This window comes from Amphiura filiformis, chromosome 11, assembly GCF_039555335.1.
Source record: "Amphiura filiformis chromosome 11, Afil_fr2py, whole genome shotgun sequence".
Lineage (NCBI taxonomy): Eukaryota > Metazoa > Echinodermata > Ophiuroidea > Amphilepidida > Amphiuridae > Amphiura > Amphiura filiformis.
This window is the reverse complement of record NC_092638.1, coordinates 16,619,095-16,733,475: the sequence shown is the minus strand read 5'-3', so window position 1 is coordinate 16,733,475 and position 114,381 is coordinate 16,619,095. Positions and strand designations below refer to the sequence as shown.

Genomic DNA, 114,381 nt, shown 5'->3' with positions numbered 1-114,381 from the left:
ATGAACTAGTGACACGACGGACTTTTTATTCGACGTAAAATATTCGATGTAACATATCTACGTTATTTAATCTATTCCCATTTTATTTCCATTAATGTTTAACTTCTAACGAATGTTTGAAGACGTAAAATCGATAACATTTTCTACCAGATATTCTACGTAACATCGGGCGAGGCTACATCACCATTAGTGCTCTTGTTTGTACCTGTAATGTATTTTGTCAAGCTATAATCATCCACGGTCCCTGATTCATGATTCGTATCATGTAATGTCAAACGACTAACATCATGAATTCATGCAATATTAATGTGCTACATGACGTTGCACTCCAGCAAACACAAAAGGTGTACAAAAAACGTACATATGTCGGGTTATATAAAGGGTATAAAACATTTTAATAACATTCAAAAACATTTTTGCAAGCTTGTTATAAAACACTAAACAATGTTATTTAAAGTGCTGACAAAATATTTTGCTAAAATGTTTACCCACAAATATTTTGCAATAACATTTTGACATATTAAAAATGTTTTCGTAGTATTTTTTCCTTTATATAAACCGACATTTTAATGTTATTAAAACGTTTTGCCCAAACCAAAATATGTTTAAAAACATTTCTGTGTTTGCTGGGTTATTTTTGTTTATCACATTCAATGTGTACATTGGACATTTGTAGACATGAAGTGCAAGTCATAAGTCATGGTCTCACACCTTCAAATGTTATGTTATATAGAGATCATGAAAACTTATAAAAATATTTTGTATGAAATACTAGAAATCGTGTTTTAAAATGAGAATGGAAAATATTTTTGCAAAACATGAAAGAAAACGTTTTTAAACATTTGAATAACTTTACTTGCCAACATCTCATGGCACGTTGAAAATACTTTAAGACGTTTAAAACCTTTATACAAACCAACATTTGCAATCATTATATAAACCAATATTGAAATGTTCATCCATTGTAAAATGTTAAGAAAATGTTGTTTAATTGGATATAATCACTGACCGACCGACTTAATTATTTCTCTAAAACACATGATTTAGAAATCTTAAGGCCAGTTATAGTTCGCTTTTGTGGATTGGCCAGATCTTGGTATCCTGTGAATAGTAATGACCTCGGCGAAAATGTTGGTTATTTTGAAGTGAGAATGATGAAGAATTCAAATGTCATAGTTACACTTTTGTAGGTCTTGTGGTTCTTGAGTTATGATGTAAAGTGTCAAAACGAAACATCTTCATATAATAACACATGTATCGTGAACCACAAAAAAGCGTTCAAGCTTTGACTTACGTTTGGTGACCAGAATGGTGGAAACTTAAAGTGAAAGATATCCTACTTGAAGGAACATTTTCTAGGGTGAAAGTTTGTGTAGAAACTGAATCTGACATAGAAAATGCATAATTATCAACTTGAAAATTTTCCCCATAGCACTGTACAGGCATATTTCTGCCCGAAATCCTCAATTTGAGCGAAAATTGGCCGCAAATAAAATAAGTCCTTCAAAACCGGGACTCTCAGGTCTAAACAAATATAAACTTGCTCTAGAGGGAGGTCTTGGCTATAGCAAATTTATATTTGTTTAGCCTTAAACCTCACGGTTTTGAAGGACTTTTTTTTTTTGCGAAGGCCTGTATTTTTTTCACACCCGCCGAAATGTTAGGGGTAGGGGTAACATATTACTACTTTTTTTTTTTTTCAGTACATTTAACTTAGTCAAGTTTTATATCACTATTTAGCTATTGAAATACTGAACAAAAAGACACAAAAAGCATCACAATAGCTTATACCATTGAGGAGTTATGGCTTTTTCAAGCTCAAAATTAGGCGAGAATTGCATTTTTTCCCAAATCAATTGTCACCCTGACCCCAACTTTCTAACCCTGTTACAAAAATAAAGAAATAGATTTATCCCATTTCTGATTTAATGATTTGAATATCACAAATGTACCCTTGTCACATAATTATCATAAAATATTAGGCACTACTCACAGTAGTTTTCATGTTCATACACTCACAGGAAATTAGCAAGTCAAAATTTTTGTCACCCCAAAACGGCCAAAATCAGTGAAAATTAAGGGATTTTAAGTGCCAAAATCTGAAAATATGTGACATTTTACCCCTAGAAACATTAAGTAATCAAGAATTTTGACTGTTTTCACCCCTAAATATTTTTTTTCACAGGCGTGTCCGCCAAACGTAAGTCAAAGCTTGAATACTATCTTAAGCAATTTTTGAAAGTGCATATTATTGTACAGCATGAATATGTAGATGCAGGTAGTGACTTACTTCGCTGCTGTAGTGCATGTTAGTAACCAATGGTTACTGGTTCAAGCTTGGGCTCAGACACCAGTTCCGAATTATGATATGCCATAGGCTTTGTGTTGTGATCATTTTGATCAGTGGTTCGTAACAAAGAAAGCGTGAGCCAGGTGACCTAGCAACGGTCATATTCTAAGGTGCACTACACCGGCGAATTCCAAGGTACATATTAATGACAGATTAAGCTCACTCACGATATACCCTGCACAGTGTACACCTTATGTGCACATTTGTTTTGCTTTTTTGTTTCCTTGTACATTTGCACACAAAAAATCTGAATAAACATATTATTATGCAATTTATGCTGTGAAATGACTTCAATTTTTGTGTGATTTGTTTTTCATTTATGTTATATCATTCATGTATAAATTCTAGAGTTCATTGTCATTACATTAGCCTGTGCCATTGAAACAAAATCCTATCAAATGTTTGATAGATCTACCATTCTGCATGCTCCCATGGAAAAATGCTTAACAATTAGGCCAAAAAAAAAAAAAAAGGTTTGTCTCAAAGCTCACGAGAAAATTAAAAACAAATGCGCAATGCGATTTTTTTTTTTTTTTTTTTTTCCCGACTTTTTTCATGGTATTTGGAGAAAATAAAATTTTCACCGATTTTTTTCTGGAAAAAACTATAAAAAATTTTTTTTTTTTTTTGAAATAAAAAAAATTTCCGCATTTGTTTTTTGTCAAATCGTGGGATTTTACAAATGCGCGCCCAAGGTTTGAGACGAACTTTTTTTTTTTTTTGACCTTATACATTTTAAATTTAATATTCAAATAATCCAAGACGAGATACAGACAAATAGCATTGGCAATATCTGAGTTGTATGGAATGCTTTATTATACACGTATCATATGCAAAATAAACTTAACATTCGCAATGCTTAAGGCTATTTATGATTTAACAAGAGAGTTATGCATTTAATAAGACAGTTCTACATTTGAAACTGAAATTAACACTACAGAAAAATAAAGAACTGCTTTGGTTCATGTTTGTGGAATAAAAAATGGCACTTTGACAATTTAACTATTCACATATGAATAGAAAATTGGTTTTGGACAATGACAAGTATTTTGATTAATTCACTGGAATATGCAGTAGCAGATCTAATATGAATAGGCATGTCACCCTTTCAATAGCATGTCAACAGAGGGCAGTATATACACATGGGGGTATTCCCTGATGGTGCATGACATGCATGTGAACAAAATAATCTGAATAGCGAAATAATTCAAGACCCTTTTACCTAACTCCACAGTCCACACTTAACAAAGCACAAATGAAAACGAGAAAGGATCTAGCTAAGTTATCCAATCTTGGAGAAGAATAACGCACTACTGTTGGCGGATCTCGGACTCCCCTACCCACTTACAGAAAAACAAATTGCTATCTTTTTCAAGTGGATACAATAGATGGATAGACACAATAGAACATACAATTTGGTGCATTTGATCTTTATCAAATAAAATATTTGCTAAAAGATTGTTTGATTTACTGCAAGCCTCCAAAGTGGGTTGACTTTAAATAAGAAATCAATCTGAAAATTGTGTTTATAATGAGTCTTCTTTCCGCAAATAATTTCATCAGGATTGTCCATACAATTATAGCATCACAAACAAATCCAATTCAAGATGATATTACGTACCTCAGTTAATGACAGTTTCATGCTTTCTTAAATTGAATAACGAGCTATGCCGCTTCGCTTCTAAAAAACATCATCTACATCAGCATCTAACAGGAAGCAGATGACGAGAAGCGGCAAAAAGCTGGTCATTTAATTTGAGAAAATACTGTAATATAGCATGAAACTATAATTGAGGTATGTAACATCACCTTTTTTGATTTGATTGTGAACTTTTGAACTATAATGAGTCTATCTTTGCCTACATCTTCTCAATATTTTCTCATTCATTTTGCTTCCTAGATGTCTCAACACACCACGTGCATTGCATACAACAGAATACACGGCTAATACATCAGCCTTACATTTTATGATTGTCATTTGTACCATACAAAATGTATCATTACAAATACATTGATTAAACACTATACTGATATCAACTATTTGAACTTCTGGTAGATATGAGAATTGACCTACTGGTATATGTATCATTATTTCAATGGCTCAGCAACAGAAAGACATATCTTTATTAGCTGTCATTTGAATAATTGCATCAGCATCTTAGCTTGTGTCCAAAGCAATCCTGTAAGTCCAAAATCATCCAAGGCAACAAAGATAGATATAGTTGTGTACACAAAATAGTACAGCTCCTCCAGTGACTAAAATAGAGTAACATCTTCAATCCACTGAGACCTGGGCAATGCAATCATTTATACAGCAGCTAATGGACATACATGTACATCTATCTGAGCCATCAAATTTTAAATCATTGGCAATAAAATACAAGAGCACTTAAAGCGTAATCGCATTTTGACAATAAAACAAATTAAAGAACCACATAAACAATTTTACTTGCAAGTCCATACTGACTCAGGAGTGCAAGCCCCTTCATAATATCCACAAAAGCTTGCAAAATCAGACTACTTTGGGCTACGGAAAACTAACAACATCTCCTCATCCCATTATTGTGACCATACACTTTGGAATCCTGCATCTTCCCCGGAATTGAGCAAATTATGCATGCAACTGCTATAAATATCATCAAGGAACAGCCTACAAATTCTGCAACTTTCTAAAAAACAAATTGAAGTATAATTTACACTATAATTAATAAGTATTCATTTTTGATTGTACATAGTACATTTTATATATTTTCCATACACATCTCGTATTGAACAATGTCACAATGGTATATTAGTATTTAATTTCTCAAAAACGGAAACAAATGTGCTCAACAAACAACATACTGAAATTATATATTTCCATTAGTGTCACAATTGTTTGGTGCAAATTCAATTTTAAATACCATCGACAACTAGATTAAACCACCGTAAATAGATGTATCAGAAGGACTGCAGATCATAAAATTGAACATTTTTGTGTGACAATCCAGAAAATTGTACTAACAACTTGACATTTCGCCATCCAGGCTGGTTGGTCACTATAATTGATTGAAACATAGGCCTGGATGGCAAAAACTTAAGTCATGAGTGAAATTTTCAGCATTTATTACACACGAATAGAATCATGTTTTTTAAAGATACGTTGTGGGTAGAACCTCGTTTTGAGATGACCGTGCAATCGGAGAATACCATTTATCACTCTATGGCAGTGACGTCAATGTGTTGAGGCAGCTGTTTCAGGCTTGCATCTATGCAGCGTCTTTAAGCATGTGCATGCCTACGCCAACGATTTCAGCAAACCGTAGCTTGAAGCTGCATCTGAAATTTGCACTGACATCACTGCCACATCACTGTGAAAAATGGTATGGTCAAAATAGAGTATCTGCTTTGTTACCTATTAACACTTCCTGCTCACAACCCATAAATGGGCCAATTCCCTTGCCAGCACATCCAATATGGCCACTATGGCATGAGCGGGCATCTTAGATGTGCCATGCATATGGCGGCCATCTTGGATGTGCAGTAAAGGTGAATTTTGAATGGAATAGCCCATTATGAAGAATGAGGAATAATCATTTATGTTTATGAAGTGATGTTTTCCATCAACTCACATATCCAAGATGGCCACCATGGGCTTATGCCATCTGCACATTTATGCACCCTGAGCAGAGTGGGATTTTTCTGGTGATGCATTTATGTGCTGTAAGCGCAGAAGTATTAACAGATACTGCATGTTTACATGGGATGGTAGATTGGTTGTCTGCATCACATACTGCTGTACCTCAAAAGATTGCCATGTGTGATTTTGTTAATTGTTGTCATCTAATTGTGATGAGATTAAATTTATATATTAATTCTGAGGTATTCTAACAATACCGTAAAAACTCAATAGTTAGCATATGTGCTTACTATCAAGCGCTTATAAACATGCAAACATGAAGTGCTCCATCCAGAAAAGTGTAAAGGGTTTTGAGCAAATCATTGATACATATAGTTATATACGAACAAGTAAACCTGCATATTTGTGTTTCAACCCCATTAGCACCTGACTTTGGTACAAATTCACGTTTTCAAAAGTGCTCGATATTACGATATTACATGTCCATTCTTAAAAGAAAGAAGCATGCTGATATATGAAATAACAATATAAAAATACAACAATGATAATAAAAATCACACAAGGCAGCCTCTTGAGATACAACCGACAGTATGTGGTGCAGATGACGATTAAGATGACCCAAGAATGATTTAAAGAAGTTCCCCTTTCAACTAGTTTTATGGTCTAATTGACTTAGAGCCCTTAACCTATTCACAAAGGTGCACTGCAGTCTTCACCAGAATCACTCCGTCAATTGGGGGATAAAGTATATAGGCTGCCATTAGCTGCAGTTTGCCTTAGCCTGGCTGAGAAAAGCTGTACACTTGTAAATATGTATGAGCCTTAAATTGCTTTGCCTTTAATTGAAATTAACAAGTCCGTGCTGCTAATTACACCTTGCATCTTGATACACAGGCTTTTACAGTAGAGGTAGATGATGATATATACATATCAATAGCATACTATTAATAAAAGAAAATAAAACATGCATCTTACGCCAACCTTTTTTTTTAGGTTGGGTCTTTTTCCATGAGTATACACATAGCAACTATTCTTCTACATATTCATGCTGTACAATACTACTGCTGCTCTTGAAAAGTCAGAGGTGGAAAGTAATTTGTCAGTGGTCCCAGTAATAAATTGCGTATTGACCTGTATGTATGCATAAGCCCAAAGACAGCATATTTGATATGTGCATGACAGGTACATCAATTATCAATGTCCATGGAGTACCGTTACTCACACAGTGGTGGCACATATGCTATTCCAGTTGAAATCTATACACCCCCTATGAAAGGTGTGACCTTAATCTTTAACACAGGGAGCATGAATTTCAAATGGGGTTATCTGAATGGGTAACTCTATTTGAAATTTACACCCCTGTATGGAAGATTAAAGTCATGTCTTCCATGTGTATGGATTTCAAATGGGATAGACCAATATGTTTTAATGGTGGGTGGGTAAGTGGGGGAAACGAAAAAAGGGGAAAAGTAAGAGGAGGGTGCAGCAAATGCCCCCCTAGCACTGCCACTGCACTCAACTTCCAGATCCAAGCAGCAAGTTTTTAGCATAAATCATCAAGCAATTGAATTAAACCAAGTTTATATTTGCTTGCTAAGGAAACAGCCATTGATTTTTTACCAAATAAGGTCCATAACATGTATTTTTCACTGATTGGTCAATACCAGTTGCTTGTTGCTCAGCAATCAATATAAATTCAATTTTAGACCAATAAAGTATACCCTTAGATATGTTTATATGCTTTGGAACCAAACTCATAACCAACATTAAATGTAGACTGTACAGAATCTTTGTTTCTTTAAAACTGAGCTTTATGATGAATCAAAGACTTCAACCACACAGTGATTGATTAAGCTTTTATCAATACACATTGACTGAAATACACTGTATTCAACATCAACTATAATATACCATATACAATGAAAAAAAAAACAAATCGCATTTTGCAAAACTGTAACATTACTTGTCAATTAACAATTATCACATTATTTATGATGTTGCCATAAACCTTTGTACAAAACAATTTTTGCTGATGTATGATGCTAGTGGGATATGAAAATGAAACCATAATGATTTAGTGCAGAGTCTAGTAATGATATACTGGACACAGCATTGACTGCTTCCGTGACTGTGTACTCTCAGATTATGCATTAATTACAAGTGATGTAACTTCTTAATAAGGTATATTTTTTTGAAAAGGAAATTAGTTCGGACTCTAAATATAAACAGATTTGGGGTAAAAAGAACGATAAAATCATATTGTTTATAGAAAACAGAAAATTTGACTCTTGTGGTTTTTTTTTCTAATTTAGTAATTAATGACCAAATCAGGTAAAAATATATGACTTTTTTACTATTTTTTTTAATTAATGCATTTCAGAGAGTGCACAGTCCCTTGAAGTAATATACAAAGATACATGATATACATATTTTGAACATTTTAAAAGCCAACAGAAAATATAATTCACAAACACTTCCAAATATGTACTTCCAAATATGTAAAAATTATATTTTCATACACATGTTGGCCTGATTCATCTTACAAGAATTCTAAGAATTTTTTAAAGAATTTAGACCCTGTGGTACATTTTTGTCACAAAGGACAATTGTTGCTTCCATCTCCCTCATATATCTGTATTATTGTGATTATAATTGTTATAATTATTATTATTATTATTACAAACACTTATGAAGTGCCTTTGTCAAAGGTTACCACGCCTAAATCACACAATAACTGGTGCGAGCATATAAATCATCAGTTTGTTAAGTGTGCAACATCATCAATACCAGGTTTAATCATAACAGCCTGGTTTGTCCTAATGTGTATAATTTAACCAATGGTTTGGGCAGACTACATCAGCGCTGTCACCACTTACATGTGACATGTACATGTATCTTTATTAGTCTCTGCATATACATAGTATGCAGAAAACATAATAGCACTGTTCGAGTTGTCTTTTGGAGTATTCAATTTACATAAACAGCAAGTCTTTAATCAAAACTTTTAAAACAAAGCTCATTTAAAGTGATTGACAAACAACGCTATGGAAAAACAAAATGCTGCCATAATGTGTTTTCTGTATAGTCCATCGCCACAAAAGCAAAAATTAGAAATAACAGAACATAATCGTAACAACCCAATTTCTGCATGACTTCCAATCATGTAATGTTTCCAATTTGCAGACACATTGGAAGCCTTCCGCTTAGGTAAGTGTTTTTTTAAAAATAAATGTATATATTCATAAAAGCAAAAGCTTTATAGTTTTTTGGGACCGAGTTGTTTCTTGAGTGAGTTGCTTTATTTTTCGTAAGAATCAAATATTGTAAACTCAATTTTTAAAATAGAAGACGTCAAAGAATATCTTGAAAAGAGTCCAAATAAGGTGAATGATTGAATGTGGATTTGACCATGGCCCTTTCCGGCTACCAAACACCAAGTGCGCTGGACTTCAATGCTAACTTTTATGTCATTATTGTGCATATATTCAGGGTTTGGTCTGTGAATTTATGAAATGCAACACAACAACTACCAAACTTGTATTTCGTGGTCCACATTCATGATTACCAAACATGCGACTTGGTAGCCCAATTCGCAATTTCATATTATACCACCCATAACAGGCCAGCTTACAGAATACATACTGTTGTGAGTGCACAACTTTACCCAGTGATTGTATGCCAGATTGGGTGACTTTTGAAGATTACACCCCCCCGCTATAGTAAGCTATATGGTTAAAAAATATTGGGTGACGTTTCATCATCAGCTCCAACAATTTTCGGTAGTTTCTTATCCAACAGAAATATAATGTTATGAACAATATTGGATGGTTTTTGGGGTGATTTTTGGCGATTAAGACTGAAAATATCTGGAAAAACCCTGTCCCTATTCATCTGCTGATGGGAGACAGGGTTTACTCTACTATTCTTGGGATGACAGTACATCATCAGCAAAGGGATATCCATGTAAAAGGCACACAACATGAGTGTGTATCAACAAGGCATGGTGTTAAGAGGTAGAGCTCCCCTGGTTTTTGACAAAATCCTGGAAAATCTGCCGATTTGGGCATATTTTGGCCACTCATCGGCCCATAGGTGCGCAACCAGCTCCCTGGTTTTGAAGCTTAACAGTCATGTCCCTGAAGGAGAAATGTACATACATACATGTATCTAACTGGGTATCTAACTACAATATAGAACCATATACATGTAGGTCAGTTTATAAAGACATTATTAAAATTGTCTTTACTGATTACTATTTTTGTCTACAAAATCAGCTATATAGTACAAGCAGACACAGCATTATCCAAGATTGCCAACACCTACAGCAAGAGGCTAACTGACCTCTTTAACAATTAGTAGGTTTTTAAGCGGGTTAGCCGTCGGACAAGTTTAGAACTGTCAAGCTTTCGTCAGGAGTAGCTCTGACTTCTTCAGGACAAAGTACCTAAGAATGAGACATGTCTGACGAAAGCTTGACAGTTCTAAACTTGTCCGACGGCGAACCCGCTAAAAACCTACTAATTGTTATGAATTCCCGTCGTAAAAGCCTATCCCACAATTTGACCTCTTTAATTTAAAAATATTATATTTGCCTATGCATGTACATATTGGCAACCCTGTTACAACAAATATGTGTAAATCCATATCAAAATTTCAAAACGATGCACTTATTGGCATTTCACACAATGGCTAGGAATAAATACCAGACTCATCTCAAGTAGAAGTCATTTCAATCATCCTCAAGTCTCATAGTTAAGTAATGGTTTCTGTGTATTCATAATAAACCATGTGACTTGGGGGATGATTTGAAGTGACCTCCGTCCTCCACTTGAGATGAGTCTGGTGTTTACTTTATTCCTAGCTTATTATGTTAAAAAGAGACATATTAGCAGCCGACAAGTGCATCTTTTTGATATGGATGTACACACATCAGAATATCCTATTACGCATTCAACTAACTTAGACACCAGATTCTAACTATTTATTTGAAAATGTGAAGTTTTAAGATGAATAAATGTCTGAATTTTCCCTCAAGAGTTCTGAATTTGACTACATGTATGTGACCTGTTCCCACAAAATGAACATTAAAGTTGCAAGTTGGGAATTTTGAGACGTTCCAACTGTTGAGTTGATGTTCTTTGTTTGAAGACGTCTCTTGGCAGTGGTATGTCCTTTGTGAATGGGGATAGAATTGAATACAGAGTGCAGTACATGTATATCATGCCCCCACTCACAAAGGACATACTACCGACAGGTGTCTTCAAACAAAGAACAGCAACTCAACAATTGGAAGGTCTCAAAACCACTAACTTGCGACTTTACGCTGATTTTGTGCGAACAGGTCACATATTATATCAAATTTTAGCCAGTTTTCAAAATAAGCCCTGCAATGGTGGGCACCAGTTGTTTTTAAATATCTTGCCGAATCCCATTTCTAACCATTTTCAAGCTAAAATAGGGTGATATTGAATAGAAATAACATTAGAAATTTGTTGTTGGTGTAGAAAATTGTGAAATCATGTTACATACTAAGATGTAAAAAACTATTTTTTTAAATGTTTCTTACAAGCAAATTAGCTTTACAATAATACAATTAAAAACATTGTGTCTAAATTAACTGAATGCATAAATGTATTGTAATATTACAACTTTGCAAAGGTATTATCGGTTGAACTGTCTCTTAAGTATCACAACCATAGACTAATATAGACTATTCACCGACAGGTAAAGTCCCAGCAGCACCTGTTAACGAGGGCCAATTGTTCCATGAATATGCGAGAATTCACAGCATACAAAGCACAGGGACTTTGGCTGTTGGTGAATAGTCTGTATATTTTCTAGTCTGTAATTACAACAGAACCATGTCTTCCCATCCATCATGCCTTATTCCAGTGTTTCTATAATGAAAAGCTTATATTGGAATTCATCAGAAATTATAAGAGGGTGTAAACAAAATAAAACCACCAATCACACACTGGAGACAGGCGCATACCGTGAGCGCATACCGTGTTATTATTCGCACCAATCGTGTACCACATTCTTCTTATGCAGCGTTTTGAACGCAGTGTCCACTGCATGACAGAATACATGTTTAAATGGCAAGAAATTGATTGGTTGAATATATTTTGATAGTCAAGCATAATAGGTGTTTCCGCAAAGTCCTCCTGAAAAGTCTACAATGTACTGACTTTGTTGGTGTTCCACGAAAAATTACCGTCCCTAATTTAGCAAGTTTCCGCAATGAAATATAGGAAGGCATGGTTACTGCTGTGGTTAAGTATAAAATATGTACAACAACATTGTAGCCCAATGATACTGTATGGTAGAAGGCATTCATTTAGCAGGATCCTCCCATTTCAGATGCTTCCCTGGCGCTAACGATAAGATGGTAACTTCAATGGCTTGGACCTTGGTCTTCTTTGGCGGAACAGGACATTCTTTGTAAGTCACTAAATCACCGTGGATCGGAATAATCTCTCCTTCGATGCTGTATTGTGGTAAAGAAAATATAAAAATATGGAAGGAAATGTTAGTTAAGGTTGGTCTGAACCCTGGAAATATAGAAACTTTCGGGCCTCATAACTTCTAAATTGTTGGTCCAAAGTATATAAAAGTATACATATTTAGAATGGCAAAGACTTGATAAGTTCATATGTGAGGTCAAATTTGGGCCAAAATGGCACTTTTGGCCCCAAATCCCAAAAATAACGGGTTTTGGCCCACTTCTTTTTCGTGCATCGTAACAAAAAAAATTCTTGGGCCAAAAATTTTTTTTATTAATTTTTAAAAACTAGATCAAAATATCTAGGACCCGTTTTTTTCATTTTTTTTGAATTTCGACCAACTTTGAGAAATTTGCGACAAAAATGATCAAAAAATGAATATTTAACAAAAAAATCACAAAAAAGCCCCATTTTGGCCCAAATTTCAAATATTTTTGGTGAAATTGATCAAAATTCAAAAAAATAAAAAAACGGGTCCTAGATATTTTGATCTAGTTTTTAAAAATTAAGAAAAACTAAATTTTGGCCCAAGAATTTTTTTTTTTTTTTTGCACGAAAAAGAAGTGGGCCAAAAACCATTATTTTTGAGATTTTGGGCCAAAAGTGCCATTTTGGCCCAAATTTGACCTCAAGTCTTTGCCATTCTAAATATGTATACTTTTATATACTTTCGACCAACAATTTAGAAGTTATGAGGCCCGAAAGTTTCCATAATTCCAGGGTTCAGACCAACCTTAAGAACCTTGAGATGTGCGGTGTTTCAACATTTACACTTTGCAAAGTGACAATCAGTTAATTCTTAGTGGAAATGAGGATATGTGGATGTGCTGCAGATTCAGGATGCATTTGAAGCCATTTGGTTTAGACTCGGAGTGCGTTTTAAGCCATTTTGGTTTATTATGGCCCTCAATTTCATGAAAATTTGGTTTAAGAAAGGGTGGGTTTTTTTTCAAAATTTCCTTGAAAAAGTCATATAGCTAATTTGCAACAAATTTTCCAAAAATTAGTATAATTTCAGGTCCATTTTTCATCGAATTTGGTTTAAAGTCTGCTAGTTCTTCAAAGTCCCAGCCGCACATCCCCACCCAACTCACAGTTGAGAATCCCCTGGGGCTTGAAAATGCTATCCAAATCTGCCCCAAATCCCCGTACCCACCTTTCCACTATGATCCCGCCTCTTCCAGGACCAAACATTAATTGTCGTATCATTGATAAATCAATTATTGCTAATTGATTTGAACCAATTGCTATCCGGTAGATGAATGCATAGATAGTGAAGGAGTGCTCCTATCTATGATGAGTGTCAATCTTACAAAATTATAGAACAATTAGTTGAATAGATGTCACAAACACCACCTGCTCAAGATGAAGGTTAATTTATGTCAACTTCCTTCTCAAAAAATTATTGACTTTATTTTTGATGTGTGTTTTCCACATAAAATTGTAAATGCACTTTGCACAGATCCATTTTCTGTGTCAATTTTCTGGTAATAATTTAGAATCCTGCTTTAAATCTTTTCTAATATTTTAGTGCTTTTCCTGTGACTTCAATATGACACTTGTTTTTTCAGATTGATTCTTCAAATCTCATAAATGCCTTCTGGAGCTGACAGCAATTACATTTCTTTTCATTTCACTGGATGCTGCCAGTGTCATTTGAGACATTATACATAAGCAGCTGTGCTTATATTGACTTGGTCTACCAATATGTATTCTGCCAACACATGTCTTCCCTCTTGAACATGGGCATGCTAATGTTTAATATAGCCCAGCTTATTATCTTTGCCTGTCCCCTTTCCCCATCCTACAATATGTAATTAGTGTTTATTTATTGGTCGTTGGAATATGTGATGCAATCAAGCAAAATCAGTCGGAACTCGGAAATATTAAATTTCAGTTTCTTATAGGATAGTAAAAAGCATTTACAAACCTACATTTTGCAGAAAACCCCATTGAAATTGAACAACCAGTTCCAAAGATTTGAGCAATTAAAGAGTTTCCAAAACAAGAGTAAACAAAAGGAAATATTTCCTTTGTTTGACAGTTTGACTATATCTCAAAATCAATATCTCCGAGTTCCGACTGATTTTGCTTGATCGCATCACATAATTATGTCAGATTGTTATTTGTGACCTGCTTTCACAAAATCAGCATAAAGTTGACAAAATAATTTCATGAGAAACACCAGATTTGATATCCTTATTTGAATTGCAAATTATTAAAATCATACCAAACATGTTAGGATTGCTCCTTGTGCTTTCGTCTTCAAAAATCAGTATTTTCTCACAAATTTCAAAATTGAAATTGTGTTTGTTTTATGCATTGTATCTTCTTGAGTACCCTGATGAATTTATACACTCATTTTGTGGGACAGGTCACATTTTGGTTGCGCATGATGGGCCACAATGATGGGTAATCTTTCAAGTGTAACTGATAACATCATTTCTTATGTGATGAATTATATTTCAGATTGTACTTCGTATATACATATCTTGCGATAAGTGCAAGGCCTTATCAGCAATAGCTGCCATGTGTCAAATATTGATATGAGTACATTATATATTAGACTAAATTCCAATCAGCCATCTACACTTCGCATGCACTGTGTATGCTTCGTAGTGACGACTGATTATCTTACAAGCCATATCATGACGGACTTCTGAAAACTATTCAATGCGACTTTGGTTGTGCGCCAGTAGCGCGACTGACTAGCGACCCCGTGTACCGCGGCGTCGCTATACTGCGCCCGCTGTGACAAGATCGCGCTCTGAACTTCTAAAAACAACAAACTCGGTCAAAAGGTCAATTTGGACACAACTGCGCATGCTCTATGCCACAGGAATCCTGTTGCAAAATCCGTCACTTTTTTTCCATGTAGTTTTCTCAGTCGTCAATCCAGACGGTTGACGACTGAGGGCAGCAGTCTACATTATATATACAGAAATTGTTAAATGTCTATAGGGCAGCTATTGCACATATGGCCTTCTTGTAACTACCACCACAATATATTGAATGATTATATAAACTGACATGGTTCATCTGTGATAGAGACATCTGTGAGCCTATGTCAAGCAAACTAAGGACAATGTCAACAAAAGACAATCGTTAAACTATTTTATCAGCTCTTCGTTCGCGGACCCTGACTTTATTACATGTGATGAAGTTGTGTTGGCTATTTGCTAATCATTTGTTTGACTATACCATCCAGTTAGCTAGTCCATACAATCTGCACAATAAATTAGGTGCCCAGTCCCAGTTTTTGAACATGACACAGGAGCCGAAGTGAGAGTAGATTTCAAAAATCAAGTAAACCATGCGCATTATTATGAACCCTGGGAGGGTAAAATTAGGGGAGATGGCAATAATATTTTGGCAAGTTCAAAAGTGTGTGTGTGGGGGGTAAGCATTGTTTTGCAGGTTGAAACCAGGGAGGCAAGCAATATTTGGCACACATTCATGGGGCATCTATTAAATTAAATTCTCTAAAAAAGGAATAAAAATCTAGGTTTGCAAATTGGGCTCCAAAATATTTGGCATGTGCAAAAAAAAGGCTGGGTTAAAGTGATTTTTGGGTAGGCCAAACTACAACAACAACAGAAATTGAAAAGTGTAATTTTTGAATATGTACTTTCCATCGGTTTTCGTTTCATAACTTAGTGATTTCTGCAAATTAAAGAAAACATCCTTGGGCAAAGTGGCGTAGCTTCATTTTCCCATAGGAAAATTGCCGAAAAACGGCTTGTTCCCCCCAATCAGATCTGGTGCCCCCCAATCATGGTCGGTGCCCATGTAATGAATGACCCACGCTACGCCACTGCTTGGGCACATTGTGGTAACCTTGATTTTCAAAATCTACCTCACGTTAAAAACAACTGGTACCTTACTTATTTTGCAGACTGTACATCTTGATATGATCATGTAATGGCCTATGATATGATCAATCATGGAGACATCCAGGTCCACATTTATTGCTCTATAGCACACCAGATCTATGCTCATACATTTTGTAAAGCCCATGTAGTTGATTAGTTGTATCACATTTCAATCACGCTGCATCAGCCTATTTTTATAACATTTGTGACAATTTTTTGGAAAAAGATTACATTCAAATATAAAATTGAATGTTTGGAAAACATTGCCAATTTTACAGGCAATTATATCTTTATACATTTAATTCTTTTTTCATATCAAAACATCTTTCCACCATCACAGCACAGTATTCATTCCATTAACCCTAACCGTACCAAACATTAAAAAACCTCAATTCAGAAAGCGTAGGCAAAAGCAGGTATCCCATTAGCACTACTTTCGGGCTCTGTTGCTATAAGTATACTATCCAGAGAGGTTGCGCCCTGCATGTAGGCCCCTACATTTAAAAGAACATATTCGCATGCAGGATTTCATTTGGGGGGGGGGGGGCGTGCTGATTTTGAAAAAGTGGACTTTTTTCTCCAGGAGGAGGGGGCGATTTTGTAAAAAGTGGACTTTTTTCTTTATATTTTGACCTTTTTTGTCCAAAAAAAGCATAAAAAAACAAAAATTTTTGCTTGTCATGCTCACAAATTCTGAAATTTTGGGACTATTTGTATACTTTTCCAAATTTAGGGGGGTGCATCGCACCCCCCACATACGGGCCTGTTCGCATATTTATATTTCAGCGGAAGCTGTGTTGAGATCGAAAATTAATGTTCCGCAAAAATTCTCACACTAGCATCAGTACTTTGCAGGTCAATTACACTGATCTGCTTTGTCCATTATTTTATATGATATTGTCCCATGTTTTGGAAATTGAAGTTGACATTTATGAGAGAGTGACCTATTTTTGAGATTGACAGGGAAGTCACTGAATTATAATGGGCACAGTGGTTTGAAAAAATTAGGGATATAAGTGGAAATATTTTGCATGATTAATTGTTTGTGCTTTGCCAATTGGGAACTGCTTCACCAGTTTTTATGTTGTGATTCCACGCTTTCAGACATTGTTAGGGGGTCCTGATGCAAAAAAATTTCAGGGGGCCTGAAAAATTTTGATCCTCCTAAGGGGGCCCTGAAAAAAATGACCACAAATTTTCCTGAGAAAATTGAGTTTGCTTTTCTATGGGGTTGACCCATAATTTTCATGTCAAAAAGGGGGGCCCTGAAATTTTTGAGGTCTGGAAAGGGGGGGGGAGCCAAAAATTGTTGCAACAATTTTTTTTGCAACAGGCCCCCCCCCTACAAGTGTTTGTGAATGGTCTCTTATATTTGTGTGTTGTAATTTTCACAGAAGCTACTTGGAAACCCGGCTTGGAAAGCAAAAAGCGCACATATAAATGTAGCATGAAAATGTCCACTTTTCAGTTTTTGTTTTGACCAATTTTCACTACTTGATCCAACCAAACACTACTTACTCTGATACATGGCAGAATATTTCTGGCTTGCCTTCTTCATCAGGCGTGATGAAACCATGCCAATAGGAATGGGGTAAATACTACTTACTCTGATACATGGCAGAATATTTCTGGCTTGCCTTCTTCATCAGGTGTGATGAAACCATGCCAATAGGTATGGGGTAAACACAACTTACTCTGATACATGGCAGAATATTTCTGGCTTGCCTTCTTCATCAGGCGTGATGAAACCATGCCAATAGGAATGGGGTAAACACTACTTACTCTGATACATGGCAGAATATTTCTGGCTTGCCTTCTTCATCAGGTGTGATGAAACCATGCCAATAGGAATGGGGTAAACACTACTTACTCTGATACATGGCAGAATATTTCTGGCTTGCCTTCTTCATCAGGCGTGATGAAACCATGCCAATAGCTATGGGGTAAACACTACTTACTCTGATACATGGCAGAATATTTCTGGCTTGCCTTCTTCATCAGGTGTGATGAAACCATGCCAATAGGAATGGGGTAAATACTACTTACTCTGATACATGGCAGAATATTTCTGGCTTGCCTTCTTCATCAGGCGTGATGAAACCATGCCAATAGGAATGGGGTAAACACTACTTACTCTGATACATGGCAGAATATTTCTGGCTTGCCTTCTTCATCAGGCGTGATGAAACCATGCCAATAGGAATGGGGTAAACACTACTTACTCTGATACATGGCAGAATATTTCTGGCTTGCCTTCTTCATCAGGCGTGATGAAACCATGCCAATAGCTATGGGGTAAACACTACTTACTCTGATACATGGCAGAATATTTCTGGCTTGCCTTCTTCATCAGGTGTGATGAAACCATGCCAATAGGAATGGGGTAAATACTACTTAGACTCTGATACATGGCAGAATATTTCTGGCTTGCCTTCTTCATCAGGCGTGATGAAACCATGCCAATAGGAATGGGGTAAACACTACTTACTCTGATACATGGCAGAATATTTCTGGCTTGCCTTCTTCATCAGGCGTGATGAAACCATGCCAATAGGAATGGGGTAAACACAACTTACTCTGATACATGGCAGAATATTTCTGGCTTGCCTTCTTCATCAGGCGTGATGAAACCATGCCAATAGGAATGGGGTAAACACTACTTACTCTGATACATGGCAGAATATTTCTGGCTTGCCTTCTTCATCAGGTGTGATGAAACCATGCCAATAGGAATGGGGTAAACACTACTTACTCTGATACATGGCAGAATATTTCTGGCTTGCCTTCTTCATCAGGTGTGATGAAACCATGCCAATAGGAATGGGGTAAACACTACTTACTCTGATACATGGCAGAATATTTCTGGCTTGCCTTCTTCATCAGGCGTGATGAAACCATGCCAATAGGAATGGGGTAAACACTACTTACTCTGATACATGGCAGAATATTTCTGGCTTGCCTTCTTCATCAGGTGTGATGAAACCATGCCAATAGGAATGGGGTAAATACTACTTAGACTCTGATACATGGCAGAATATTTCTGGCTTGCCTTCTTCATCAGGCGTGATGAAACCATGCCAATAGGAATGGGGTAAACACTACTTACTCTGATACATGGCAGAATATTTCTGGCTTGCCTTCTTCATCAGGCGTGATGAAACCATGCCAATAGGAATGGGGTAAACACTACTTACTCTGATACATGGCAGAATATTTCTGGCTTGCCTTCTTCATCAGGCGTGATGAAACCATGCCAATAGGAATGGGGTAAACACTACTTACTCTGATACATGGCAGAATATTTCTGGCTTGCCTTCTTCATCAGGCGTGATGAAACCATGCCAATAGCTATGGGGTAAACACTACTTACTCTGATACATGGCAGAATATTTCTGGCTTGCCTTCTTCATCAGGTGTGATGAAACCATGCCAATAGGTATGGGGTAAACACTACTTACTCTGATACATGGCAGAATATTTCTGGCTTGCCTTCTTCATCAGGCGTGATGAAACCATGCCCTTTACACCTGTCAAACTGTGAGATGTGGCCTTTCTTAATGGGAGCGTTGGATGCCATTCTAGACCTGTGGTAAAAAGAAAAGAAAAGGAAATTTAGCAACTTGTAGCCGGACTTCTAGCACACAAAAATCACACAATGTTTTTTGTACAGTGTAGCCTACAAGCCCTGGCTCAAAATATTTTTCCATTAAAGCTAATATTTAGGCAGTCGTAGGCATGGCCTCATAACTCAAGAAAACAAACAATGTCTGAAATCCATCTTACAAGCTAGCACAAAGAAGGCCAAACCTCTGAAGAAGGAGCTCAGCTCGCATTCATTTCAAGCTATACAATCTGGAATGTGCGGCATAATGCTGTTTGGGAGAATTGCTCCTACAACGCTGAGCTCCTCCTCCAGAGGATTTCTCTTTCTTCTGCTTCATCCATACCCTTCCCACTCTTTCAGATTATCTATTTTTTCTTTTTCTATTGATGAATTGTGTTTTAATTGTACTTTGTACTCTTTTTGATGTATACCCTGCATGGGTTTGGGTCTTCCCAAAGCATGTCCTGGGTTTTGTGTTTCCATATTCTTTGTGATTTTTATGAATAAAGAGTGATTTGATAACATAAGATGTTGACCAATAAGTTTCAACATCTGTCTCCCAAATCAAAAGACAATATCCACTATGATATAGGCCTAATATAAAAGTATAACTCATGAAAGTAATTTTACATAGAATTGGAGTTTTAGCATAATGCTTGGGGTAATATAACCTTGTATACATGTACATTACAGAAAGTAAAATATTCAGGAGAAAACTGCTGTCTAGAAATTTTAGCACTAATGAAAGAACTACAAAAAATTGAATCACATAGTTTTGAGTTTTTGAAATACATTAAAGGTTTTGCACTATAGGCCTACATTTAAGTGTAATTCATTATGTTTTTGCTGAAATGTGTACTGATGATAAAAGCTCAAAACACTGTATGAGATACAAGGTATTGCCCGTAAATTAATTTGGAAAATATTACGGTGATGGCTTTGTCAGTATAAGTACTTGCTAGCTGCAAAATTCAGTAAACCATCTCATTTTCACCAAAAGTTGAGATGTGAGGTTTTGTTTCCTTCACAGTGATGTTGCAACCCTATTACGCCTCATTTGCTTTTTGGCAAGGGGAAGGAAAGAAGGAAGGAATAAAGAAAGAAGAAGAGAAAACTTTGTTCTCGACTTCTCGGGTGCAGTTTTGAACCCCAGACCCCTTGGGTGTCACACCTGTGCATGGGCATACCTTGCCACGGGGGTCTAGCTTTCCGTGGCCATATGACTGTTTGCATGATGACACAATCGCATCATGTGGGATACCCGTGCGTGCATATGCTGTGTGAATTGAGGTTTTTAATGTTTGGTTCGGTTAGGGTTAATATATATTTGAAAGATAACTGATTTCAACCATCATAGCTGTCACTAAGATGTGAGTGGCTCAGTGAAGAAAAAATGATGTTTACCTAAAGCAAATTTAAAGAAAAATGCATATATCCATGGGGCTGGCAATTGGTAGCATGATCCCATAAACTGATACTCAATCATTCTAGATTTAATGTGCATATATCTATTACTTGAGATGCACTTTGCTATAAACAAGTAAATAAAAACACAAACCTCTCAAGAATATGGTACATATTATTGCCCACTATGGCTAGATGATGCTTTCAATAAAATCACATCACCATGATCGCTTTGACCTTTTACGTTTCACTACTGATGTCTCTACTGGGATTGAAGAGCTGGCTACTTTGCATTTTCAGTTAATGGATGTCCGAATAACAATTTCTTATGTTTGGGTTGTATCCTAATCAATATCTGCTGTACTGTATGTGTGTAAAGCTCTTTAAGATAATATGTTAGGAGCTGTATGAGCTCTGGTGGGAGGGTAAAATTAGGGAGTAAGAAATTTTTGGCAAGCCAAAAGGGGGGTGGGAGTAATTTTTGGCAAGCCAAGAGGGGGCAAGTGATTTTTGGCACACATTCATGGGGCGCCTTTTAAATAGAACACTCTTAAAAGGCTTATGATAACAGTACTGGAATACTTAAATGTGCAAATTTTCCTGCTCATTGTGCTCGCAACATGTATCTAGATCATTTAAGGTTTGCAAATTGGGATCCCAAAATTTGGCCATGTGCAAAGGGGGGGGCAAAGATTTTGGAAATGCCCCCCCTCGGGTGCTCATAATTGTTGCACATCCCCTTATTCCTTAAAAGGTCTATGGTTTGTGTACCTTGGTTTTAATATATGTTTGAGGAGAAGGGGGGTGCTCAAATTTGGCTTGGGTATGGGTATAGTGCTGCTGAGAATTTGAAAGTGGACTCATCCATTACAATGTCCCAATTTTCAAAGAAATTTAGACCCAGCCCTGAAATTACTGAATTGAAGGCATCGAAGGCAATTGCCTTCGATGCCCTATAGTGTTGCCTTGGTGCCCTGTATTTGTAACCATGTAAACCATGTAATTGCAAGCCTTGGTGCCCTTTTCAAAATTTATAAATGTGCCTTGGTGGCTACCACCCTTTCAAATTCTTATTTTGATGGCTGGACCCATCACTAAACCAAAATTCAAAATTTTCCCAAACTGTTTGTAAAATTTTGAATGACCCATATTAGGGGTGTGATTTTGGGTAATTTTGTGCCCGGTACCAAGCGCATTTTTCGGCGGGTAACCAGGTACCCGAAATTGAAAAAAAATTTTAAATTTTTATTCAAATTTTTTTTTTTTTGTAGTGTCTCTGGACCTAGACCTAAATGCTAGGATCATGTTTGACCTAAAAAAAAAAAAATTGAATTTTGCACATTGTTTTGTAATTTTAATATGAAAATTGATACATAGTTTTCATGCCATACTCTATTAATGATGAATTAATATTAATTTGAATGCATTTTGATATCATTAATAGAGTATGACATGAAAACTATGTATCAATTTTCATATTAAAATTACAAAACAATGTGCAAAATTCAATTTTTTTTTTTTTTTTTTTTTTCAACCATGATCCTAGCATTTAGGTCTAGGTCCAGAGACACTTTCCGGAGGTTTTTTTTTTTTTTTCTTTTAATTTCGGGTACCGGGCAGGGAATTTCCTGCCCGGGTAATCAGATTATCGGGCGGGACTCGAATTCCCGGGACTCGCTCACACCCTTAACCCATATACCAATATTGGCCTGAAAAGGGGACATTTATATACCAAATGGCTGAAAATGCGACCCATGTTTGTGGCACATCTCCATATGTGACCATCCAGCACAACTGAGCCCTGAAGTCGCCAATCATCATTTTTGAGATATTCAACCAAAATATTCTGCTTGAAATTAGCTTTAAAATGATGTATATCATGTCTATAGTACTTGACATTTAAGTAGTGAAAAATCAATAAAACAGTCAATAAATCCTTTGTTTCCTATTGTTTATTGTTAAGTTCAATGGAGCATATCTCAATAGTGGCACTGGCGACATCCGGGCTCAGTTGTGGTGGATGGTCACATATGGCCATTTGTACCGAGTACCTACCCCCCACCGGTTTAAATCATACAGGTGTTCTGAAGATCTGTGCAAGAGTGTGTGTGTGGGGGGGGGGGGTGCATTTGCATGTGGATTCAAACTGTGGCGGTTTGCATACATCTTTGTATTTTCAGTAATTGGAGAGTAGTCTTGGGGAGTAGTGATCATCAATTCAAAATCCTGAGTGCATTGTCAGAATCTCACTAATAATCTGTAGAGATTGCGCCCATCTGCCAGTATATTATTAGTAAGCTGATGTCGTGAGGTAATTTACATTGTAATGTGATGGGAGGTAAGATGATCATCATTTATACTTTGGTATTATGCACATCCATAATGAGATGCTTGATGATGGAGATCACAGTGATTTATTATCCATCACAAACTATTGTATTTGGGTGTTTGCATGTTAACATGTATGTGTTTGTGTGGTGGTTAGGAGGAAGAGGGATATGTGGGGTGTTAAGGGGCCACATGCAGGTATGCAAGATGAACCAAGATTTATTTACAAAACTGAATTACTGCTGAATTCCTTTCATATTTTCAATGTACCAGCACCTTTGGGCTACACCCATTTATACCCTACATAATATCCTTATTTTTTGACAACTGACCCGCAAATTAGAATTTGATGTCTGTCATATTTTGTTTCCCTAAAACCGTTACAACTTTTAACCCTTCATTCCTGTTGAACAGTCCTTGTAAATAAAGGCCCCTATAATTCCTCATGTGTAAATTAAAAGAAGCATCTTGGATCATTACAGAAGCTGGAGCTCTCATAATCAAAACAGTATCTCCAAGCAATAAACATGTAGAAACACTTTACACTTTACAAGAACGCAATTTTTTTACTTTCAATCAACTGTTCCTACAATCACAGAAAAAACAAGCAAGAGTCCCAACACATTTTTTATGACTGTAGCTTTTGCATTTTGAGTCGGATGTGTAATGCAAAGAATTTGGATTTAATCTTGACTGCCACAAGAGGTGCCAATTGCTGTTAGCATTCCGGGTTAGCATTACATTGTATTACCTACATGTATCAGTATACTTGTACACAGTCAGATTCTTCTTGTAGAAATACTCAATGTGTACTGCTTCCCAGTGGCGTAACTAGGGTTGGTAGCACCCAGGGCAAGAAACAAAATTGTCTTAATTTTTACAAATTTTCCCAAAATTTTGGGAAAATTTTGACAATTTTGGCTAGATTGAGGAAAAATTGGGCTGTTTTCTGAAAAATTTGAGAAAATTTTGAAAAAAGGACCCATTCATATACCAAAATAGGCTTTGAAAAAGGGGTCATTGATATACCAGAAGGCTGAAAATGCTACCCATGTTTGCGGCCCCCGTATGGTCATTTGTACTGAGTACCCCCGGGACCCCCACCGAGAATATCTTGGATGCAGGGGTGTATTTTAAAAATAAGACATTATTAAATAGCAATCATGCTCATGCATGCTAAATGGTAGGTTCAATATTTTTTAAGTGAGACCGATTTGGCGCCTCCCCTAGTGGTAGCGCCCGGTTGCCCCCCCCAGTTACACCACTGCTGCTTCCCCTCATTAGTCTGAAAACCCAAAACTTAGTTCCTGTTATGATTGCTATCTCGTAATACATACACAATTCTATCTCAACAAACTCAACGCACCTAATTATTTGCGTTTGAAGGAGCATGGCTATGATGTTGCGGAGTTTGCACTCAACTGTTGAAACAAATAAAGCTGACACACAAGAGGAATGGTATGGGTTCTTCAAAGGAGATTCAAAGGCTTGATAAGGGATGGGTTATATTTGCCTAAGGCTGGGATATACTTGTACTCAGGTAGGCTCTCAGGTACCTACTTGTCCCTAAGGTCATTATTTATGTTTGCACGCCTTGCCCTATCAAAATTTAATTATATTTTGCTGGTAAAATGAAATCCCTTTAAATATTGAGATACCCCCATAGGAGATTGCTTGTGTACAAGTGTATAGATTACCTGTGTGTGCAATCCAGGCTGTATACCAAGTCTCCTTAGATTTCATGATAATGATGGAGATTGAGGTCTATGGGATATAATACTACTCAGTGGCCATGCCAACATATTGCTATAGAAGAGTGTTTAAAAATAAAGGCTGATTATTTTAAACAGACAAAATCACAAGCATTTTTATTTCAATACATAGGCCTACATCAAACCATAATAGACAGACTGATGGAGGGAGGGAGAGATCGACAGAGAGGATGGGAGGGAGAGGAAGGGGTTAGAGTGGGGGAGGAGAGTACGATGTAGATTGCGAGAGAGATGTTAGAAGAGAGAAAAAGAGACAGATGGCAAAAGTAAAAGGGAGAACAGGATAAACAGAGTGATATACAGTATGGGAATTAGGTTTGGTTTTCAATTTCTAGGAGTTTAGGACATCGAAAGTGAAATTTATTTTGCAAGCAAAATTACTTTATACAATCATGTATCCCTTTAATTTATGTAAACACAGCCAAAAAAGAAAGTCTCCAGTAGTTCCATCCCCATTTAATCAGAGGCTGATGAGTTTATGGAAAAATAATTTATATAATAGTTTTCTATACACTTTCCTTCAAAGGTTGATACCAAATTTGATATCAAAAGTTTAATCATCGTGAGCATAGAAACCGTTATTTCAAATTAAAGCAATTTTAAAAATGACATAGGAATTGTATCACGTAGCAGAGCTAGCGTGAGTGCCAAGAATTACGTCGCCTGAATAGACCGGCAGGTTAAAGGTTTACCCATGCATGTCAAAATGCAAATCAAATACCCGCTCTTTCAATTGTGCGCAGCAAGTGTGCAATGATTCCTGTACGGGTTGCTTCAGGCCACATAATAAGCTGATACCATGCATTGGATTTTATGCGTGGTCAATTAAGTAATTTGTAATTTTTAAAATTGCACGAATTTCCAAACAACGGCTCCTATGCTCATGATGATTAAACTTTTTATATCAAATTTGGTATCAACGTTTGAAAGAAAGTGTATAGAAAACTATTATATAAATTATTTTGCCATAAACTCATCAGACTCTGATTAAATGGGGATGGAACTACTGGAGACTTTCTTTTTTGGCTGTGTTTATACATTACATACACATCATAGCAATGATGACGGATCAATAATTCCAAAGGAAAAGCTAGGAAACCAATATCCCCTGTCCTACTTTATCAGGCAAAAAGAAAACCTCAGACAGAATTGAATCTTACTCTATAAACCACCTGCCTGGCCAAACACTGGACAACATGGACTTATGGGAATTAGCATATCAATTGATGTAAAACTTGATTCACTCAAGATCTATGAATCCAATGAAATATGAGAAATCCAATCAATTTACGCAAAAAGTCTCACATTTCTCTGACATAGATCTGTTACTACTATAGAAATAGTTAAAAACATTCAGACCACACTACAGTGGGAATTTCATCTGAAAGAACACAGCCTGACATATAGAGTGAGCTTTTTCTCCGTACACTGTGCGATGTACGCCAGCGTGTGCGACTCAAGCATTAGTAACGCTGAAGTGAATCCAACCATGCCAACACACTTGTGATTGGTTGGTATTGTATCCAAGGTCGTGCATTCACGTTGTTGTTTGAAATACGCGCTATAGAATACGATTGTGGTTGGATCAAGTACAGCTGTTGAAAGCTGTGTTCATTCAATTGGAATTCCTACTGTAATGGCATATTGATCGTGTAAAAATAATGTGGTGTACGTACCCAATGTAAATTTCTACAATACATGCAAAGATGAAGTGTCAGTCAAAATGCCTGAAACTGGTAACAATAGTGTGTAAATTTGGGTTTTAAGAAAATACCAAAACGGGCTGAAAATAAACAAAAGCATGTCTGTAGATATTTGGATTTTAAAAAAAAACTGAATTCAGCCTCAGGCAAAATCATTGAAAGTAGAACCTCTAGTATACTATACAGTAAGCCAAAAAATTAAGGTACCAGTTACGTTCACCCCCTGTATATCCTAAAGAACGGCAGATATGTCATAATTGGAACCAACAGCCAATAGCTGCATCTTTAAGCTCAAATTTAAGACCTCATTCGTTGACATTGTTCAAGAAATAAGGACTTGACAATCCAAAAACCCAAGGAAGATGCCAATTTAAAAGCTGCAGTTTGCCACATTGCATGCCCTATTGATTTGTACACAAAGCGTTCGTGAACAGGATAACTAGCGCTGTGCTTTCATTGATTAGCACGAAAAACTAGCGTTGTGCTTTCATTGATTAGAACACAAAAGTGCAACTTTTTATTTCGTATCATCTAAGGCTGGCATTTTCGGCGGGTAAACGGTACCCGCCGAGATTACATTACCGGGTAGGAAATACCCTCCCGGGTACCAAATTCAATTTTTTTTTTTTTTTTTTTTTTTTTTTTAAGTTTTTATTTTTTTTTTTTATATTTATTTTTTTTTTTTTTTTTTTTTTTTTGCAATTTGGATACCCGGTTACCCGCCCGAAAAATGCGCCGGGTACCCGGGTACAAAATTACCCGAAAATGCCAGGCCTAATATCATTATAAGGTTTTGGACTCCTGTTTCTTTAATTCTCAACCAATTTCAACAAATAAGGTCTTAAATCAGAGCTAAAGAGTACAGGCATCTGCTGCTTGTTTTAATTTTGACATAATGTATTTGTCTTTATTTAGGATATATACGGGGGTGAACACAACTGCTACCTTAATTCTTTTGCTTACTGTATGTCTGGTGAAAGGAAATGCACATTACACAGCCGTGACGTCAGTCACGCTGTGTTCTTTTTCTTACAGGATCTTCTTTCTTTCTTTCTGTCAACCATTACATTTGCTCTAGTTTTTTTTTGTTTTTGGTGTAATTTTAAAATAACATTTCAAACTACCATACTTGTGCAAAATTTCCAAAGAAAATCATTAAAAAATAAAAACCCAAAAAAAACATGGATTTACACCTATATGAATTGAATACAACCTACTGTGCAACTGTTTCAGGTTTATCACTTTTTTTTTTGCCTGTGCAATATGAAATAAAAGCTGACATAAAAAATTGAAAATGATAAAAACAATTAAAACAGTATATCATGGAGACAAGCAGATGATTAACCATGCCATTTTTATCTCAGACCTAAGGCCGGGTCAAAATCATGAAAATCTGGGCCCGGTTTTTTTTTTTTTTTTTTTTTTTCATTTTTTTTTTTTTTTTCAATTTTTTGTTTAACAAATGATTTTTTTTATCATACATGTACCCACAAGCCTATTCCCAGATCCATAACGTTCACTAAAAAGATTGTGCCCCAAGCCAGCACTTTAATTGGATAGTAGGACTGACTCATTGAATCCCAACAACATGGATGTTTAGGCCCTTCACAATTGATTTTGAGTTTCCTATTTCCCGCCCGCATCAAAAATTGAAAATTGCAAAATATTTGATTATTTAATTTTTCTCTGTCATTTTCTCTGTTAAATGACCTTTTTGTTACATTAATTTGCTACTTTCTTACTTTGTTCATGAATTCTGAACAAACAAATAACACATATTATTAATTAACAATATATAAAATCAACCATAATTGCAATATGATCTGCAGTGCCAAATGAAACTTTGTTCATGAATTCTGAACAAACAAATAACACATATTATTAATTATCAATATATAAAATCAACCATAATTGCAATATGATCTGCAGTGCCAAAATGTACCATGTAGGATGTTCATGTTGATATTGGGCTGTGACCACTTGTTTCAAAATGAAGAAAATAATAAGTAATAAATAAATAATAATTAAGTTACCTCATGCCTATTTTAAAATCTTTAATTTAAATAGTAAACTAAGAATTAATTGTGAAGGGCCTTAATATTAATATTTACTTCAATAAAATATTCAACATTGGGTAGAAAATACTATGCCTCTCTTCATTCATGTGACTGTGAAATAGTAGGTATCAAATGGTTGAGTTGCTAAAAAAAAAAAAAAAAAAAAATCCGGCCGGGTGTACTACCAGATTTTAGGCTTGGGAGGGCAACACAACAATTTTTTTTTTTTGGCCTAATACTACCGTATTGGTCCGAGTATAGTCCCACCCGTTTTTTATGTGAAAATTTTTCACAATTGGGGGGTGGGATTATACTCGAATTTCAAAATGCATTCAAATTCAATGCATTTTGAAATCATTAATAGAGTATGACATGAATACAATTTTTTTTTTTTTTTAGGTCAACCATGAATGATCCTAGCATCTAGGTCTAGGTCCAGGGACACTCCAAAACCGAAAAAAAAAAAAAAAAAACTTTTTTTTTTTTTTACAATTTCTGAAATTTTTTTGAAAAATGGGGGTGGGATTATACTCGAACATGGGACTATACTCGGACCAATACGGTAATTATTTTTATGACCAATGGTCACATATATTAAGTTGGTACCCCCAAAAAGGTGGATTTGTCACATTTTCGGTGACATGTGTTGAATGTTTCCCTCGTAAAAAATGTTTTAAGCATAGCAGGGATGCACATTTGGGCTTAAATGAGAGCCTATTTATTTATCTAAAAGTACCACAAACAAAAAAATAGATCCTGTACACCAATTAATTACAGCAGCTAATTAACTCTAATTAGTCAGGGGTGGATGTGGTGGGTGTGAGGGTGGTGGGTGTGAGGGTATGCACATTTCCTATGGGTGACTGTGCGTGTTACAAGTTTTTTCTTTGTAAAATGTTTTAAGGCATAACAGGAATTCAAACAAAAACTTAAATGGAAGAATATTAATTTCTTCAAAAGAATCACAACCATTTCCATTAATCAGGGGCTTTAATTAATTATAGCTGTCACTTAATTACTCCTAATTAGTCAAAGAATGGAAGAAACTATGCAATTGTACCGTATGCAAGCTTGATCTATTCTACAGTGCTGTTACTTTGACTCAAAATAGAGATGAGTTGATTGAGTTCTTGTTGTCCAATGCTGATCATACAGATATACTCTGTAGTATAATTCCTTATACTTTATAGTGAAAGATTTTCATGAAGTCAAAAGTACATAAATACATTGTACACATTCTTATATTAGTAGATGTATGTCGCAACCACTTTTGCCAATTATCATCACCCTGTATGAAACATTGATAGCATTGTTAGATGGTGAAAGTGATTCAACAATTGCATGTAGTACATGTCATGTACATATGAATATGCATTCTTGATTCTCTGTCTTTAGGTACATGTAAAGTGTACTTGAACATTGCTGTCATGCTTTGTACATATAGGCCATAACATGCAAGCTATATTTAGTCAGTAAATGTATAATTTTGACACACCCTATAATGTTCTATTCATTTGTAATACACATGAAATCTGTGGAATTGACTTGAATACTATAAGCAATGCAAATATACCAAGAATTCAAGTGGTAGATTTAACTGTCAACATTTCTGCTGGGAATTTGGCCACTCAAGAATAGCATTTCACACAGTATATGGTAAAATTTGGCACACCCTGTATAATAAGCAATCATTTTATCAGAGTTCCATGTCATATGAGCACATTCTGTTTTCAAACTATCATAATGCAGCATCAAAACTGAGATTTTAGTCAGTAATCTTAGGATATTGAGCTACTTCAGTGGGATTATATTATCATATAATATATTATGTTCGCTTTTTTGCACACTCTGTATAGTGATCGTACAGATAATCAATTGATACAAATGTTGTATTTTTAGAAAGGGCAAACTGTGTACTTTCTTAAAATAAAAATGAATTTCAGTTACTACATACTGGGAAATGATGAGATTGGCATAATACTATTCAACTTTTTGTGTGAAATTATTTTGTTACACCCTATATTACCTATCGATCACCCTGTATATTCAAATGCTAACTTATGTATTGGCAATCCTTGAAACATAAGCTTTCCAGAAATGTATGGGTTTACATACTTTTCTTGAACTGCATTTGAGATATAACCAAAAAGGTGCAAAAGGAGGTGATTTCAACTAAATTTCCAAATGTGCACCAATGGGGTACCAACTTAAAAAATGTGACCCAATGTCATTTGTTGTTGTTGTAGCTTTTCACCCTCAGCGGCGGTGCTATGGGGGGGGGGGGCACGGTAACTTCGAGGTTTTTTTAATATAGGTAGCCTTAAATATAATTATATAAATATATGTATTGTGACTACATTGTTTAAATTCTACAATTGAATGAAAATAAAAAATAATGAAAAAAACTGAGTGAGTTTGGAATTTGAGCACTCCAGCCAGCGATAGACTTCCAATTCAATATAAACAGGCATTTTCATTGAAATCCATACACCCCATTTGGAAGACACACGGAGTGTGAATTTCACATACATGTAGAGTTACCTGAATGGGTTACTCCATTTCAAATATACACCCCCTGTATGGGAGATTGAAATCATGTCTTCCAAAAGGGGTGTATGGATTTCAACTGGAATAGCCTAATGACTGTATATACTTGACCTGTGAGCTGAAAATTACTGTACCTACATGTAGTTCACTTTCCCCAATTCATTAAATTACCGGATGCCCTTTTATATATGAAATCCATTGATTTTCTTAGCATCTTTTCAAGTGTGATTGTCATAGTAACTGAAGAGGTCAATGATGACATTTTGTTGCTGGTAATAGACAATCAGGGTTGTCAGTCACTCTATGATGACATTAAATTAGCATGGTTCTGCTTTTGGTAAATGTTCATATTCAGGCCTGTAGTCAAGTTTAATTTTGGGCAGTGGCAGCGCCAGGAATTTGTTTGGGGGGGCATGGGGTGAAAAGTGAATTTCGGGGTGGGGGGGGTGGGGTCAACAAATTATCGCATAAAATCAAAAACGGTTGTACATCAGAAATGTTTTCAAGAAATCTATCTCCATATTGTTTCATATCAGTGAAAACATTGTTCATTTCTGTCAACAATGATACCTCATTTGTAACGATAACTTATTCCACGGCTGAGTAACTTTCTTTGAAAGACAGAGAGGTCTCAAAGAAAATGTGCCAAACTGACCATTGTCTGCGCTCATATCATGAATGAATAATTGGGTTAATGCACAAATAAAAAGTTTTGAATGAAAAGTGATTAAAAGGTCTACAGAAGAATTCAAATGGATCAACGCAAGTCAATCTCTCTTGCTGGTCACTTCTTCATAGTGGTCTTTGCAGTTGAAGTATTGGTCAGCTTGAGGCTGGCATACCTCAGAATCAAGTTGCGGCAGCTTTAGGAGTTTCCCGCGGTATGATCTCCAAGCTAAAAGCCAAGTTTTGTCATACCGGAGATGTCAAATACAGACCCAGAAGTGGCCGCCCAAGAAAAAACAACGGCTGCAAAAAGTTTTCCAGAAGGGGTGTATGGATTTCAACTGGAATACATGTAGCCTAATAACTGTATATACTTGACCTGTGAGCTGAAGATTACTGTACCTACATGTAGTTCACTTTCACCAATTCATCAAATTACCGGATGCCCTTTTATATATGAAATCCATTGATTTTCTTAGCATCTTTTCAAGTGTGATTGTCATAGTAACTGAAGAGGTCACTGATGACATTTTGTTGCTGGTAATAGACAATCAGGGTTGACAGTCACTCTACATGTATGATGACATTAGAAATTTAGCACGGTTGCATGTGCTTTTGGAAAATGTTCATATTCAGGCCTGTAGTCAAGTTTAATTTTGGGCAGTGGCGGTGCCAGGAATTTTTTTTTGGGGGGGGGGGGGGGGGGCATGGGGGCCGTGGGGAAAAGTGAATTTGGGGGGGCAAAATCAACATATTTTGCGCAAAAATCACAATTTTGGGTTTTACTGGGGAAACAGGGGTGAAGAGTTCTGACTGGGGGATGCCCCTCCATGGTGCTGCCACTGATTTGGGGGTCTGCATGGGGGGAAAAGGGGACCTTTTTTTAGATTGGCATGGGGGACTTAAGCTTTATTCATTTTTCTAGCACAAAATACTTGATGTTTTTGGGTTCTAGACCAAATCACTGGTTCTAGGCCAGTTTGCTGGTCATTAGCACCGAGTACTGGCTGTGGCTGACCGGTGCTGATCGGCGTGGTAACATGTAAACAATACCATGCACGTGTAAACAATACCATGCACATACAATGTATGTATAATTATTTTCCATGTCTTTACACAGCCGTGACGTTAGTCACGGCTGTGTCTTTTTTCTTACAGGTTCTTTCTTTCTTTCTTTCTTCTTCTCTTTCTTCTGTCAACCATTACATTTGCTCTAGCACTCACATGCTTACATCGATTTTGACCTAACTCACAATGATCATTGACCATGCCCCTACATGTCACATGAAACTCGTGGGGTCAAAGGTCACACAGAGGTCATAGGGGTCAAAAACGTGATTTTAACTAAAAATGCATCTTCTCCCACAGCTTATGTAGGACAGTGACGCCACTTGCACACATGCATTGTTATTACCCAGTGTCTATGTGGTGTACACAGATTTGGGGTCAAAGGTCATTAAGGGTCACTTCCGGTATAAAACGAAAAACCTTCACAAATTTTTATTAGCTAAGTAAAACATAGCACAGTAACGGTATGTTCACATATGATCTGCAGTCACCCAATGTATATGTGGTATTTTTTTTATTTGGGGTCAAAGCTCATTAAGGGGTCACTTCCGGTATAAAAAGAAATACCTTTAAAATGCATCTTCTTCAACAAATTATGTGGGACAGAGACGCCACTTGCACACATGCATTGTTATTACCCAGTGTATATGGGGTGTACACAGATTTGGGGTCAAAGGTCATTAAGGGGTCACTTCCGTATAAAACGAAATACTTTCAAAAATTTTATTAGCTAAGTAAAACATGGGACAGTAACGGTATGTTCACACATGATCTGCAGTCACCCAATGTATATGTGGTATTTTTTTATTTGGGGTCAAATCCCATTAAGGGGTCACTTCCGGTATAAAACGAAATACCTTTAAAATGCATCTTCTTCCACAGATTCTGTAGGACAATGACGCCACTTGTACACATGCATTGTTATTACCCAGTGTCTATGGGATGTACACAGATTTGGGGTCAAAGGTCATTAAGGGGTCACTTCCGGTATAAAACGAAAAACTTTCAAACATTTTTATTTGCTAAGAAAAACATAGGACAGTAACGGTATGTTTACACATTAATTGTGGTTACCCAATTCATATGTGTTATTTTTTTATTTGGTGTCAAATGTCATTAAGGGGTCACTTCCGGTCTGAGACGAAAAACCTTCAAAATGCCCCTTCTGCCACAAGTAACATGGCAAAGTGATGCCACGTGCACACATGCGTTGACATTAGCCAACGTCTATGGGCGCTTTCATATATTTTGGGGTCAAAGGTCATTAAGGGGTAACAACACGGCTGTGTTCGTGGTCTTAGACCACAGCTAAGTCTAGTTTCTATTTCTTTGGAAAGAAGTGGTGGTGCCACAGGGGTTGGAAATAAAAAGGGAGTCTGCAACCCAAGTTAATTTTTTTATGACTTCCCCTACCTTTGGTTGAAAGCATTATGACTCCACCCCCCCCCCCACACACACACACACAGACGAGACTTAAACAAAAAATTATTCAAAAACGTTTATGACCCAAGAAAATATGACTCTCCATGTTTATTTGGGATCCCCTCTTCCAAAGAAAATGACAGCCCCTTAAAACTTAGACTACCCCGTAGTCCACTTGCCCATTGTGCATACTCTGGATATTGTATTTAAGCTTAAAACTCTGATTTAATTAATTTGTGCACAATTGATAGATTTTCACATCTGTTCTTTTCAGTCACCCTACTCCCTCTGTTTGTTAGCTTCCCAAGTGGACTACTGACTTTGGATTGCGGTCAGAGATGCTTAACACGGCTGTCTATGAGCTTCTATGGATGAGATTGTCGGAAATCTGGCCTACTAAAATTGGCCATGATGTAATGCATCTTTAAATGGATCTGGCTTGTGATTGGTCGCCCGATCTCGTTATGGTTTAAATCCTCCGGTACCTGTCATTACCATTAATAACTACATGGTACACAAGTATGTGGCCTACCCCGCCTTTGTGTTGTGTAATTGCATGAACGCGTCAATAAGTGCATGAACGCGTCTTGTATTTGCTTGCGGTTAAATTTGATTGATAAACAAGTATATGATTGACAGTGTGAGTGTTAGGGACTTTGCCCGCTCAAAATCCCGTTTAAAATTGAAAGTCCATAGTCTACTTAAAACTTTGTTTTAAATGATCTGAAGCTGTTCAATTATGGAAAAAAGTCTGCCTTTACATTGAACAGTTCGCATTCCAGTTCCTAAAATGACACATAGCCTCTTAAACTCACACTAACATTTTAAAATAACAACTAATTTCATTCCACTCTGATCCGATCCAAAAAAGAGCTGTTGCTCTCACAGAATTTTTGCCAGTGAGTCCCCAGGGAGGAAACCATCAAGACTTGCGCTGCAATTTCATACATCAGTTGGATTTTTACTGTGGAATCCTTCCTGAAATTATGATTAAAAATTTAGTAGTGTACTCACGTAGATGACGTTCTTGTCCTCCTGGTCACTATAGGACTTGGTATTAAGAAGGTACCCATGTGCATATTGGCATGGTCTACCGGCGATGGCTTGTCTTTCACTGGTGATATTGATGGAGATGCCATGATGGAAACCAGATCTATAGACTGTGGTGTCAGTGTAACCTGTATGGAAAGAAGAAAGGAAATAATCTTTGTGTCACATTTTCTCATGCTTCTGGGAGATTTTTCACCTTACCTTCCCTAAATAGAATGGTGGGAATATTTGTTGATGAAATATGACCAAATTATATAAATGCAAAATTGTAATTTACTTCTGGCCGTGTGTCTTGAAGTGGTGTTCCTTTGCGTTTTGTTAGTAAATTTCTAGGATCGCGCACCATTTTGCATTGAAACATTCATAACTTCCAAATTATAGGTCCTATCATAGCAAAAGTAAACATTTTCTGAATGGAGAAAGTCCAATCTTTCCTAAAATGGCATCTAATTTTCAGTAGGGTAAGTCTAAATCAGGTAAAAATCCAAATATGCATGAAAAAGTTGTCAAAAAGTAGCACCTCCTTAAAAACATGTAACATCCAAACCATAGCACCTATCTAAAAACAACCTTATTGGTGCAAAGTATAGGCAATAGCCCACCCAAAAATGTATACTTTAATAGGGTTACCCCTACTGTACTTGATGTACTTTTTTGATACACGGAATGACACGTTACAAATTTTTCCATCAAAATTTGAGGAAAATACAAAAATAATACTTGAATTGCTAAAAGAGCCTCTTTATACTAAAATCTTAGTGTATTCTTAAAAACATTAATACATTTGTAAAGTGCAAGCAACAACCATCCTAAAAATGTTTACTTTGATAAGGTTACACCTAAATAGGGTACTTTCTGTGGTGTGATGTCACAGTACACCGAAACATGCCGACATAAAAGACGTAAATTTTGTTCAGTTTAAAAAAATGAAAAGAACTAATCTCTTGTGTTGACTTCAAACATGTAAAAACTACAGGTATCATGGGTATTAACCACAAGTTTACACTTCAGATTCTTTCTAGCAATACTTTCGGGCTCTATTGCATATACTATCCAGAGAGGTTGCATGTTTCGGGCTCTGTGTTGTTTTTATCCAGAGAGGTTGCGTCACACTCATCAACCAAGCCCTACCTAATTCACCTGAATTTTTATTAACTCTTGACACTCTTTAATAGCTCACATGCAGTGAGCAATTATAAAAAAACAACCCTGAGATGGTTGTCTTCAGATTTTGGTGTCCCAAGATCCATGTTAATTTAAAATAAATAAATAAATAAATAAATAAATAAATAAATAAATAAATAAATAAATAAATAAATAAATAAATAAATAAATAAATAAATTAATTAATTAAAATTAATTAATTAATTAAAATTAATTAATTAATTAAAATTAATTAATTAATTAAAATTAATTAATTAAAATTAATTAATTAAAATTAATTAATTAATTAAAATTAATTAATTAATTAAAATCAATTAATCAATTAAAATTAATTAATTAAAATTAATTAAAATTAATTAAAATTAATTAAAATTAATTAATTAATTAAAATTAATTAATTAATTAAAATTAATTAATTAATTAAAATTAATTAATTAATTAAAATTAATTAATTAATTAAAATTAATTAATTAATTAAAATTAATTAATTAATTAAAATTAATTAATTAATTAAAATTAATTAATTACAAAACAAATAGATCTTTAGTATAAAAGTAGAGATTTTTAAGATTTCATTCATTGTTGTAATGTCGAAAACCATGATGAACTGATGAATGCTTGTTTCTCCCATATACTTTACATGGTACCGTATCCCAATTTTGCACCACCCGGCATCTTCGTTTACTTAATTAATTAAATCTTATTTATTTCAAATCTCAGAACATCAAATTTGGTACCAAATTAAAGAGTACATTCTAGGCCTTTAGGCAGTATCTTATTTAAAGACTTTATTCATTGTTGTAATATAGAAAAACCTTGATGAGCAGAGTGCTCATTTCTCCCATAGACTTTACATGGTGCCGTATCCCAATTCCGTATCCCAATTGCACCACCCTGCGTCTTCGTAAAATTACTTACAACTTTTTAATTAAAAACCTCAGAATATTATGTTTGGTATCAAATTAAGGAGTATACTATAGGCTTTAAAATGAATGCAAATTTGATGGCATTAGAAATGATTAAAGGGGGGTAACCCTATTGGTTTTGGATATGGATTGTCTTTAAAATTACATAATAATATCAAATATCGCCTCCATCCTTTATGCTGCTTTGTGAAAAAACGAGAGCATTTTCAGCGTAAATGTGAATAAATAGCCAAATTTGCAATCCAATACCTTGGTATACGTGAATTGCATTCTGGGCAGGCAATGACGAATGCTGACATGCTGTACAATGCCCGGCCCGTATTGAACGGAAAATGTTTTTTTTTTTTCGTACCGTTTTTTAGAAAAAAGGAAACAAAATATATTTCCCCTTGCAATATGTACATTTCAAATGAATATAAAAAAAGTTTGGGTAAAATGGAGAGGAAAAAAACCTTCCGATACCGGGTTTTGAACCGGGTACCTCTCGGGTAAAAACAAACGCGCTAGTCAATTGAGCTATTTAGCACACCACGATAACCGTTGCCGCTTTTCATAACTATATACGGCGCACCGCTCTCCTCAGCAGATAGTGTGGTTCGCTTTTTTCACAGAATGTGTATGACGCGAAACCAAAGTAGCTGTTGCGGTGACTGATATTTCGTTCATCATTCCCTCCCAGAAATCCAAAGTATTTACCATTGTTTACAAACTGGTAACCTGTAAAACCGCTGTGATTCATGATTTCTCCGAAATACATCGACTTGGAGCGTCAAATTTCAGGATAGTAATGAGAAAAATAGTATCTATTATGTGATACCAAAACCTCATCAACAATGAAAAAAATCGGGGATGATGCTGTCGATCGGGTTACGGACCTTTAAAGGTGCTTGCTTATTACAAATAAGTCATTTTTAACTAAAATATGAAACAACACCACCCTATTGAGAACACCAGTTCACGACGCACGGCCTTCTACTTTGACCAAAAATACCGCATGAGTTTGCATGGGCGCGGCCATCTTAGATTTCCATTATCTTATAGGACAACTGGGCAACTTATTTTCCTTTGAAAAATAACATTTTCTCACAACACTCCGAAATAATGTTTTTTAAAAATGTAAAACTTATATACCGTATTCATTCCAATAGCCCAGGGTGCTTTACAAAGTCATTTTGGGTGGGCGCTTATTTTATACCTGGTTTACCTAATTTTTTTGTGAAGGCCGTTTATTAGAGACAAATTTACCATAGATGTTAATAATAGGGTCCCGAGACATTCTAGTTAGCTTTTCTGATGCAGTAAATGTATTGCAAGTTTACACAGGACTTCAAATCCTAAGCTATTTCACTGTATCAATGGCTGGCTGCCTAAGCCCTTGATGCACCCCTACCTTGTGCATGCAATTATTAGACTCTCATTTTGAGGGTTGTTAATGTTGTTCACCAAATGGCTTCATTTTGAAGAAAAAAAATCCAACTTCTCAGGGGGCACACTCTGGGGTACATCCCCCTCGGACAATGCCTGCAAATCTATTAGATCCTCATTTTATTAAAAGGTATATTAAGGTTACACGAAGAAACGTATAAAAAACGTATAAAAGACGTATAAAGTTGTTCTCTAAAACAGAGTTTTCTCAGTAATCAAATATCGCAGCGAGTGAAATGTTGGTGCATTGGATGTAGCTTAACATTTTTTCGTGTGTTATACAAATTTTTAGAATAAGTTTGAAAATCCTTCGTTTAAAGCATTTTTACGCACCATGTTCACAAGAACAAAAACATGTTCCATGACGTTTTTTTCAAATCTACGCCGAGTGATTGTTTTCTTCTTTTTCGTATTGTACTACAAATCGATCAAAGAAATAATGTTGCCATGGGGAAGAACCAAATACAGTACCGAATAAATTTTAAAAGCCCGTTTTTTGGGGGAAATTTTGGAGAATTTGCTTGAGAAAAAGCTGGTTTGTGAAATTATCGATATCTTGATTACGGGACGTTAATTTAGACATCTGAATACCTACATTATTTCTCAACATTCTGCCAATTGCTATTCCATTTGATTTTTACTCCAAATTGAAGCTAGTTTTTGCAAAAACGAGGTTTTTTTCCATCGGGTTCGTCCAAAATTTCAGCGCCGACATGCGTGTTTATTCTAAGAGCCATTATGCGGACGCAATTGTAATCACGCCATTGCGCCAAATTATAATTATATATCCCCTTCCAGGACAATTAATTGTGTAAGCTGATGTGTGGCGAGCGGATAGAGCGTTGGACTTTGAATCTATTATAATTAATTTTTGTGGGTTCGAGTCCCCGTGTGGCTGAAAGTTCGGTTTTTTCCTCTTTTCTCATTTTTATGCCTCCACCGGAGGTATTATGTTTCCTGGTTGTCCGTCCGTCCGTCCATCTGTCCGTCCGTCCATCTGTCCGTCCGTCCGTCCGTCCGAGCTTGCGGGTGCAATATCTCGTAACTGGTAAGATGTACAGTGATGCAATTTGGTGGGGGATGGTCGTTAGCGGTCTTCAAATTCCAGTAGGTTTGGTTAGTGGGTCAAGGTCACCCAAGGTCATCTAGGGTCATCTGAGGTCAAATTAGCAAAAACCGTCAGTATGGGCATGAACCTTGGTGTACAGTGATGCAATTTGGTGGGGGGATGGTCGTTGGCGGTCTTCAAATTCCAGTAGGTTTGGTTAGTGGGTCAAGGTCACCCAAGGTCATCTAGGGTCATCTGAGGTCAAATTAGCAAAAAACCGTCATATGGGCATTAACCTTGGTGGGTACTGTAAACATTTAGAACAAAATTTTTTGAAGGTCATTTTGGGGTCATCTGGGGTCACACAGAGGTCATCTGAGGTCAAATAACTTAAAACTGTCGTATGGGCATGAAACTTGGTGGGTACAGTCAACATTTAGAGTCAAATTCTTGGACGGTCATTTTGGGGTCATCCGGGGTCACCCAGGGGTCATCTGAGGTCAAATAACTTAAAACTGTCGTATGGGCATAAAACTTGGTGGATACAGTCAACATTTAAAGTTAAATTTTTGGATGGACATTTTTGGGGTCATCTGGGTTCACACAGGGGTCATCTGAGTCAAATTACTAAAAACCGTTGTATGGGCATGACACTTGGTTGGGTACATTCAACATAATACGCCTCAAGGTGGAGGCATTGCGGCCGACGCTTTGCGTCGAGAACCGCGCAAGCCGAGAACCGCTCTAGTTACTTCTGTTCTTCCCTCTTTTTCTCCTTTTCTTTTTCATTTCTTTTTTTTTTCTTTCTTTCTTTCTTTCTTTTTTTTATTCACTATTTCTTTATTCTTTCTTGCTCCTTTCTTTTTTAGTTTTTGTATAGGCCTATATCAGTGATTTGATTGATTCGCTGACTACAGTGATTGATTGTTTTTCACTTTATATAATTCACAAATTTGTAGGCCTGCTAAGTCTGTCTTGTTGAATATTCCCAAATTCAATTTACAAATAATTGCTTTGTGATGTTGTTGTTGATGTTATTTATTTATTTCATCAAAGATATCAAGGCTCTATAAATTTAATATCAACACATTTTCTAGACGGTGGTGTATCTTCATGGGGCGGGCATAGGGGCCAGAGGAAGTGCCCCCAATCGATTTTAAAATTTATAACATCCTCATGAAAATTGCCGAAAATGGCTTCTGCCCCCCCCCCCACCCCGCCGCATCACGAGCTCCGGGCACGAGCTGAGCAGCTCTGAGCCAAGTTTCATGTCTTGACCGTGGATCGATATTCTATTATGATTATTAAAGTAGGCTTATACTTCCCGGTACGCTTGTTCATTTTCTGCATGGCTGTTTCTGTTATGAACTTACGCCCCTCTGAAATCAAGCGCATGAAAAACCTTTCGGCTAACCTTAAGGCTGGCATTTTCGAGCGGGCTCGCGGGTACCCGCCCGAGATTACATTACCTGGGCAGGAAATACCCTGCCCGGGTGCCCGAAAAAATAAAAAAAAAACCTAAATGCTAGGATTATTCATGGTTGACCTTAAAAAAATAAAAAAATTGCACGATGTTTTGTGTTTTTAATATGAAATTGATCATTTGTATTCATGTCATACTCTATCAATGTGGTCCCGGAAGCTGTTCCGTGTCAGTGCATTTTACTGTTGTGTCAGTTGGACAACTGCTTGGTTACTGACATGTGTTTAGAGTAGAGTATTGAAGTTACCCTGTGTGTAATTTTTCTTCATGTACAGACGAATAATTGGAACCCAACAAAAGAAATCTGTTGGGATGTGACTGTTGGTCCAGGAAGGTGTTCCATGTCAGTGCATTTTGCTGTTGTGTCAGTTGGACAACTGCTTGGTTACTGACATGTGTTTAGAGAAGAGTATTGAAGTAATCCTGTGTGCAATTTTTGTTCATTTAAATGGAGAGGATTTTAAGATATGACCTTGTGAAAAATTATAAGTTTCTTTTTGAGGCCAGTTTATATCGTTTCTAAATTAATTGCAACATTCTGTTGGGAATGGTAAGATGAAAATTCTACCTGAAAACAAGAGATAATTGAGGCTATATGAATTCGGAAACTTTGACAGGGATTACAGTGCATTTTAAGCTTCTAAATTTTTTTATTTTTTTTGATTCGCGAAATTAAAGGGGCATTTTGTGATCCACAGCCTCATCCCCCCACTTTCCCAAAAAAAGTTGAGATTTTTACACCACTGGATACCTCTGGCTACATAATATTTATGTACCAAATATTTCTTGCAGATTAATTCGTTTAGCAAAAATATCGCCAAATTTGAATTTCGTTCTGGTGCACCAGAATGACATTACAACACATTGTCTATGGAGCCCGGTACCCCAGGTCAACATAAAAAGTGGTAACCATGTGTGTTCTAAATTTCGCGGAAATGGGGTATTTTGTTGACTGAAATCGCGGACCGCGAAAACGAAAAAAAAGAGGATATTCTGAGAATTGTCTACGAAAAAAAAAAAAAAAAGGGGTATTTCACAGGTTTGTTCGATCGATGTCTTCAGCCCGAGTCTTCAGCCTCCATCCTCTGACATAATATGATGCTAGATCTGGCATGTGGCAACTCTTAATTGACCTGAGTGAGCTTGGAAAACCAAGCTTCAGTTGTAGACTGCAGCTTCATAATCTGTTAAATCTGCCTGAGACTCAGGTTAATAATGTTCCTGGATCATTACATGTTTGGGATTTTAAAACAGTTTTGTGGACAGTACTTTCCCTGAATTTATTATAGAAGATATTTTAATATTTTATGTACATAATATGAACATGCATGATGTTCCTAGATAATGTAGAAGCTGTACATGCACGATGATCTCCCAGAGGTGTCTGAACTGGGATAACCTGGATGGGAACCTGGACTGATACCACAAAATTGTACATTTGAATTTCTACTATCTGTTTCTGTATGTGTTTAAAATATATCTGATCTGAGTATCCAACCCATAGTGTTGTGCAGCCTGAGGTCTTGTGTCAAAACTTATACCACAATACTTTATTAAGGAACCTCTGTACACAAAACTTCGAGGGATTGTTCCTCTTTGGTTCATTTTCAATTAAAATCAGTATACAGGCATTGTAATTACCCCAGTTAATAACACAGGATCATCTGGGAGTACAACAGACACAAAGTAATGTTCATACTTGCACATTTTGTACTTACATGTAATATATTAAAATATTTGGAGTCATTGAAAAGGGGTGTCTGGAAATCTTCTCATTGAAAACCTTGAAAAAGGGGTATTTTTACCCTGATTTTGTCAGTGATTTGGCAAAAAAAGGGGGGTAAAATCAATGAAAAATCAGTGAAAAGGGGGGTTTTGAAAAAAGGAAGAACACACATGGTTACCACTTTTTATGTTGACCTGGGGTACCGGGCTATGGAGCAGTGTAATACACATAATCATGCATAACTCGCATAAGCGCAAAATCGAATCAACTGAAATTTTGGAAATAAGCTTTTTTCGTGGATATCTACTGAAAAATGTCATAAAAAGAGGATGCTAGGATCACAAAATCCTCCTTTAAAATGCCACGAAAATGTGGCTTATTGGAGATCTGCGAAATAAAGTTGCTGCGAAATAAAGTTGCCGCGAAATTAAAGTGTTTTACGCTATGTGCGAAGTGATAAATTGTGTTCATGTTACTCTATCAATTATTTCAAAATGCATTGAATTTTATCCATTGAAATCATTTAAAATAAATAATATAACATGAACACAAATTAAAAACACAAACACCCCTATTTTTTAGATTCCGAGGCGAGGACACACATAAATTTGCAATTTTGACCCTATTTCAACATTTTAAGGATGAGGCTTTTATGAATTTTTTTTTTTCAGTTATAGGACATCACAGAATTCAAGTAGTACCCCTTGCAAATCATACATAGTGGTGGTTGTTGAAATACAAATATTTCTATGACACCCTGTATAATATGTAGGCCTACATGTACAGTGCTAACCTGTTTGATGTTCATGACAACTGGACACAGATGGATACACACATATTTCTAATCTAATGTGAATGTTCATTTTTAAAAATAACCGATCTGTTGCAGATCTGGTGCATGAAATATGTACATACAAAATGTATACATTGAAACACTGTTATGAATGACAAATTCTGTAAGACAAAAACTGACTGGAAATAATAATTTAAAAAAGTCCACAGGCTTAATATTTTCACGCACTTCAAAATATTCAAATCAGATTTGGCCAGCTATCCACGGGATCGGGAGAATATAATAAGAACCCTTTTTTTTCAATTTTGCGGACATCTGTGCGATAAAACACCCCTATTAAGTATTTTTCCAATTTTGCGGACAAGCCCTAAAAATGCCCCCTTTTTCCGCAATTTTAGTAACAATCATGCGGTCAGTATTGCAAGTTGAGTGACCCCAGTACCCCACTGGGAGTTTAATTTCCATTTGGGCTCATTTACTCAGCCATGAAGTCATATTCATCTTTCATTTTCACACAACACAAGTATTAATTTAGTAGTACCGATATAAACATGATATTAAAAGTATTATAGGATTATGCACTTTCAGTTTCCCACGCGTTTGAATGGGAATTGGATTGCGTACTTTCTCAATGTTTAGTGAGCATATTTCTCCAATATTTTAAGAAGTTGACGTCGAATTTTCTATCTTAATACTAATTATGGCGTGTCTGTCCTCTGTCCATGGCCTGCTCGCGTCTGCGTGGCTTCGCTAACGCGTGCTTTCATGATGCGTATAACACGAAGCGCCTTGGTGCGTATCAGCGTGTCTGTGATGCGCTATCGCGTAGTGATGCGGAGTGCCGGCGGCGCAAAGTCGAGCATCGGAAAGTATTACAGTGACTAACAGGTGCATCTCATCGGACCAATAGGCCTATTTTAAAGACATGATTAACATACCCGTTTGCGTTCACATTTCTCCCGATTGAATTGACGGCCTACATCCAGACACTTCAAAAAATCCGGGTATTTTTGGGTCCTCCGATGTGGTTGCAGGACAGGGTTTGGAAGAGGCGAACGATGGGTTTTCAGATTATAGGTTCCGAAGTAAGCGTCACCGCTACAAAACAGAGTTGATAGTTGTGTCTTAATCATTGAGAGACATATCGTATAGGTCAGGACAAGTATTATAGGTAACGGGCGTTGGGTAATTAGAGATAGGCCTATCACGAGAACCGCCCAACCCGAGAACCGCGAAATCTAGTTCTATATAGTTTGGTAATAATGTCTTTTGCCAATATTATGTTTAAAGTTGTAATTTTGTGTTTTTGATCGCATGCCAAAGATCGGATATGATTCAAATTCTGAACCCTTCGCAATGGTATGACAGATGAAATGTAGAGAGGGGGACTTATTTCTTGTGATGTGTTACTAGTATTGTGTTTACTGTTTAGAAACACTATTAAATGAACAATATTTTTTTCTGCCCTCATAAACTAGACTGTGTATTCAATGTATTCCATGATTCAATAACATCATCAGTACACTAGTCTAAGCTTACATGATGTTGTGTTTATATTATTAGACTTACCAACAAACAGTATGTTCCTCTTCTTTCCGAGTTTCCAGAAAGTCAGCTTCTCTGCTAGCCTTAACAGATATTCGTTGAGAGTCAATAAGCACGTCCTAAGATAGATCACATCCGCAGAAACAGTAAGAAGTTGTAAAATTTCTCGCTACACAGCAAGCAGTGGATGTCAGTGTTGACCTTGCCCGTGACACAAATTATTTCATACACACACACACGAACCACCTGTAGCTGAGCATGTACAATGTAGCTGCTGTAATGGATATCGTGACCTCAATCACCCATGCGAAAATCCCTAAAGTGTCGTCAGCGCATGGTTTGTCAAGTGTCAAGTTCACAACTTTTCTTGCAGTATTGAAACTCAACTTATGGATTTTTACTTTAAAGTGTTTCACAGAGCAATTTGCACAAACAAGTTCCTCCATAAAATTGGTAGAATTGATTCCCCATTTTGTGTTTTTTGTAATAATTCTGAGGAATCCTTGGCAGTGTTTACTCAGAGGCTGTAGGCCTATGTCTCAAATTTGGCCCAGTGAAAATTATATTTGGCCCACAACAATTTGCAATGCTGTATTACAATTAGTCAATTTGAGGAATTATTGAGACAAAATTGAGTCAATTTTGGGGAGAAATGCTTCATTTGGCGCACCCAATTTCCAGAGAGAGTAAACACTGATCCTTGGTGCATTTATTTTGTGATTGTGATAAAATGATAATCAAACATGCTTAGTCTATGCTTGTGGAACAGTTTGACCCAATTTATTGAAAGAAAAACTGGTGATAAAAATTATTATTACAATTTCTACCCCCGTGGGAAGTACTAACAACAGTAGCGTAGCCAGTGGGGGGCAGGGGACAGACTGCCCCCTGACAAAAAATGAAAGAAAAAAGTGCCCCTCGGACCAAAGGGCAAAGGAAAAGAAAAAGGGCAAGTAGCCCCTTTTTCATCAAAATTCACCCCGATCATGGGCCAAAATAGTGTAAAATACAAAAAAAAAATTTTGGAAGCTCGAAAACATGTACAGTCTCTCTAATAACAATAAAAATTCCTTTAAAAGGAATAGGGTGGGCAAATGAAAAATTGTCAAGAGAAATGAAAGAATGAGTAAGTCAAGTTCACAATAAATAAAAATTCCTTTAAAAGGAATAGGGCGAGCAAATGAATTGTCAAGATAAAGGTGTTGTTCCATATTGATAAGTCCAAGTAAAATAAAAAACACGTTTCACGTCCAGGTTTTTGAAAAAAAGGAGTAGGAGGGGCCTTTTTATTTTGTATCGCAGAATCGATGTAAATACCCATATTTAGAGCTATTTTAGCGTGCACAATAATGCCTGCAAAAAGGAGGAGGCCTCTTTTTATTTGTAAGTTCTGAGGGTAGGCCCCTCTAATGATCTCGAAACCTTCCAAATTGTTTCTTGTATATTGAGAAGGCTATAGAAAGCATCTCAACTCCCTAGACATAATTTTTAAAAAGTTATAACTGAATTGCAAAATATAAAAATATAATTGAAGAAACCTCCAAAAAGGAGGGAGGGGACGTGAAACATGGTTTATTTTTGTATTTGGCCTAATGCAGTATTACTTCGATTATCACTTGTCATCATTAGCAGAGGAGTGAAATTTTGATTGAAAGAATTAAACTAAGGGACGCACATTTTTAAACTTTGATATGGAAAGATACCCCAGCCCTGTTGTCTCACCAGAGAAGATGAGCAGAAGTCTTTCTATCTGATGATAAAAAAAACCTCTAGGTATGATTACGAAAATGTTTTAAATAACTATTATCTACAAAAGTTTTATAACAATGTTTTATATAAAATGTTAACATAAAAACCCCCAATGGGGGAATAACAAACGTATAAACATATAAAGTTAAAAACTCTTTTAACTTTGTTTATACGTTTTGTGTTATTCCCCCATTGGAAATCGATGTTGTGTCATATGTTCCCTGTTTTTAATTGTGAAGACTTACTCATTCTTTCATTTCTCTTGACAATTTTAAAGGAATTTTTATTTTACTCAAGTGTCACTTTCTCACAAACTTGTGCCCCATCCTCGCCGTTCATCTCTCACCCAATGACCCCATATTTTTGCTCTTACCGAATGACCTAAACCATGCTCTCCTCATTTTGCTCACGGCATCGACTGAGTGAAAACAACTTTATACAATGTCATTATCATGATTATAACCCAATGACAATTTGCACTTTCATATCCATATAGGCCTATGTCATGATAAATACCGGGTAGGTCATTTATTTTTTGAAGGGAATATTTTCTTAGGGTAGGCCTATCATAACAAAAAATGTAAGTATTTTATTTTTAGTCAGCTATAAAGTAAGAAAAAACAATATATATTTTAAACAAAAAAATTGCACATTTCAGTCGGAGATATTTCACAAAGTCAGAAAAAATCTTCACTTGACTCTTTTTTCCTAACACAACGGAATTGGGTTTTTAGGGTTTCACAACAACAAAATTGGGTCCAATGTGATATTTTCTTCTCTAAAAATCTTTACCTTCTCCCTGCAAATAGTACATAAGCGTAATAATGTCAGTCATAAAATTGTTTTCGTCTCAAGTTTGCCCCCGAAATTTTTATTCTGCCCCACTGACAAAAAAAAAAAAAAAGCTGGCTACGCCCCTACCTTTTAGCCCTGTAATACCCAAATTTAACATGTTTAAGGGGTCCAATGATAATTTTAATTAAGAGGTCCGAAGCTCTGAGCTTTGAAAAAGATCGATGTCATTGCCCTTGAGGGGCTGTCCCATACGTCATGTACCCATGAAAAGACCCCGTTATTTTTGGCAAATCTATACACCTATGACCCCGGTTTTTTTTTAGTATAAACCTAAAAGTTTTGTCTATTTAGTACTGTAAAATTAGGTAAAAAGCTATTTTTGATTGTCAATGATGTGAAATTTAGGGCGCTCCCATACAAAATCACCATGAACACGGAATGACCCCCTTTTTCTGAAAATCAGTTCTACACCGATAGACCCCTAGTTTCGTACGCTGTCGAGTGCGGCCGGGCACAGGTACGTCACTTTATATTCGAGTGCCTCCCCCGGGGTCATTGCGTTTGCATTGACCACTTATTTTCATGATTTTGGAACGCCGCTCTATTGGGAAAATTTCTTGGGTAGTTTTTCTGTGTCATAGTTGAACTATGACACAGTTAATATGACTCAGAATTGTGATGTGAAGATCCACTAACCAGTTATCTGATTAATATAAATTAAACCAAATACATGGCCAATGGATCTTCCATCTGAGACGGGGAAAGACTCAAACAGAAACAAACGGAGAGCAAAATATAACTTCACAAATAAACTTTAATTTCTCATCAACAAAGTGATCACAACACAGTGATAGTTGGTTCCATTTTTGTATCGACAATGACGAAATTTGATTATGAGCAACTCGTCAAAGGATTTATACATAACCTTTAGGTTCTGTGCATCGTAAAATTGGTAGCTCTTTGGCTCAAATTTGGAAAACTTTTTTTGCTCCAAATCCTATGAATTTGGCCCAATTTTAGTTCACAGACCTCCACAAAAAGTTGAAATTTCAGTTCATCAAGCCCTTGCAATTTTGCCCCAAAGTCAGTTCTCAGTTCCCAAAGTTTGGCGCTCCGCGCCGCGCGCACATCTCTATCAAAATTTAAGTTGAATTCCCCCCAGGCAAAAATGAATTTTCGGCTAAAAATTCTTTAAAAAATGCTAAGTAAAAAGTCAGTACCGTAAAATGGGGTAACTTTGGTCACTTTTAAACCACTGCTTCCAAACAAAACAAATTATATTCCCGGTGGGTTCAGTTTGTATTTAAAGGTAGGACGTATGACCGTTCCAGGATTTGAAAATGACCCCTATTTCACGGGGAATTGAGGACATTTGCAGCAATTTTACCCCCTATTTTGCGCGAAATCAACGCATTTTCATTTCACCCCCTTATTACGAGGAATCGAGGACATTTTTCCGAAATACCATTTCAAGGACGCTTTTGAATTTCTCCCCTATTTCACGGGGAAATGAGGACAAAAAACGAAAACTGTAGCGGTAAAACGCGGACGAAAGTCCTAGAAATACACCCTATTTTCCATTTCAAGGACAATTTTGCTCCAAAACACCCCTAATTTGGACAATCGCGAACAATTTTGTCCTCGAAAATTCCGCGGACATTTCTTGAAAAGTACCCCTAATTGGAACCATCATGCGTAGGCCTACACATTGTCAGTGAAGACTGAACCCACCGGGATTATATTTCCAATTATCTCTTTTCCAATTAGGCCCCTATGTCTTTATGACATTAGGGTTCCGTTCTACACCTTGAAGTTGAAAAAGATTTTTAAATAATTTTGTAAGGGTGCCATAGCCCGACCAAAGTTACCCCGCGTTTGGGGCAACTTTGGTCAGAGTATTACATTCCATGAAGAAAAACAAATCAAAAAAATTGATCTTCGCTGTATATGGGCAAGTTGTTATTTTTTGTGACATTTGTTACCTTGCAAAATTAAGAAAGCATTCATCCTTGCTCACAAATATCGATTTTAATTCTTCTGAAAAAAATGTAAATGCTCATTATTTTTGGTCAAAATCCTGATTTTTCGTAAATTTCGAGGAAATTGGACATGAGCGACTATTATTTCTTCCAAATATATTTCTTAACAAATTGACACCAAATATGACTAAAAACAATATTGCTGTACAAAATTATGACCATTTGAAAAAATATAAGCAGTTGAAGGACTGGTGGATCAAGTCTACCCTCCCGTCCGTTACCCTTACCTAAAAGCCCGGGCCTTAAAAAGCCGCACATTTTCAGATTTGTTGCCTATTGTGTTTTGTACCTCACATATGAGCCCTGTACCATACATGGAATGGAGGTAGCTAACCCCCACTGGGGCGGGCACTGGGGGCAGATAAATATTGCGCATACAGCCCCCCCCCCCCCAGTCCCTAAATTCGACTCAATTTATATTTTTCAGTTTGGCAACAGGTAAAGTAATTACAAGCTAATTAGTACATTTTATTAGTTTTTTGGGTTTCTTACAATAGAATATTCCACTTTACTTAAAATACTAAGTAATCTAAATTTTAACATGGTCAAAAGTTACAGATAAAACACGTTTTTAATACCACTAGTGCATATTTATTGCTAGAACTAAACATGATTACTACCCAAACTCTTGATTGGTTTAATTTTCCAACATTGAGTATTCTCAACCAATAAACAAACAGCTTGCATAAAATAAAGGACAGCCGTCATCCAGTGTTAGAACAGACTGGCAACCTTTACGTGAAGCTCGTGGTCTCGTGGTTTTGCAAATTCGGCAGCTATACATAAAAATTGCAATGATTAAAAAAATCCAATTGTCTAATAATAATACTGATATTTTCTGAGAAATTAATATATAGCATTGGTTACACAGCAGTATGTCAGCGGCCTTAGTGCGTAAAGGACTCGAGCTTTTGGCTGATGAAGATGGAGGTAAGTAACCCAAACATGCAATGACAATATCACAAATCCAATGTTTAATATATAGTAGGTAACCTAGGCAAACCTTAGTTAACACATTTTCTAGTCAGCGAATTCGCCGAGACCGGGGCCCCAACACAATGCATATTTACATAGAAATTTGAATTTTTTTCGAGAATAGGTGGGTGAAGGAAACCTACATAAATATGTTTTCTATACTTCACTTGACCCAAATATATAATTTTTTATGGTGATAAGTCACCCGCACATGGAATTTTAGAGGGATTTTGATAGCAGTTCCATTAAAAAAGCTGCTATCGCCATGAGACTAAGATCTAGAAACACCCCGAAATGCCGCTTTGGGGAATTTTGCTAGCTGAATCTTTTTGATGAAAGTCAGTCTTTGACAAGATGACCATTTGCTACGGAAAGTGCTATGAAAAAAAGGTTTTCAGTTTTGGCTTTGTTTACTCAAGGGCTTTAATTTGATATATAAAATGATGCAGTTTGATGGCAAATTTGAATTCACCTAGCATACCTACAATGTCACTGACAATCACAAATTCACAATGCTTAATATACAATTACTATTTAACAATACAACATTGAATTTATTCATTCATTCAATTCTAAGGGCCATGCCAGAGGATGTTTAAAGGCATTCCTATAACCCAATGGGGTTTCTGACCTTGGTATGTCTGGCTTTTGTACATATGGGTAAAGTCAAAAATAATGGCACCGTTTGGTTGTTTGGATGCCTGCTCACTGACCACAATCAAACTTGCCCCATTGCCACTGCAGGATTTTGCAATAGAAGCTACCGGGAACCAAATTACATGGACCGGCAATGGCGCCACTGCACGACCCCAATTGAAACCAGCCAGTCCACCTAATTAATTATTCATGAGCCCAGCACATGACCAGATTCGGCAGCCATCGGAACAAGTCGAGGTGGATTTATGAATGAAAACAAGCTTTTATGAAGATCCGGAAAGTACCGATTGATGATTTTCGGAAAATTAAAGATGGCGGGCTGTCACTACAGTTTTCAGAATGGGAAAACATGCTACCGAACGGAAGTTATAGCTGTTTGAAAAATGACTTTTTGCAAGCATGAAAACACACAAAATTTGTGAGTGTCATAGAAGCTTAAATTTCATCCTTTCAGTAACTTGATTTAAAAATTTGTTATGGTAAAGAAGGAATTAGTTTAGCGTAAATGGAAGTTTGTTTCATGCAGTCATGCTCTTGTTTACATTGCTCGGTCGTGCATTTCCTTGTTCGCAAGCAATATTCATGATGGTTTTTCTCATGAAATTCTACCAAAAGTGACCAATCTCACGCACGTGATTGGCTGGTTTTGAGCATGTGATAGTCATTAGTTATTTAGTAGTACTGTTTTTGCTCATTTGCATAGGGCTATGTGTCTTGAGCTCGCCCCATTTTGCGTTGCGCAGCCTTTTTGAGCATATTTACATCTTTCGAGCTAGAAATCAACATAACATTTGACATATATACCTCACCCTATCAAAAGTATACATTTCCTGAAAGGAAATTGCATGAGGAATCCAAATATGGCATTGAAAAAACTATAGGAAGTAGGGTCAAGTTGTCCAGACTGAAAATATCACCTAAAAATTTACTTTTTCATTTTTTATCTTTCAAACCACATTTTTTAAACCTTTACCCCTACCTTTGATTTCTCATCATATTTGAACTCCCCATGAAATTTCCCTTCAGAAAATGTATACTTGTATAGGGGTAGGGTATACTATACAGATTTAATACTGCTTTGGTAAATGACCTCAGATGACCTTTGACATGTGACCTTTGACCCCATGTGTGACCTAAAACATAGCTTAGCTAATACCTCTTCACTCATGGACTCTTTGGTCCAAGTTGCATGGACAGGGACCTTATACTTATGAAGTGGGAGCAATTTTAAAAATCAAGTGCAATGCAGTGTCTTCCATAGGGTTTGTACAGGCCCGCTTCCGCACCTCCGCTTCCGCCTCCTCCTCCACCCTCAATACTCACAATACAAAATGACACTTCTCCAGTATCCTGCAACTTTATGTCATGAATTTTGCGCAGCACAGAGAAGGGAGTTTAAGCTTTAAAATGACACCACAACCAAAGGTGTGGCTTGCATGGTTGTAAAGTTATAGTAAATTTATTACAGAGAGATACAGAAAAACGCAACGCCTCCACCCTATTTGGGAGGCGACTTCAAGACACATGGCCATAGATGAAATTCGGTTGGCAAGTTTGATTGTGCTGACTGAGTGTGCAAATGAAAAAGACAAGCAAAGAAAAATAAAACTTGCATGATATCAAAACCGTTTTCTTTTTAGAGCGGGTTGAAAAGAGAAATTCTGTCTCGTCAGGAGTGTTACATCAGAATTCAACTTTTTCATACACCAAGGTGGCAATATTCATACATTACTTTTCATTTTATTAGTGCATTGCGATAGGAACTCAAAAACAAGAAAAATATTTGCCATTGCTTCAACATGTTTGCTACAGCTATCTAAATAGTCAATGTCAGGAGTGTTACACAGAATTAATTAATTGGCAATAATTCAAATTTCTGAAGAAATTACCAGTCTGTTGGTGTTCTTTTAGCCCTGAAAATATATTCCTGAAGCCAAACTGCTGCAATCATTATGTAAAGACCTTCATATTCAAGAAATATGTACATAAAACCATGGTTTTCATAGCTCGATCAAAATATTACACTTGTGACAATCGATTGTAAATAATATAGGCTCAACAATAAAATTGAACTAATGTAAATCAATTTTTTGCCCCTTTTTAAGATAGCCATAGATAGTGTCACAAAAAATTACAAAAACTACCAGAGTCTTAGCCAGAAATCAGAAACCACCCGTCCAAGGCAAGCATTCTAAAAAGTTTCACACCGCGTTCTGCTGCGTTAGTCATTGATGGCTTTGACATTGCTTAGGGAAGACAGATATGCTGGGGACTCTGGCCATGTGTCTACAGCATCTGTTAAGAACTCGTCGTTAATCTATAAGATGTTCATAGTAAACCACGAATCTCTGCCTGCAAAATCAGCTATTTAAGCTGTTGTCTGTGTGATTGCCAAAGCCTGAACCATACCGATTAGTTGGTGTGACCATCACTTCATCAGGTTTAACTGCGAGTAGCCTACTAGCAAGAGCTTGCTTGTTATGTAAGAGTCTGCTTAAGTATTCCGATGTCAATGCTGATGTTGCTGCAAGTGCCCTAAAAGCCATGAAACAACATTTGTGGTACATCTCCCAAGAAATGATCCCACTGGCTCTCTTCAGTTAAAGGTGCCACCACAGGAGAAGCAAGCTCTTGATAGTAGGCTTCTCGCAGTTAAACCTGATGAAGTGATGGTCACACCAACTAATCGGTATGGTTCAGGCTTTGGCAAGCCAAAGTTCTCTGATGAGAACATCACACAGACAACAGCTTTATTGATTTTGCAGGCAGAGATTCGTGGTTTACTATGAACATCTTGCAGATTAACGACGAGTTCTTAACAGATGCTGTAGACACATGGCCAGAGTCCCCAGCATATCTGTCTTCCCTAAGCAATGTCAAAGCCATCAATGTGGTTAATGACGCAGCAGAACGCGGTGTGAAACTTAGTGCAGATTTCTTGGCTACAGCCCACAGTGAGAAACATTATCAGAATGTTTTGCAGGTGGTTGAACAAGATAGGAAAAAGAAACCCAATCTATGAAAGCGTCAACTGTATAGCTGCAACTGAACTTTATCTTTACGGTACTAATAACTTCTAAAAGGAAAGTGACAGTTATGACTTGAAAGATTATGACAACATGATTATTATATTGCCCACTTTCTGATAGTAACAGGTGAATTAACGCAAATAAGAGAAATGTGTGATTTATTTATGTATTTAAATACATGGGGCAGCTATTCATTTTAAGGCATGTCTAACCTGTGACATCATCCTAGCATGATTGTTATGATTTGTTAAGTATAAGGTAAAGCCTCCATTCCTCCGCGATACGGAAAACGGGAAAAAATCACGGAAATTGGAATTTGAGCACGGAAAATCAAAAATGAAAAATTCTGAAAAAGTAAGCTTAAAATTGACAGAAAAGTAAGAGTTTTCTTGAAAAAATATTTAAAACTATCCAAAAATTTGTCAAACATGAAATAGCTGAACAACCCCTTGTTTCAGTACATTTGCGCTGTTGATGTTGCATCACATGGTTGGAAAATAACTGGGCCAGGTCGATCATGACAGCTCATGACCGCAAACACTACACTGTACATGTACATTGTACATGTGCTGTACTGGTTTACTGTGCGAGCGTACCGTGCTTTACGTATGACCTCCTCGTGGCACATATAATTAGCAGTGATATACTTCAATGGCGATGTTGAAGGTCGGCTTCAGTAAGGTAGGACAAATAACTAACAAGTTCATGTTGTCATTTTGCTTTGTAAGGTGTTTTTATATAGTATTTATGAGTAAAACGGAAAATCACGGAAAATGGCAAAATTGCAAAACGGAATTTTGATTTTGTAAAACGGAGAAATGGAGGCTTTAGTATAAGGTGACACATTTTAGTTACAAACACACTGTTTAATGCAGAATCAATATGGCAGCCTTTATTTTACATGTCAAAAGTGCGTAAAACTAAATAGCTGCCTCATTTGTAGTTCTACCGTTATACTTACAAATAACGCTCAAACTTTGAGCTCATGGGAGGACCCATTTCCGACCTCCATTTGAATTTAAATTTGGAGCACTTATTTAACTTGATAAGTGGCACACTTTAATCACTCAAGCAAAAAATAACATTGACATGAGGGGCGTTTGATGCACCCTACTCCAGAGCGACTCAGTTCTTCAAAACTTACCCTTTCTGCAAGTCGAAAGTCAGATGAAGTCATCTATTGTAGAAATTATATACGGAGTCCAGCATTTTTTTCCATAAAAATGCCGACTAGATCACCCTATAGCCCATACAGCGTCGCCACCTTACAAATAGCTTGGTGTTTCTGAAATGTAACACATTTTGAAAGTTTAGCCAAATTGTAATAAAAGTCAGATCCTGCTCATTTTTCACAGACAATCTATTTCCCAGGCCTAAATGAGGATTAAATATGAATCAGGGCCTAATAGTTGGGTTTTAAGCCTTTTCTAATGTATTTAATTTAGTCTTCTTGCACGCTTCCTCGCTTTGAAACACTGATTTTTTTCTCCCAGGGTGTAGGAGACTTGTATTTACTGGTGTGCACTCTAAAAATCATCTGTTTTAGAGCTATCACATCTGTAAAATCCATTAAATCCACCTGTCTAAAATTAGATTACACCGTCTTAAAGTTGTGGTAACATTAAAAAGTAAGTTCCTGATTGGACGTTTGGTAAGTAAGTGGTGAAATTAGAGAAATTAGGTACATACTCAGGGCTGGACTTTTTACACACACCGCATGCTAATGGTGTATATTTTAATTTTGCTGTCGGGTGTGTGACTTTTTAAAAGTACACGCCCGACTAATGTGTTGCATTTTGATGCTCATAGGTTAATCTATTTGGCAATTTTAGCCTACAAATTGCCTATTATTGCGCTTTTCACTCAAATTTGTACCGGTACTACTTTTCAATTTTAGGTTCAATATGGCAAAAATGTTTGTGCGCTTGGCAATCATTTGTACCATTAACTTATTCTGTTGCCAAAAGGTGCTGGATTCACTATACCGTACTTCAAGAATAATTTTTCTGACACCACCCTTATCCCCCCCCTAATGTAGATAAATCTATGCCACTGTTAATAAAGAACAAGTCTCAAGCAGGGCTCACAGCTAAATGGTTTGGTTTTAACAGTAACACTTCAAGTTAAAATCCAGCCCTGTACATGTACATACTACTATTGTGCTGAAATATCAGTAAGATCACAAAATCCCCACTAATTTGCTAATTTTTCTAACTGTACATTTTGAACTTGGAAAGGACAACCGGGAAAAAATTGGCCTTGATGATTCAGATGACATCATCTAGCCAATATTAAATACTTTATGTAGTTTGTTTGGACCCTCCAGAACATCACCATGACTAGTCTAAACGTGGCTACAATTCTGAAATAAAGCATGCACAATCTGTGCAGAGCATTATGTGAGTTTATGCATACATTTTTCCCTCGATACGCAGATTTTGCACTGTACTAACTTGCGCTGTGGATGCGCGTACAGTATGCGTTACCTGGATCTAAACCACTTCAAATATTTGGGCAAAATGTGATACTTTCTCTTTAAAATGACACTAATTTTGCAGTAAAAGAATGAAAATAAAGGTTGCTGTCCTTATCCTTTACACCCAAATAATGTGCCCTCTGCAGTCTGCAATAAAAAAAATTCACACTCTCCCTTTGGAAGACTTTCCTTTTAAAATCTTTTATGAGGAAGCGTGGATTTCAAATGGAATTCCCTAATTGATGTTTTCTCTCTTTTATCAATCCTCCTTCCAGATACCCAAACACAGTCTTTCAAGAAGAGGAAAAAAGGACCATCATCTATGAAAAAAGATTATTTGATGAAACGTATAAGTACGGATAAACAAGGAGTGAAGAAACAGTTGAGGCAGTTGAAAAGAAAAGAAAGCACTAGAAATAAACCAACAGTGATGGGAAAGAACATCAAATCTGCAATAGGTAAGACCTTGGTTACACTTAATATTTGACTGAGTTTCAAATCAATCTTGTGAATGATTGGTTTTTATCAAACTAGTCCAATATTATTGGTAAAGTTTAACTGATGCACACAACTAAATAGTTCACTTACGTGAGCTTTCAATGCTATGACTCTATGTCCTATATTTTTTGACTTGCAGCATATGTGTGCACCAGGCCTCAAATTTTCAATTTGTGGTTGACAAAAGATCTGGGGCATCAAGGCCAAAACTGAACAGGCGCAGGCCTTGGCCTTGGTGGCCTAACTAAAATTCAGGCCTGGTGTGCACATTTTGACAAATGGCATTTTGGTTGTCTTTATTGTTTCAATGCTGTTGTTGATGTACCAATCCGAGAACAGCTGTTGATCCTATAGTTTACTGAAAATATAAGCAAATCACCAGACAAATTTGATCCACGCAGGTTAATGTTGCAAAATGAATTTGAAATAGTGGCAAAAACAGGGAAAGAAAGAGTGAGAGAAATCTAATTATGTAAACGTCATGCAGGTGCAATGCTCACAGGCCAAAGTGCCTATCTCTTTTTCCTTGGTATTTGGGCCAGATCTGAATTAACTAAATTGTCTAAATGCACAACACAATAGCACCTCTGGGATTTGAACCTGCAACCCTCTGATTACGAGTCTGAGCCAACCACCATGCCCTCTCAAGGTCAAATATGGTACATGTACTGTAAGGTTTCAAAACATGTAAGCAGAGGCGTAGCAAGAGCCTCTGGGGCCTATGGACAAATTTCATTTTCGCTTTTGCTTGGGGCCCCTGAACCCTCAGGTCCCTGGACTTCATCCACCCTGTCCACCAGCTTGTTATGCCCCCTCCCCCATTCCCCCTGCATGTAAGACTAGGATAACATAATGTACTGTACATAATTCAATATCATATTTGATTGATTTTAGATGTATACTACAGTAGAAAAAGTAAAGATCTTACCGAGCACAATGTAAAAAGTCTTCTCAAGCAGACAAAAGTTCAGCTAGTCTAGATTCCCACATATATGAAAAGGTAAGTTCTTGAGGCTGTACTGCAAATGTGTGTTTATGCTCACACCAAAGAGTTTCGAGTAAGAGAGCATGGACTCGGCCATAATAAATCATGAAAGCCAAAATCTGGATTATTTTGGAAACCATACACCAGGCGAACTCTTGATTTGAAAGACACAATTAGAGATTTTGTGATCAACAACATATTTATTTAAACAAAGCAGAACATTTGTGACCTGCTACCACAAAATGAGTGTGCAGTTGCAAGTTAGTAGTTTGGAGATGTTCTGGCTGCTGCGTTGGTGTACTTCGTTTCACACACACCTGTTCAAGCCAATAGTATGCCTATTGTCCTTTGTGAACGGGTGCACAATGGGTCATTCATGAAGGGCATACTACTGGCTTGTACAGGTGCGCGGCAAACAAAGAACATCAACTCAGCTGCCAGAATGCCTCAAAACTACCAACTTATAACTTTTACGCTAATTTTGTGGTAGCAGGTCACATTTGTGAAAATTATAGGATCTGATCATTTTTTGTCAGTTCTTACACAACTCAAACTTGTAGATATATGTTGGTCTGTGATAGGGTTTGCTCCACTGCTATATTATGTAAAAAACTGTGCTGTTGCAATCTCATTCTGATGCTAGATAAGATAAAACAGTCTAAATTATATACTCTACAATCTCAATAAAAGGTATAATTACAATGGTGATCCCAGGTTTTGGATTTTCCCTGAAATTTAACTTTTGAAGTGTAAAACAAAATTACTAATGCAAACACTTTGAACCCAGAATCTTGGAATTTCACTCTAACTGTGCAAGCATCGCTACTCGCTCTCCGATCCCTTAAGAGATAAAACTTTTTGGGGGATACTAAAAGCAGTAATTTAGACTTTCCTTTGTGTAATATGTTATTTTTTTGGTTTTGACTTGTTTTCCCACAGATCATGACACACAGCAGAGGACGGATGGCCAAAGACAACCCCATTGTACAGGAAACTGATAATGATACTGCATTTACTGAAGAAGACTTTGAACTTTTTCAAGAGGGTTATACAGGAACCAGATAACACAGAGCTTTGTAATGCTGGATTTATGCAGGCATTACATAACATATTATAATGAATATGGAACTAAAAACATCTTAAGAGCTCACAAGGGAAGTTGTGTGGTCAAGTTAACAAGGTGGTTTTGAGAGGACTAGTGAAACATTGAGATTATGGTTAAAGACATTAGGATAATTACGAACCAGTTAGGCAATGAAAAAAACCCTGTTCTACGGGTAGGCAGACTTGCTAAGTTGGGTGGGTTGCCCGTTTTTTTTACATTGATATACGAGGTACTAATGAATGTAGCTCATCACCCTGTTCTCTTGGAACAATAGACACAAACATTGCTGAGAAATATGACTAAAATTTCAGGTGAAAATTTGCATTTTCAAAAGATTCCCCCATGGTTCCTTGGAAAATCGATGCATACTATGCGCATGTTACTTTAAAAGCTTTTCTCTGTACAGCTTTGACAAATTATTAAAATTGGGAAAGATGAAGATGAGTACTGTAAAAGGGGATATTTTTAGGAGCAATTAATTTCGCGATTTAGAATAAGAGACATTTTCACAAGTGTTATTTTCGCGATTACTACATGTAAGTCCTGCCCTATATATATTCGCAATGTGTTATTTTCGCAGTTGGAGCTCTAATCGGGAAATTTGCGAAAATTAAACCCAGTGCCAATTTCCCCTTTTACAGTTTAAGGTTGATTAAATAACCTTTAAAAAGTATATTGAGAACTAGTCTGTACCTGTTGTTTTACTTAATATCCCTAGCAAACATAAAAGAGGTGAACTTGCGTCTTTTTGAAAATGTTGGGTTTAAACTTTGCTTTTCCGCAATGGATTTTAAACATCTTTTGCTTTTGGTCAAAATGATTTAATAAAATGTTAATGTCGGGTTTTACATTGTACATAGGTCATGATAACTCTCGAATAAACACTACCACAACATTTGAAAATGTTGTCAAAATGTTACTGTAAAATAATTGTTGTAAAATATTTTGTCAACACCTAAATAACATAACAAATAACATCAATGACAATGCTAACATCTACTGCTGATATCAGGTAATTTATCAATGCTCTTATCTACTGCTGATAACAGGTAGTTTATCAATGCTCACATCTACTGCTGATATCAGGAAGTTTATCAACGCTCACATCTACTGATGATAGCAGGTAATTTATCAATATTCAAATCTACTGCTGATATCAGGAAGTTTATCCATGCTCACATCTACTGCTGATATCAGGAAGTTTATCAATGCTCACATCTACTGCTGATATCAGGTAGTTTATCAATGCTCACATCTGCTGCTGATATTAGATAGTTTATCAATGCCCATATATACTGCTGATGTCAGGCAGTTTATTAATGCCCACATCTACTTCTGATAGCAGGTAATTTATCAATGTCCACATCTACTGCTGATGCACGATGTCAGGTAGTTTATCAATTCCCACATCTACTGCTGATGTAAGAAAGTTTATCAATGCCCACATACTGCTGATAGCAGGTAGTTTATCAATTCCCACATTTGACCTGTTCTGACAAAACCAGGAACAAGTCGCATTTTTGACATTTCATGATTTGAATAAAAATGTAAGCACGGGACAATAAGCTTCAAAATGATATCAGAATTATATCCATAGCATCAAGATATGGATCATTTTGTAAATGATATCTTGATATTTTTGCCAAATTGCTATTCCAGTTATGGGCTAGTTAGTTTCCTGCTTTACACAGGATTAACGCGGCTGTGTACTCTAGACATTGTTTCTTTCGCGAAATTGAGTTTTTTTTATATGTTTGTACTTTGTTATGTTTTTTATAAATACAAGGAATGAAAATCCAGATTTATAAACTCCAACTGCAATATTTAAAGGATTTTATTTCACTATTCCGCTCGTGTTTGAAATTTAAAAGGAAAGAAAATCTTTGTTGTACCAGCATGGTACACGCGCAAGCATTAATAACGCATCGCGCTATGTATCGCGCAATTTAGTAACGCACAGATACGCTTACGCATACGCCGACGCTTATCTGCATGCGTGGCGCATCTTATGGAAACACCATGGAAGCACTGATTTCACAAAAACCTAGCGGTCAAATGGCTCCATTTTAGCTGATCAAATGTGATTTTTTTTTCAAGTTCTTTCCCCCGATTTAAACATCAAGATATGAATAGATTTCGCTCAAACTTCTCAAGGGGCTGTGGATTTACCCGATGTTCACGTAATGTAAGGTAGAAAACGAGAACTGCCGCATTCTCCTGTAAGCTTCGATCAAAGTGCAAAATGTGACCACTTTAAACTTCAACGGCCTTTATTTCAATGTTCATTTTCTTGGTAAAATGACGATTTAGGTACATGATAACTCAATAAATACAGCATCTATAGGTTAGCAATTATGCTTATCATAAAAAGCATGATTGACTTAAGAAACGGTTTTCTCATTTTTTTATATTTTGGTCTATTTCCAATTTTAGGCATCATTTTGTGCAAATAGGCGGTTGTGAATTTTAAAAAGTTCATTTTGATGCCTTATATGGTCAATATCTCCAAAAATAAGGCCAATATCAAAAAACTAAAAAAACCGTTTTTGGAATGGTGCCTCAAGATTAAGAAAAAATCAAAACAAATATATTTGGAAAGAGTGTATTTTTGTTATGATGTACCGAACAAAAAAAGCCAAAAATTCACTTTTTTGTGATTTTCTTCATAATTGTTGTTTTTACACCAAAACTGTACTTGAGATTCATTGATGTCTTGCCTTTATAAAAATGTATACTTTTACATGTCTTGCGTGAATAATTACAAAGTTATGGCACTTTTACTACATGCGTATCTGAGAGTACACAGCTGCCTTAAATAGGGATTATCATAGTTCAACTGCCAATTTTACCTCTTTTAAATAAGTACTTTCAGGGATTTGAACGTCCACGCAGTCCCAAGGTCAAATGCCATGAAATTAAGAATTTCGAAATTGGATTTTTTTAATGGGAATGCCATCATTTAAGGCCTATAACTCAAAAACATGCCTGGTGACTTGTTCTGGGTTTTGTTGGTCACACATCTACTGCTGATGTCAGGTAGTTCATCAATGCCCACATCTACTGCTGTCTCTGCTGATGTCAGGTAGTTTATCAGTGCCCATTACACAGCTCATAGCAGGTAGTTTATCAATGCCCACATCTACCGTTGATGTCAGGTAGTTTATCAATGCCCACATCTATTGCTGATATCAGGTAGTTTATCAATGCCCTCATCTACTGCTGATATCAGGTAGTTTATCAATGCACACATGTACTGCTGATAGCAGGTAGTTTATCAATGCCAACATCTACTGATGATAGCAGGTAATTTATCAATACTCACATCTACTGCTGATATCGGGTAGTTTATCAATGGCCACATCTATTGCTGATATCAGGTAGTTTATCAATGCTCACATCTACTGCTGATAGCAGGTAGTTAAGTAATGCTCACATCTACTGCTGGTATCAGGTAGCTTATCAATGCTCACATCTGCTGATAGCAGGTAGCTTATCATTGCTCACATCTACTGATGATAGCAGGTAATTTATCAATGCTCATATCTACTGCTGATAGCAGGTAGCTTAGCTTATCAATGTCCACATCTACTACTGATAGCAGGTAGCTTATCAATGCTCACATCTACTGCTGATATCAGGTAGTTAATCAATGCTCACATCTACTGCTGATAGCAGGTAGTTTATCAATGCCCACATCTATTGCTGATATCAGGTAGTTTATCAATGCCCTCATCTACTGCTGATATCAGGTAGTTTATCAATGCACACATGTACTGCTGATAGCAGGTAGTTTATCAATGCCAACATCTACTGATGATAGCAGGTAATTTATCAATACTCACATCTACTGCTGATATCGGGTAGTTTATCAATGGCCACATCTATTGCTGATATCAGGTAGTTTATCAATGCTCACATCTACTGCTGATAGCAGGTAGTTAAGTAATGCTCACATCTACTGCTGGTATCAGGTAGCTTATCAATGCTCACATCTACTGCTGATAGCAGGTAGCTTATCATTGCTCACATCTACTGATGATAGCAGGTAATTTATCAATGCTCATATCTACTGCTGATAGCAGGTAGCTTAGCTTATCAATGTCCACATCTACTACTGATAGCAGGTAGCTTATCAATGCTCACATCTACTGCTGATATCAGGTAGTTAATCAATGCTTACATCTACTGCTGATATCAGGTAGTTTATCAATGCTCAGATCTACTCCTGATATCAGGTAGTTTATCAATGCTCACATCTACTGTTGATACCAGGTAGTTTACCATTGCTCACATCTCCTGATATCAGGTAGTTAATCAATGCTCAGATCTACTGCTGATATCAGGTAGTTTATCAATGCTCACATCTACTGTTGATATCAGGTAGTTTACCATTGCTCACATCTGATATCAGATAGTTTATCAATGCTCACATCTACTGCTGATATCAGGTAGTTTATTCTTACATCTAATGCTCACATCTACTGCTGATATCAGGTAGTTTATTCTTACATCTACTGCTGATAGCAGGTAGATTATCAATGCACACATTTACTGCTGATAGCAGGTAGTTATCAATGCCCATTTATACTGCTGATGTCAGGTAGTTTATCAATTCCCACATCTACTGCTGATGTTAGGAAGTTTATCAATGCCCACATAGTGCTGATAGCAGGTAGTTTATCAATTCCCACATTTGGCCCGTTCTGACAAACCAGGAACAAGTCGCATTTTTGACATTTCATGATTTGAATAAAAATGTAAACACAGGACAATAAGCTTCAAAATGGTACCAAAATTATATACATAGCATCAAGATATGTATCATTTTGTAAATGATATCGTGATATTTTTGCGAAATTGCTATTCAATAGTTCAACTGTATATTAATGATTAAATAAACCTCTTTTAAATAAGTAGTTTCAGGGATTTGACTTTCAGGGATTTGAAAGTCCACTCAGTCTCAATGTCAAATGCCATGAAATTAAGAATTCCAAAATTTGATTTTTTGTTTATGGGAATGTCATCTTTTAAGGCCTGTAACTCAAAATCATGCCAGGCGACTTGTTCTGAGTTTTGTTGGAGCTGGTCACACATCTACTGCTGATGTCAGGTAGTTTATCAATGCCCACATCTACTGCTGATGTCAGGTAGTTTATCAATGCCCACATCTATTGTTGATGTCAGGTAGTTTATCAATGCCCACATCTACTGCTGATGTCAGGTAGTTTATCAATGCCCACATCTATTGTTGATGTCAGGTAGTTTATCGATGTCCACATCTACTGTTGATGTCAGGTAGTTTATCGATGTCCACATCTACTGTTGATGTCAGGTAGTTTATCGATGTCCACATCTACTGCTGATGTCAGGTAGTTTATCAATGCCCACATCTATTGTTGATGTCAGGTAGTTTATCGATGCCCACATCTACTGCTGATGTCAGGTAGTTTATCAATGCCCACATCTATTGTTGATGTCAGGTAGTTTATCGATGTCCACATCTACTGCTGATGTCAGGTAGTTTATCGATGTCCACATCTACTGTTGATGTCAGGTAGTTTATCGATGTCCACATCTACTGCTGATGTCAGGTAGTTTATCAATGCCCACATCTATTGTTGATGTCAGGTAGTTTATCGATGTCCACATCTACTGTTGATGTCAGGTAGTTTATCAATGTGCACATCTACTGTTTAATGTTGATGTCGGGTAGTTTATCAATGCCAACAGCTACCTCTGATAGCTGGTAGTTTATAAATACTCGCATCTATATTGCTGATATTAGGTACATGTAGTTTATCAATGCTCACATATACTGCTGATATCAGGTAGTTTATCAATGTCCACATCTACTTTGGATGTCAGGTAGTTTATCAATGCCCACATCTACTGCTGATAGCATGTCGTTTATCAATGCGCACATCTACTGCTGATGTCAGGTAGTTCATCAATGTGCACATCTACTTTTTAATGTTGATGTTGGGTAGTTTATCAATGCCAACAGCTACTGCTGATATCTGGTAGTTTATCAATGCCCACATCTACTTCTGATATTAGGAAGTTTATCAATGCCCACATAGTGCTGATAGCAGGTAGTTGATCAATTCCCACATTTTGGCCCGTTCTGACAAAACCAGGAACAAATCGCATTTTTGACATTTCATGACTTGGATAAAAATGTAAACACGGGACAATAATCTCCAAAATGGTACCAAAATTATATACATTGCATCAAGTTATGGATCATTTTGTAAATGATATCTTGATATTTTTGCCAAATTGCTGTTCCAGTTATGGGCTAGTACTAGTTAGTTTCCTGCTTTACACAGGATTGAATAGGGATTATCATAGTTCAACTGTCGATTATTGATTAAATAAACCTCTTTCAAATAAGTACCGTACTTTCAGGTATTTGAAAGTCCACTCAGTCCCAAGGTCAAATGTCATGAAATTAAGAATTCCAAAATTTGAGTTTTTTTTATGGGAATGCCATCTTTTAAGGCCTATAACTCAAAAACATGCCTGGCGACTTGTATCAGGTAGTTTATCAATGCTCAGATCTACTGCTGATATCAGGTAGTTTATCAATGCTCACATCTACTGTTGATATCAGGTAGTTTACCATTGCTCACATATCAGATAGTTTATCAATGCTCACATCTACTGCTGATATCAGGTAGTTTATTCTTACATCTAATGCTCACATCTACTGCTGATATCAGGTAGTTTATTCTTACATCTACTGCTGATAGCAGGTAGTTTATCAATGCACACATTTACTGCTGATAGCAGGTAGTTATCAATGCCCATTTATACTGCTGATGTCAGGTAGTTTATCAATTCCCACATCTACTGCTGCTGTTAGGAAGTTTATCAATGCCCACATAGTGCTGATAGCAGGTAGTTTATCAATTCCCACATTTGGCCCGTTCTGACAAACCAGGAACAAGTCGCATTTTTGACATTTCATGATTTGAATAAAAATATGGTACCAAAATTATATACATAGCATCAAGATATGTATCATTTTGTAAATGATATCGTGATATTTTTGCCAAATTGCTATTCCAGTTATGGGCTAGTTAGTTTCCTGCTTTGAATAGGGATTATCATAGTTCAACTGTATATTAATGATTAAATAAACCTCTTTTAAATAAGTACTTTCAGGGATTTGACTTTCAGGGATTTGAAAGTCCCTCCGTCTCAATGTCAAATGCCATGAAATTAAGAATTCCAAAATTTGATTTTTTGTTTATGGGAATGTCATCTTTTAAGGCCTGTAACTCAAAATCATGCCAGGCGACTTGTTCTGAGTTTTGTTGGAGCTGGTCACACATCTACTGCTGATGTCAGGTAGTTTATCGATGCCCACATCTACTGCTGATGTCAGGTAGTTTATCAATGTGCACATCTACTGTTTAATGTTGATGTCGGGTAGTTTATCAATGCCAACAGCTACCTCTGATAGCTGGTAGTTTATAAATACTCGCATCTATATTGCTGATATTAGGTACATGTAGTTTATCAATGCTCACATCTACTGCTGATATCAGGTAGTTTATCAATGTCCACATCTACTTTTGATGTCAGGTAGTTTATCAATGCCCACATCTACTGCTGATAGCATGTAGTTTAACAATGCGCACATCTACTGCTGATGTCAGGTAGTTTATCAATGTGCACATCTACTTTTTAATGTTGATGTCGGGTAGTTTATCAATGCCAACAGCTACTGCTGATATCTGGTAGTTTATCAATACTCGCATCTATATTGCTGATATTAGGTACATGTAGTTTATCAATGCTCACATCTACTGCTGATATCAGGTAGTTTATCAATGCCCACATCTACTGCTGATGTCAGGTAGTTTATCAATGCCCACATGTACTGTTGATGTCAGGTAGTTTATCAATGCTCACATCTACTGCTGATATCAGGTAGTTTATCAATGCTCACATCTACTGCTGATAGCAGGTAGTTTATCAATGCCCACATCTACTGATGATAGCAGGTAATTTATCAATACTCACATCTACTGCTGATAGCAGGTAGTTTACCACTGCTCACCTCTCCTGGTATCAGGCAGTTTATCAATGCCCACATCTACTTCTGATATTAGGAAGTTTATCAATGCCCACATAGTGCTGATAACAGGTAGTTTATCAATTCCCACATTTTGGCCCGTTCTGACAAAACCAGGAACAAATCGCATTTTTGACATTTCATGACTTGGATAAAACTGTAAACACGGGACAATAAGCTTCAAAATGGTACCAAAATACATTGCATCAAGTTATGGATCATTTTGTAAATGATATCTTGATATTTTTGCCAAATTGCTGTTCCAGTTATGGGCTAGTAGTTAGTTTCCTGCTTTACACAGGATTGAATAGGGATTATCATAGTTCAACTGTCGATTATTGAGAAAGGAAAGAAAAGAAAGGAAGGTTTTATTTCAAACTCTAATGGTGTCAAATTGCTAGAATTGTACATTAAACACAACTAAATAGACACAATGCAATTTGCAGGCAGCAGCTTAATCAGCGCCAATATTGCAACATTGAAACAAACAACTATACAAACATCCAATTCAACCCAACCCCATCCCCCAGTAGGCAATGAGGATAAAGTGCCTTGCCCAAGGACACAACACGTTGGCACAAGCGGGGCTCGAACTCGCAACCTATGGATTATGAGTCGGGCGCCTTATCCACTCGGCCACACGTGCTCCTAAATTAATTGATTAAATAAACCTCTTTTTAAATAAGTACCATACTTTCAGGTATTTGAAAGTCCACTCAGTCCCAAGGTCAAATGTCATGAAATTAAGAATTCCAAAATTTGAGTTTTTTATGGGAATGCCATCTTTTAAGGCCTATAACTCAAAAACATGACTGGCGACTTGTTCTGGGTTTTGTTGGAGCTGGTCACACATCTACTGCTGATGTCAGGTAGTTTATCAATGCCCACATAATACTGCTGATGTCAGGTAGTTTATCAATTCCCACATGTACTGTTGATGTCAGGTATCAATGCTCACATCTACTGCTGATCAGGTAGTTTATCAATGCTCACATCTACTGCTGATAGCAGGTAGTTTATCAATGCCCACATCTACTGTTGATGTCAGGTAGTTTATCAACGCTCACATCTACTGCTGATGTCAGGTAGTTTATCAATGCTCACATCTACTGCTGATAGCAGGTAGTTTATCAATGCCCACATCTACTGTTGATGTCAGGTATCAATGCTCACATTTACTGCTGATATCAGGTAGTTAATCAATGCTCACATCTACTGCTGATAGCAGGTAGTTTATCAATGCCCACATCTACTGTTGATGTCAGGTATCAATGCTCACATCTACTGCTGATATCAGGTAGTTTATCAATGCTCACATCTACAGCTGATAGCAGGTAGTTTATCAATTCCCACATCTACTGCTGATGTCAGGTACCGGTAGTTTATCAATGCCCACATCTACTGTTGATGTCAGGTAGTTTATCAATGCCCACATCTACTGCTGATAGCAGGTAGTTTATCAATGCGCACATCTACTGCTGATGTCAGGTAGTTTATCAATGCCCACATGTACTGTTGATGTCAGGTAGTTTATCAATGTCCACATCCACTTTTGATGTCAGGTAGTTTATCAATGCCCACATCTACTGCTGATAGCATGTAGTTTATCAATGCGCACACCTACTGCTGATGTCAGGTAGTTTATCAATGTGCACATCTACTTTTTAATGATGATGTCGGGTAGTTTATCAATGCCAACAGCTACTGCTGATATCTGGTACTTTATCAATGCTCACATCTACTGCTGATATCAGGTAGTTTATCAATGCTCACATCTACTGCTGATATCAGGTTGTTATCAATGCCCATTTTTACTGCTGATGTCAGGTAGTTTATCAATGTGCACATCTACTTTTTAATGTTGATGTCGGGTAGTTTATCAATGCCAACAGCTACTGCTGATATCTGGTAGTTTATCAATGCTCACATCTACTGCTGATATCAGGTAGTTTATCAATGCCCACATCTACTGCTGATATCAGGTAGTTTATTAATGCTTACATCTACTGCTGTGAGCAGGTAGTTTACCACTGCTCACCTCTCCTGGTATCAGGTAGTTTATCAATGCTCGCATCTACTGCTGATAGCAGGTAGTTATCAATGCCCATTAATTTTATACTGCTGTTGTCAGGTAGTTTATCAATGCCCACATCTATTGCTGATATCAGGTAGTTTATCAATACTCACATCTACTGCTGATAGCAGGTAGTTTACCACTGCTCACATCTACTGCTGATAGCAGGTAGTTTACCACTGCTCACCTCTCCTGGTATCAGGCAGTTTATCAATGCCCACATCTACTTCTGATATTAGGAAGTTTATCAATGCCCACATAGTGCTGATAGCAGGTAGTTTATCAATTCCCACATTTGGCCCGTTCTGACAAAACCAGGAACAAATCACATTTTTGACATTTCATGACTTGAATAAAAATGTAAACACGGGACAATAAGCTTCAAATGGTACCAAAATTATATACATAGCATCAAGTTATGGATCATTTTGTGAATGATATCTTGATATTTTTGCCAAATTGCTATTCCAGTTATGGGCTAGTAGTTAGTTTCCTGCTTTACACAGGATTGAATAGAGATTATCATAGTTCAACTGTCGATTATTGATTAAATAATCCTCTTTCAAATAAGTACCGTACTTTCAGGTATTTGAAAGTCCACTCAGTCCCAAGGTCAAATGTCATGAAATTAAGAATTCCAAAATTTGAGTTTTTTTATGGGAATGCCATCTTTTAAGGCCTATAACTCAAAAACATGCCTGGCGACTTGTTCTGGGTTTTGTTGGAGCTGGTCACACATCTACTGCTGATGTCAGGTAGTTTATCAATGCCCACATAATACTGCTGATGTCAGGTAGTTTATCAATTCCCACATGTACTGTTGATGTCAGGTATCAATGCTCACATCTACTGCTGATCAGGTAGTTTGTCAGGTACCGGTAGTTTATCAATGTCCACATCTACTGTTGATGTCAGGTAGTTTATCAATGCCCACATCTTCTGCTGATAGCATGTAGTTTATCAATGCGCACATCTACTGCTGATGTCAGTAGTTTATCAATGCGCACATCTACTGTTTAAAATGTTGATGTCGGGTAGTTTATCAATGCCTACAGCTACTGCTGATATCTGGTAGTTTATCAATACTCGCATCTATATTGCTGATATTAGGTACCTGTAGTTTAGCAATGCCCACATATCTACTGCTGATATCAGGTAGTTTATCAATGCCCACATGTAGTACTGCTGATAGCAGGTAGTTTACTAATCCTCACATCTACTGCTGATATCAGGTAGTTTATCAATTCCCACATCTACTGCTGATATCAGGTAGTTTATCAATGCCCACATCTACTGCTGATATCAGGTAGTTTATCAATGCCCACATCTACTGCTGATATTGGGTAGTTTATCAATGCTCACATCTACTGCTGATAGCAGGTAGTTTATCAATACCCACATCTACTGATGATAGCAGGTAATTTGTCAATACTCACATCTACTGCTGATATCAGGTAGTTTATCAACATGATCAATGCTCACATCTACTGCTGATAGCAGGTACCGTAAAATGGGGTAACTTCGGTCAGCGGGGTAACTTTGGTCGGTCAAAATATACATTTTTTAATGGTCATATTTTTGTACAGCAATATTGTTTTTAGTCATATTTGGTGTCAATTTGTTAAGAAATATGTTTGGAAGAAATAATAGTCACTCATGTCTAATTTCCTTGAAATTTACGAAAAAAGCAGGCTTTTTGACCAAAAATAGCATTTTTTTACATTTTTTGTCAGGAAAATAAAAATCGATATTTGTGAGCAAGGGTGTGTGTTTGATTAATTTTGTAAGGGGTCAAATGTCACAAAAAACAACAACTTGCCCATACACAACGAAGATCATTTTTTTTCCTTCATGGAATGTAATACTGTGACCAAAGTTGCCCCAAAGGCAGGGTAACTTTGGTCAGGCTATTTTTAACCCCTAGGGCACCCTTACAAAATTATTTAAAAATCTTTCGCAACTTCAAGGTGTAGAAGGGAACCCTAATGTCACAAAAAAGAGTTAATTATAATTATAATTGGTTTTGTTTGGAAGCAGTGGTTTAAAATCTCTGAAAAGTGCCCAAAGTTACCCCATTTTACGGTATAGTTTATCAATGCTCACATCTCCTGATATTAGGTAGTTTATCAATGCTCACATCTCCTGATATCAGGTAGTTTATCAATGCTCACATTTACTGCTGAAAGCAGGTAGTTTATCAATGCTCACATCTCCTGATATCAGGTAGTTTATCAATGCTCACATTTACTGCTGAAAGCAGGTAGTTTATCAATGCTCACATCTCCTGATATCAGGATGTTTATCAATGCTCACATTTACTGCTGAAAGCAGGTAGTTTATCAATGCCCACAGTGCTGATAACAGGTAGTTTATCAATGCCCATATCTATTGCTCATGATGGCAGATTGTTTATCAATGCCCACATCTGCTGCTGATATCAGGTACGGTATAGTTTATCAATATGCTCACATCTACTGCTGATATTATGTAGTTTCTCACATTTACTGCAAAATATCTGGTAGCAATCTATGACTGCTGATATTATGCAGTTTACCAATGCTCATATCTTCTGCTGATAGGCCCTATCAGGCATTTGTAGCCTACTGCTGATATCAGGTAGGCCTAGTTATGACTGCTGCAGTTTACCAATGCTCATTATCTTCTGCTGATATCAGGTAGGTGATGGCAAAGCCATAGGGGGTGTAGAGGTTATGTCACGTCCCATCCCCCAATGCCAATGCGAATAAAAATTCCACCGTGTTTTCTGTAAAAACTTTGACGATCGACCTCATATGAAGAAAAAACACACAAAAGATCCACTAAAAACGTTGAAATAGGCCCTAAGCCCCGTTTCATCATAAAAAACACACATTTGAAATTCATATGGCCTAGTCAAAATGGATATAAATGCAATGCATTATATTAAGACACAAAATGGTGGGGTTTTTTTTTTTTTTTTGGGGGGTCAACCATGAACGATCCTAGCATTTAGGCCTATGAGCTCTCAGGTCGCCGGTCGAGATACTCCAAATTTATTAAAAGAAAAAAAAATAGAGATAATTTGCGCTCACAGAGCGCAGACAATCGCCAGGCATGTAACCCTTTAATGACCTTTTGATCTGACCTTTAACCTTAATGTTTAACAGGTCACGAGGTTTGTTGTCATCAAAATTGAGCCTCGTACCCATTGCAGATGTCCAAAAAATGCATTTCTAAAATTTGACCTCTGCATGACCTTTGACCTGACCCCTGCAAAATGTTCCCCTGGTCATGAGATCTGTTATCACTGAGTTTGAGCCCCATACCCCTTACAGATGTCCAGAAAAAGAAATTATAAGATTTGACCCCAGATAACCTTTAACCTGACCCCTGCGAAGTGTTCCAATATATTCCCCTGGTCATCAAGTTTGTTGTCACAGAGTGTGAGTCCCGTACCCCTTACAGATGTACAGAAAATGCATTTCTAAAATATGACCTCTGCTGACCTTTGACCTGACCCCTGTAAAATGTTCCCCTGGTCATGATATTTGTTGTTAACGAGTTTGAGCCCCATATCCCTTATGGATGTCGAGATAATGCAATTGTAAGATTTTACCCCTTAATGACCTTTGACCCCAATTCTTTGTACAACTTTTAGACACTGGCTAAAGGCGATGCAGGTATGCAAGTGACGTCATTGTATTATGTAATTTGTGGAAGAAGAAGCATTTTTAGTGAAAATCACATTTTGGCCATAATGACCTTTGGATGACCTTTGACCTCGAGTTGGTCATGTAACATTTGTGCCCCTACCCAATGGTCCTTGTGACCAAATATGGTTACATTGGCCTAAAGCATATGGCTACAATGGCTCGTTAAATGTTTGACAGAACCCAGCAAACATTATAATATTGGCCCAGTAATGGCTTAAACCGGTCTACTTCTGGCAATACCGGACACGGCTGACGGTATAACGCCAGTACAAATCCGATACTGGTCAATGTTTGGCCGCCGTTTTCTTACCAGGATAAGCTGTGCCGTACTTGGTCCATTATTGGGCCAATTGAAGACTACCCGAATATGGCATCGAGCCGGCACATACATACTGGTCCAGTTGCGGCAGACACTTGTAGGCCGGGCTTGTAGGCCCCGAGTGCCGGCCCTGTATTGGCCCAATGTTGCATTAATGTGGGCGTGGTTTTGAAACCCTGACATTTTCTACTATCAAAATACAATATTTGATCAGTATCATCTTCATTTCGAAGGGCCACATGTTATTATTATTATAAAGAAGAGGCAGTGAGTTTGCGTTTGTTCCGAATATTTCATTTACAGCCTTGTAAAAAATCTACGTGAGCAAGGCATAATTTTTTATCTGATGACACCATAGAATATATATTTCATTTACCAATGGCTCAATTTTGTGAGCTTGGTTTGTTATCGACCTTTAATACTTTGCACATCAGTTAACACAAATTCAATTGTGCTGAGTGCAAGTAACCTGTAGGTCTCCTTTATAAAGAAGGAGGTCTGGTTCAACAGGTGAAACTGACCAATAATGCCTGAACCAACCGGATAATCGAGGAATGAATAGAAGAATATTCCACAGCTAGACGTGGACCAAAATGAAATAAAATAAAAGTACCAAAATTGGACCATTACCGTTTGCTTACGGTTGCATAATGGGAATATATTGGCAATATTATATTGGCCCAGTACAGTATTGAATAAATTGGACCTCTACTGGGCCAATTTCAACCCATTTTGGCCCAGTGCTGGCAATATCTATTGGGCCAGTCGAATGCCCGTGTGCACGACCGTGTCGGACCAATACAGGCTGCCATTCTTGGTCCTTTATAGCAGCTTTTATAGAGCCAGTATCGGGCCGATTGTATAATGTTTGCTGGGAAGAAAGAAAGAAAGAAAGAAAGAAAGAAAGAAAGAAGAACTGACCAAAAACAGAACACTCGCAAATTGGAAATTTGCGATTGTAAATAGAAAAAACACTACTGCGGTCTAAATCTGACTGAGCGGGCGGTGGAGGACAAACAAACAACTTGGGGGGGTAAAATATATGTCCACATCTATACTGCTGATCGATTGTGATCGATGTTCACATCTGGGGCACATCTGCTGCTGATATTGATCAGGTCACTAACATGACAAATGATGACATAGCCTATGATGGGTTTTCAAACGGCTCGCATATGGTAAAATTTGCGATTGAAACTTTGAAAGGCTAAAATTGGCGTGGAAAATTGGCTAAAATCATTAACAGTAGGCTAGGTTTTGCGTGATTTTGCAGATTTGGCTGGGCGGCTGGCGCCCATCGCCTCCAGTGACCCCCTCCCCCTCCCCTGGATCGATGCCGTCAATATCCCACAATGCATTGAGAAATCATCATCCAAAATGGCGTCCAACTTGTTCGACGAAGATGTTGTTCGCCGAACGCATCGTGGAGCATTTCAATTTGGGCTTGTTCTCACTAATTATGAAGGATACAGTAGTCTAGAAGATTCTGATGATGAAGAAGACATGATCAAGAAAGGCCATGTTCGTGTGGCTTGGTACCCGAAAGGACGAGAGGAGGTGGTGCCAGAGAACAAGGTCCGTATTTTGCAAACTTTGAATTTTGATTTTAAGCTTACCCATGTATCTTGTATCATGTATGTACCGTCATTATGCGTCGGAAATACAACCAATCATGCAATACAAGATACAACAGAACATGCTTTTCCATACAGTGAACAATAACAAGAAATGGAATCCACTGTTAACATATATCTGCACAAGCGACTGATAGCCTATCTTTAGTATTGATGCTTTCAGGCTTTATTATAATATAAAGCAAGAAATGGAAATTGCCCCAAAGATTTTAATCGTGAAATTGATCGCCACATCTTATGGATTCACATTATCCTCCGGCGGAAATGTCAAACTGTCAATTACAATGTCTACTAGTGGACTGGTTTTGAAATCCACTCTCATCAAACTAATCAAAACTTAGTCCGAATAATCAGACCCAGAACAAAATATTAATTTCTGACATGATCCTGTACTGGGTCTGAACTGTTTCCATATGAAATCTTGATCATTGATGGCAAATTGGACAATAGAAGCACATGGTTCTACGTGACAGCTTTTTAATCCCTATTCATGTTACGTGAATCATGCTATTGTGGACCATCCTTCTGATACTTCAGTGTTTGGACAAGCGGAACGGTCTTTTGACTACCTCTCTGTTTGTAAACAAACCAGGAGGTCAAAATCGTCCTCCTCGCCGAATACGAAAGTCAGCGTAATAGTACGGCACTAATCAAAACTGTAAACTACAATTTTATCGAAAAAATCAAAAGTAGTGTTGGCCGATCCAACCCAAGATCGGATCTGCCGATCTCCGATCTGAAAATTAGCAGATCGGGCCGATCCGATCCCGATTCAGATTCCTTAAATGTTATTTTACAACCAGTACAAGTTCATTCAAGTCGGGCCCCAGTAATGTTAACAGTCAAAGCTTAATTCCCCAAACCTGTAACTATGTAATATGATGACCGTTTTTAGAGGTTTTTCATGTCAATATCAACCCAAATAAAATACCATTTTACACCCAAAGTCCCAGCGTTACTCACTCAGTGCCTCCGATTGTCGGAAGTTTAATCATTAATCCATTTCTCTTGATTGTTTTATTCTTCTTTCTTCTCCGCGAATCAACTTTGATTTGCGTGTGTACCAAGTTAGGCGAATCACTGCGCGAATTGATTCGATGACGCTGCAGCTAAATCAGCTCCATCGATATTATAATAATTTATGCATATGACGTATTGGGGAATACCGCGGAATTCCCATCCTGATTGGTTGTGCAGAGTTGTTTACAGAAAGAATTCATGTGTTCGGAGATTAAGAGATGAAATCGTCCGTGTGAGGCCGAGGAATAGCGCGAATGTGCGCGATTCTAAAAATAACATGCCCTCAAATTCACCTGGGAAACTCGACATTGAAGGGCGCACGTGTCGAGTGTTAAAGTGTTTACAAATTTTTCCCAGGGACGCACTGTAAAGTCGGGAGTGTTGTCACTGAGTGGATAATATTATAAAATACAGTATGAAACGACATGATTCTTGCGGTACCGTAACAACGTTTTTTGGAAATATATTGGCATTAAATAGTAGTAATGTTACATAAGAAAGTAATGGTAAGCTTAAAGAATTGTTGTGTACTTTTATTACTGTCAAGTTCAGAGATCGGTAAGCTAGATCGGCAGCTGATAGCTCATCTGCCGATTCAGATTCAAGGCCGATGCAGTCCATATCGGCACCGATCTCCGATTCACAGATCGGGATCGGCCAACACTAATCAAAAGAAGAAATACTACTTAGTTTCAATGATGCTTACCGATCGAGTCGCCTTGATGGTGTATTTCCGATCATTTTGCAACGTGGTTGAAAAATATTTCCAAGACGCGAGTATCGCCATTAAGCATGGCCCGGTAACCTGGATAAAATTTAACGCAATCGATCGTCCAATCCTAGTTCACCTGAGTGATCACGTGGTTTGCCGAATGAAACCGAATGAACGGTATCGGTGTCGGAACAAGGATTGTTACTTGTAAACAAATCGTTTCGCCGGCACGTTTCAAGAAATTAAATTTACGATCTTTTGATAATTAGTTAGGGATTGTTTAACCTCTGGCATGAGAGATTGAGAATGTGGGTTAAAGATAAGCCACTCTGACTCTGTGTTCTCATTTTGCAACCAAAATAGGCTTCTCATAAAGCTTAAATTTGCGGGACATTATGCTGGCCATCCATGTATTTGAAACATGGCGGATATACCAAGCACCCTCACTACGTTCGGGTCTGTGATGGTGCTCGACCAGGCATATACTGTCATCAGCATGAATCCGTCATGACCGATGCGTGGTCGTAGTGCGTGTGATTACTTACCATATTGCATTGGCCTTGCATTTTGCATGATTGCAAGGATTGTTTATTCTCTATGTTCATGTGTTGTATCATGTCATAGTAACGTCCCAGCTGGTTATACCTTAATTTGGTTATACCTTAATTTGTGTACCCTGTCGGGTACAAATCCCCCGCAACACAACAAGTTTAACAAGCTATAGCCAAAATATTAAATTTAAAAGAAAGAACGAACGAACGAAAGAGAGAAAGAAACGGCCACATACATGCGTGCAAAAGTGGAACAAATTCGCACAAAGACCGCAAAAATGGCACTTTTTAGTATGGCCAAATATGAGGTTAGTCAGAAACCCACATGTACATATGTATACACGTACAGGAAAGAAAGAAAGAAAGAAAGAAAGAAAGAAAGAAAGAAAGAAAGAAAGAAAGAAAGAAAGAAAGAAAGAAAGAAAGAAAGAAAGAAAGAAAGAAAGAAAGAAAGAAAGAAAGAAAGAAAGAAAGAAAGAAAGAAAGAAAGAAAGAAAGAAAGAAAGAAAGAAAGAAAGAAAGAAAGAAAGAAAGAAAGACAAAGAAAAACAGAAAGACAAAGAAAGAAAGACAGACAGAAAGAAAGACAACGAAAGACAAAGACAGAAAGAAAGACAAAGAAAGAAAGACAACGACAGAAAGAAAGACAGAAAGAAAGAAAGACAAAGAAAGAGAAAGAAAGAAAGGAAAAAAAAAAAAAAAGAAAGAAAGAAAGAAAGAAAGAAAGAAAGCAAGAAAGAGAAAGGGTGAGAGAATCGAAAAGAAAGAATGGGAAAGACAAAAAAAGACAGACAGAAAGAAACAAAGAAAGAGCTAGAGAGAGAGAGACAGAGAGAAAGAAAGAAAGGGAACAAGCAAGAAAATAAAAAGGAGAGAAATGGACCGAAATAACGGGAAAGCAGTGGTGTGCGCAAAAAGGGAGGTGTGGCAGGCGGGCAATTCCCCTCCCCCCACTTTTGTTGGTCATTCGGGGGATTCGCGGGGAAAAATTGCCCCTTCACACTCCTAATCAGACTCCATGCGGGGGAACTGAACAACCTCCCCCCTTTCAATGTGCTGCGCACGCCACTACGGGAAAGCAAGACATGGAAAGAGATAGAGAGAGAAACTGAAAGAAAAAAGGAAAGACAAAGAAAAAATAAGTCAAAAGGGTGTTTGGTACACAAATTACGCAAAAGATTATGCTAAAGGAAATCGTTTGCAAAATAGAGGCAACAAATTGTACCACATCACTGACCGAGTAGGCCCTAATAATTGAGCTGTTCCCGCTAGTAGTCTATAAAATGCAAACTTGTATGTACAAAACTACCCATTTTCATATATTCACTGCAGCATAGCAGGAAATTGGTTTTTTTTGCAATTTCGGGTACCCGGTTACCCGCCCGAAAAATCTGCCGGGTACCCGGGCACAAAATTAACCGAAAATCACACCCCTACTCTCAGTCGGGGGGTGATGATCCATCATTTGCACTTCCCACAAAAACACAATTTGCTTTTACTTTGGTAATTTATATTGGAAGTTGATTTCCGTTATAAAAAAAAATCAAACGTTTGGAATTGTTTCATCAAGAGGTATTCATTTTATGTTTTGTGATTTTTCCACATTGAGTGTGATCAGTACATGTAAGCGCCCCCTTTGTGTCAGAGGGCACTCTGACACTAACCAATTCTTTCTTCTTGTTCACAAATATTTTAGTACAACACAGTTTCCATTTATATTAATGTTAATGTTAAATAAATTTCTTAAAGCATCAGTTACAAATCATTTACCTTCAATATTTTTGTTCTTAATGCAGGTTTCCATTTATGATCGCTCTGTGATGCCAGGTGATGCAGTCCGTCGAATGGCCACAGTACCGGTGGCGACACGCAGAGAGGGATCGTCCGTTCAGTCAATGTTGCTTGCCATGTGCAATGTATACGTACCAAACAAATGATATATGACATACCCAGCCGAGATCTTACTCAGCTATTAGTAAGTACACAAACTATATAAATGTTATCAGTCGTGCGGTGAAATCCGGACATGGCACGCAAATTATACAAGCTGCGGCTTCCTCAGTATGAAAGGCAACATCATCAGATGATTGGCGCCTCTGTAGCGGATTAATACATTGATCAGCGCTTAAGGGATCTGGAATGAGCATTTCGACAGTATTTTTTGTGGGACATGAGAGCACATCAGACATATCGAATTGAATTCTGAATACGAAGAATGTCTTTCTGATATCAAATAATTTTCATTTTTTGAAAATCACGATAATACAAATTTTATGACAAATTATTAAAATTTGATATTTTTCACATTTTTGATATATAACAGTCCTCGTTGTAAATTTTATAATATGATATATTCTTAAAGTGTATGCAGCTGGGAGGAAAAGCCGGCGATCAATTGAAAATTTTGACCTTTCATATTGAAGTTATGGATTTTTTCCCCAAAAAGACCTAATTTATTTTGGTGTTTTGGGGAAAAAATCCATATCTTCGATACGAAAGGACAAAATTTTCAATTGATCGTCAGCTTTTCATCCCATCTACATACACTTTAATTATAAATCATGAGATTTATAAAGTTTACTTCGAGTACTGTTAAATATAAAAAATATCAATTTTTAATCATTTGCCATAAAATGTGTATTACATTGCAAATTTCACAAAATCAAAATTATTTGATATCAGAAGGACATTCTTCAGTAATCAGAATGCAATTCGATATGTCTGATGTGCTCTAATGTCCCACAATAAATACTGTCCAAACGCTCATACCCCTTCCCTTAATTGGCGTGCCTTATAACATCGCTGATTAATATCAAAATAGTTTATTTTGAAAATTGTCTTGTGACATCTCGCCAGAAGCATCAGAAATTATTAATTCAGTTTTTCATTATTTTCCTTCAAATCCTAACTTTTCCTGCCTATTGAGAGCTGATCAACTACTATAATCTTATTGTTACTAAATATGGAAATTCATAACCAATCAATTATTGTTATTTCGAGCTTGTCACCAGACAGTTTGTTTAGTGATGAAGGAGCACAAGGCAGCTGGGACTGAGACTACATGTAGTACATGTATGGGTGCTACAAGTTATTTCTTATTAGCCAAAATTGTTCATTTATCAAACAATAGGGCCTAAATATCTTGGCTTGTGAGTGTGAGTATGAAAAGAATTGAATTAAGTGTGAAAATAGGCTAGCTCTGAGCCTGTTCATCATAGATTACGAAAAAGATGAAAATGGGTTCGTCATAATTAATTATGATATGGAGATATCTCACCACAACTGATTGAAATGAAATGGGAAACTGAATAGAGCTTCATTTTTGACCTCATGCTTTTGAATGCTTCATTCCATTATAGGTATTCCAACCCGGTGGCCATTGTGTTCTAGGATCATGGATTGGTGTCGTTAGGAATGTCTTTGTGCGAGTGATTGTCAGACTCAAGAATGGCTCAAGGTATGTACACCTATTGCTGTTATCATTGACTTACTTTTATAGCAGAAAAAAAACGTCCTTTAAGGAGGCACACAGGATCACTAATTATCCATTATCATTCACCTCATAACTCGAAAACTATTTATGTAAAGTATATAAAAGTATACATTTTTTTAATGGAAATGAGCTCATAAATCCATTTAAAATGTCAGTTTTGGGTCAAAAAGTACAATTTTCGAGAAAATCCCAAAAAACGGCTTTTTTGACCAAAAATTTTTGGTCCGCCATAAAAAAATTATTTGAAAATCAAAAACTGTAAAACATGAATTTTATTAATTGAGACAAATAAATCTAGAAAGCGTTTTTTTATTTTTTCGAAATTTTGCTTAGTTTTTAAAATATAGGCAAAAAATCAGTAAAAACGTGTGACTCGTGTTCAAATTTTTGAGTCATGGGTGATAAAAAAAGTTCTAGGCCCTAATTTAAAAAAATGAAAAAAAACTATCTAGATTTTGGCCATATCTAAACGTTTGACTTAAAAACTTACCTCAGTGATGCTTCATTTAGACGCTATGGCGGACCAAAAATGGTTAAAAGTGGTCAAAAGTGAACTTGCAAAATCGCGATTTAGAAAAAATACAGCGGATTTTAGGTCCATTTTTGAAGATTATTCCATGAATGTATAATCCGGTGACTTGTGACGTTTTGTCAAGTTAGACAATGAGAAGGGGCGTCCAACTGCAGCAGATTGGCATTTTTGGTGATTTAGAAGGTAAAATATACAATATGAAAAAATTATCCGTGCACATTCGGCATATGTTTATCCACATGGTTTAGCCATTTTATTTACTGCAGTCTTGTTTCCATGGTGCAGCAGTGCTTCCGGCAAGGCCGCAGCGTCGCGTCGGCGTTTGAGGAGCGACAGGGCGCCATGGACAGACTGACAGGTTACGCTGAATAAGTTGCACAGTGCATGGTCGTGTTGCCGCCGAATCGAAACCATAATTATTTAAGTACAATTTTGTCCTGTTCCGTATAAAAAAGATCATGCTCTGTATTAAAATTTGCGGACATCAGAACATTAAAATTAGGATAGAATAACTGACAAGCAATTATTTTAGCAGATAATCAGGAAGTTTTATGAAATGAAGAATAAATTGAGACATAATCATGATAATTGCGATTTCTGTTTTGTACTAATTTTCATAATTTTGCTTTAAAAATGCAATTTAAGTTTTTAATTCATCGTTTTTGGTGATTTTCTTTCTTTCTTTCTTTTTTTTTTTTTTTTTTTGGTTTTGACAAATATTGCATTTTTATGTTCATTGTCCTTTTCTGAACCGCAAACATGATGTTGTTACTACTCGTTGCTTTTTCTTTTTAGTTGGTGCTTGAGAGGCACCACAGCGGCCCGTCCGCGCCAAAGATAGGCATTTTAACGCCCGTTATAGCTAGGCCTACACCACAGGAATCCCAAGTAACATTTTAAAAGATTCTGATGATGTGTCGCATTACTCAATATTCCGTTTTTGTTATTGTAATAGTTTGTTGTTATCATATTGTATTCTAAACTTTTTTACGGAATATCAAACACGTACAAAAGTCATAGGCCTATTATAGGCCTAAAGCCACAATAAAGTTGTAAAATATTTTGTACCGCATAAAAAGTGAATAATAATACAACAAAAAAAAATCAAAAAAGTGTGTGTCTGTTGTTGTTTTCAATCAAATAAACGTGTAAAAAGTGGGGTAAAAGTTGTAATATGTCTTGAATAAACTTCTTGTAAAACGGACAAAAAGTAGCCTATATAGGCTATAATTATGTTAAACGGGCAAAACACGGAGAGGTCACAAGAAAACTGAAAAACACGGAAATTGACATAAAGCCTAACAAAACCGAGTTTCAAAAGTAGAAAACGGAACACTTATGGCTTTAAATTAGATTGTGGTTTTACGACCCTGTATGATTATGCAGTAGGCCTACTACCGTAGGCCTATATAGGCTAGGCATCATGCTATAAAGAGCGTTTTAAAACACTGCATGAAAACATTCACGAAAAATGCTATAAAGCAGTTTACCTTTTAAAGTATGCAGAAAACATTATAAACGTGAAAGTTGAAAGCCAGACAAACATTGCAAATAAAAAGGCATTCAGCCAAAACATTCGCAAAAAAGTGTTGTAAAACCAAAAGCTTTTATCGCAATCATGGCATATGGTAGACCTAATAGGCCTACTAATGGAAATGTAGTTAAAATGGGTTATGAAAAAAAAGCACGAATTTGCGTTTTTAATTATATTTCTTGTTTGAAATTATTATTTAGCATTAAAACATTCACGAAAATGCTTTCATAAACGTTAGTGCTCGCTATGCCAATTTCAAATATCGACATTTTTGACAGAGTTGTAGGCCTATGCCTAGATGGTCGATATGATGTATTGAAATGTCAACGTTTTGACATTGCGTTAACGGTCAATCAGGAGTAGAGAACGTTTGAAAACGAATCTTTAATCCGTGTTTTGAAACATTATTCAGGGCCTTAGGTATCTAATATAGGCCTACCGGTAGTAACTGCTTGCCTATTTTTTGTGGTCTTCAAAATTAAGACACGACCAAGCAGAGGCCCCTAACCAAGGCTGGGACTGCATAAAATATAATAGGCCTATATTCTTGTTCAACTACACCAACTTGGTAAATCAAATAATAACAATGAAATTAATGAATGAACGAATGAATGAAATAAAACAAATTTTTAAACATAAAATAATAAGCCCAATGATGTATTATACGGGCTAAGTCTAGCATACTAGCAAAATATTTAGGGCCTACGTTTTCCATCGTATCTACTATAGATTGCGTCATAATTACAGGGCTTCTTACGGGTAACTACTTCTTACAGATAAATTTCATCTTTTCAAGCTCAGAATGAAACTTGAAAAACAAAACAAAAACAAACAAAAAATTCACTATTATGTTCATAATTATAAAAAAACCCTATAATTTATACCACTATATCAGCACTTTTTTGGCGAAATTTATCGAGTAGGCCTACTGATTCTGGGACGGGGACGGTGGTGGTCTGTCGGCCCGCAGTTTCTCAATGCAATGGTGCAAGCTTTACCTACCTTGGAAGAGATCAATACGATAAAATACGGTAGTGATCGCGATTAGCGATTCCAGCGCCTCAATCAGCAATCACCTCCTCCATCCAGTTTACCATGTGTGCGTGTCTTTGCTAGCTGTATCGCCAGCAGCAATGCTGCGTTACGAGAACGCCGATCTATTATGGAAAACAATGATTTATTTGCTTTGGCATTTTGACTAATTTTTAATGAAAAAGGGTCTTTAAAATAGCTTTTCTTATGGTTCAAATTTTAAGATTTCTTTAAAATCTATTAATGACAAGATAAAATACGGTTTAAAGATGACATTAGTGATGAAAACTCAATTTTGGCCATGTAACACTTCAGTGATCCTGTGTGCATCCTTAAGGGGTTGGTCACCCACCTTTGTACAGTATTTTTTGTGGGGCTTGAGAGCACATCAGACATATCGAATTACATTCTGAATACAAAGAATGTCCTTCTCATATAAAACAATTTTGATTTTTTTGTTGAAATTTGCAAAATAGAACAAATTTTATGGCAAATTATTAAAAATTGATATTTTTGATATTTAACAGTCCTCAAAGTAAAATTTATAAATCTAATGATATATACTTAAAGTGTATGTAGCTGGGAGGAAAAGCCAACAATCATTTTAAAATGTTGACTTTTCGTATTAAAGATAAACATTGTTTTTCCCCAAAAGACCTAGATATGCCTATTGCAGCTATTACAGAGAATAATGCACTTACCCGTCATCATTATGATTTTTGTTTGTTTTTCCTTATTTTCAGATGTGCCTTGTCAGATGAAGGTGCCAGCAGACTGACTGATGTCCATGATAACAGTGAAGAGGTATACTAACTTGTAAAAATCATGATGCTGGCTGCGATGGATGCTGGTTAGGGAGAAAAAGAATTCTTGTTGTTTAAGAGAGCTTTGAGAACTTTTTAATGATATATCACTTTATGTATGCGAAAGCAAACCAAAATTGAGCATGCAAATAAATGTGAATTTGTTGTAGAAAATTGATTTGCATGGAAAGGGACAAAGTTCACAGCCCTTCATAAGATTTAAAGCTAAGACAAAATATCTGTATACAACCCAACCAAAAAAAGTCTAAAATTGATTGACAGCATCTGCAGATTAAATTCAGATTTCTACTCTCCACCATGATGCATAATTTAGAATAAATTTGAACCATGAGAGTACTAGTCCTTCAAAGAGGTGTCTGAGAACTTTGCATAGACATAGACATGCACTATGGCCACATGCATGGAGTATGTGAACCAATTCAAATATTTAATATACAGCAGTATTTTTCACTTTAAGGGCTTGGATAGCAATGTTTGCACAGTATTTTTTCTGGGACAATGGGGGACAATGTGCAAACGACAATATCCAAGCCCTTAAAGCACTATATATAAATTTGTTATTTTGTTGCTTATTTTTAAGAATTCCTTCTCACTCTTCATCCTTCAGGATTCCGTGTTCAGTTATCAGGATGGCTTCTACCCGGGACAGGTCTTACGTGGTCCTGCGTGCGCTTTTAAGAATGCCAGCTGGCTGAGTGGTACGCAACCCATTCTGAGTAGCAGAGCATACTTCAAAGTCACAGTGGAAGAGGTGAGAAGATTCATTGCCTTACAGGTGGTTTCAAAACCCTCAGGGTCAGAATTTTGTTTTACAGTGCTTGAATTAATCTCAATTCTTGCAGAATAAACATGCGTGAATCATTTGATTCTTTCAAATCAACTTCTGTGTAAACTTCAAAAGTTTGCGAGAATCAACTTTGATTCACACAAATCTGTTTTGCGAGAATCGATTCTCGGATTCTCGCTGAAATTCGGACCCTGGGTAACCCTTACGCTTGCACCCTGGCAGAAAACATTGGTTAATTAACCACATGCATTGTTTTGAATAATAGGAACCAGGTACAACTACCAGTTCTTCCAGGGTGGCAGCGGTCAACCAGCAGTTGGGTTTTGAAGTCAACCCTTAGTGCTAATGTTCCATTGTAACGATTATCCTGTGAAAGACAGTCGTACTAATAATGTTTAGGCTGCTTTAGTAAATGGGATTTTTTCATGGTGCTTTGTTCTATATTTATACATTTGTTTATTTTTTAAACTTGTCATTATTATAAGCTAACTTCGACCTTAATTACATGATGTCCAGTTACATTGACCCTACCAGACAAGGACTGAATCAATAAATTGCACCTGAGACACAAAGTCACACTTTGCTTTCAGCCCTTTGCTGATGCTCAATTTGCTCACAGAAAGGAGGGCTCACATCTCTTTGTGAAAGTGTTTGGGTCAGTTCTGATTTTCTCTTTCGCAATGCCTGTCATGTAATTCCTCTGGATAAGGAACTTACTGCTAATTGTCTTGTTGTAACCCTTACAAAACTCAAGGAGCTGATTCTGGTTGCGATGGTCATCTGCGGAATGTCAAGGGTGTGCACTCTTGAAGCTGCAAAGTCCCTGTGTTATTGTTAAATGGTTTATAGAATGATGTGTGGCCGTAGTGGTCAGCGACAACCTGTAAAGTGTGCTGAGGCTTGTGGATCAATGTCTATGCGTTGTGGCTGTGTGTAGCGCACTATAAATCACTGCGCTTTTTTTCTCAAGCAAATGATACATTGTACATTGTAAGTTCACATCTTCCTGCAAATTAGTAAGGCTCTGCATACACTTCATTCATAAGAATGCAATCGTTTCTTTCTTCTTCAGGTCAATGTCGTTGGTTTAGACGTACACTGGCAAACTAGAGGATTATGTAAAGGTATGAGTGATATGGATGGCAAGATTAAAGATGAAGACATGCAGCCACCAGCAAGGAAAGTACCTGAAGGAAGTCTACCACAGTAAGTATGGGTTTATGTGGTCAATAGTAAATTGACAAACTAGAGGATTATGTAAAGTTATGAGTGATATGGATGGCAAGATTAAAGATGAAGACATGCAGCCACCTGCAAGGAAAGTACCTGAAGGAACTCTACCACAGTAAGTATGAGTTTATGTGGTCAATAGACAATTGACAAACTAGAGGATTATGTAAGGGTATGAGTGATATGGATGGCAAGATTAAAGATGAAGACATGCAGCCACCAGCAAGGAAAGTACCGGAAGGAAGTCTACCACAGTAAGTATGAGTTTATGTGGTCAATAGACAATTGACAAACTAGAGGATTATGTAAGGGTATGAGTGATATGGATGGCAAATTTAAAAATGAAGACATGTAGCCACCTGCAAGGAAAGTACCGGAAGGAAGTCTACCACAGTAAGTATGAGTTTATGTGGTCAATAGACAATTGACAAACTAGAGGATTATGTAAGGGTATGAGTGATATGGATGGCAAGATTAAAGATGAAGACATGCAGCCACCAGCAAGGAAAGTACCGGAAGGAAGTCTACCACAGTAAGTATGAGTTTATGTGGTCAATAAACAATTGACAAACTAGAGGATTATGTAAGGGTATGAGTGATATGGATGGCAAGATTAAAGATGAAGACATGTAGCCACCAGCAAGGAAAGTACCGGAAGGAAGTCTGCCACAGTAAGTATGAGTTTATGTGGTCAATAGACAATTGACAAACTAGAGGATTATGTAAGGGTATGAGTGATATGGATGGCAAGATTAAAGATGAAGACATGTAGCCACCAGCAAGGAAAGTACCTGAAGGAAGTCTGCCACAGTAAGTATGAGTTTATGTGGTCAATAGACAACTGGCAAACTAGAGGATTATGTAAGGGTATGAGTGATATGGATGGCAAGATTAAAGATGAAGACATGCAGCCACCTGCAAGGAAAGTACCGGAAGGAAGTCTACCACAGTAAGTATGAGTTTATGTGGTCAATAGACAATTGACAAACTAGAGGATTATGTAAGGGTATGAGTGATATGGATGGCAAGATTAAAGATGAAGACATGCAGCCACCTGCAAGGAAAGTACCGGAAGGAAGTCTACCACAGTAAGTATGGGTTTTTGTGGTCAATAAACAATTGACAAACTAGAGGATTATGTAAGGGTATGAGTGATATGGATGGCAAGATTAAAGATGAAGACATGCAGCCACCTGCAAGGAAAGTACCTGAAGGAAGTCTACCACAGTAAGTATGAGTTTATGTGGTCAATAGACAATTGACAAACTAGAGGATTATGTAAGGGTATGAGTGATATGGATGGCAAGATTAAAGATGAAGACATGCAGCCACCAGCAAGGAAAGTACCGGAAGGAAGTCTGCCACAGTAAGTATGAGTTTATGTGGTCAATAGACAATTGACAAACTAGAGGATTATGTAAGGGTATGAGTGATATGGATGGCAAGATTAAAGATGAAGACATGCAGCCACCTGCAAGGAAAGTACCTGAAGGAAGTCTACCACAGTAAGTATGAGTTTATGTGGTCAATAGACAATTGACAAACTAGAGGATTATGTAAGGGTATGAGTGATATGGATGGCAAGATTAAAGATGAAGACATGTAGCCACCTGCAAGGAAAGTACCGGAAGGAAGTCTACCACAGTAAGTATGGGTTTATGTGGTCAATAGACAATTGACAAACTAGAGGATTATGTAAAGGTATGAGTGATATGGATGGCAAGATTAAAGATGAAGACATGTAGCCACCAGCAAGGAAAGTACCTGAAGGAAGTCTGCCACAGTAAGTATGAGTTTATGTGGTCAATAGACAATTGACAAACTAGAGGATTATGTAAGGGTATGAGTGATATGGATGGCAAGATTAAAAATGAAGACATGCAGCCACCTGCAAGGAAAGTACCGGAAGGAAGTCTACCACAGTAAGTATGGGTTTATGTGGTCAATAGACAATTGACAAACTAGAGGATTATGCAAGGGTATGAGTGATATGGATGGCAAGATTAAAGATGAAGACATGCAGCCACCTGCAAGGAAAGTACCGGAAGGAAGTCTACCACAGTAAGTATGGGTTTATGTGGTCAATAGACAATTGACAAACTAGAGGATTATGTAAGGGTATGAGTGATATGGATGGCAAGATTAAAGATGAAGACATGTAGCCACCAGCAAGGAAAGTACCGGAAGGAAGTCTACCACAGTAAGTATGGGTTTATGTGGTCAATAGACAATTGACAAACTAGAGGATTATGTAAGGGTATGAGTGATATGGATGGCAAGATTAAAGATGAAGACATGTAGCCACCAGCAAGGAAAGTACCTGAAGGAAGTCTACCACAGTAAGTATGAGTTTATGTGGTCAATAAACAATTGACAAACTAGAGGATTATGTAAAGGTATGAGTGATATGGATGGCAAGATTAAAGATGAAGACATGCAGCCACCAGCAAGGAAAGTACCTGAAGGAAGTCTACCACAGTAAGTATGAGTTTATGTGGTCAATAGACAATTGACAAACTAGAGGATTATGTAAAGGTATGAGTGATATGGATGGCAAGATTAAAGATGAAGACATGCAGCCACCTGCAAGGAAAGTACCGGAAGGAAGTCTACCACAGTAAGTATGAGTTTATGTGGTCAATAGACAATTGACAAACTAGAGGATTATGTAAGGGTATGAGTGATATGGATGGCAAGATTAAAGATGAAGACATGCAGCCACCAGCAAGGAAAGTACCTGAAGGAAGTCTACCACAGTAAGTATGAGTTTATGTGGTCAATAGACAATTGACAAACTAGAGGATTATGTAAGGGTATGAGTGATATGGATGGCAAGATTAAAGATGAAGACATGTAGCCACCAGCAAGGAAAGTACCGGAAGGAAGTCTACCACAGTAAGTATGAGTTTATGTGGTCAATAGACAATTGACAAACTAGAGGATTATGTAAGGGTATGAGTGATATGGATGGCAAGATTAAAGATGAAGACATGCAGCCACCAGCAAGGAAAGTACCGGAAGGAAGTCTACCACAGTAAGTATGAGTTTATGTGGTCAATAGACAATTGACAAACTAGAGGATTATGTAAAGGTATGAGTGATATGGATGGCAAGATTAAAGATGAAGACATGCAGCCACCAGCAAGGAAAGTACCTGAAGGAAGTCTGCCACAGTAAGTATGAGTTTATGTGGTCAATAGACAACTGGCAAACTAGAGGATTATGTAAGGGTATGAGTGATATGGATGGCAAGATTAAAGATGAAGACATGCAGCCACCAGCAAGGAAAGTACCTGAAGGAAGTCTGCCACAGTAAGTATGAGTTTATGTGGTCAATAAACAATTGACAAACTAGAGGATTATGTAAGGGTATGAGTGATATGGATGGCAAGATTAAAGATGAAGACATGCAGCCACCTGCAAGGAAAGTACCGGAAGGAAGTCTACCACAGTAAGTATGAGTTTATGTGGTCAATAGACAATTGACAAACTAGAGGATTATGTAAGGGTATGAGTGATATGGATGGCAAGATTAAAGATGAAGACATGCAGCCACCAGCAAGGAAAGTACCTGAAGGAAGTCTACCACAGTAAGTATGAGTTTATGTGGTCAATAGACAATTGACAAACTAGAGGATTATGTAAGGGTATGAGTGATATGGATGGCAAGATTAAAGATGAAGACATGTAGCCACCAGCAAGGAAAGTACCTGAAGGAAGTCTACCACAGTAAGTATGGCTTTATGTGGTCAATAGACAATTGACAAACTAGAGGATTATGTAAGGGTATGAGTGATATGGATGGCAAGATTAAAGATGAAGACATGCAGCCACCTGCAAGGAAAGTACCGGAAGGAAGTCTACCACAGTAAGTATGGGTTTATGTGGTCAATAAACAATTGACAAACTAGAGGATTATGTAAGGGTATGAGTGATATGGATGGCAAGATTAAAGATGAAGACATGTAGCCACCTGCAAGGAAAGTACCTGAAGGAAGTCTACCACAGTAAGTATGAGTTTATGTGGTCAATAGACAATTGACAAACTAGAGGATTATGTAAGGGTATGAGTGATATGGATGGTAAGATTAAAGATGAAGACATGCAGCCACCTGCAAGGAAAGTACCGGAAGGAAGTCTACCACAGTAAGTATGAGTTTATGTGGTCAATAAACAATTGACAAACTAGAGGATTATGTAAAGGTATGAGTGATATGGATGGCAAGATTAAAGATGAAGACATGCAGCCACCTGCAAGGAAAGTACCTGAAGGAAGTCTACCACAGTAAGTATGAGTTTATGTGGTCAATAAACAATTGACAAACTAGAGGATTATGTAAAGGTATGAGTGATATGGATGGCAAGATTAAAGATGAAGACATGTAGCCACCAGCAAGGAAGGTGCCTGAAGGAAGTCTGCCACAGTAAGTATGGGTTTATGTGGTCAATAAACAATTGGCAAACTTAAAAAGCTATGTAGAATATTTAAGATATAGGATAATTTCTGTTTTGAGAAAAGTTAAGTTCTCACGACTTACATAGTGGAGGTTGGTGGTCTGTGACCAGCATCCACTGGTCTTCAATGCCGACTGATGATAGGATTAGTGGTAGTGGGAAACTAGTTCATTGATCTGACTGAAAGTAGCAACAGGTGTTGCAACCTTCGCTGGTCAGATAAATTGATGAACGAGTCATAGGTGGGTGGAAGTTGGTGGCGTCCCTTGTCTCTCTTTAATTTTAATTACTGGTTTCTATAATTTGGTTCACCTGAAGTTTGGTAGTGACGTACATGCGTATTTCGCCTCGCCGCAGTATCAAATCGCACGCATAAAGTTAAATGCGCTGAGTGTACACGCAAGCGTACATGGGTGGTTTGTCGGCACGCTTGCAGCGCAAACGCAAAGAAGCAATAACGTCACTACCGAACTTGAGGTGAACCAAATTATAAGTTACTGATGTCACTGACACGGAGAGAGTGTGTTGATTTGTTTCTTATTCTCATATATATAATTGTCACAGTCACATGACATTAATCTCCCACACTGGGAGTGTGAATTTCAAATGGGGAAATCTGAATCAGTGCCTCCATTTGACATGTACATTCCCGGTATGTGAGATTAAGGTCATGTTTTCCATAGGGTGTGAATAGCCCATTTACCTTCTTCCTCTCTGTTTATTTCAGAGTGAGGCCGTTGAACTTCTTTGTAGCAGCAAGCATCCAGATCGGCGACAAGGCCATGTTTACGGTGAAATCAGACAGCTTGAAATATCCACAGCCAGTGCCCCGTGGCTCCCCAGCATGCTTCATTAAACCACCTCCTACTCTAGTAGCACAGCAGAACTCTGTCAATTCACAGCTAATTGAAACCAATGTAGACACCGGCAAACCTGATGTCCAAGCGGGTATATGTAAAGAAGCCTCCAACGAATGTATTGGCAAAGTAGAGGATAAGTCATTTGAAATCCCAACAACTGACAGTGACGTTATTCATGTTACGGGTAGTCAAAGCGGTACAGATGTGAATAAAAATGGTGTTCTAGGTGTGCAAAACAGTGGTACTGATGTGGACAAGAGTATATGTAGAGACGCCTTTGGAAAACCAAATAGCAAAGCAGAGGATAAATTATTGGAGGATAAAGACAAAGTACATGTTACTAGTAGTAGCAGCGGTACAAATGTAGATTGCGAACTTGTAGTTAATAGTCAGAGCGGTACTAACGTAGATATTGGTGATACGGGTAATTGCCATGGCAGTGTCAAAGAGCATTCGGAAGATGACTCATCAGCGCCTTGTGCTCATGGTCTTGATTCAGGGAGTGAACATGTAGTAAATACTGACAGGGTTGACGCCACTGATGATAAGCAAGCTGCTGGAGTGGATGAAAGTGTGGAAACTGGTGAGAAAATCGGTGATGACAATAGCAGCAGTACTAAGAATGACGACGTGTTGAAATTGATGTTGGGTAAAAGCAAATTTGTTGAGCAGTGTAAAGAATTTGAAGCAGTGCAAAGTCAGACAGAAGTGTTGCACGATAGGGCTAATGTGCTGAGGTCGGATCTCACGAGGGATGTGGACTTGTTAAGCGCCTTGCATAGCGACCTCTGCGAGGCCTCGGAAAGCATTGTGAAAATAGCGGACAGTTTTAAGCCGTTGCTGCAGCGTGCCAGCAGCGAATCAGCCAAAGAGATAAGTGGTCATGTGACCAGGTTATTGGAATCGCGTGATCGTCTGAATGAGCAGATAAATCTGACCGAAGGTCTGCTGAAAGGCGGGAAGAAAACGATTGGTGTGCTGCAAATTCTTGCCGATAATCGTAAAAGTAAGAACCAAGGTAAAAAGGAGGAGAATGCTGAGTCATCCGATGACTGTTTTACAGACGATGAAGATGATGACGATGACGCTGGTAGCAACACCGGCTCCATTGGCTCCAACGCATCGGCAAAAGGGACACGCTCAAGACCAAAAGTAGTTTCTAGTCGACTGTTGAGACATAACAGAAATCAGCAACCCAGATTGTTAACTAAAAAGCGCCCTCCTCCAAAGCCACTGGAAGTTGGTGAGAGAGTATGTACAGAGGTGACGCATACATGGACGTTGGTCGATGTCATGTGGCAGGTAGGGGAACATTACTCAATGCAATGCCAGCTGTGATGCAATTCATAAACTGGCAAACAATCATAAAAGGGGACAAGATAAAAAAACCTGTTCTACGGGTCAGCCGACCCAGATTTTGCTTAAATGGTTTTTTTAGCTACGAAATTAAAAACGGCCATTTTTGGCCCAAGTCATTCAACGAAGGTGGGATCAGCATGTGATGATATCACAATTATTTTTCTTTTACGTAAACTGGTTCTTTATATTGACCGTTTGCCCTAAAATTTTATCACACAGTTCTTCTTTTGGTAGCAGCAGAATCAATAATAGCAACCTTTAAGGGGATACTACACCCCTGTGGTAAATTTGTGACTATTTTTGTATTTTTCTCAAAAACTAATAACACACTGGTAACAAAAGTTATGTATATTATTGGGACAAGGAATCCAATTACTACACTGAAATTTCAGTGACTCAAGACAAGCGGTTCAGTATATGATAGGAAATGAGGTACATCCTAGCGGTACCTCATTTCTAATCATAAATAACAAACCGCTTGTCTTGGGTCATTGAAATTCCAGTGTAGTAATTGGATTCCTTGCCCCTATAATATACATAACTTTTGTTACCACTGTGTTATTAGTTTTTGAGAAAAATGCAAAAATAAACACAAATTTATCGATGGGTGTAGTACCCCCTTAAAATGTTCTTATAATGCCAAGATCTCAAAACAATTTTTTGTGTTTTCTTCACTTTGGTTCATAATACAAGGAAAATATATTTCTGTGCTACATTTGAATATCTGTACATATTCAACATTACATGCTTTGTATGTTCTTACCCGTAGGATGGTAACCATGAAAAGAACTTGGTATCAGCTGAGTTGTTTCCTGCGCACCAGCTGGACGAGTTGGAATTCTTCCCAGGGGATTTTGTCACGAAAAGTAATGGTATGTATATATGTGTTCACTATGAAAAGAGTAATGTGTGCCCAGACTACTACTATCTAGACCACTAACTTTGGTGCGCGTAGTGAAGTTGACACTACATCAGGGATGTAACTACGGAGGGCGGTGGCAGGCGGCAGATCCCGGCTCTCAGATTTAGAGCCCACCACTGATAAACAATTTTAACTCTAGCACCCAGTACTCAAGTGTCAAAAATTGCAAAGTCACATAGAATTTGGGCAAATTTAGGCAATTTTCAATAAAATTGTCAATTTCACTTAAAATTTCCTCAAATACCACCCGGCACTAAAAATTCCCTAGCGACAACCCTGCACTACATAGCAACAGTTTTGGCAAGGATACAAACAAGCGTCTTTCTTTTCAGACATGTATGCGTTGAGGGGCTTCTATTTCTCTGCGTCTAGTAACTCCTGCCACCCGGTCAAAGTCACCATGGAAATATGACTTTACCTAACGCCGTGGTTAGAGATTGGTGTAGGTAGTAGTTTGTCTGGGGAGGTGTGTGTGGGGGGTGTGTATTATGCCTAATAATTGGTAGAGGGCCTATTGGTATACTTCAACATAAAAGCTTTCTGGTTTGTGGCTGCTATTCTCTTGAATAATCCCATCTCAAAGGGAAAACTTTTAAAATGACCCAGTGTCTTTACATTATTCAAACATGGTGGAATGATATGGTGAACAAAACACAGCACCTATATGTGTGCCAAATGTGTATTGTGTATTCTGTTTACTGACAAGCTTAATTCTAATACACAATAGCTTTAATTGATGCCCATTTGCCTACTTTGAGAAAAAACTTAATACATTGTAGCCCCGGCCCCCCAACTCAACACAAAAGTTGGCAACCATGAGAGTTGATTTTTCAACACATTTACCCCCTTTTCATACAAAATCGAGGACAAAATTTGGCCCAAAACAACCCCTTTTTTGTGGTTTTCAATGACTAGAATTTCAAACACCCATTTTCAATGACACTAAATATTGCCATAAAATTACCAGATTTTCTCAAGTACCCTTTTATCCAAATTTTGCGGGACAGTACAAATTAAATACCCCTATTTTGCTGATTTGACAGTCAAATTTCGCAGACAGTCCAACTTAAATACCCCCCCTATTTTGCCAATTTCACGGTCCTTGCTACTGGGAAAAAAATTACCCCATTTCCACGCTATTTGATAACTCTCATGGTTGTCAATTTTGGGTTGAGTTGGGGGCCAGGATTGTAGCTTTCACCTGTTGCTATGTACAGTTATTTGAAGTTCCTGTTGGCCATGGTGGAATGTATCTGTTGTGTCTGTACATACTTGAAGCGTGTACACAATCATGCTAAAGTAATAAATCAATTGTGATAAATGTGAACGCAATTAGGCCTAATATAACGGGTAATAGGTTAGGGTTTAAGTTTCTCCACATTATATTGCACCCCGAAATAGACATTAGTATCTGGATGTAGGCCGTTACAAAACATGCTAAAGTAATAAATCAATTGTGATAAATGTGAACGCAATTAGGCCTAATATAACGGGTAATAGGTTAGGGTTTAAGTTTCTCCACATTATATTGCACCCCGAAATAGACATGTTCTGCTGTATTAAATAGGCCTCTGCACGTGTGCCGTATTGAAATATGTGTTGAAAATAGGCCTATTGATCCGATGAGATGCACCTGCACGATTTATAGCCACACTGTAATGCTATCCGGTACACCGTGCACTACGCGATACGCACCGCGAGCACGCATTAGCGAGCCAGACGCATGCGATAGCGCGCGGACGGATGGACGGACACGCCATGATTAGTATTATGATATCTATAGTTGAGAAACATGCAAAGTATTTATGTTGATTTTTTTGCAGAAGATATGGAGAATATGTATGGCTTGGTTTGCAAAGCTGATCACAAAGAGAGGACCTGCCTAGTACAGTGGATTAGGAGACCCACTCTGCTCAATCCCTTACCAGAGAACCTAAATCGTGAGGAGGTCAGCGTGTACGAGCTCAACCCTCACCCCGATTTCACATTCAATGTTGGGGATGTTGTCGTAAGAATAGCGACGAGTCACGCCGGGACGCCACAGACGCCTGATGAACAGTCTTGCGCAGGACAGGTAAGGTTGTTGGCATTGAAATGTTTTGCCGTAATTGTACCACGGTTCATATTTGCACTCTAACAGGTTCACATCAGATTGATTACTGGAACTGGTCACATTTCCCCTTGCAAGCTTCCACCATGTGCATGGTCAGCCTTGACAACATCATGAATGGAAGTGTTTAGAAACACTGGAACAATGGAACAAAAATTTGTTTTCAAATTCATGTTCAGTGTTGCCAGTCTTCAGGATATTTCCCCGATTTCAGGAAATTTTACTCAGATGATCCTGTACAGACGTTTAGGCAAAGTACATTTTTCAGGAAATTTTTGCCATTCCAAGATTTTTTGACAACACTGACTGGCATCTCTGCATGTTGATATCAGTTCAAAGCACTATATCCACAAAGTCAATGACCTTTGCAAGGAGTGAATTATCCAATTGTGGATTACTCTATTCAGCCGAAACATTCATGAAAATTTAGATATCTGGAACCAGCAGAGGTGCGTTACATATGTGTACATCCATATCAAAAGGATGCACTTGTCAGCTGCTACATGTGTCTCATTTCACATAATAACTGGGAATAAATACCAGACTCATTTCAAGTAGGGGTCACTTTATATCATCCCCAAGTCACATGGCTTATTAATACAGAGAACATACCATAACCATGTCACTTAGGGATGATTTGAAGTGACCTCCACTTGAGATGAGTCTGGTATTTATTCCTAGCTATTATGTGAAATGAGGCACATGTAGCAGCTGCCAAGTGCATCGTTCATGGATGTACACATATGGTGTGGACAAATGGCAAATGTGAAAGCAGTCTCATCAAGACAAAATCAGACATCGAAAAGAAGATATATTGTATATTTCTTATTGCACAACAAGGCTGTGGAATTCGGTATGGTACGGTGCTAGCAGTAGACACCAAGGATAAAGGAGATAGCAATTTACCCTGTTGGGACAGGTTTACATGTTTCATGCAACAGTCTAATTATGATCAAATCAGCCTATGTATAATTATTGTCATTGTTTTGTTACACTTGTACAGGTGCGGTGGGTGAACACAGATGGTACTATTTTTGTGGCGTGGGTAGACAACACAGAGAGCAATGTGTTACCACAGGATCTCTATAAACTTGATGAGGTGAGTGACATAATCAGGTGCTCTGCCCAGATCACATAAATTTTAGTTTTTACAATTCAAACTCCCATAAGTAATGATATGACATTTGATGGTTTTAAGTGTAATGTCCTTCAGCTGCACTATAATTAATTTCACTGGACCTTTGGATAAGTTGTAATAAGATTTTGCTGGATAAAATCACTATAAGTGTGCTTCAGATATGTAGATTACTAATTTATATAATCCTCATGAATCCCCTTTGATCAACATCCCACCCCTGACAACATGAATGAGGTAGCTGGAAACGGATAATAGTCATCATCACCATCCTTCGGCTACAGAAGAGGTGACTACAAGTTTCCTCCAGCTACATCGGTCTTGAGCCATTGCTGATAGTTGACCTTGACTCAACACTCTGTCCGTATCCCCCAAAAGACACTGGATGTATTTCCAGAACAAGGTTCGTTGCCGTCCGGGTTTCCTCTTGCCATGAGTTGGGACATACAATGCATACCCTTTTACTGGCTCATCGTCAGGCAAGTGAAGTATATGCCCTACAAATTTCAGTTGACGAGTCCTGGCTTTCTCAACAAGTGGCGCTGTCTCTGTCAGATTGTAGATGGTAGTATTTGGTACTCTGTCTACTCTCTTGATGTTCAGCATAATACGGTAGCAGGATGTGTAACTAATTATAATTGTACTCCCATTCCACTCCTCTACTAGGATTCTGATTCAGACGAATGGTCAGTTTACGGCAATGACGAAGAAGAATGGGAGGAACTAAATGGCAGCAAGAAGGAAAAGACAGCTCATGGATCCAAGTCTGGGTCGGAGTCGGACAGCAGCTGGGAGACAGCAAGTGCTTCCTTGTCAACAGCATCATCTCAATCTGGAGAAGGGGAACAGGATACAAAGTCAGAAGGAACTATGTCAACTAGGTATGAGGATGTTGTATTAACTTCTTGAATTCACCAGTTTTTGGTTTCACCAGAGATTTTGATTTTATATGCAGCATTTGCATTGTTTGTGTATTTGTGTACTGAAAATAAGCTTTGCAAATTACAATGATATATTACATGTCCATATTGCTTGTTAGGAAGGCAGTAAAAAATCAATGAAATGGTTGAGAAATTCTTTGTTTTTTATTGTTCATCAAAATGTTCAATGGACCATATCTCAAAAGTGGATCTGCCGACATTACAGTCTCTTTGTGATGGATGGTCACACTTCTAAAATTTGATAAGCAGTAAAGCAAATCACCACGCTTTTATCTTTTCAAATAATCAAACATTCCAAGTGAACCCTTGTAACGTTTTTTCATGTTGCACTCATATATTTTTCAGTATCAGTATTGAAGAAGCAGCAGCAAAGGAAGAAGAAGAGAAAATCAAGAAAGCAGAAAAACTTGCCCCTATGGAGCAGGTTAAGGAAATACAAGAATCACCTGTAACAGACGACGCAGACCAACATGCCAAAGATATCCCAGAAGAAGCCAAAGGAGCCACAGCTGCTGCTGCCATCTGTACCACATCTGACAAAGATGTTCCTGATGACAAAGAACCTGCTGCTGCTTCCTTCTCATCTATTGCTACCATGGATAAAGCACAACTGGAGAAGGATCTTGGCAGTCAGACGTTAGCGCAGCTGAGCGATATCGAGGATAAGATGAACCAGTTGTGCACAGCTGCAAACTCTTTGTTGAACAGGAAGAGGTTCCTGGTTATTGGGAAGGACGAGGAGGAGGAGAGGAGGAAACAAGATGGGTGCGAGGAGGAGGGTGGTACTAAACATGTCATGGAAGATGAGAAGATTGTAGAGAATGCGGGTAAAAGTGATACGGACACTAAACTCACCGCGGATAGCAAAATTGAGCAAGATGTTGAAATGGGTTCGTTAGCGACACCTGCGGTTGATTCCAAAGAGGATGCACTAGCATCCACTAATGTGTGATAATACTAGTATTCCTCCTATGGAGGAAGCGCCTCTATAGACAATGCCAAATTGGAGAAAAAGAAGAGCGAGTCGAGCAGTGCAATAAAACCAGCGGTTGTGAAGGAGCAACGTCAGATGAGGACCACAAAACTGGCAGTAAGTAGTACATTCAGGGAGTATGGAAATGAAGCTTTACATGTAGTCACTCTATTGACTTTAAAATGAGCTTAATTTTGATCCGTGCCTGCTGCCTGTGCGGATCAAAAGGTGGTGTTTATTATATGTGGCCTGTTGAATATTATTGTCAGATGACTTGTGGTGTTTCAAATTTTTTAAGCAATGAAGAAGTGATTGGTGATTTTTTGATTGTCAAATCCAATATTTTACTCACTTTTCAGAGTTTTTGATGACCAGGTTATGTCATCTTGTGATCACAGATGTTAAGACACTGCAATTCCCTTGGGACTTAATAGTCTCGGTTTGGTGTTTGTTTGAATAGGAAGTCATGAACAAAGAAAGCACAAATCTGTTTTTTTTTTCAAATTATATCACATAATTGCAAACCCGGGTTGGTTCAGGAGCATGCATCGGATTTCAATTTTTTTTCTCTACAGAAATTACTGTCTCCAAGTAACCCAGTTGCAAGCTCCCAGTCCCTGCTAATATGACAATACACATTCTTATTCCATTACTGTGTTAGGCAATAGAAACAAATTAGTTTGATCTTTCGATCGACCATCGATGCGTGGTTGATCCTTATTATTTATGAAATCAATTAATTTACCATTATTAATTGTGATAAAATAGTAATTTGTGCCAGTACTGATATTGTCCAACATAAATTTAGTGTTAATTCTGATTAATTAGTTGATAGCTCATTAATAACATGCATCGAAGCAGCATCGACGATTGATCCAAAGATCGAACAAATATGTTTCTGGCACCTTAGTCTGCTGCATTGATGATTAGCTCTCACTCTTTATATGGTTTTCAATATTGTATTGGATTACAGTAATTATTTTTTCAGTTTAATGCAAAAATGGTTATAAGGCATATGAATTAAAACACATTTACAATGCTCTTGTTATATTTTCTCTCTGGACAGATTTCATTTTGATGGAAGAGGTACCCAGTACTCATAACTTCAAGTCAGCTACCTTCACTCCCGATGATCCCAAAACCTTTGCCTCCAGTATTAGAAAAGAGGTAAACCTTATTATTCTTAGTGATAAATTGGTTATTTTAAGTTACATTGAACAGATGTTCAGCAATGACCTGTGATGAGGCTCAATTTCAAAATGTAATGTCTAATCAGAAATATTCAAAGGCCAGGATAGGGATTGACATTTTGCATATGCTTGTATGTTGCCACAAACAGTAATGTTGCTGTAGAAGAAAAATTTGTCAAGAAGGAGAGAACTAAGCCTTGAACAAAACTAATTATATCATTTGAGTGGTAAATTGCAGCCAAGAAGCAAAAATCATAGTGGAGAATTAAACACAGAGAACCAAAAATGCACCAGAAACTTGTAAGCTAATGCTTCCAACTAAAGACACTGTCTAGATAAATATATGAAACAGCGGCCTCAGTGTGTTGACGTCAATGGTATCCTAATGTACCGAGTCTTGTTGTGTGTTTGCAGTTTATACCAATTCTTAACTGTGTCTACTGTACAATTCTTTTCTGCAGATGAAAGTCTTACAAACCTCCTTACCACAAGGAATCATAGTGAAAGCATTCTCAGATAGAATGGTAAGAACACATTTTGCAGTTTACATTCTTTGGTTGCTCATTAATTTTTACCCAGTGTACAATCCTTTATATTACTCTTCAGGGATGTACATGTAACCACAAAAACCTTATGAACCTCTTAACTGTAAGCTCCAAAATGGCACTTGTATTACAGTTTCACTAAGGCAGTGATCTTTAAAAATAAAAAAGTTTTTGTTGTGGGGAGGGTGATACAGATGTACCTCTGCAGCCCTCTTCAGTTAGGTTACGTAAGAGTTGTAGTTCTCTGATACATTTTTAATTGAAATCACTTACACAAATATGTCATAATTTGAGTATATTAATTTTTTTTCTTACCACAGGATTTATTCTCAGTACTTTTTGAAGGCCCCGACAACACTCCCTACGAAGACGGGTTGTTTTTCTTTGATGTGCGATTACCTCCGGATTACCCAAGGTCGCCACCCATAATGCATTTCCATTCGTACTGCAGCGGTCGGCTGAATCCTAACCTGTACAACGATGGTAAAGTGTGTGTCAGTCTTCTGGGAACATGGACAGGGAAGGTAATTATTTTGGTTGTCAACTTACATGACAATTTTACTACGAAATCTGAAAATGGTTAACATTTATGCATTAGTCACACATCGTCTAATGGGCCCTACGTACAAGAAACAGATAGTATTTTAGTCAATCCGTTGTTGTTTGTCAATGTTCTTTTTATTTTATTTTTTGTCCTGATATCCTCCGCGAAATGAGTTTTTTTAGGTGATGTTTGTTAAGTCCGTCGGCAAGTTTTGTTCATGCACAAAACTTGAAACGGAGTGTGCTGCAATACACATGTTCGGTAGTTGTCCAATGTGTGTTCTTATTGCCCGGTATATTTTCTGAGCTCGTTCGTTTTCTGTAGTTTATATGCTGTAGATCTTGGGGAGAGTTCTTTGGTGCTGGCGGCAGATGCATTACTGGCAAACATATGACAGATTTGCCGGACGTTGAACGAATATATATCGGACATATATACATAGGACACCTGTAGGATTATTACCAGCCACAACACATAGAGAAACGAATGGAAATCGGACAAAACGGCCAGAACTGATTTGATGGATACAGTATACATGCAGGATAATACCGAATATATGCAGGGTACATGCAGGGGAGGGAACAGAAATTGATCACACCACATCATATAAAAGCGCAAGCTTCGCTCACTGATGAGTAAAAAAAATAATTCCCCCTCCCAACTTTGCATAAAAAAAAAATTCTCTTTGGCAGCAAAAAACAAATTGTTGCCTTAAAAAATCTTGTGTGATGATGGCGGTTGTGGCTGTCTTTCTTGAGTTCCAGAGTATGTGGTTTGCCTCCATCCTCTCTATCACCAGAGCCTCCTCATCCTCATCCTTTAAGTGGCAACTTTTCTTGGACCTTTTTGACTTAGTAGTGACTGACCCAACATCTGATGGCCCTGCATCTGCTGGTCCTGCATCTGCTAGCCCTGTATCTACAGCTGCCCTTCACCTGCATCAGATGTGATGTGATGATGGCATTTGTGGCTGTCTTTCTGCAGTCCTGGAAGTGGGTCTGCTAGCCTCACAACCTCCTTCTGTTCAGCAGAACTAGAGCTTGAAGGCCTGTATTTGTATCCTCTTCCCCTCCCCTTTGGCTGAGCCTTCCCCCTGGCTTTGGATCCTCTAGGCATGGTGATGAATAAAATATTGCATACACGATGTACGATGTGAACGACATTTGAATTCTGGTCTGATAGACAATGCGGTTGCCTATTATAATAATAATAATAATAAAAATATGGAGGCGCTTTTAAGTGCATTACAAACAAGAAAATAATTCTTAACTACAAACTTACACTACATACAATAGATCTAACAACTTAAATCTGCAAAGATAAATACACTTTACAAATTAAATGACATTTGAAATAAACAAGTGACTTTTGAGTTGGGATTTGAATGAGTTCAGAGAATGTGCTTGACGAATGTGAATTGGTAACTTATTCCATAGTGTGGGAGCTGCAACTAAGAAGGCACGCTTAGCATAAGAAGTTGAAAATCTTGGTGAAACAAGTTGGCATTGTGAGCTAGAACGAAGTGACCGAGGTGGATTATAAAAGAAACAAGTTCAGCGATATATTCTGGTGACTGACCATTGACGGCTTTGTATGTGAGAAGTAGAATCTTGCAAATGATGCGTTTGTGGATACGTAACCATTGTAGTTGTTTTAAGATGCCGGAAATATGATCAGATTTCTTTATACGGTCTTGTGTTTGTCATGCACCTGGTGGATGTTTGTTGTGTCCGGTAAACACCTGGTATGCGTGCGCTTTGTCCGTTCAACGTTCGGTTTGTGTTCCTTACTCATTCTGTCAAACTCTGCTGATCGAACTGTACTGATCTGCTGCATGTTTGTTCCCCACCCCAAATCTTTTGTGTGACTGGTGATTTCGCCATCGGATAAAATATTTTTGTGTACGGCGATGTACTGTACGTAAAAGCCTGTTGTCACACCAATAATCACTCGACTACTGTTCTGTACTTGGTGTAAATCCTGAAAGAAATAATTTATGCTAATCCTTATTTATAATTTCAATTCGATGTTGCAATTCAAGTTGATTTCTCTTAATGTAAACAGACTCTGAGATTATCCGGACAAGAAACAATTTTTGGAAGGAATACGTAGTAAGTGTGGTGTCTGAAATGGCAATATCTTTACTTATTGTGTGTTTTTGTCTAGAGGAATGTCAACATATTCAGCAAATGCTAAACTTTGGCATTCTGACAGATGTTTGCACCAGCTCTAGGCTAAACTTGGTATAAAGTAGGTAATGGATGTTTATGACTTATCCTCATACATACAGGGTGACTCACCATAAAGCGACTAATCATTTTCATCTTTTTTTCATCTTTTTTTCATCAAGGGTAATGAGATGTGGACTTCCAAATCCAACCTACTGCAAGTGTTAGTGTCCATACAAGGCCTTATATTAGTTAGGGAACCATATTACAATGAAGCAGGGTATGAGAAGCACAGAGGCTCACATCAAGGATCGGAGAATAGCAGAATGTACAACGAAACTGCAGTGCTCAAGTTGATACAGGTATTTACACATAGGGGTGTGTGTGTGTGGGGGGGGGTTGTGTGTGTAATTGTGTATGATATTACACTTTTAGAATTTGTTGCTAAGATTTTGTACCAGGATTTCAGAAGGGGTTTCAGTATTTTCTTGGGGACACATTTAGAGAATAAACAATATGAATTGCTGTGTTTGCTGTCCTCTGTGTGATAGAGGATAGGCAATACTATGATAAAATATTGGACCAGTTAAATATCATTGAATAACTAATAACTTAGCAAACATTAAGTTACTGTCATGAATGCTCCCCTTATTCTAAAATGAACAGAACTTGGTTACAACTTCAGTCACACATAAACTCCTCAACAAAAGTTTGGAAAGTTTTTTCAAGCATCTGTATCTCAAATTATTTGTGTCATATTCATATCGTGTTGCATATCTATGGGTAGCTACAATACTCCCCGTTACAATGACACCCCATTTGAGACAATAACATTTTTCACGGCTGAGTACACGCCTTGTGAACGTAGTGGGGTCTCAAACAGAATTTGCCAAATTGACCATTATTCTATGCTCAAACAACGCTCGCCACTAACCTCAATAGCGGATGGAAAAGCCATAGGCAGCCACAATAGTCGTGCACTTCTGCTCATGCTGCTCACCGGCCTGGTTACACGTTACTGTGGTATGGCATTCCATTCTTCAACAAGGATTCGTCGCAGGTCATTCAATGTGGTTACATATGGGCTTCTCTGGCACGTACAGCACGATCAAGCTGGTCCCACAAATGTTCAATCGGATTGCGGTCTGGCCCCCGGGTCTGGCCTGATTGCAGGCCATTTTGGCTCTACTCCCATATTCTGTAGGTAGTCGTTGACTACCGTGGCTCTGTGGGGTGAGCGGTGTCATCTTGGAGGATTGCATTAGGTTCCAGATTGTGAAGATATGGGATTGCAGCTTGCTGCACAGAATAACGCTCAATTTGGCATATTCTGTTTGAGACCCCACTACATTCACAAGGCGTGTACTCAGCCGTGAAAAATGTTATTGTTTCAAATTGGGGTGTCATTGTAAAGGGGAGTATTATAGCTATCCATTGATATGCAACACGGTATGAATATGTCACAAATAATTTGAGATACAGCTGCTTGAAAAAACTTTCCAAACTTTTGTTGAGGAGTTTATGTACACGCAAGGCATACACCTACAACACACTACATAATGTCAATTTGGACAAGCATGTTCCAATGAAATTTAGTATGTACTACTCCCACTGACTAAGAATAAGTTATGCTTGCTAAATCCATACTATGTACCCAGTATATGAGACACCACATGAATTGCTATATTACCTTGTGTTCTCTCCATAGTCGATGCAAATGATGGTATCTACTCCACCTGAGCTCTTCCGTGATGAAACACTCCAGTTTTGTAGGAAACATGCATATAGGTAAGAGAATCTTACGGTTATAGGTTAATAGTCCAAAAGGTTTATTAGTCCGAACCCAATAGAACATAACACTAACTCTATTCATAAACATAACCCTAGCCTAATCCTATCCCTAACATCAACTGTAGTACTAATTCTAACCCTAACATTGACCCTATATAACCTAACATTCCATAAACCTTAACTTTACCCCTTTTTGGACCAATGACCCTTTGGACAAACAGGCTGTTTCAATCATATAAAACAAAACAATTACACGCCTAAGTTTAAAGATGATCAGGTAGGAAATTCTAGCAAATAGCTAAGACCAGAGATAAAACAAATTGGGATATGACAGCTCGTTATAAAAGTAATAAAAGTATGGAAGCCGCCATTACCCTGCCATCGCGTAGGCCTGGAACACTACCGCGATTTCTACCGGCTATATCGCGTCCATGCTCCGCGTTCAAGTCATTGTCAAGCTCGAGGTGATTGACCTCCAATGATTGACAGTTGGGAACGCGAACTGTACGCGATGCTGAACGCGTAGTCAAGGTAGCCGGGCTCTAAAGTGGGTGCTAAAACCTCAAATGGCGACCTCCATGCGTGTACCGGGGGGGTGCTAAAGTGGAACCAAAACAACAGCGGGAATCGTGTGTTAAATCTACATAGAAAAAAAAGGAGGGATCAGCGAAATTTACTGTCAGCCCTCTGCTAAGACTACTCTATATAGACATTTGTATTTTATCAAATAATGGAAATGAAAAGGGGAAAAAGTTTCACAAGATGTTCAGTGCTCAAAATCTTAATCGAAATCAGACCTACATTTCATGAGATGTGATTATTTGTCATGTTAACAAGGATAAACAGAAAGGATGTAATCTTTCTAGAAAATTTCTGGAAACAGGGGCCATAAAAATTGGGACATGAAAAAAGCATGATAAAAGCAATGTATTTCAACGTAAGGGGTGATACCCCTTCAATCCTTACCATAGCCTGTTCCCCTGACTAATACCACATGCATGTGCTTGGCCACCTGACCATGGGCCGGGTTGATTTTCAGAAAATGGATCTCTACCCATCTATGTCAAATCAATATTCAGAGAATGCTTGATTTTGTTGTGCCACATCTAACCAAAATAACTATATGGGTATACTTTTTGCATTGGGCATTTGAAATCCATACACCCCTATGGAAGACATGACATTAATCTCTGACACAGGTAGTGTAGATTTCAAATGGGAGTCACCAATTCAGGTAAACCTATTTGAAATTCATACTAACTTTGTGGAAGATTAAGATCATTTTTTACATAGGGGGTATATGGATTTTAACATTAATGTTCTCAGTAGAAATATACTACATGTACATGACCATGTATATATGAATGCCATTCCATTCTCTGTACAAATTCACAGGATGATACATCGAGTAGAGCGATGGCTTACAGTCTGCAACCAGACACCATCACTGAGTTCCTCCCCATCAGATGCTTCCCCATCATCAGCACCAAGCTCTTCAAAGGCATCCTCTTCTTCAGGGTCCTCCAAGTCAACAGTAGAACAGAATGATCACAGCAATGCGGATGTTGCCTTTTCGTTATTCCCACTGTCCAGAGGGTTTATACTAAGTGCCAAGCAGGCCTTGAGAGCGTACAGAAAATCACTTCACGTTTCCGGGATCGAGGATTCATCACAATAGTCACCTTTTTGTTAAATGTATCAAGTAACATAGAATGTGCATGTGATGTTTCAAGTACTTAACACATAATTCAAAACCTGATGTCAGCTTTAGGGTCATTGATATCCTGGTTTTTGAGATATCAGAGGCCTGTTTCACTGAGACTAAGCTTATAATCAGACAGGTACACAGCAGCAAGTCCTTTAAAAAAATCCACTTTTTGGGGGTAACAGGAGTCTAAAAATGACCAAGAAGGTCTAATCCACTTTTGGGGGGTAACAAGAGTGTAAAAATGACCAAGAAGGTCTAAAATAGGATGAAAAGTTAACAAAGGGACCACTTTTCATATTCAAAATAGCACCAAAAATCCATTTTAGGGGGTTGAAGTTCACTTTTTGCATGCATGCATGCAATTTTTTTTTTTTTGAAACCATCCATATTTCAGAAATTCTGCTTACTTGATTAACGAAGGGTTAAAAGTTCAGTGAAATGGACCTCAGATCCATAAGTTGCGCCTTTGTTCATATTCAGACAGCAGGTTTTGAGTTAGATGGTGTTTATTTGAAAATAATATTGTGCAATACCTCCTTATTATTTATTAGTGAATCGGTGTTCTATACTGCTTATGTATTGAAATCTTGTTTGCCCAAAGAGAGTAGACTTTTAAGTGTCATGACTCCCCCATGTTTTGGTATCACTCATGGGGGGGCAGACTGGTGTACCTCTGGATTATTGGGTCATACGTCCGGATTTGAAAAAAAAAAATTCTGAACACATAAATGCATGCTTGTTTGTATTTTGCCTGTAATGTTTTATGATGACAATGCAGGCTAAAAGCACTACATGCGCAAAGCTGGGCAAGCTTTAGAGACACTAACTATCGTTAATGTCAGCCTTTTGATAAATGCAGGAGGTACACTACATTGCTCTTCCATGCGTGACATTACAACATGGCGGAGTAAACATAGCTTTATGCATGGTGATACTCTGAGTCTGAACTCTGAGTCTTACCTCATTGGGTGCGAATTTTCACTTGGAAGATCTTATCGCCACTCTTCAGTACAATGCTTTCATGCTGGCTTGATCAGCACCAAATGGCCTATTCCAGTAAAAATCCATACAGCCCATGACCTTATCTTCCACATTATTTGTTTGAAATTCGCACTCCCTGTGTGGAAGATTAAAGTCATGTCTTCCATAGGGGGTGTATGGATTTCATTTTCAACAGGAATAACCCAATATGTGGGATTTTGTTTTCTTGCCTCACCAAAGAGTAAACTAAACTTGTGATTGCGGCTGTTGGTATGTGTGCAGCACATAGTATACACAAATCCGACTTGACACACTCCTACACCTCACTGGCGGCCGTAGCTGGGGGCCTTCCATCCATTTTACGCAACGGCAGTATCACAGGCGTGCAGCGTTTACCGCTCCTGTGACGCAGCGCAAGTGCTAAGTGCTCCGATGCGCTCGCGATAGTGGGCGTTTTGGATCGCACTCCAAATGAACTAAGCTAGTTTAGTGCGGATGGCCCCAGCTATGGCCGACTTAATCCTGACCATCACTTAGCTCGTCGGATTTGTCTACATATGCAATGCGCCTGTTGCAGTTGTGTTGCATTAACGCTGTTGAGTATCAATATGCACAGTTATATAATGCCCACCAATGTGGCACTGATTAAAGTAATAACTGTTATTAAGTCTACACATTCTTGCATAATATTGTCCTTGCATAATATTGTGGTGACATTGACCCCATTCACACCAGAAAATACCTTCATTCAATGATGATTAGTTATTCTTCATTAGTTACTTAAGCGTGCGTTCACATGACACTAAATGATGTACGAATAAAGATACGATTCAGTGCAGCATAACACAAGCGTGTTACCAGCGGTTGGGTAATGATGAAGTACTGCAATTGAAAATCAATGGCCATTAGGGTACATTACGCAGTAATGAACTTACCCAAATCATCATTGAATGATGTAGTTGCATTCTTACAACAAAATTGCTACATTGGATTAAGCTATCGTTATCAAATATTTGCTTCATTCCATCATCATTAATTAACGAAGATTGAATGAAAAGATGTGGGTTCATACCAGGAAAACCCTGTTTTTAATTGTATTGGTATCTTATCGAGTGAAGCATTTTTCCTGGTTTGAATGGGGTCTTAGGCAGGACCATAAGAAACTGTATTTTGACAACATGATGTTGTACTTTATTCCGCTCCAGTATTACTGTAAAAGTAAATGTGGCTTCTAAATTATTTCTCTGATAAGAAAAACTAGATCATGTATTTTATGATCAGTATTCTATTATCCATCAAATTTTATTGTCTGAAATATAGTATGCAACACAGAGAAATATATATTTATTGTAAATGAAAGCCAAGAGCTATAAGTACTGCCATATACAAGATGCACAACAAAGAATCTATGTGCTGTGACAAAAACAAACCCTTATTGTATGTTGTGATGCTAGGAGCAGCATTGTGAAATAGTGCTCAATATATTTTGACTGATGCTCAATATTTGCCAACTGATGCTGATATCACATCTTTCTGTCAAAAATGTAAGGGCTCCATTTGTATGGACTTGGAAATGGATGCCATTGCTAGTACCCAGGGGAGAGATTTACATATACTTGTATTTCTTTTGGAGGGCATGCTATAGCTCTGTATTAACATGTGTCTTGCTGTTGTGTATACTGTACAACCACCTGGCAGATGCGAATACATCACAAGATTTAAGACAGCTACTTAGATGCTTATAAATTCTTGTTAATCTACTACAGCTGATACCTTCACTGCCAGTGTAGCCACATTGTACAACTATGTGGGCCATGGCTGTAACCACATGGGAATGTGGCAGAGCAGCCACTTAGTATATAGAGTGTGGTTGATACAGCTGTGTAAGATATATCTTTGGATGAATTTGATCAATCTCGTCCCAGGTGTTTAGCAAGCATTTTGCAAGATCACAATCCAAGAAAAGGGGAAAATATTAAAAATCACATCTGCCATACTTCAGAGAAATATTAATATTGGTATCATGCATGTTATCAGCATTAAACAAACACAAATTAAATGGGCAGTGTCTGAAGTTAGGTTCTTGTGTGTGTTGGAATCGGTGAACCCATTTAAAACCAAACAATGAGGTTTATGGAGTCTGCTTCAGCATTAACCATGACATACCAACATTTTAGGCCTACTTACATTCCCATCAGCCAGTAGCATAGGAGATTTGTTCTAAGGTTCCAGTCACATTGTGATTCGCCATTCATGAGCAGTCAATATGTGACACGATCTGCTCCATGGGGGCCAAAGGAGGCATTTTTGAAAATTGAGTTACTATAACTATTACCTTTTACAAACATTAGGCTAACATATACTGAAAACACCGAAGGTCTAGCATACTTGGTTATAAAGTTATGAAGTTTCGTGATGTCTATTTTCTTATGTATTTTATTGTTTTTAACTCCATATTTTTGCCTTCATCTCAATTTCAAATTTGCCGCCTTTGGCCCCCATGGACCAGATCATGTCACATATGTACTCTTCCCTTTGTGCAATCTTTAACACTAGGCTACTTTAATTTGGTGCTTACAAACATGAAGGATGAATATATCCAGATTTAACATATTGATAATTCGTCAGACTCTGACGAAGCTTTAGTGGGACCTGCAGAGAATGAGAGAAATAAAATTGAAGTTGGAAAAAAGTGAGTGATATCCATGTATAAAATATGTTTGTGTACTAGTGTTGGACAAGTCAGAAATGTGTGTTATTTATTTGTTACTCAGATTGGGGAGGGTTGAAATGTTTCCCTTAAAATTGAAAATTATTCAAATCATGGCAAATTTTCTATTTCACCTTTACTGAACTCCTGTTGAAGTACATTCATGCATTATTTAGGCCAAAAAAGAATTTGTAGTAAAGTTGTAGTTGTATTTGTGTTGTCAATCATTTTTCATAAATATAAATTTGAGACTAAAGGTATTAATACGTCTTAGTAACAGTACCAAATTTAGCCATATATATATCTTCAGACCACAGATCCTAGCTTAGGGTCTGTGTTCAGACACATTAAAAAAAAATCTTATGTAGGAATCTTATAGTGAAGCCCAAGGGTTTTTTTAAGGCGGCATGTGGGCCAAATCTGGCCCACAAACCACTGATATTTTGACATTGATCAACCTCTAAAAACTGTATTTTGCTCTCAAGTACTCCTCGAACCAATAAGTTGAGAACCACAGGCCTAGCCTCTTCATCATCTAGACAATGTGATGCAGGTGATAATTTCAGTGGCTTCTTTGAACTGGATTGAGGAAGTGATCTCAATCTACTCAATCTATTAAAGACAGAGGTGTATAAAAAATGTGTTTGGTCCCTTGTATCCTTAAATCAATAAGTTGAGAACCACTGGCCTAGCCTCTTCATCATGTGATGCAGATGATAATTACAGTGGTTTCTTTGAACTGGATTGAAGAAGCACATCTCAGTTATTCACAGACAGTTGGGTTGGATGGGGTAAGCTGAATTTGTATGAGTTGGAGGTTGAGCTTTAGAACTGGATGCCCACAATGGGTTACTCGAGGTGAAATCCATACACTCCCTATTGAAGACATGACCTTTCACTTCCATACAGGTAGTGTGAATTTCAAATGGGGTTACCTGAATGGATGACTCCATTTGAAATATACATCCCTCCGTGGTAGAGAAAGGTCATGTCTTCCATAGGGGGTGTATGGATTTGTACAGGAATAGCCCATTGCATGGATTTTTGTAATACATTATATTTGAGCTTGTCAAGGGAAAGGACTGATGAACTTATGGTTCTATTATGTTTTCAATAACACAATTGCTTGCAGTTGCAACTGTTGTATAATGAAATACCGAGATAAAAAGATTTTATCGCGTCTGACGTCATCTGTCAATCAAACTCGAGCACAGTTTGTTTACAAGTGTCGTGATGATGACCGGTATAAGCGGGCGCCTTATTGTTAATTTTGCACATTCAAACATACAAACCATCTCAAAAGTTAGGTCTTTATAGTAGGAAACTTTCTTTCGCGAAGGCACCATGTCAACAATGCCCAGAAAAGTTGCTCTTTGTCTCGTAAAAGTACGTAATTTTTCGCCATTTCCTGCTATTCCTTTTCTCGACCGGCACCAGATAAATCGGCCTTGCTTTTACGTGCTATTAACCTGTGTAAACCTATCAAGGATCGTAATTGACAGTGACATCAGAGGCAATAAAATCTTTTTATCTCTGTCTTTCATTATAATATGTCCAAGAAATAATGACAGCGCACAAAAATGTAATTACTGTCAAGCAAAATGAGTCTTGTATGTTGAGGAGGGGGTGGGGAGGGGTCAAGATGTCTCACAGATGGGAAGCTAACCCCTCCCCTTTCCCACTTGGCTGTGTCACTACCACAGAATTAGAGAAGGAGAACCGGAACTCCCTATACCGCCACGTACAATTGAGCCGTCAGCTATGGGGAGAAAATTGGGGGTGTTCGGGTGCTTGCCGACGGTGCGGGGAGAGGAACGAAACAATTCTGCGTCTCATCTGAAGCGTCTTGGTACTCGCGTGCAGGTCGCATCAAGTGAGTCTCTCAAATGCGCCCATCATCCATGTCGCTTGCATGACAACGAATGCCTCGAAGCGCATTCCGAGGGAAACCGAATACCCCCAATTTTTGCTCCATGCCTGTATCAAGATGGCGGTCGAGTCCTGGTTCTCTGGTTTTAATTCTGTGGTCACTACTGATAACAGCATTTTTCCACATCTGAACAGACAACAAATTGAAATACTTCAGCAT

At 37.5% G+C, this 114,381-nt stretch overlaps 3 protein-coding genes across 4 annotated transcripts; 2 read left to right on the top strand and 1 right to left on the bottom strand.

The window, feature by feature from the left end:
* Positions 1-5,908: 5,908 nt before the first annotated feature.
* On the bottom strand, positions 5,909-46,316 carry LOC140164444 (cold shock domain-containing protein CG9705-like). Of its 2 annotated transcripts, XR_011860528.1 has the most exons (5): positions 46,100-46,316; positions 35,930-36,093; positions 19,803-19,928; positions 10,534-12,456; positions 5,909-10,310 (listed from the first exon to the last, which is right to left on the bottom strand). XR_011860528.1 is itself a non-coding variant. In XM_072187726.1 (4 exons), the coding sequence occupies exons 2-4, from the start codon at positions 36,052-36,054 to the stop codon at positions 12,303-12,305; spliced, it is 405 nt and encodes a 134-aa protein (XP_072043827.1). In that variant the 5' UTR covers positions 36,055-36,093; positions 46,100-46,316; the 3' UTR covers positions 10,438-12,302. The 2 variants fall into 2 exon arrangements, 1 of the variants encoding a protein (XP_072043827.1); XM_072187726.1 differs by lacking the exon at positions 5,909-10,310 and having other exon boundaries at positions 10,438-12,456.
* Positions 46,317-51,396: 5,080 nt separating this feature from the next.
* LOC140164443 (active regulator of SIRT1-like) lies at positions 51,397-62,074 on the top strand. The gene is made up of 4 exons (XM_072187725.1): positions 51,397-51,588; positions 58,071-58,253; positions 59,188-59,293; positions 60,218-62,074. The coding sequence occupies exons 1-3, from the start codon at positions 51,534-51,536 to the stop codon at positions 59,271-59,273; spliced, it is 324 nt and encodes a 107-aa protein (XP_072043826.1). The 5' UTR covers positions 51,397-51,533; the 3' UTR covers positions 59,274-59,293; positions 60,218-62,074.
* A 13,854-nt stretch (positions 62,075-75,928) lies between these two features.
* On the top strand, positions 75,929-114,086 carry LOC140163514 (uncharacterized). Its single transcript, XM_072186828.1, is given in 31 exon segments — positions 75,929-76,126; positions 80,265-80,315; positions 80,318-80,443; positions 81,828-81,925; positions 85,803-85,863; positions 86,491-86,634; positions 87,743-87,876; positions 88,059-88,154; positions 88,337-88,432; positions 89,032-89,127; positions 89,310-89,405; positions 89,866-89,961; positions 90,283-90,378; positions 90,561-90,656; positions 90,978-91,073; positions 91,256-91,351; positions 91,673-91,768; positions 92,090-92,185; positions 93,083-94,517; positions 95,344-95,446; positions 97,320-97,570; positions 98,610-98,705; positions 99,408-99,622; positions 100,028-100,629; positions 100,632-100,772; positions 101,722-101,822; positions 102,307-102,369; positions 102,711-102,914; positions 105,285-105,464; positions 106,811-106,890; positions 108,289-114,086. Coding segments are annotated over 31 exon segments (5,622 nt in total). The 3' UTR covers positions 108,572-114,086.
* The last annotated feature ends 295 nt before the right edge of the window (positions 114,087-114,381 follow it).

Coding starts and splice junctions, on each gene's coding strand:
- LOC140164444 (XM_072187726.1), bottom strand. CDS start 36,054: ATGGCATCTCCATCAATATCACCAGTGAAAGACAAGCCATCGCCGGTA. Junction 19,929..35,929: donor AGGACAAGAACGTCATCTAC/GTGAGTACACTA, acceptor TTTTTACCACAG/GTCTAGAATGGCATCCAACG. Junction 12,457..19,802: donor ATATTCTGCCATGTATCAGA/GTAAGTAGTGTT, acceptor ACCACAATACAG/CATCGAAGGAGAGATTATTC.
- LOC140164443 (XM_072187725.1), top strand. CDS start 51,534: ATGTCAGCGGCCTTAGTGCGTAAAGGACTCGAGCTTTTGGCTGATGAA. Junction 51,589..58,070: donor TTTGGCTGATGAAGATGGAG/GTAAGTAACCCA, acceptor TCCTCCTTCCAG/ATACCCAAACACAGTCTTTC. Junction 58,254..59,187: donor GAACATCAAATCTGCAATAG/GTAAGACCTTGG, acceptor GATTGATTTTAG/ATGTATACTACAGTAGAAAA.